At 44.8% G+C, this 144,179-nt stretch overlaps 2 protein-coding genes across 4 annotated transcripts in view; both read right to left on the reverse strand.

The window, feature by feature from the left end:
* Nucleotides 1–10,906: 10,906 nt before the first annotated feature.
* Nucleotides 10,907–103,744, reverse strand: TC2N (tandem C2 domains, nuclear). 3 transcript variants are annotated; one of them, XM_040333332.1, is made up of 13 exons: nt 103,638–103,744; nt 92,837–92,884; nt 61,926–62,044; nt 54,615–54,845; nt 51,469–51,639; nt 42,890–42,969; nt 41,207–41,282; nt 38,457–38,557; nt 33,459–33,575; nt 28,191–28,382; nt 23,274–23,388; nt 20,969–21,168; nt 10,907–11,286 (listed from the first exon to the last, which is right to left on the reverse strand). In XM_040333332.1, exons 3-13 carry the CDS (start codon nt 61,984–61,986, stop codon nt 11,173–11,175), a joined length of 1,458 nt encoding a protein of 485 aa, XP_040189266.1. In that variant the 5' UTR covers nt 61,987–62,044; nt 92,837–92,884; nt 103,638–103,744; the 3' UTR covers nt 10,907–11,172. The 3 variants fall into 3 exon arrangements, with proteins under 3 accessions (XP_040189266.1, XP_040189267.1, XP_040189265.1); XM_040333333.1 differs by lacking the exon at nt 92,837–92,884 and having other exon boundaries at nt 103,638–103,733; XM_040333331.1 differs by lacking the exon at nt 103,638–103,744 and having other exon boundaries at nt 92,837–92,998.
* A 24,977-nt stretch (nt 103,745–128,721) lies between these two features.
* Nucleotides 128,722–144,179, reverse strand: part of FBLN5 (fibulin 5) — a 69,134-nt gene continuing 53,676 nt past the window's right edge. The window contains exons 7-12 of the mRNA XM_040333818.1: nt 141,021–141,137; nt 139,679–139,798; nt 138,663–138,785; nt 136,847–136,973; nt 133,846–134,041; nt 128,722–128,958 (exon numbers count right to left, since the gene is read on the reverse strand). Of these exons, the coding sequence (XP_040189752.1) occupies nt 128,797–128,958; nt 133,846–134,041; nt 136,847–136,973; nt 138,663–138,785; nt 139,679–139,798; nt 141,021–141,137 (845 nt within the window). The 3' untranslated portion in view covers nt 128,722–128,796. The remainder of the gene's footprint in view (nt 128,959–133,845; nt 134,042–136,846; nt 136,974–138,662; nt 138,786–139,678; nt 139,799–141,020; nt 141,138–144,179) is intronic.

The raw sequence follows: 144,179 nt of genomic DNA on the forward strand, positions 1-144,179 counted from the left end.
ATATACTTTAACCTCCGCAAGGAAGGTGTGCTTGAGTACGTGATCACTGTGAATGGCTGTCACAGTGGTCACATGATTAGAAGCTGTCTATAAAAGTGCGGTCCCTGTGCTGGGAGCACTCGGTGACCAGGACCGAAACCTTTGCGGTCCACGGGCCAATATTTGCAGTGTGCTTTTTTAACACTTGCCGACCTGCCACCTTCATTATACTGCAGCAGGTCGGCCACGATCCCGCAAGCCGTCATAGCGGTACGTCGGCTCCTTTTAAGTGGGATAGCAGGCACGCGTGCACGCCGGCTGCACTGCGGGGGTGCCGATGCTCGTATCCGGTGGTCGTGATGATTATTTTTTGGATAGAGATTGCTTTTCGGGTAGAAAAAAAAAAACTGCTACCAAAATGGTGTCCTGCCATGGGGCTTCTGCTGGACAGAGGTTGGCATCGACACACTGCACACTAGACATGTTCCTGCAGGCTCATTCTTTTATGATCGGTCCCCTTTAACAGCTGAGTAAATCTCTCACACGTGTACCAGGAAGCAGTCGGCATTTAATACAGGATATTATATCATCATCAGTGTTATTCCAGTCAGTCCAGGACAGTCCTGACTCCTGCCAACACAAACATAAGCAGTAAGAATGCAAGTGAAAGCTCAAATTATAAAGGGTGTCAGCCACCATGTTGCTGCATGTCACCTGCAGTTCTGTATTTTTGTAATCTGTTCCTGTTTGTCTCTTTTACCCATACTGCCTTCACGTGGCTGTACAGTTGTTCCTAAAATGTAAGGGTATCTATACTCGTTCGGATGTACACTATATTGCCAAAAGTATTGGGACTTTAATGACATCCCAGCAGTGGCGGCTGGTGCTCAAAATTTGGGGGGGCGCAAACGTAAAAAAAAGAAAAAAATTGCAGCCTCACTGTGCCCATCAAATGCAGCCACTGTGCCATCAATTCGCACCACTGTGCCATGCCATCAAATGCAGTCACTGTGCATTGGCAGCACCACAAGGCCCAGAACATAGATGTCCACAGAGCTACAAGTCCCAGCAGAGCCAGAGCATGGATGTCCACAGCACTACAAGTCCCAGCAGAGCCAGAGCATAGATGTCCACAGCACTACAAGTCCCAGCAGAGTCAGAGCATGGATGTCCACAGCACTACAAGTCCCAGCAGAGCCAGAGGCAGAGCATAGATGTCCACAGCACTACAAGTCCCAGCAGAGCCAGAACATAGATGACCACAGCACTACAAGTCCCAGCAGAGCCAGAGCATAGATGACCACAGCACTACAAGTCCCAGCAGAGCCAGAGCATAGATGTCCACAGCACTACAAGTCCCAGCAGAGCCAGAGCATAGATGTCCACAGCACTACAAGTCCCAGCAGAACTAGAAAATAGATGTCCACAGCACTACAAGTCCCAGCAGAGCTAGAGAATAGATGTCCACAGCACTACAAGTCCCAGCAGAGCCAGAGCATAGATGACCACAGCACTACAAGTCCCAGCAGAGCCGCCACTGCATCCCAGCCTTAGTCCGGTAGGGTTCAATATTGAGTTGGGCCCACTTTTTGCAGCTATAACACCTTCAACTCTTCTGGGAAGGCCGTCCACAAGGTTTAGGAGGGTGTCTATGGGAATGTTTGACCATTCTTCCAGAAGCGCATTTGTGAGGTCAGGTTTTTCTATATCGGGTTGAGGTCAGGATTCTGTGCAGGCCAGTCAAGTTTCTCCACCCCAAATGCCCTCATCCATGTCTTTGTGGACCTTGCTTTGTGCACTGGTGCGCAGTCATGTTGGAATAGGAAGAGGCTACCCCCAAACTGTTCCCACAAAGTTGGGAGCATGAATGTGTTGGTATGCTGACACCTTAAGAGGTTCCCTTCACTGGACCTAAGGGGCCAAACCCAACCCCTCAAATACAACCCCACACCATAATCCCCCCTGCACCAAATGATTTGGACCAGTACACAAAGAAGGTCCATAAAGACATGGACAAGCGAGTTTGGGGTGCAGGAACTTGCCTGGCCTGCACAGAGCCCTGACCTCAACCCAATAGAACACCTTTGGGATGAATTGGAGCGGAGGTCTTCTCGTCCAACATCAGTGCCTGACCTCACAAATGCGCTTCTGGAAGAATGGTCTAACATTCTCATAGACACGCTCTTATACCTTGCGGACGGCCTTCCCAGAAGAGTGGAAGCTGTTATAGCTGGAAAGGGTGGGGCCAACTCAATATTGAACCCTACAGACTAAGAAACGTGTGTGTGTGTGTGTCTTTTTATTTATTTGCAACATTTTTTTCCCACAAAAGTGGAGTTACCCTTTAATCTCCATGAATTCCAATGCAAAGTCCTTACTTCGTGATTTCCTTTTTAAAGTAGGAACTTGAAAATCCCTATTATAAAAAACGTCACACAAGTTCAGTCTGCACAAAGGATAACTCAGGTTACATTTTTATTGAAATGCTTTGTATTGACATTGTTAAAAAATAGGTAAATACAGATGCTATATCCTTTTACCTTATTTCTGGAGGGAATAAATCCTTAAATAAATTTCTCCTACATTGTAGAAGATACAGTGCCTTGAAAAAGTATTCACACCCCTTGAAATTTTCCACATTTTGTCATGTTGCAACCAAAAACTTAAATGGATTGTATGTGATGGACCAACAAAAAGTTGCACATAATTGCTTGCCCCCCCGGCGCAAAAGGCGCGTCGCCAGTTTCCGAAAAAAGCCGAACGCCGGTGCGCAGGCGCCGTATATCGCCGACTCGCAGTTCGGCTTCTTTCGGAAACTGGTGACGCGCATTATGCGCCGGTGGGCAATCTTTTGTCATACCTCAATCACTTATGCCCCGTACACACCATCACTTTATGTGATGAAAAAAAACAAAGTTTTTAAAAACGTCACTTTAATTGACCGTGTGTGGGGGAAAACGTCGTTTTATGTCTTGTAAAAAACGACCAAAAAAAATTGAAGCATGCTTCAATTTGATGTGTCGTTTTTCAAAACGTAGTTTTCTACTTCACAGAAATTGACCGTGTGTAGAAAAAAACGTTGTTTAAAAAGACGTTTTTACACCCGCGCATGCCCAGAAGCTAGTTATGAAGCGAGCTTCAATGGAAAAAGTGGTGAGAACGTAACCTCGCTTTGCTAGAACATTGTGAGAAAAACGATGGTGTGTAGGCAACTTCGTCTTTGAAAATTTTAGTTTCAAAAACGTCATTTTTTACTTCACAGAAAATGTCGTTTTTTTCATCACATAAAGTGATGGTGTGTACGGGGCATTATTCTCGAATAGGAACGCCCAGTCCCGTGGGATTCACTACCCGGAAGCCGGGGGAAGAAATACCTATACTACGGTATGTAAACCTGAAAAAAAAAAACGCATACTGTACATGTCGGCAGTATGCTGGATTTAATGGTATATACTTGTTTTTAGGGTGAACCTCCACTTTAAGTTCTCCTGCAAAATGTCTTGATAAACTTGGGGAATACATTTTTCCTTCGATGATGGCAATCCGTCCAGGCCCTGATGCAGCAAAGCAGCCCCAAACCATGATGCCCCCACCACCATACTTCACAGTTGGGATGAGGTTTTGCTGTTAGTGTGTTGTGCCTCTTTTTCTCCACACATAGTGTTGTGTGTTTCCACCAAACAACTCAACTTTGGTTTCATCTGTCCACAGAATAATTTGCCAGCACTGCTGTGGAACATCCAGGTGCTCTTGTGCAAACTGTAAACGTGCAGCAATGTTTTTTTTGGACAGCAGTGGCTTCCTCTGTGGTATCCTCCCATGAAATCCATTCTTGTTTAGCGAATCTACGATACGTAAAACACTAACAGGGATGTTGGCATATGCCAGAGACTTTTGTAAGTCTTTAGCTGACGCTCCTAGGATTCTTCCTCACCTCATTGAGCAGTCTGCGCTGTGCTCTTGCAGTCACCTTTACAGGACGGCCACTCCTAGGAAGAGTAGCCGCAGTGCTGAACTTTCTCCATTTATTGACAATATGTCTTACCGTGGACTGATGAACAGCAAGGCTTTTGGAGATACTTTTATAACCCTTTCCAGCATTATGCAAGTCGGCAATTCTTAATCGTAGGTCTTCTGAGAGCTCTTTTGTGCACGGCATCATTCACATCAGGGATGTTAGCATATGCCAGAGACTTTTGTAAGTCTTTAGCTGACACTCTAGGATTCTTCTTCACCTCATTGAGCAGCCTGCGCTGCGCTCTTGCAGTCATCTTTACAGGACGGCCACTCCTAGGGAGAGGAGCAGCAGTGCTGAACTTTCTCCATTCATAGACAATTTGTCTTACCGTGGACTGATGAACAGCAAGGCTTTTGGAGATGCTTTCATAACCCGTTCCAGCTTTATGCAAGTCAACAATTCTTAATCGTAGGTCTTCTGAGAGCTCTTTTGTGCGAGGCATCATTCACATCAGGCAATGCTTCTTGTGAAAAGCAAACCCAGAACTGGTGTGTGTTTTATAGGGCAGGATAGCTGTAAGCAACACCTCCCATCTCATCTCATCGATTGGACTCCAGTTGGCTGACACCTCACTCCAATTAGCTCTTGGAGATGTCATTAGTCTAGGGCAGTGATGGCGAACCTTGGCACCCCAGATGTTTTGGAACTACATTTCCCATGATGCTCAACTACACTGCAGAGTGCATGAGCATCATGGGAAATGTAGTTCCAAAACATCTGGGGTGCCGAGGTTCTCCATCACTGGTCTAGGGGTTCACATACTTTTTCCACCTGCACTGTGAATGTTTACATGGTGTGTTCAATAAAAACATGGTAACATTTAATTCTTTGTGTCTTATTCGTTTAAGCCGACTGCGATTGTCTATTGTTGTGACTTAGATGAAGATCAGATCACATTTTATGACCAATTTGTGCAGAAATCCATATCATTCCAAAAGGGTTCACATACGTTTTTTTGGAACTGTATATATTTTTTTTTATTTTTTCTAAAACTTATGTAGCAGAATACATATTAACGAAGGAAAATGATTCTTTTAAAAAAAAAATGTATTGGATATGTTTTATAGCAGAAAGTAAAACCTTGTTTTTTTTTTTTTTTTTCCTTTCAACATTGTCGGCCTTTTTTTGATTATAGCACAACATTTTTTTTTTAAATACAGTGGTGACTAGATACCACCAAAATAAAGCTCTATTTGTGGGGTGGGGGAGAACAATATTGGTACAATGTCGCACACCCACGCAATTGTAAGTTAAAATACCATAGTGTCGTGTCGCCAAAAATAGCCTGGTCATGAAGGGAGGTAAATCTTCCAACGGTGAAGTGGTAAATTATACAGCCAGGTATTGTAATGATAGGCAGCGTATCAGAGATACGCTACGCCGCCGTATCATACCTGGCGAAATTTCGAATCCAGGAAGATTTCGCGCCGTAAGTTACGGCGGCGTAGTGTATTTCTCGGCGCGTATTTCAAATTGGGCGGGTAGGGGGCTTGATTCATTTAAATGAAGCGCAATCCCGCGCCGATTGAAATGCGCATGCTCCATTTCGAAATTTCCCGCCGTGCTTTGCGCAAAATGACGTCGCACCGACGTCATTTTTTGAAAGTAGTGGTGAGTTAAAAAAAAAAAATTCAAAATTCGACGCGGGAACGACGGCCATACTTTAACATGGCAAGTCTATCTATACGCCACAAAATAGCAGCTTTAACTATACGCCGGAAAAAGCCGACGACGTAAGAGAATGCGACGGCCGTGCGTACCTTCGTGGATCGACGGAAAAAGCTAATTAGCATACCCGACGTGGAAAACGACGCAAAATCCACCCAGCGGGCGCCAAAGTATTGCACCTACGATCCGAAGGCGTACGAAGCCATACGCCTGTCGGATCGAAGCCAGAAGCCGTCGTATCTTGGTTTGAGGATTCAAACTAAAGATACGACGTGGCAAATTTGAAAGTACGCCGGTGTATCAGTAGATACGCCGGCGTACTCTCACTGTGAATCTGGCCCACAGAACGTGGGAAAGGGTGTTGTGCATTTACCACAACTGGGACCAATCGGCGTTAGAATCGCATGCAATGGCTAAAGACGACCAGGTGGATTTCACAAATAACTAAAAATAATTTGCAGGTTAAATTAGTTGGACTTAAAGCTGTATTACAACTAAAACCACAAATGTAATATATTGCAGCTTACCAATTATTTAGATGTGGCTGCTTTTAGGTTTCTTTTTATTTTTTTGGCTTTTCCTCCCTCTGTTTTCACCTACTGACCAGTAAAACACCTCCTGAATTACAGAACTCCCCACTCTGGATGAAGGAGCACAGGAGGCATCCTTGGACAGCACCATTGTCAGTCTGTGAGGAGGGGAGTGTTGGTTGCACTAGCAGATTTGAATACACTAACAAATGAAGGCAAAACTACAGCTAAAACTTAAAGTGGAGGTTCACCCTATAAAACATTTCTAACACTACATCCAGCACCGTGCTGCATATAACATGTCACTGACCTTATTTTTTTTCCCCCGTAGATATCGTTTACCCGTGGAATTCACTGCGGCTTTCCGGTAGGGAATCCCGCTCCTATTGACATGCCAATCAATTGGCATGCTAAATGACGGCGCACACAGCGCGTCACGACTTCCCGAAATAGAGCCGAGCCGACCCGAGCTTCCTTCGGGAAGTCGTGACGCGCTGTGTGCACCGTCGTTTAGCATACCAATTGATTGGCATGTCAATAGGAACGCCCACTCCCGCGGGATTCCCTACCCGGAAATCTACGGGGGGAAAAAAATAAAGGTCAGTGACATTTTATATGCAGCACGGTGCTGGATGTAGTGTTAGAAATTTTTTATAGGGTGAACCTCCACTTTAAAGCAAAACGGTAACAACTTTTTTTTTTTTTTACTTTTTGAATAAAGGTTTTACATAAATATGATCACTGTAAACACCCCGTCAGTGGTAAATGGTTTGCCCCATTCCTGTATCCGATCTGCAGGAGACCCTTAAAAACAGGCTGGCTGGATCACCAGGCTAGAAGTAGGACCGATGTCGCAGGGCAAAGTAGGATGACAGTCGTGTCATACTAGTGTGAACCCGGCCTCAGGGGCCCTGCAGCCTCATAGTCAACTCAGAGGTGAATAAAAATTCCTCCTACAAGCTTTAAGCAGACACTGATAGAAGTAGCAAGACTGCTATATACTGCTGATGAGAAATGCTATTTAGCAGTTTATATTTACTAAAATAAATGCATTTCCATGTTCTGTGTACTGTGAGAGACCAGATTTAGTAAATGCAGGCTCCTGGGGAGAGCAGATATAGTGAATGCAGGCTGCTGGGGAGACCAGATATAGTGAATGCAGGCTCCTGGGGAGAGCAGATATATGGAATGCAGGCTCCTGGGGAGACCAGATATAGTGAATGCAGGCTCATGGGGAGAGCAGATATAGTGAATGCAGGCTCCTGGGGAGAGCAGATATAGTGAATGCAGGCTCCTGGGGAGAGCAGATATAGTGAATGCAGAGTCCTGGGGAGAGCAGATATAGTGAATGCAGGCTCCTGGGGAGAGCAGATATATGGAATGCAGGCTCCTGGGGAGACCAGATATAGTGAATGCAGGCTCATGGGGAGAGCAGATATAGTGAATGCAGGCTCCTGGGGAGAGCAGATATAGTGAATGCAGGCTCCTGGGGAGACCAGATATAGTGAATGCAGGCTCCTGGGGAGAGCAGATATAGTGAATGCAGGCTCCTGGGGAGAGCAGATATATGGAATGCAGGCTCCTGGGGAGACCAGATATAGTGAATGCAGGCTCATGGGGAGAGCAGATATAGTGAATGCAGGCTCCTGGGGAGAGCAGATATAGTGAATGCAGGCTCCTGGGGAGAGCAGATATAGTGATGGCTTCTGGGGAGAGCAGATATAGTGAATGCAGGCTCCTAGGGGAGCAGATATATGTAATGCAGGCTCCTGGGGAGAGCAGATATAGTGAATGCAGGCTCCTGGGGAGAGCAGATATAGTGAATGCAGGCTCCTGGGGAGAGCAGATATAGTGAATGCAGAGTCCTGGGGAGAGCAGATATATGTAATGCAGGCTCCTGGGGAGAGCAGATATAGTGAATGCAGGCTCCTGGGGAGAGCAGATATAGTGAATGCAGGCTCCTGGGGAGAGCAGATATAGTGACTGCAGGCTCCTGGGTTTAGTAACACTTTTTTAAGGCTCCTTTCACACATGCTTTCCGATCAGGTCCGCCTGTCATTTTTTCAGGCATACCTGATCGAACACTCCATTCACTATGGAGCGGAGGATGTCAGCGGTGGAATGTCCGCTGACATCCGCCGCTATCCGATCCTGTACGTGAAATCCAGTTTGATGGTGATCCTATTTTTCATCCGTCTGGAGGATCGGATCATGATGAGAGCGGAGAGGCGGTCCGTTTTCATTCGTTCTCCCCATAGAGAACAACAGGGCTCCGATAGGTCTGTCTCTGCACAGTGAGCGGAGATGGACCTGTCATCCGCCTGCTCAGCGGAGATCATCAGAGCGATCCTCCACTGAGCAATGCGGAGTCCGCCGGGCAGGTCGCCCATGTGAAAGGACCCTTAAGTTGGGTTCTCGTCATATACTTTATATAAAAGACACAAATTATTGCAACGCTCTATTCCTTAAATTATCATGACATTTTTTTTTTTTTTTTTTTTTTATGCAATGTAACTGAATTTGTTATGTACAGCTTAACTCAGACTAGGAAAGGAAGAATAAGCAAATCGGTTATACTGCAGTGCAAGCAGGACCATTTTAATGCAAGGGCACTCCTGGGCACTGCCCAGGGGCCCCAGGTAAATGGGGGCCCCACAATAATCTTACATTACATCATACTTGCCAACTGTCCTGGATTTGCTGGGACAGTCATGCTTTTTACTAAACTGTCCTGATATGGTTGTGTCCCGGGAAGCGTCCCAGAGCCTATACCGTGCCCTCCTGATCCCAGTGTTGTGCCCTCCTGATCCCCCTGTACTGTTTTCCCTGTCTGCACCCCCCCCTGTACTGTGCCCTTTGTGTTGACTAGTCTTTGATCTATGGAATGCTTTCCTTTTGTAAAATCGATTTTTTTTTTTAATTGAAAGTACTTATGAATATATGTTTAATTCTATCAACTATTTTATACTTTATTTCTTGAAAGTAGGTGTGTAGATTGGGGGGAAGCTGGTGGGTCCCCAGTGCATTACTTTGCCCAAGGGCCCATGATGCTATTAAGACGGCCCTGAGAGCAAGTTACCGTATTTATCGGCGTATAACGCGCACTTTTTTGCCCTGAAAAACAGGGCAAAATCGTGGGTGCACGATAAACGCCGATACCTGCTTCCCGCGCTTTGTTCGAACCACTGCGCCGACATATACCGAGCGCAGTACACTCGGGTATAGTCGGGCAGGCTCAGCTCCTCTCGCGGTCACGTCGTGTGCGTCCTGTACGTCGTTTACGCGAGAGGAGCCGAGCCCGCCCGACTATACACGAGTGTACTCCGCTCAGTATATGTCGGCGCAGTGGTTCGAACAAAGCGGGGATCAAGCGGGGATGGCCGCAGAAGGACGCCGGACCGGACGAGGCCGCCGATGGACGCGCTGGACGACGGGCAGGACGCGATGGACGACGGGCAAGACACCGACGAGGGGCATCCAAACTGTAAGTATTTTTTTTTTTGCAGGAATCTTCCTTCAAATTCGGGGGTGTGCGCTATACCCCTGGGGCGCGTTATAGCCCGATAAATACGGTACATGCTGATAGACGTAGCTCCTGCATAAATAATACTTGTAACCCCAATTGAAAGATCCAGTAGGGGGGACGTTCCTCTGACCACCACCCCCTCTGCTGTCAGAATTGGGTGTTGCCTCTACTGCTTTTAGCAGGGAATCACCCCAACACCCAGCCAGGCAGGAGCAGTGTGTGCCAGCAGAGGTTGAGGGAGGCGGTGGCTGGAGGAGCCCAAATTGCTGGAGGTTTTTATGAGCGCTGTAAGGCTTTGTTTACACTACCTGTAGACGCATTTAATCAGACCAGGCTTTTGCGCCCCAAGTAACCGAGATGGTCACACGCAAATCTGTTGCGATTCAGCAGCTACAGGCAGGGCCGTCTTCATAACATCATGGGCCCCTGGGCAAAGTAATGCTCTGGGGCCCCCTACAATGGAGACCGTGCAGGTAAACATAAATCAGGTAGGTAGGGGACATCTAGGGTGTAGAGGGGTCAGAGTGCTGGGGGAAGCCCGGGCTCAAGGATCAGCTGCTTTGGGGAAAGGGCAGGGGCCCCCCATGCAGCTGGGGCCCCTGGGCAGTGCCCTCTCATTAAGACAGCCCTGGCTACAGGCAGCTGTCTGGGAGAAGGTTAGGCATCACTTGGGGGGGCAGGGTGACGATGTCAGCAAAATCAATTTCGCCACGACCATATTTTGCTGCGGCACGCTATGTGCACTGCATTACTACTCTCATTGGGGCACCCAAAGTGTTTGAGTTTGCCTCCTCACCACTTACCCCTAAATGCCAGACTACTACTCTGCAACATGGCGCATTGCGGCAGTGCAGCCCCATTCACTTGAATGCGTCGCCTTTTGGTGAGCAGTAGCAATTCACTGAACCCGACTGGGATTATAATTTCTGCCATAAAAGCACTGCGGCCACGGCATGTGTACACTCCAGGCCGCTGTTTTTCCAGCTAAAGGGGAGCAGTTAAGGGGCAGCAAAAAAAAACGCTCGGCCACATGTTTTTACCACCCCCTCAACTGCTAATGTGAATGAACCTTAAAGGTATTTTTGATTTTCTTGCCTGTCTTTGCTCGCTCCTAACCAATGTATGTCAATGAACTGAACCAACAAAAAAAAAAGGTGAAATCAAGAATTGACACTAAATTGGCCATTTACAAAACATCTTGTTGTATATTGAGGTAATCCACAACCTTGACTTGCCGCTGTCTTGACATAAATCCATAGAAACAGGCGCTTTGAATGTGTCCTAGACCGAGGTGATTATTCCCTCCTGAAAAAAAACTTCTTCTGGCACAACGGGGTCCACCCTGGAGCTCCTATATCCAGTTCTGACACCCGGCCCGGGATAGGGCCTTATTTGTAGTCCCCTGGAGGGGCAGGCGGGTCCATTACAAAAGTCATGACTTGTCCCATTCCCTAAGTGGAGAGGTTGAGTTTATGCCATACAGTGACCACCTTCTCTGGGTGGCTGATTGTGTCCGTCCATTGATTTGCCGCTTCACTGCTGTTACTGTCACTGCTGATCCACACCTGAGGAGAAGAAGAATGGGTTATACCAACTCTCCAGTATAGGCCACTGATGTCATCAGTAAATCACTTTGAATGCTGCATACATATCAATATTCTTTAGAGATTCAATCGTAAAGTAATGATTACACAACGCAACCATGATGTACAGCAGGGGTCTCCAAACTGCGGCCCGAGGGCCAGATGTGGCCCTTTGCTAGCCTTTATCCGGCCCTAGGGCACTATCCCTCTCACTGATATGAGGTACTATTCCTTCCACTGACACCAACAAGGAGAGACTATTTCTTCCACTGATACCAATGATGGGTACTATTCCTCCTACTAATAGGGGCACTACTCATCCTCCAATTGACCACCAACCCTGATGCCATATTTATTCTCACTGATGCCAAGCCCAGGACATTTTCTGCCCCCGCTGGCCACAGTCTGGCCCTTCTAAAGACAATAAACTGGCCCTTCATTTGAAAAGTTTGCAGACCCCTGATGTACAGGATTACCAAATCCATGATCATTTGTGAAAAGATCTTGTTAAAGAGGAGTTCCACCCAAAAATTGGAACTTCTGCTTTAATACGGGTATTTGCTCCTGCTTCCGGGCATAGATGGCCGAGCCACCCACGGCTATCTACACCACTTCCAGCGCCTCCTTCATCCCCCCGCTGTCTTCTGGGAGACACATAGGTCCCAGAAGACAACAGGGACCAGTGGGATTGTGCAGCATGAGTCGCGCATGCGCAGTAGGCTTCACTTCCTGATTCCCTTACCGAAGATGGCGGCGCCTCCACCCGAGAGCCGAGGGACAGTTCGGGTGCTGACATCACAGGCGCCCTGGACAGGTAAGTGTCCTTCTTTTAATTGTAGCTGCTGACTTAAAAAAATAATAATTTGGCAGAACTCCACTTTAAGTAAACCGCCGGCTTATTCAACAAGAATACAAGTTTTTATACACTTTAGAAGGAAGTCAAGGACAAGGAGGACAAGGCAGCAGCAGCACATGGAGCACGGGGGAGGGGGGGAGAAGACGGCATGGAGGGGGCAGCACCCGGAGCACGGGGGGAGAAGAAGAAGGCAGCACACGGAGCACGGGGGGGGGGGGGGGGGAGACGGCACGGAGAAGACTTGCAACTCCCCTGCCGCACCGATCACCCTGACTGCCCAGGTATCGGGTGAGGCATCGGAGCATTTCCCCCGAGTACAAGTACTCGGGGAAATGTTTGGTATATATATATATATTAATTAGGGCTGTTACTGATTACAATTTTTTAGGGCTGTGAAAATTAACTTTTAATTAATCGATTAATCATTAATTTTTTTGATCGATCAAAATCTTTTTGATTGGTACTCACCTCTCCGCCGGCTTCTGGGTCTTCAGGGAGTTCCGTCGGAGATCCAATAACGTCACGGACACCGGCGGGGCTTGCCGTGTCCATCTGAAGGGCTCCTTTGCTGTGCCTTCATATCTGCATGCCGGCGGGACCTTACTATCTGCCACACGCAAGGGCTGTTGCACTTCCCTCTATCACTTCCCTCTATCACTTCCCTCTATCAACCTGGGATTCTACAACCATCCACTGGGAGTTGTGATAGTTCCCTTCATGGGACATCTACATGCCGACGGACTGATGTTAACCTCTCCTCATCTGGATTCAGCAGTGGTATCATTGTACACATTTTTATACCAGTATCATACTTGGCTACATGTTTTTATGACTGCTTTTGGTACCATTTGGTATTACTCCGGACGCCAATTTTGTTTGGTAAACACGTCGCACGACCGGGCAATTTCAGTTAAAGCGACGCAGTGCCGAATCGCAAAAAGTGCTCTGGTCTTTGACCAGCAATATGGTCCGGAGGTTAAGTGGTTAAAGAGAACATAACCTAACCAGCGGGAACATATTTCTACCATCCAGGACCTTTCTCCTGCACTGCACTCCTGCCTGAACAACATTTAGAGTCTAATGTGCAGGCTGCAGTGGAGCTGATCTGAATGTCAGTGTCACCTTTGCGCTATTTAGTATGGTTGGGGGGGAGTATAAATTGACGAGCGTTAAAAAAAATCTGTTCATGCAACAGTCTCCATATCTATTCCAACAAGTTTGCTGTTTTTGGCTGTAAGTTTGGCTTAACTTTTGCTTGGAGATTTTTTTTTTTTTTTGCTTCCCAAGATGAGTTCACATGTACTATTCTCTACAAGTTCTAGTATATCATTAATACACAGCAGGATGTAGGTGTAATTCCTGAATGATGGGCTCATATAGGAGTTCTCCGCAGATGTTTCCACCACAGGCGCACCTGCATGTCTCCCTCCATCCCGTGTCGTTGAACTTTACCCGAATTCTGCAGAGAATCTGGCTGCCTCTCAAGACGAGGGGAGAGAACGCGAGCGCACCAGCCTTGTCTGCCGTATTGAATTCGTTACACAGAGGACCCAGTGTTCGGGACGCTGAAAAGCGGCTCTGTTACTAAGCCCAGAGTACAAAACACAAGATTACCCCTCTCATATTGTCTTCTCCTCGTCTCTGTATTCCAAATTACAAACTGTCCTTCACTGGATCCAGTCCCAGAGACTCCAATTACGCCAATATGTGAATTCCCAGGAGCAGACGTATATCAGAAATCTGCCTTGAGTGAGCCCATCTAGAGAGGATTTTCTGTGGAGGCTAAAAGCTGGTACAAGGTTTGGACCAACCCAAAACAAAGAGCTTTGCACATCAAGGTGTTTTTGCAGTAGGGCAGATCTACTAAATTGATAGCCTATCTTCCTGCAAATTTTGAAGTACGCCCCTGAAAAATGTTGGCTTGTTATCTTCTATAAAGAAAAAATATATATTCAGGCTGCAGAACCATTGGTGTGGTTAGGGTTGCCACCTGTCCCGGATTCACCTGGACAGTTTGGGTTTTAAATCATGTGTCCAGGTTTGACCATCTGAAACCCGGACACAATGTTCAGAATGGACTGTGGCTCCCCAAGTAATCAAGTATACCACAAATTCCAAGTGTACAGGTCCCCTCCCCCATACACAGGCAGGAGAGAGGTCTTGATCTGCAAGTGCTATAAAAGGTAGTAAAGGTGTATATCACACAGCATTATTACTGATGCAGGTTGAGGGGGCTCAAGGATGTCTATACGGGGTGAAGAAAAATTGCTTTTTTTTTTCTCCAAGATTGGAAACTTCTCAATTAGGTTTCGGGAGTGTGGAGTCTTTGAAGAGTTTTGGGAGGGATGAAGCCTCTAACCCTGCGTCCACATCACACATCTATCAATAAATAAATGTTTTCAGACTTCAAAACCATCGGTGTGGATGCTCTCTTTAGCTATCCATTCAAGACTTGATTTTCTCTTGTCCAGCCCACAAGTGAAATGAGAGGATATCAATCAATTCATCCACAGTGTGACAGGGCTGCCTTGTCACAATATATATCGCACAGGGTTATCACTGATGCAGGGTAAGGGGCTTTAGGATGTCTATTCAGAGTGCAGAAAACTGATTTTGCACTGCAGTTTAATCCAGGATTGGTCATTTCTGGATTGGGTTTCTAGAGTCCGGAGTCTTTAAAGAGTTTTGGGAGGCATGAAGCTTCTAACTCTGCATCCACATCACACATCTATCAAGAAATAAATGTTTTCAGACTTTAAAACCATCGGTGTGGTGCTCTGTTTACCTATCCATTCAGGCCTCAACTTTCCCTTGTCCAGCCCACAAATGAGAAAATATTAATTACTTTCCCCCATCCACAGCGTGACAGAGCCGTGCCTTGTCATGGTGTCAGTAAAGGTATATATCACACAGGGTTATCACTGATGCAGGTTGAGGGGCTCTAGATTGTCTATTCAGAGTGATGAAAACTGATTTTGCAGTTTAACCCAGGACTGGTCATTTCTGGATTGGGTTTCTAGAGTCCGGGGGCTTTGAAGAGTGTCCACATCTTACTGGAGACCAGTGGCCTGATGGTGCGGGTGTGTACTGTCAAGGCATGGTGGTTCAGGGCTCCTTGCTCTGGAGACAAACTGCTGCTAGAGCCTCCTGTGCACGTTGCACCCTTACATTAAGGGTGCACGGGCGCCCCCTCTATCCTCGCCACCCCCCTATATGGTTAATGAATAGATTTATGTGGCTGAAAATGTATGTTCTGTTGTGGTGATGCTGAAAACCGCCCACTCGTCCTCTTTGCAGCCACCCATTCAGTTCACAACATGGGGGGGGGGGGGGGGGGGGGGGGCAGAGACTTTAGGTCAGCAGACTGGTGAGAAATGTGAAGTGGGAGACATAGTGAGCAACACTACCTGTGATGATAGTTCCCATTAAAAGTCCCCACTACAGTTCTCAGATCAGCAAATGACCTTGATCAAGAGCACCTATGTTGGCTGATCAGAACTCTCCCACCAGCACTGCCACTCATCCCAACTCTCCCACCCGAACTGCCACTCATCCTAACTCTCCCACCCGAACTGCCACTCATCCCAACTCTCCCACCCGCAGCACTGCCACTCATCCCAACTCTCCCACCAGCACTGCCACTCATCCCAACTCTCCCACCAGCACTGCCACTCATCCCAACTCTCCCACCCGCACTGCCACTCATCCCAACTCTCCCACCCCCAAGGAGTAAGGGAAGGAATAAAAATAGAGAATACGTGGGGGAACAACAAATAAAAAGGGAGAGAAAGATTGAGAGAGAGCAAGAAAGATGGCTAGCTTGAGGGATGGGGGAAATAAAGAAGACATTTAGGATAGAGAGATAAAAGGGAAAGAATGGAGAACAAATGGTGGTACATACTAAAATGTACCATAAGGGGTTTTAATACTTCACAAATGTAAGGGGCGCAAATTATTTGTCTTGCCTTGGGTGTTGACAACCCATGCTACGAAAATTTTTACTGTTAGTAGGTCCCCACAACTTGGGAAATTTTATCAAGGGGTCACGGCACTATAAAGGTTGAGAACCACTGGTGTAGAGAGAATCTATTTTGCCATGAAAGGGCAAATTGAAAGATGACTTTTTCAAATTTTATTGGTGCCACGTTTTGATATTCCTCTCAATAAGGTCCATTATAAAAGATCAGAGAAAAAAACATAGGAAGGGAAATGAAGAAAAGAAAGTGTGAGAGAAATAATCCAGACCAGCAGAAGCCAGTTTGGTGAATGTTTTCAAATCTGCCATCAATTGGGTTTTCAATTTTGAATTGTTCAGACTTTCTGGACTCCTGAACCCAAATGTCTGCAGATTTGAAAACCAGTTGCCACATAATCTCTGTATAGGTTGTTGCTCACACACGAAGTCACTTATATTCAGTATCCTTCACATCCCTTACAACGGCTCAGTTTCCCCCATGTGGTATCTTGTTTCATGTTATTGTCACCAGTGTAAACTAATCCTGACTGTTACACCGACTATTTAACCTTAAGGTGTATTTAAGTAGCACAATGGATGAATGGGTTACATTTAAGAGAGTGAAATCTGCATCTGCCCCTCCTGTAATTTATACAAGTGACATTTCCTTCTCCTGGAATTTTTTTTTTTCTTTTTAAGGAGCAATGTAAAACAATCGCCCTGGTTCGATAGCTGAGCGCTTTGTGCATACCCCATGAAAGAAAGTTTTGTTGCTGGAGAGAGGAAATCTGTGCCTTTTTTTTTTTTTTTTTCTTTTTCTACTAAACGCAAAGTAAATAACCTCTCTGCCAGATTTTATGACGCACATGGGTTATTTTTTGCTAGTAGTCTTACTTGACTAAAATCAATGGCCATTGCCTTAAATACTGCCATTTAACTTTTATATGCAGAGTGCATCATGCGAAATGGCAGGATCGACTTATCACTAGCCAGAATCAAAGTGGTTGTAAAGGCAGAATTTTTTTTTTATCTTAAACGAGAAGTGTGTTTTTTTGCCCATTCATACTTGCCTAGGTGGATGCAGCATCGGTCCCCCGGTGCCTCTGCACTGAGAACCGAGCGATCGAACATAGCCGATGGCTTGGTTCTCACAGCTCCCAGAGCGGAGAGCTGCTGACTAGATTCCTCTTTTAGGCTCCTCCACACTCACTGGAGTGCTGAGCTGTGGAGGAGCAGGGAGTGGCCATCTCAGGCTCTCAGTGGCTCGCTGAGATGGGTGTCAGTCCAGGCACCCGGCGGATCCAGACTTTGTCGTGATGACACGGGCATGGGCGTCCGCTCCATAGGGCAAGGGGGGTCGTTTGCCCCCCCTGGAATCGCCAGGGAGAGCCAGGAGCAGGGCCGAACTGGCCCTGGGTCCGATTTAAGCGGTGACTGCAGCACTTCCCTCCCCTCTAGTTGTCCCTTATTTAGAGTGCCTGTCCCTCTTCTGGAATCAAATCCATTTGTCCCTCATTCCAAAAGATTCCTCTTTTAGACTTGAAACAAATATACTGTCGATATAGTGTAGTGTTTCAGTCAAGGGAAAGGGGTGCTGTGTAATGTAAAGGGGTCCAGTGATGCAGGGTGCTGTGTAATGTAAAGGGGTCCAGTGATGCAGGGTGCTGTGTAATGTAAAGGGGGCCAGTGATGCAGGGTGCTGTGTAATGTAAAGGGGTCCAGTAATGCAGGGTGCTGTGTAATTTAAAGGGGGCCAGTGATGCAGGGTGCTGTGTAATGTAAAGGGGTCCAGAGCTGTAAGGTGCTGTGTAATGTAAAGGGGTCCAGAGGTGCAGTTGTGGAGAGGGGGTACACAGTAGTGACAAAGAGATATTGAAAGATGCAGGGGGCACAGTGGGGTGTTTTTCCATATTAACGTGGGGGGGGGGCGCTTTTAACCCCTGCTAGCGGTCGAAGAAAGGGTAAAATGCAACTGTGTATCGCCGCTGCCAAAGTGCCCCCCTCTGAAAAAATTTCAGCGGACGCCCATGGACACGGGGCCTGGACTGATTCCTGTGACGTCAGCAGAGAGCGGACTTCAGCACGCTCTCTGCTGAAAACAGGTCACAGGAGTGCAAAACTAACAGCACACCTGTGACCCATAGGAGAAGCCCAGCCAAACGAACTCAGGCTGAACTTCTTTTAATGCATTCTATGCCTTCTGTGTGCAGCAGCCCCCCTAACAATTACCCAAGGTCCCTCTCTGTCCAGCGATGTCTACGAGTGTCTCCGTCGTCCATAATTCTCCTTCCTGATTGGCTGAGACACAGCAGCGGCCCCATTGCCTCCTGCTGCTGTCAAATTCAGCTAGCCAATCAGGGGAGAGGGCGGTCAGGGCTCTGTGTCTGAATGGAGCTGTGACTCAGGTCAGGTGCCCCCATAGCAAGCTGCTTGCTGTAGGGGTGCTAAACAGGAGGGAGGGGCCAGGATCACAGAAAAGGGACCCGAGAAGAGGAGGATCCAGGCTGCTCTGTGCAAATCCACTGCAACAGAGCAGGTAAGTATAACAAGTTTATTTTCATAGAAGAAAAAAAACAAGACTTTACAATCACTTTTAAGATCGCCAGGAGAAATAACCTGAGATATGCAGACGATACCACACTAATGGTAGAAAGTGAAGAAGAACTAAAGAGTCTCTTAATCAGGGTGAAAGAGAGCGCAAAAGCTGGCCTGAAATTGAATATTAAGAAAACTAAGATCATGACAACCAGTCCCATCACTCCTTGGCAAATAGGAGAAGAAATGGAAACAGTGACAGATTTTATCTCCCTAGGATCCAAGATCACGACAGACGGTGACCATAGCCATGAAATTAAGAGACTCTTGCTTCTGGGGAGGAAAGCAATGCCAAACCTAGACAACATAAAAATCAGAGACATCACCCTACCGACAGTGTTGTATAGCCAAAGCTATGTTATTCACAGTAGTAACCTATGGCTGTGACAGTTGGACCATAAGGAAAGCTGAACGCCAAAGACTTGATGCTTTTTAACTATGGTGTTGGAGAAGGCTCTTGAAAGTCCCTTGGATGGCAAGAAGCTCAAACCAGTTAATCTTGAAGAAAATAAACCCTGAATATTCACTGCAAGGACAGATCCTGAAGCTGAAATTCAAATACTTTGGCCACCTAATGCAAAGAGAGGACTCATTGGAAAAGACCCTGATGCTGGGAAACCTGGAAGGAAAAAGGAGAAGAGGACGACCGAAAACAAGATGGCTAGATAGCATCATCGAAACAATGAACATGAAGTTAAGCAAGCAGAAAAGCCTGGTGCGCAATGGTCCACGAGTTCACAAAGAGTCGGACGCGACTGAACAACAACAAATCCCTGACAATCAAAACTCATGCAGTTTCTTTGTGGTATCAAATGATTGCACAAACAATTTGGAGCATTGTGCTACTATTGGTAATTAAACAGTTCGTTTGCACACCCCCAATGGAGCAGAACATTTTAAAAATTTCTGCCGCTATTACTTAAAGCAGGGGTCTCCAAACTTTCTAAGCAAAGGGCCAGTTTACTGTCCTTCAGGTTTTAGGAGGGCCAGACTAGGGTTGGTGGGAGTAGAAAATGTCTTGGTGTCCAGTGGGAGTAAACCATGCCCTGGAGGAATGGAGTAAACCATGCCCTGGAGGAATGGGAATAGTGAATAGAATAGTGCCCCATTGTTGGTGTTAATGGAAAGAATACTGCCCCATCGTTGCTGTCAGTGGGAGAAATAGTGGTCCATTGTTGCTGTCAGTGGGAGAAATAGTGGCCCATTGTTGCTGTCAGTGGGAGAAATGGTGGCTTATTGTTGCTGTCAGTGGGAGAAATGGTGGCCCATTGTTGGTTTCAGTGGGAGAAATAGTGGCCCATCATTGGTGTCAGTGGGAGAAATAGTGGCCCATTGTTGCTGTCAGTGGGAGAAATCGTGGCCCATCGTTGGTGTCAGTGGGAGAAATAGTGGCCCATCGTTGGTGTCAGTGGGAGGAATAGTGGCCCATCGTTGGTGTCAGTGGGAGAAAAAGTAGACCATTGTTGGTATCAACTGAAGGTATTGTGTCCTTTTTGATAGTGCTCCATATGCCCCATTGTTGGTGTCAGTGGATGGAATGGTTCCCCAAGGGCCAGATAAAGGCAAACAAAGGGCCGCAGTTTGGAGACCTCTGACTTAAAGCTATAATCTAGGTTCACCCTAACCAGTCTTTAAATGTCCCACCCTCAACACCTATGCTGTCCAACCTGTGTAATTTTTTTTTTTTTAATTATGTACACTTTCCTATTTTAAGTCTGCTCTGGTCCAGTTCTAACCCCCCCCCCCCCCCCCCCCAGGCAGCTGCAGGGGAGGAGAGAAGACGATCAACAACGGCTGGGAATACCTGCTTAGGGTGATGTCACCTATAGGCTCCCGTGCCCCAGACATTTTTGGTGCTCGCTTCTCTGGCTGACACAGGGGAGCCAGATCACATAACCGGACCTCTGGACATTCTGTTAATTGCGGTTACCATGCTGGAGTTCTAGCATATAATCGCAGGCTGGATGCAATCCCAAGTTTTAATGTACCCTTAGCGATTTCTCTGGTCAGCCGATGAAGAACTATCCTCTAGCGCAGTGATGGCAAACCTTGGCACCCCAGATGTTTTGGAACTACATTTCCCATGATGTTCAATTACATTGCAGAGTCCATGAGCATCATGGGAAATGTAGTTCCAAAACATCTGGGGTGCCAAGGTTCGCCATCACTGCTCTAGCGGCTCCCTCCAGCTTTATCTACAAGACAGATAATCATTCCAATTTTGCTCTGAAATGCAATGGTGATAAATTGCCCATTACCTGACCAATGAAATGTTTCCTTCTGACGGAACTCCGGCTATACAGTTTGATAAGAAAGTTAATTCCTTCTTCTTTCTGTGTCAATGGGAACAGCATGTTCTCCCCCCAGTTCACCTGTCCATTCGACTGCTTTAACGATCGTGTTTTCTTCTTGTACAGGAGCCCCTCTATACTGAACATTTCGGCCTTGACGTAGAAACCTGAAGGAACAGCGGGCAAAGCAGTGGAGGTTACCATTGTGTGTGCGGGAGGGCTCCTCTTTCTGCTAAAACTTTTATCCTGAGCTCAAATTCCCTGAAACCTACTTTTTGGGTTAAAGCGGGGGTTCACCCAAATTTTTTTTTTAATTTTACACACATTAGATCCAGCATAGTTAGGGCATTTCAATTCTGCGTTTTTTATTCCCTCTGTACATACCTTTTATATTCTGTTTTTCTCCAGGGCATCCGGGTTCCGATGACTGCAGGGCTGGGCGTTCCTATGCTTCCGTTGGATGATTGACGGCTTGTGAAACAGGTGACCTGCCGCACAACGCGCGTCACCAGATGTCGGAAAATACCCGAGCTGCAAGTCGGCACTATACGGCGCCTGCGCAGTGAGCTCTACACGGCGGGCGCAGGCGCCGTATAGTGCCGACTCGCAGCTCGGCTATTTCCGGAAATCTGGTGACGCACGTTGTGCGACAGGTCACCTGTTTCACAAGCCGTCAATCATCCAACGGAAGGATAGGAACGCCCAGTCCCGAAGTCATCGGAACCCTGAAGCTGGGATAGGAACGCCCAGTCCCGGAGACATCAGAACGCGGAAGCCCTGGACAAAATCAGGATATAAAGCAGGGATATGCAATTAGCGGACCTCCAGCTGTTGCAAAACTACAAGTCCCATCATACCTCTGCCTCTGGGTGTCATGCTTGTGGCTGTCAGAGTCTTGCTATGCCTCATGGGACTTGTAGTTCTGCAACAGCTGGAGGTCCGCTAATTGCATATCTCTGATATAAAGGTAAGTGCAAAGAAAAAAAAAAAATGCCAAAATGAAATTACCTTACTATGCTGGCTCTAATGTAAAAAAAATACGTTTTTTTCGGGTGAACCTCCACTTTAAGATGACTGAAGATCTAAATCTAAGGAAAATAAATTCTAGTTTCCCCCTAACAGGAACCTGTAGTCAGGCAATGTAGAATCAATTATTTACATATTCTTAACAAGCGGTAAGGCTAAGTTCACACTTGTTCTTTGAAAAGTGGATAACAGCCACGTGTGTTGACGAGCATATTTCACCGGACTTATGCAGCATGGCATCTTTGACTTAAAGTGGAGTTCCGGCCACAATTTCACTTTTTAAATATAAATACCCCTGTAATACACAAGCTTAATGTATTCTTGTAAAGTTAGTCTGTAAACTAAGGTTCGTTTTGTTAGGTTGTTGCAGCATTTAGACACTTTATAAAATAGAAATTGACTGGGGCCATCTTAAGTGTGGGCATCATGAAGCCAGACTGTATGACTTCCTGGATTTCAGCCTCGCACATGCTCAGTGCTGCACAAGCAGTGTCAGATCAGGTTTCAGCACCTGTGCTGTCCAAGTCACATGATTCTTTGAGACTGGGGAGTGCACAGACTCCTGGAAAGTTACACCCACTACATTCCCAGGAGTCTGTGCGGTGTAGGTTAGGAAGCTTAAGCACCTAGGTGCAGGAAGTGGGAAGATTAACTATTCTGCCTAGCAACAACACTTTGAAGGCATCCAAAAAACAAAAAAAAAATTTGTAAAGGACTAATGACATTTTTTTTAAAACTACTGATGTAATGTTATATTTATGGGTGGAACTCAACTTTAAATGGACAAGTTTGACAGGCAGTGCTGCCTGTCAACTCTGAACTGACCCTACAATTAAGCCCCCCGTGGGCAGGGCGTAATGTGTCGGGAGAGGCGTGGCCTTCTGGCAGACACATGCAGGCTGAAGCTGATCTTGATTCTCATGGTATGGTGGCTTGTTGGAAGAGCGGCATCTTCTTCATTTGATGTATGTATTGCTCTGGATTGGCATTTTGCTAGCCTGCACCCCTCATTTGTTTACATAGGCAGACCACTGTTCTGCCTTTCCTCCAAACGATCGGCGGGGTGTCGGCGGCCATTGCGGCAGCCGGATTCGCTAATGGCTCCCGCTGTGATTGGAGGTGCGCCCCAGATCGCATGCACAAAATCACATATGGTCTGGAGATGGTTAAAGCTATTTGGGGGGGGGGGGGGAGGGCGCAAAGGATAGAGTTTGGAGAAGACAGAGGATGTGTAAGACATACGTACTTATAGACAGCGGCGTTAGTGAGCTGGGTAGGTGCTGAGCTTTGAGAATTTGGAGCTGGATGCGATTGTTTATAGCCTGGAAGCATGTCCCAACCTGGAGCTCCGCTTGGCAAGACTGTGGAGAGAAGAAGTCAAGCAGGCAATCAGATAATGACAATTCTTCACTGCAATAAAAGTGCAAATAATATTCAAACTATGAGCTTTCTGTCACCTGTCTACCTTTTTAAAGAGTCTACACCCAACCCCCAAATACATTGTATTGTCTGAGAGCACCAGGGGTCAAGTCCTGGGGAAAAAAGTGTAGGAACTCCCACCCAAAAAATGATACGCTCATATGCATAATTACTAAACCGCATGTTTTTTTTTTTCGATCCACTGTACCTTGGTAATCTTTTATGTTACTGGCCGCTTATTGTATATGGATTCATGGGGTAAAGTGCGGGTATTCCGTCACTTCCTCGATGCCGCAATGTCTCCTGGGAGCTTTTGTCATTGTTCCCAGGAGACATTGAGGAGGTCTGCCGCGAGTTATCGCGGGATTTAGAAAGAAGTGACTCGAGCTGGGCATCGCCGCTTCGTGAAGGATTGGCTCGGGCGGCTCGGCTTCAAAGGGAACTGCGTTCCTGCTGTGAAAAAAGTGCAGGGACGCCGTTCCCACGCGTTCCTGCAGGACTTGAGCCCTAGAGAGCACCATTTAACACCGCAAGGAAAGGTTACATTGCATTTATGAAGAAAAAGGTTGGCGAGAGCACACCACTCCATCATTAGGTACCTCCCAGTCACACCTGCCCTTTATCCATCAGCATACATGTGCTTCCACTGAGGAGACTTTACATTTTAGAGTTAGGACTGCAGTACACAGAGACCCTTGACGGGGCCTGCAGCTTACACATGCATTTGCAAATGCGTGCAGCTAAACCTCTGTTTTTAACGCATACTGTTAGACAGGTGAATTTGGTTGGTTGCCGATTGGTCGGTAAGTTTGAGCTTGGATAGTCTATGTTGTTTTTGTATGTATACGCACCCATTCTTAAAGTTGCAGCGACTTTGAAAAGTTGCCTGAACTACTATGATGCGGCTTTGGTCCATGTGAATGTAAAGCCGGATCAAAATCGCACCAAAAGTCATGCTTCAAAGTCGCACTTTAAGTTGTGTGATTTTTGGAGACACACTAATGTGAATAGAGCTTAAAGCGGAGGTTCACCCTAATTATCAAGTTTGTCTCAATCATAGCAGTACCCATTGTCCAAGCAGAATCTGTTGTTTTTTTTTTTTTTTTTCAATGTGATTGCTTACCTTGCTAAGCCAGCATCTAGTGTTACTTCCGGGATCCTTTCCCTGCGGGAGTGGGCGTGTATTTCGTTTTCCCCGACCGTGCGCTATGTGTCCTGGGAGTGATGTATCGAGCCTCCCAGTAGACGCTCTGTACTGAAATCCCGCGCTATCTCGCGGGTCACGTGACGGCAACTGTGTAGTGTTGACGGCGCCGCTCGCCGTCAACACTGCACATTCACCGTATCCCGGAAGCATTTGCTTTGTGGGCTTCAGACTGCCCACAAGCAAGATGGAAACGTCCATCACAAATTTTTATTAACTATCGTTTCCTGCTGAATGACTTTTTCGGACGGCTAAAGTATTAGGACACGCGAGTGCAGGATTAAACAAGGTAACACCGGCACAATCGTTTAAAAAAAATACCCGCGGAACCCCCGCTTCGGGAGTTCAACGAAAAAATTATTTTTAACATTAGATTGATGCTCATTTTGTCAAGGGGAATCTGGTAGTTTTTTTAAAATCAAAGCCATACTTACTGTTTTAGAGAGCGATCTTCTCCGCCTCTTCGGGGTATGGTCTTCGGGACTGGGCGTTCCTATTTGATTGACAGGCTTCCGACAGTCGCTACTTTCGGAAAATCGTGACGCGATGTATGCGAACGTCGGAAGCCTGTCAATCAAATAGGAACGCCCAGTCCCGCAGCCCATACCCGAAAGCGGCGGAGAAGATCGCTCTCTAAAACGGTAAGTACGGCTTCGATTTTAAAAAAAATACCCGATTCCCCTTGACAAAATGAGCCTCAATCTAAGGTTAAAAATTAACTTTTCGGGTGAACCTCCACTTTAAGTATGAAAATGTATTGTAATATGTTTAGATTATACAATAGGGGCAGTAATACTGTATGTGGGCAATGATCAAATATTTTCATACAGGGAAATGTTACAAAATGTTTCCAATGTGTCTTCATCGAATCTTAGCCCTGGGATTGGCTCCGCAGCTGCTTTGTTTACATTTACTAAGTGCAGGAGATAAGGCGAGTGTCTGTGAAAGGTCACAGAGAACAATAAAAAAGAGCAAATAATTATATATCCATTAGCTCAGAGATATGTTATTGTAAATTTCCTCCATTGAACTGCGTGTTCCGTGAAGTGTCATAAAACACCTGCCACGTCTGGAACTTCACATCGATCCTGAGAATAAAACTGTGTACACACAGCCCCGAAACTTCAAAGATTCCTTCTTTTGAAAGATAAAATGTCTTGTACTGACGTCACACCAGAGAGGCAGAGAGTAGTAATATGTTCCAGGTATACCACACCTGAGAGGATAAATACGGATCCTTCTCAGATGTGTATAGAAGGGCATATGTTTCAGGAATGCATCAGCTAGACCAGTGTTTCTCAACTCCCGTCCTCAAGGCGCCCCAACAGGTCATGTTTTCAGGCTTTCCATTATTTTGCACAGGTGATTTGATCAGTTTCACTGCCTTAGTGATTACCACAGCCATTTCATCTGAGGGAAATCCTAAAAACATGACCTGTTGGGGCGCCTTGAGGACTGGAGTTGAGAAACACTGGGCTAGACTTTCAGGAAAATGCTGAGACGTATTCTAGTCGTCCTGTCCTTACCGTAAACTAAACTAGCAATAATGGGCAACTGTTTTTAAATCTGACTTTCAGCCTTGCCTTCAATCCTACACAGTTATATGCAAAAGATAGTGCAGCGCTAGTAAAAAAGTCCATCAAATAGTCATCCCAGTGATTTTCAGAAAGTGACTTGATGCAAACACATGCAGGTGATGAACGTGGAATAATGGAACACCTCCACCAATATCAGAAATGGCCGCTCACCTCCCAAGGTGGACCCTCTGTTAGATAGGGTCAAATGCGCATTCCCATAGGGATACAATACAGGCTAAACTGCAACAGCGATCAATCCAAGAACCAGCGCAGATATATGCCAATGGAATGTGGGTCCATTCATAAAAAAAAGATGACATACCATAGTGCTCTCCTCTGCTGCATCTTCCAGCAACGTCTCCTATCTACTTCCTCCCGACTCACCTGCACAGTTGTACCGGCTCCTCTCCTGGGCTGAAATGGCTTAGGCCCCTTTCACACTTGTGCGACTTGGGACTGCAAAGTTTCATGACAAGTCGTTCCCCATCATTTCCAATGAGTACCATTCATATCTGTGCGACTTCAAGTCGTGCCGACTTCTTCAAAGTAGTCCCTGTACTACTTTGGTTCGACTTTCATGCGAGTTGAGGTCAATAGACCTCAAGTTTACACAGGCATTTCCTGAAATCGCGTCAAAATCAAAAGCCTCAAAAATTGCGCGACTTAAGTCACAGCATTGCGAAAGGGGCCTTACTCTGATTTCACTGCACACTGTGGGCTTCTCACTATGTGCATTGCAAGCTGCTGCAAGTCTCGCCTCATTTGCTGCCAGGAGGACCCACAGCATCATCTAGGGCTCAAAATTCCAAGTCCTGAGCTACTAGCCAGGCCTTAAGAGTTACCCGCCACCAGTTGCCCCGCCCCTAAACACACCTTGTAAATTATCTAATGAAATGACACTGTTAAATGTTTTATGCAGAATTATTTTACAAAAATAAATATTAGCAACTACTTTTAACAGTATTAACATAAAGCATATCAGTACTGCCTTATCAGTGTCCATTAGTGCAGCATATCAGTGCCCATCATTGCCGCCTCATCGGTGCAGCTGATCAGTGCCCAGCAGTGCATCATTAGTGCAGCACCATCAGTGCAGCCTCATCAGTGCCCAGTGTCCGGAATCTCCTTCCTCATTGGTTGAAACAGCAGTGGGAAGCCATTGGCTCCCGCTGCTGTCAATCAAAGTCAGTGATCCAGTGAGGACAGAGGGGGCGGGCTGAGCCACAGCTCCATGTCTGAATGGACACACAGAGCAGCAGCTCAGCTTGGGTGCCCCCTTAGTAAGCTGCTTGCTGTGGGGGGCAACTCGGCTGGTGAAATGGACCCAAGAAGAATCTCCTTCCTCAATGGTTGAAACAGCAGTGGGAAGCCATTGGCTCCCGCTGCTGTCAATCAAAGTCAGTGATCCAGTGAGGACAGAGGGGGCGGGCCGAGCCACAGCTCCACGTCTGAATGGACACACAGAGCAGCAGCTCAGCTTGGGTGCCCCCTTAGTAAGCTGCTTGCTGTGGGGGGCAACTCGGATGGTGGAATGGACTCAAGAAGAGAGGATATGGGCTGCTCTGTGCAAAACCGCTACAAAGAGGAGGCAAGTATAATTGTTATTTTTAAACGGGAAAAAAAAGAGAGACTTTAGTATCACTTTAAGCTGCCAGGAGAAAAGGTGTTCAGAGAAGTCGGGCAAACGTCCAATGTTCATGAGGCCCAAAGCAGATCTCAATCCTTGTAATAACCATCGTCGCGTGTTCGGTTCATTGAACAGGCCGGTTGGTGAGGATCAATTTATATGCCTCCGTCGGTCACGGTGGAAATATTACATAGAAAGTTTGCTAAATAAAACGTTTCTGATTTGACGCTATCTTCCCCCAGACTTTTATAAAACCTTCAAACTATGTTTCGTAAAGTCATTGGAGATGACCGTATCGTGACCAGCCTAGACTGGCGATGTCTACGTTTTGCTCACCGACATTTTGGAAGAAGGGACAACATCCAGCCAGTGGTCGGTCTCTCTCTCACTGAGGTCCCGCAGCGATATCGAACACTTGCTGATCGTTCTCTTTCGTGGCGTCAGGCTGAGGACCTTGAAGACCAGCCTCACTTTCTGTAGGGTTTGTAACTTAATGGCGAACACAAATGTCTCCATGAACTCCATGTCCTGCAAAGAAAGATGGTAAATTCATGCAAAGAAAAAAATTAATTTAATGGATAAATCAGTTTGCCAGTTTCTGGCAGTTATGACATTTGCTATACAAGTAAAACCTTGGTTTGAGAGTAACTTGGTTTGAGAGCGTTTTGCAAGACAAGCAAAATGTTTTAATAAATTTTGCCTTGATATACAAGCGATGTCTTGATATAAGAGTAGCGTCACGTCACAACTGAGTATAAAAAAAAAGACAGGAGCCTCTAAGGCCGCGTACACACAGTCGTTTTTTGTGATGGAAAAAAAACATTTTTAAAAACTTCATTTAAAATGACTGTGTGTGGGGAAAACGTTGTTTTACGTCTTCTGAAATACGAAAAAAAAAATTCGAGCATGTTTAAATTTTTTATGTAGTTTTAAAGTGACGTTTTTAAACCCGCGCATGCTCAGAAGCAAGTTATGACGCAAGCTTGAATGGAACAGAGTGCCGCCGTACGTGCTGAACGTAACCGCGCTTTGCTAGAGCATTTTGAATAAATGACGGTGTGTAGGCAACGTCGTTTTTTAAAATGAAGTTTGAAAAACTTAGTTTTTTTTCATGCTAAAAAATTACGTTTTTTTTCATCACAAAAAAACGACCATGTGTACATGGCATCAGTGTAGCAATATGGTTACATTTAATGAAGGTACAACATTTAGCAACTTATTGCTACACTTAGAGGTGCCTCTCTTCTCTTTTATACCCTGTAAAAAAATGCTTTGATATACAAGTGCTTTGGACTACAAGCACGTTTCTGGAACCAATTATGCTCGCAAGCCAAGGTTTTACTGTATATAGTCGGCTAGTGTGGACTCTATACATCTCTGCAATACGTGCACATCTTCTCATGTTGTATCCCTAGGGTTGCAAGTACAAAAGAATACCAGTTGATTAGTAAGAAATACAGGGCCAGATCCACGTAGACCGGGCGCAACTTAACTTTCCCGATTTAAGTTACACCGCCGCAATTTTTCCAAGTTAGTGCCCGATCCACAAAGCACTTACCTGGAAATTTGCAGCGGTGTAACTTAAATCTGTCCGGCGCAAGGCGGGCCCAATCGAATGGGGCGAGTCCCATTTAAATTGGGCGCGCTCCCGCGCCAGACGTACTGCGCATGCTCCGTCGGGTAAATTACCCGATGTGCATTGCGCTAACTGACGTCGCACCGACGTCATTTGCTTAGACGTTAACGTAAATGGCGTCCAGCGCCATTCACGGACGTCTTACGCAAACGACGTTGAGGTTTAAATTTCGACGCGGGAACGATGGCCATACTTATCATGGCTTAAGAGAACTAGGGCTCAGCCCTAGTTTTACGCGGCGTAACCCGACGGAAACTACGTAGATTTAGATCGACGGGCCGTTCGGGGATCGCCGTAAGTCTTCATTTGCATATTCTACGCCGGCCACCTAGCAGCCGGCCTAGAATTGCATCCTTAAGATCCGACAGTGTAATTCAATTACACCTGTCGGATCTTAGGGCTAGCTATGCGTAACTGATTCTATGAATCAGTCGCATAGTTAGAAACAGAGATACGACGGCGTATCAGTAGATACGCCATCGTATCTCGTTTGTGGATCTGGCCCACAATTCCTTTCTGGCCCTGTCTATTAAATTACATAACTCGTCTATTTTTTTGCACAGTGCCACCCTTCGCTGGCTGCCATACATCAGAGGGTAATTTTGGCTCCTCCCGCTACTCTCCTTAGATCGGGGAAGGAGAGCAGTGGGAAGTCACATGAACACGCTGTGAGGCTGTGGAAGAATTTTTTTATGATTCTAATTTGAATAAAAACTGACATACTGTATTTTATATATTCCTAAAACAGAGGGGGTGCATTTTATATATGTGACCTTGCAAACACTTTTAAGTTAAAGGGGTTGTAAAGGTACAATTTTTTTTTCCTTAAATATCTTCCTTTTCCTTAGTGCAGTCCTCCTTCACTTACCTCATCCTTCCATTTTGCTTTTAAATGTCCTTATTTCTTCTGAGAAATCCTCACTTCCTGTTCTTCTGTCTGTAACTCCACACAGTAATGCGAGGCTTTCTCTCTGGTGTGGAGTGTCGTGCTCGCCCCCTCCCTTGGACTACAGGAGAGTCAGGACTCTCTCTAGGTTGCAGATAGAGAAAGGAGCTGTGTGTTAGTGGGCGTCCTGACTCTCCTGTAGTCCAAGGGAGGGGGCGAGCATGACACTCCACACCAGGGAGAAAGCCTCGCATTACTGTGTGGAGTTACAGACAGAAGAACAGGAAGTGAGGATTTCTCTGAAGAAATAAGGACATTTAAAAAGCAAAATGGAAGGATGAGGTAAGTGAAGGAGGACTGCACTAAGGTAAAGGAAGCTATTTAGGAAAACAAAAAATTCCTTTACAACCCCTTTAATTATCTTGTTCCATCGTATTTGTCAAATGTTTGGCAAATTGGTTTTCAGAATTTGTTTCGTATTTTTGGATTAATTTCTAAGAGTCGGTTCAGCCGCCTGACGGGTCGCTTCCCATGTAATGCAATGGGAGCGTCCTAATCGGAGCCACGCAAGTCGCTCCGACTTAGAAATGTACTCCCTGTACGACTTCGGGGGCGACTTGCATTGACTTCTATACAGAAGTCGTCTTGCAAATCGCCTCTGAAGGCGTCCTCAGGACGACTTGCAGAGCCGCCCCCGGAGTCGTGCCGCATATGTGTGAACCGACCCTTTTAGTCTTCCAAATTGATTTTGTATTTCGCACGTCATTTTGGAAGATTGACTTTATTCGTTTTAACACGTTTAATTCGTTATTTCGGGAGATTACTTTTGCACCCTTTTTGGGTTGAATGGAGGTGGATCTATCAGAATCATAGCATAACAAATGGAATGAAATTATTCTTGGATTCATGCGTTATGTTATGATTTGGAGATTGAGATCGGATCCACCTCCATCCAACCCAAACATATAAGTAGGAATCCTCTTATTTCACTTGTACCTTCCTGTATTGTAATATGTTTCCATTTCATATATAGTGCATTTTTTATAATGAAAAATGGTAATGCAACATAAAAACAAAATGGATCCGAATTAATTTGGATTATTCGTTATGTCATTACGTTATTTTGGATGCTTCAAACATTAACCGCTTGCCGACCAGCCGCCGTCATTATACTGTGGCAGGTTAGCTCTCCTGGGCGAATCGCCGTAGGTGTACATCAGCCGCTTTAAGAGCGATAGGGGGCGCATGCCGTGACGCTGTAGCTGATGCGCATGGCTCCACAGAGAGCCAGAATGGGGATCTGTGTATGTAAAACAGATCGCCGTTCTGACAAGGGAGTAGAGAGAGAACTCCCTAGGGAACACTTAACCCCTTGATCGCCCCCTAGTGTTAACCCCTTCCCTGTCAGTGACGTATCTCAAAAAATGGCACGGTCATTAAAGCAAATCCTTCCGGTTAACAAAAGACCCAAACTATTGCATCAAGTCATCCAAATTATTAGAATAAATATGATGATCGATGTTTTGTTATAATTTTTTCGGATTCGTTGAAATTCGTTACAGTTGTGATTTTAAGATTCGGATACATCTGACTTTCCAAATAATGAAGATTTTTGTCTGCATTTTAGATTCGTGATGAAACGAACCGCACATGTCTACTGACCACCATGGCTAATGCCGCGTACACACGATCGGTCAAACCGATGAGAACGGTCTGATGGACCGTTTTCATCAGACCAAACCGATCGTGTGTGGGCCCCATCGGTTATTTATCCATCGGTTAAAAAAATTCAATCTTGTTTTAAATGTAACCGATGGATACCTAACCGATAGAAATAAAAACGATCATTAGTAGGCACGTCCATCAGTTAAAAATCCACGCATGCCCAGAATCAAGTCGACGCATGCTTGGAAGCATTGAACTTTGTTTTTTTTCAGCACGTTGTTGTGTTTTACGTCACCGCGTTCTGACACAATCGTTTTTTTAGCTGATGGTGTGTAGGCACGACGGACCATCAGTCAGCTTCATCGGTTGACCGATGGAAAAATCCATCAGACCGTTTTCATCGGATGGACCGATCGTGTGTACGCGGCATAATACTTTTGCAATTATATTCCATAGACCACCACAGATGGGAACATGGGGCCAGATTCACAGCTGAGATACGACGGAGTATCTCAGATACTCCGTCGTATCTCTCAGAGTATCTATGCGACTGATTCATAGAATCAGTTACGCATAGATATCCCTAAGATCCGACAGGTGTAATTGTTTTACACTGTCGGATCTTAGGATGCAGTACCGCGGCCGCCGCTGGGGGGAGTTCGCTTCGTAAACCAGCGTCGGGTATGCAAATTAGGAGTTACGGCGATTCACGACGGATTTTCGCGTTCGCTACGTCGCCGATAGTCTAGTTTCCCGTCGCAAAGTTAGTCGTCGTTTTTGGTGCCTTAACTTTACACAGCAAACGTATGTGCTGTATAAAGTATGGCCGTTATTCCCGCGTCGAAATGTAAAAAATAACGTCGTTTGCGTAAGCCGTCCGGGAATACGGAATTACGCTACGCGCGTCGCCGTTCGAAAAAAATGACGTCACGGCACACAAAGCACGGCGGGAATTTTGAAACGGAGCATGCCAGTAGGTTCCGGCGCGGGAGCGCGCCTAATTTAAATGGCACACGCCCATTTAAATTACGCAGGCTTACGCTGGAGGCTGCCAGCGTAGGTTTTCATTGCAAGTGCTCTGTGAATCGGGCACTTGCGATGGAAACTTGCGGCGGTGTAACGTATCTACGATACGTTACGCCGCCGCACTTCTACGTGAATCTGGCCCTTGGAGCTCATTACAGCTCCTACAGGTAGATAAAGCTGCTGAAATATTGCAGCTTCTCCTTCTGCGTTCCTTCCTTATTATCTCGTGTTGTAATAATAGTGCTGCTCGGGTTCCTAGAACAAGCCATGGTAAATTGACCTCATCACAGATAAATAGACTTAATTGCACAAGCACGTATCCTGCATGTCGGCAGTAAGGAAATCCTTAAACGTGGCCAGTTCCTAATGACACCCTTGACTGTATACTCACCAGAGCGGCTTCCTTCGCAGAGGATTTGAAGTGGACGGCTTTAGGGAGGGTAATGGTGCCTTTAATGAAGATATTGGGAGAATCCCCGCAGCTTGACGGCCAATACAGGTCTTTCAGCTAAAAAAAAAGAACAGAAAAAGATTTGGGTTCAATCTCCCAACATGTAAACTGACCAGATTTTGCATCTCAAAGTAATTAGATATTTGATAATAAGGTCCCCCAAGAGAGAGAAATAAAGCGGTAATAAACTGCATGTAATATATTGCAGCTTACCAATCATTAGATGTGGCTGCAGTATTTTTATTTTTTTAGGCCCCCCCTCTGTTTTCACCAGGTAATCTGGCCAGTAACGCATCTCTTATATTGGAGTGCCCCCACTCTGGATGAAGGAGCACAGTGGAACGCCATTCGACAGCAGCTTTGTCAGACTGACGAAGGGGAATGTTAGATGTACTAGCAGAGTCTTACAAAGTGTAGTTAAACTTCAGCTCGCACTTTTTATAAGCAATTACAGCAGTTTTGTTCATGTTGGGATAAAGGTTCTATATCAGGGGTCTCAAATTAGTGGCCCTCCAGCTGTTGCGAAAACTACAAGTTCCATGACGCATTGCAAGGATGCCTGTAGGAACCATGCTTGTAACTGTCATAGGCATTATGGCACTTGTAGTTTCGCAACAGCTGGAGGGCCGCCAGTTTGAGACTGCTGTTCTATATAAAAGCTGATAACTGTAAGCAACTCTGTCAGTGGTAAATGATTTCTCATCCATAGGTGTGCTCAACAGGGTCTGCAACCTAATCACCCCATGTGCATTAGCATATCCCAGGGGCGGCACTAGGTGGGTGGTTGAGGGTGCCAGTGTAAATGCCCCCAATATATAAAATATATTAAACCAATCAATATACACTTATTGCAACTTCTTTTTTTTTTACCAATAATATGTAGGAGAATATATATTGGCATTAACTGATGAAGACATTTTTTTTATTGTTGTTTAATATTTTGGGGATATTTATTATAGCAAAAAGTAAAAAATATTTTTTTTTTTCAAAAAGTGTTGCTCTTTTTTTTGTAAGCAAACCCTGTCAGTGGTAAATGGTTTGTCTCATCCATAGGCATGCGCACAGGGTCTGCTGGGTGTGCCTGGGCACACCCTAATCAACGCATTTGTGCATTAGCATTATCTAGGAGCGGCACCAGGTGGGTGGTTGGGGGTGCCAGTATAAATGCCCCCAATATATTAAAGTCTAGGTTCAACTTTAGGAATACGTTGCACTCCTATTTAGGGTGTACCGTAATATGCTCCCAATCAACTGTCTCCCACCGCCAGAGCCCCCGTCATAGCAAGCTGCTTTCTGAGGGGCCAGGAGCACCGGAGAGGGACTTGAGATGATTAGGATCTGGGCTGCTCTGTGCAAAACCATTAATTGGAGGAGGTAAATATAAAATGTTTAAAAAAAAAAAAAAAAAAAAAAGACTTTAGTATCACTTTTAAGCTTTGCCAAAAAACAAACAAAAAGACAAATCACGGCAAAATTCGCAGGACGCCTGCCGCCTAAAAAGTTCCAGAACTTCTTTTGGGCAATAGGCGTCCCTCGATTTTATTTGCACAATTTTGATGAGATTTATCGGGTGACAATCGCACCAAAATCGAGCATCCAGTGGTTTGCGGTTATTCGAGAATCGCAGTCACAATTCACGCCGATTCCGTCTACGGTCCAGGAATGCCTAGGTGTGCAAGGAGCCTAAGCCCTATCTCGATCCAGCGTTGTGCATGAGAGCAGTGGCTCTCCCAGGTCTCTCCTCATTGGCTCACACAATCACACCCACTAAGACAATAAGGAGAGAGCGAGGGGGGGGCGGAGCCACGCTCTGTGTGTGAATGCAAAAAATTTCACCAGCACACCAAGGATCTCTAGAGTGGGTCCAAAGCTTTAATTAACAATATAGTTACAGTAGATAGCAAAGTATTGGGGCCACGCAGGACCCCTTCATCAGGCATGTGACGAATGGAGCGAAGCACAGCAGCGCAGCTTGGGAGTGAGCTTGCTTAAATGCGCCCACTCGGCAAAAGGCAGGAGACAAGAACGCCGGCGGGGGACCCAAAAAAAAAGAGGATTGGGGTTGCTCTGTGCAAAACCATTAATTACACAGAGCAGATAAGTCTAACCTGTTTGTTTTTGTAACTCTTAATTTTAGTGTCTGTAAGCGTAGCAGTGTACAAGGCCCTGAAAAAGTATTCACTGAATTTTTCCACATTTTGTTACAACCAAAAATGTAAAAGTATTTTTTTATAACCTAACCCTGCTTTAAACTTCTCCACAACTTTATCCCTGACCTGTCTGGTGTGTTCCTTGGCCTTCATGATGCCGTTTCTCCGCCAAGGTTCTCTAACAAACCTCTGAGGGCTTCACAGAACAGCTGTATTTATACTGAGATTAAATTACACACAGGTGGACTCTATTTACTAATTAGGTGACTTATGGAGGCAATTGGTTCCACTAGATTTTAGTGAGGGGTATCAAAGTAAAGGGGGCTGAATACAAATGCCCTCCACACTTTTCACATATTTATTTGTACAAAATGTTGAAAACTATTTATTATTTTCCTTCCACTTCACAATTATGTGCCACTTTGTGTTGGTCCATCACATAAAATCCCAATAAAATACTTTTTCAACGCTCTGTATATCTGTAGTGTATGAAAAGAAGACTGGGGACAAGCCAATGGCTTCTTGTTCTTAGGGGACCAAACAAACATCCAGATCAGTCATATGATTCCAGGTAGTATGAGGTTGTTCGCTGATGGATGCTGCGTCATTCGGTGTATTCGGTGACACTGTCATTTCTTCCTCTGTGCCAAAAAAGCTTTCAAAAATCTCAAACCTATCCAAGAAGTTTAGGTAAATTGACGCTAGTATGCTGGGGATTTTTCGGTCTGTTGCACAATGAAGGTAAACCAGACCCGTCTCATCAATTCTAATTATCAACCACGTTAATGCAAGTTTATGATGTTGTAGAGTAAATTTAGCATTTTCTAATGTCGCATACACACTACCGTTTTTAAAAGCGGAGGTTCACCCTAAAAAACGACTTTCTACCATGCCATGCAGCATACTTGCGTCAGCATGCCTTTATTTTATTTTTTTGCGCTGTACTCACAGTGTAATCCAATAGTTTTGTTTTAGACACCCGCGGGGAATAGGCGTTCCTATCAAGAGGGGAACATGATTGACGGCCGGCTATGGCGCGTCACGCTTCCCGAAAATAGCCGGAGTAGGTCTCGGCTCTTCACGACGCTATACGGCGCCTGCGCACAGACTAGGAGCTGACTGCGCAGGCGCCGTGAAGAGCCGAGTCCTATTTCGGCTATTTTCGGGAAGCGTGACGCGCAATAGCCGGCCGTCAATCATGTTCCCCTCTTGATAGGAATGCCTACTCCCCGAGGGAGTCTGAAACGGATTAAACTGTGAGTACAGCGGAAAAAAATAAAATAAATGCATACTGTAGCTGACGCTAGTATGCTGCATGACATAGTAGACAAAAAAAAGTTTATTTTAGGGTGAACCCCCGCTTTAATGTCATGGAAAAAATACTTGTCAAGCCTGCCTTGCATACACACAATCGTGAAAAAAAATTGCTCGAGCAAAGCGCGGTGACGTACAACGGCACTATAAAGGGGAAGTTCCATTCGGATGGCGCCACCCTTTGGGCTGCTTTTGCGGATTTCGTGTTAGTAAAAGTTTGGGGAGAGACGATTCGCGCTTTTCAGTCTGTGACGAAAGTGCAATCTCCATTACAAACGCTAGTTATACCAGAACGAGTGCTCCCGTCTCATAACTTGCTTCTGAGCATGCGCGTTTTTTTCCCGTTATTAAAGCCTACACACGGCCGCTTTTCACGACGAGAAAAAAAAAAAGCATGTTCTAAATTTATAATGCCCATTTTTCACGTGGAGCCCACACACAATCGTTTTTAATGACAGCTGTTAATGTTTGGAAACTTTTGACGGCTCCGTGGTGCTCCGTACTGCGCAAGCGCTGCGCCTGAGCAGTACAGGTGGGGGTATTGTTCGACGGGGGGGGGGGGGTCATTTCTCGTCAGAACACAGGCTTCTGTCCCAGGCGGAATGATACCAAGTGCACTCTTTGCCTGGGACCTTTCTAGCTGGAGAGGGATGCCAGCAGAAGCTGATCAAGGAAAAGGCCAGTGTATTAAACATCACACACACTGCGCTTTTGCAATGGACTTTCAGAAATTGCACCCACAAGATATAATGGTAGTCTAGGGCAAAGCGCAGCTAATCCGCCGCGCCTCATTGTGAAAGTAGTCTTCTAGGGGGCTCAGAATAGTAGGAGCTCATTTTACATTTTTGGTTTTGGGGGCAGTGAAACTCCATAGTTTACTGTGGCCCGTGACCAGGTACCAAATCACTTGAAGGAGTTGTAAAGGTACAATTATTTTTTCCTAAATAGCTTCCTTTACCTTAGTGCAGTCCTCCTTCACTTACCTCATCCTTCCATTTTGCTTTTAAATGTCCTTATTTCTTCTGAGAAATCCTTACTTCCTGTTCTTCTGTCTGTAACTCCACACAGTAATGTATGGCTTTCTCCCTGGTGTGGAGTGTCGTGCTCGCCCCCTCCCTTGGACTACAGGAGAGTCAGGACGCTCTCTATGTTGCAGATAGAGAAAGGAGCTGTGTGTTAGTGGGCATCCTGACTCTCCCGTAGTACAAGGGAGGGGGTCGATCTCGAAACTCCACACCAGGGAGAAAGCCTTGCATTACTGTGTGGAGTTACAGACAGAAGAACAGGAAGTGAGGATTTCTCAGAAGAAATAAGGACATTTTAAAAGCAAAATGGAAGGATGAGGTAAGTGAAGGAGGACTGCACTAAGGTAAAGGAAGCTATTTAGGAAAAAAATAATTGTACCTTTACAACCCCTTTAAGTTGCCCTCATTCTTCCTTTTTTCCCCACAAACCTTTAAAGCAAAATTCTTACTTGTAACACCGTGATCCAGATTTGTTCCACTTCAGTGACATAGCGCAGTCTGAAATTCAGTCGTCCAAATTCCCGCTCGTCTCCAGACAGTGTTATTGTATCTGCAGCAAAAAAAAAAAAAGTATGTTTATATAGATTGTTACAAACAAATAATTATCCTGGTAAATATTAAAGCTGACATTCAAGTAGATTTTAGAATACACAAATCAATGCAGATCTTTATATATATATATATATATATATATATATATATATATATATATATATATAATAGTACATCATTAAAGATTCATTTTCTTTTAATGCAAACAGTGTAATTGATCTGGTATCAACTTCTCACAGTCCACTGTACAGCAGAGCTCAGGGAGGGGAAGGGAGACTCCGCACAATCTGTCCATGTGCTGACAAAAGAGCATTCTGATAGGAGGAGGAAGCATAGTGAGATGAGCTTATAGGGGGGGGGGGTCCATAAAAGCCTGGGGTGAGGAGTAGTATGGGTTTGTTTTTTATATCATACTTTCCTAGGTGGATGCAGCATCATTCGGATGTTGCATCTGTCCCCCGCTGTCTCTGAGGGTGAGAACTGAGTGATCAAACACCGCTGATCATTCAGTTCTCCCCGCCACTCTGAGCAGAGAGCTGGTGGTGTCAGTCACCACTTCCTTCTCTGACTTCCCCCCTCCGTAGTGCTGGGCTGTGGAGGGGGTGGGAGCGGCTTCGGTTCCGGTCCAGGTGCCTGGGTTGATCCTTATATGATTGCGACCCAGCTCTTTATCGTCGGCTGACAGAGGGCTTCGGCTGTCTGCTGAAACCAGGTCATAGGAGTGAAGAACCAACTGCAATCCACAGGAATAGTACAGCCAAACGAGCTTTGGCGGTACTTCTCCCTTTAAAGGAAGCGAGTTAAAGAAAATGTAAAGGTTTGTTTTAAAAACAAAAAAACAAACATGTCGTACTTACCTCCTGTGCAGTTGGTTTTGCACAGAGTAACCCCAATCCTCCTCTTCTGGGGTCCCTCAGCGGCGCTCCTGGATCCTTCTCTTCTTAAGTGCCCCATCGGAGAGCCGCTCTTCTTCAGGGCACTCGTGCGGACGCGCTCCTGTGTCCTGTTGCAGCGTCTATTGGCACAGACAGCAGGACTTGGCACGTCCCCTGGGTCCCAGGTCATTGGATTTGATTAACAGCCGCGGGAGCCAATGGCTGCACTGCTATCAATTTATCCAATCAGTACCCGAGACACCAGCTGGAGCTGGTGTGCTGGTCCCCGTCGCTGGAAAGACCGGGTTCAGGCAAGTAAAAAGCGTGGAGGGGGGGGGCAAGGTTCAGAAGGTTTTTCAACCTTTAAAGGGGTTGTAAAGGTACATGTTTTTTCACCTTAATGCATCCTATGCATTAAGGTGAAAAAACATCCGACTGCACCGCCCCCCCCCCCCCCCGAACCCCCGTTTTACTTACCTCACCCCTCGAAAGTCTCGTGCGCGTCCTTCTGATCTTCTTCGGTTCCCAGCCTGGCCGTTGATTGGCTAGGCTGGACGGATTGATAGCAGCGCAGCCATTGGCTGGCACTGCTGTCAATCACAGCGGATGACGCGGCGCGCCGGGGGGCAGGGCCGAGTGATACAGTCGGCGGCTATGCCCGCCGCTGTATCATGGGAGCGCGCTTGCAAAAGCTTTCCACCATGCTCGCTCGCTCGCATGAAGGTAGAAAGCTTTTGCGAGGAGGAGCCAAGACAACCGCCGAGGGACCCCAGAAGACAGGGTTAGGGGCCACTCTGTGCAAAACGAGCTGCACAGTGGAGGTAAGTATAACATGTTTGTTATTATTTTTTTTTAAACTGCCTTTAGTGTTCCTTTAAGTTTAAGGTGAGACACCTTGAGGGTTTACAACCCCTTTTTAAAGCGGAGGTTCACCCTAAAACAATTATATACCATTACATCCAACATACTTCCGCCATCTACAGTATGCTGTTTTTTTTTTTTTTCTTGCCGTACATACCGTTTTATCGTTAATTTCCCCCCCTGGCTTCCGGGTTCTGGCTCCAGCGGGAGTGGGCGTTCCTATTGAGAGGTTAGATGATTGACATCTGGTGAAAAACTTCCCTTGGCGCATAAGGCGCGTCACCAGTTTTCCGTAAATAGCCGACCGTGTAGAGCTGACTGCGCAGGCGCCATATAGAGCCGACTCGCAGGTCGGCTATTTACGGAAAACTGGTGACGCGCCTTATGCGCCAAGGGAAGTTTTTCACCAGACGTCAATCATCTAACCTCTCAATAGGAACGCCCACTCCCGCTGGAGCCAGAACCCGGAAGCCGGGGGGAAAATGACGATAAAACGGTATGCACGGCAAATAAAAAAAAAAGCATACTGTAGATGGCAGAAGTATGCTGGATGTAATGGTATATAGATGTTTTTTAGGGTGAACCTCCGCTTTAAATTCTGTTGGTCATTATCCAACTCGAAAGGCGATGACCTCTAGTGGTGGATAAAAATACTGCAATGGACCCCTCAGGGTTGAAGGTGAATATTGCAACAAAACCTGCCTTTTTTATTTTAATGGGACCCATCATTTAACTGGGGTTTTAAAGTTTATACAATAACTAGAATTGTGTAGAGCAGATATTATTTTGTCTGGATCTCCAATGGGATGAGTAACTTTGTAGGTGGTGAGATCCCTGTGAAGTGTGTCCAGTCTGTATGTCAATTCTCAGCGAGGCCAAATTGTGGAAATCTGCAGATTTTCTGGTCTTACCGAGACTGCGGTTACTGCCTTGTGAATCTTTCCTGGAGGAATTGCTGCTGCGGATGCTGGAGACAGAATCGTATCTCTGGAAAAATAAGATAACCTCTATTAATGGGTGTCAATGGCAACAGAAACACAGCGACTATTTCAACTGCCAGATTATATAATATAAATATATATATATATATATATATACTGTTTGTAGATGTAATGTGTTTTCCCCTAACCCTGCTGTGCTATATGATAATAGACTATCAAGGGTGGCATCACTTTTCACAGCCTGCAGTTCTGCAAGCTGTGTGTGACAGTCCCACCTACTGCGTATCCGGTGGACTGTACCTCCACACTGGTGACACCCACTCTGATCTCCTCCCAGAAGACCACCTAAAGTACACGCGCGACTCCCGTGCGCGATCGCCGCCGGGCACACGCGATCGCTCGTTACAGAGCAGGGACCGGGAGCTGTGGGTGTAAACACACAGCTCCCGGTCCTGTCAGGGGGAGAAATGCTGATCTTCTTCTGTTCATACAATGTATGAACAGCGATCAGTCATTTCCCCTAGTGAGTCCCACCCCCCCTACAGTTAGAACACACCCAGGGAACATACTTAACCCCTTCCCCGCCCCCGCGTGTTAATCCCTTCACTGCTAGTGGCATTTTTATAGTAATCCAATGCATTTTTATAGCACTGATCGCTATAAAAATGACAATGGTCCCAAAAATGTGTCCGATGTGTCCGCCATAATGTTGCAGTACCGGAAAAAAACGCTGATTGCTGCCATTACTAATAAAAAAAAAAAATATTAATAAAAATGCCATAAAAATACCCCCTATTTTGTAAACGCTATAACTTTTGCGCAAACCAATCAAACGCTTATTGCGATTTTTTTTTTTTACGAAAAATATGTAGAAGAATACGTATCGGCCTAAACTGAGGAAAACATTTTTTTTTATATATTTTTGGGGGATATTTATTATAGCAAAAAGTAAAAAATATTATTTTTTTTCAAAATTGACGCTCTATTTTTGTTTATAGCGCAAAAACTAAAAACCGCAGAGGTGATCAAATACCTCCAAAAGAAAGCTCCATTTGTGGGGGGGAAAGGACGCCAATTTTGTTTGGGAGCCACGTCGCACGACTGCGCAATTGTCAGTTAAAGCGACGCAGTGCCTAATCGCAAAAAGTGCCCTGGTCTTTGGGCAGCAATATGGTCCGGGGGTTAAGTGGTTAATAAAAAACCTTTATCCCAAAAGGAAAATAGCTGCTTTCTGTAACTGTACTGTTGTTCAGCTTCAATTTGTTAAATGAAATAGCAGATTTAGATACGCTAACACTTCCCTCCCCCCAGGCTGACAAGGCTGCTGTGTCTCCGGTGCTTCTTCATCCAGAGCGGGGGGGCACTCTAATACAGGAGGTGTGTTACTGGCCAGATCACCAAGTGCAAACATAGGGGGGGGGGAGCCATAAAAAAAGAAAACGAATGCAGCCACCACATCTAATGATTGGTAAGCTGCAATATATTACATTTTTGGTTTTGGGTTTAATACCGCTTTAACCTTTTACCCCCTCCATACAAAACCTGTGTTGGCAAGCCTACTCTGCACATCTTTCAATCCAGTATTGTATTCCATAGAAGCCTCTAGTTATTACATTTCCAGTTATTAGTCTATAATTGGTGTATTTCCAGTACCTGAATAAGGCCGCTCAGATCATACAGGGAGGTGCTGAGACCCGAAGGATCCGACGTTTTGATGTTCCTCAAGTCACAGACTGAAACAGACCCAAAGATTAAAGGATTTAGTTACAACATCGAGTTCTTCCAAGCAGATATAGAGAAGACTTTGAGACGGGAGCCTGGCAATCAGTGAGTGGACAATAATGCTGTATTGTTTTATAGCTTCTCAAATCGTAAAAACGAACAGAAAAGTAACCCGTATGTCTGCGCCAATAGTTTTTCATTAAAATTTACAAAGAATTTACATAGAAAAGTCTTTCTTTCTTGAAAGACTATTTCTTTTCTAAGTTACTCCATAATTCTAACTACCAGTAGTGTTGCTCACGAATATTCGTATTGCGAATATTCGGCTTGAATATGGCATATTCGAGTATTCGCGAATATATCGAATTTTGCGGCCAATATTCGCTATTCCGAATATTCACATTTTTTCTATTTTATTTTTAAAACAGATCACATCCTAGTGATCTCCATCGACGTCTAAAAGCATTGCTGGTATGATTAGAGACCCTGGGCCGAGTAGCTGAAGCGATCATTTTTATATTGCCGAATATTCGCAATGCGAATATTCGGCAATAGGAATATTGCGCGATTATTTTCTCCGCCCTTCTTTTGCATCAGAGTTCTCCTACCACAGTTGTTAAAATTTCGCTATCATTTTCGCATCCGCATTAGCGCAATTTCGCAATATTGTTATTTGGATAAAATGTCACGAATATTCGATTTCAGAATATTAGCGAATACTTTCTCCGCCCTTCTTTTGCATCGGAGCCAATCGGAGTTCTCCTACCACAGTTGTCGAAATTCCGCAATCAATTTCGCATTCGCATTTGCGAAATTTCGATAATATATCACAAATATTCGATTTCAGCATGAGCCAATCAGAGTTCTCCTACCGCACTTGTCGAAATTTCGCAATTATTTTCGCATTCGCAATAGCGAAATTTCGCAAAAATGTCATTTGGATAAAATATCACGAATATTCGATTTTAGCGAATATTTATCGAATATTCGGCTATATATTTGTGATATATCGCGAAATAGAATATGGCGTATTCCGCTCAACACCTAACTACCAGGCATAAAAGTTAAAAGTCGTCAGTTACTAGTTTTGTACAAAACAAGGGGAAGGGAGTGAGGAGGAAGGGGAAAACACATAACTGGGGTGAAAAAGGAGAAAGAGCGGAGAGGGGAGGGGAGAGGGAGGGAGGGAAAGAAAGAGAGAAAAGGGGCGGGAGAAAGAGGGAAGGGAAGGAGAGGAGAAAAGGATAAGAGAAAAGGAAAAGGGAGGGTAGAGAGAACAAGATGCACAAGGAAAGCACTCACATTTGCCACATCCGTAATGGTAAGAATATAGAAAAAACACCCAATCCAAAGAGTGGGCAAAGTCGGACTTTGAGGCACGTTGAAGTATAAAAATATATTATTACAAATATGAAAAAAAAATATATATATAATGTACAATAACAGTGGTATACTGGAATGTGAATAAATACAGTCACGATAAAAACCATCTGGATCAGAAATATATGGATAGTGAATAAATCCTATTGAAGTCGCCTACGCGTTTTACCGTGGGGGCTTCTTCAGGACGAGACAAACATGATTTTTGCTAATATGCAGATATTGTTTCACAATCTGATGCACTACGTTGGGTACAACCATCCAGGAAAACTCCGAACATACACGGAGTATCTACCGATAATGTGAGATAGTTTACAAATCACTTTTAATGATATCGGAAATGGTCATCAATAGTCCAGGCCAAGTGTGTCTATGATGACAATTTCATGACGTCAACGATTGAATCCATATATATAAAGAGGCAGGCATGGGAGGGGTATAAGTCAGGATAACAAAGAACCCCCTGGAAAGTCCACCGGGGGACTTGAAACTGGGGCAGAAAGAGGCTCTTAAATGATAGGATATCCAAAATCGAATGGATGACATGTCCTGCTTAACAGGGATCGTCTACTAAACACTTTATGGAAGCGCAGCGTCCCTGTGTGCCCCAGGGTCACAGCCTGTGCACCACATCTTCAGGCCCTGCCAGCCCTCCTGGCTGCAGCTGACTCTCTCCACTGCCCGTGCCACCACAGTCCACGCCACTGGATTTGCACCTTCCCCAGACTGCACTTTCCCAGTCCTCTCAGGCGTGCCTCCCAGTCCTCCTGACTGTGTGAACACTCACCAGCCCTCCTGGCTGCCACTGTGGAACTCCTGGAGACTTGCCCGGCAGTGTTCTCCTGCTGTCCTCTTGCTCCTCCTGGTCAGGAAACCTTTGTGGGTTGTAAGGGGATCCCGTCCACACCCGAGCCCAGGCCCAAGGTCACCCCCCTCCAGACTGGGGAGCTCCCTCAAAGGCCCCAACAGCCTAACACTCCATCTCCCACCCAATCACCAACTCCTCCCCAGCTGGGCTGGCCCTGAGTGATTGAGGGGGCTTGCCCCCTGCCAATCCTTGTTGGGGGATTAGACAGGGCCCTAAGAATACTCCAGACAGCTCCACCTCTCCTTCCTTTCCAGAAGCTTCTAGCATGTTCTGAAAGGAGAGGAGAGGTCTGGGTGATGCTGCTTTTGAGTCACTCAGCTCTTCCTGGCTTCCTGCCAACCCAGAATCAAACACACGGTCTTGGCTGCCTGCCAAGCTTGTCTACGTTATCCTGCACAAAAAAAAAAAAAAAACTAACTGTACAGGCTTACACCACTTTATGTACCCTCATTTTACGTACACTTGCGAGTTCGGACATACCCGCGAGTGTATGTAAAGTCCCTCCCAAGTACGGACACATTGGCGTCTGTGGAAAATCTTGGTCAGCTTGACATGGCACTGCTCCTGAACTATAAATCACAGGGACACCAAACTTGGGGAGCACCAATAGAGGACCCAGAACTACAATATATACCATTGGTTTCATATACCATTGAAAAATATGTAGAAGAATACGTATCGGCCTAAACTGAGGGAAAAAAAAACGTTTTTTTATATATTTTTGGGGGATATTTATTATAGCAAAAAGTAAAATATTAATTTTTTTCAAAATTGTCGCTCTATTTTTGTTTTTAGCGCAAAAAATAAAAACTGCAGGGGTGATCAAATACCACCAAAAGAAAGCTCTATTTGTGGGGAAAATAGGACGCCAATTTTGTTTGGGAGCCACGTCGCACGACCGCGCAATTGTCAGTTAAAGCGACACAGTGCCGAATCGCAAAAAGTGCTCTGGTCTTTGACCAGCAATATGGTCTGGGTCTGAAGTGGTTAAAAGGTGGGGTATGCCTGTACACATCCTAGTACCCCTAGAGGGTGCTACACCTGTTAACTCTTAAAAGAAGTTAAATTATTGCAGATGCTAATGTGTTGTTGTCATTTCTCAAGTCTATCACCACAGTCTGAATATGCAGCAGCATTCATATTTCCCTGTAAGTTGTTCAAACAGTATCATGATTAATGTCCTAATCATCAGAGGAAAGTCTTAAGTCATTATTTGCTGTAGATTGCCATGTAGACAACGTATCGGAGAAACAGGAAGAAGACGTCATAATATAGCTATAAAGTGAGATTTTTGTTGTCAATAAAGTGACCATGTCAAGCAAGCATGTCGCTGTAAAGTGGAAGCAGAATACTTATCTTTCCTGCGTTCCCCAATAAATGTCACTCTGTTGGTGAGAAATGGTCTCCCAAAGCAGTGGCAGGTGGTGATTACATTTTTTTTGGGGGGGGGGGCACAAACAAACTGAAAAATACTGAAAAAAAAACATTCAAATGCAGCCTCACTGTGCCATCAAATGCAGCCTCACTGTGCCATCAAATGCAGCCTCACTGTGCCATCAAATGCACCCTCACTGTGCCCATCGAAAGCTGCCACTGTGCCCCATCATACGCGGCCACTGTTCCCCATCATACGCAGTCACTTGTGCCCCATCATACTCAGTCACTTGTGCCCCATCAAATGCAGCCACTGTGACCCCCGCTCACCCAATGTCTGCCCGGCGCTTTCCCCATCTTGGTGACGGGTCAGGCAGTGGGTGACGGCAGCAAACTGTGTGGGACGAGCAGCGGGTCCTCCATGCTGTCCTACATGCCTCCCTTCCTCTGTTTCACTAGGCGTCCAATAGGATCACCTCTGCCTTCAGCCAATATTAATTTGCTTTTCTAACGCACCTGGGTGGGCTCCGAGTGCAATGCTTTTTTTCTTTTTTAAGCCTTTGGTTGAACTGGATGGACTTGTCTTTTTTTAACCTGACTAACTATGTATTATAGTGATTCATTTTTGTTTAACTGCTTGCCGACCAGCCGCCGTCATTCTACGGCGGCAGGTCGGCTCTCCTGGGCGAGAGCCCGTACAATGACATCGGCTCGTTTTGCGGCCACTAGGAGCGCGTGCGCGCCGCTGGAGGAGCGTGCGCGCCCCCTGCTTGTCCGTGAACCCCGCGCGGGTGCCCGGCGGGCGCGATCGCCGCCGGGCACCCGCGATTGCTCGTTACAGAGCGGGGACCGGGAGCTGTGTGTGTAAACACACAGCTCTCGGTCCTGTCAGCGGGGGAAATGCTGATCTTCTGTTCATACAATGTATGAACAGAGGGAGGCCACCCCCCCCCCCCCCACAGTAAGAACACACCCAGGGACATACTTAACTTCTTCCCCGCCCCCTAGTGTTAACCCCTTCACTGCCAGTGGCATTTTTATAGTAATCCAATGCATTTTTATAGCACCGATCGCTATAAAAATGCCAATGGTCCCAAAAATGTGTCAAAAGTGTCCGAAGTGTACGCCATAATGTCGCAGTACCGAAAAAAAATCGCTGATCGCCGCCATTACTAGTAAAAAAAAATATTAATAAAAATGCCATAAAAATCCCCCCTATTTTGTAAATGCTATAACTTTTGCGCAAACCAATCAATTAACGCTTATTGCGATTTTTTTTTTTACGAAAAATATATAGAAAAATACGTATCGTCCTAAACTGAGGAAAACAAATGTTTTTTTATATATTTTTGGGGGATATTTATTATAGCAAAAAGTAAAAAATATTCATTTTTTTCAAAATTGTCGCTATATTTTTGTTTATAGCGCAAAAAATAAAAACCGCAGAGGTGATCAAATACCACCAAAAGAAAGCTCTATTTGTGGGAAAAAAAGGACGCCAATTTTGTTTGGGAGCCACGTCGCACGACCGCGCAATTGTCTGTTAAAGCAACGCAGTCCCGAATCGCAAAAAGTGCTCTGGTCTTTGGGCAGCAATATGGTCCGGGGGTTAAGTGGTTAAGCTTTTTACATTGGTATGTAAAAGATCACCACCATCCACTGGTAAAAGTGGAGCTTGAAACAATCCACTGTTTTTTTGTTTTGTTTTTTAATTACATTGGATGTAAACCCAATTAATGAAATTTGAGCTGGGCACACATATCTGCAGTATTTTGTCATCTCTCTTCAAAGAGCTAAGACCTGTAGCTCTCTCCTGGCCCGTTCATCTGTTATCAGCCTGATAACTCCTGACAATTTCTCAGACACATCGGATAAAAGCAGCCTGACATTTCTGTCAGGGGAGGTTGCTATAAATTGGCAGGGAGCTGGCCCTGTTACAAAACGCCTCTGAGAGTCTCTGCCTATGATGAGAGGGGGCACTCGCAAATGGTGCGAGTGCCCTGGTGCCTCCTGGCATATGTGAGGTGCAAATCCTGGGAGGCAACAGGAGCCCATTCACTAACAGAGGAGGGAGGCGGGCCTAGGAGCACGTCAACGGTAAGCTGTGCCAAAACCTCAAAGAGCCGGGCGCAGCTTCCCTGATGACGTCACAGATGTACACGACCTGGCGGCGACTGCAGAAAATTTGATCTGAGCAGGACAACGCTGGATCCTCTGTGTGGTTGAATATCTGAAGTGTGGCCAGCTCAGCATCGGGTAAGAGGGGGGAGCAAAATAAATAAAATGGGGGGGTGTATAGCTCTGAAATACTCAAAGCTCATGTTTTCTGCTGATTGGAGAGCTTTAGTTCTAACTCAGCAGGAGGGAAGGTGTTCGTATTTCTGCAGAGAGGCCACTGCTTGCATACAGAGGGCAAGGGTCCTTCCTTGCAACAGGCTTTTCTACTCAGGCTGTGGCTGCTTTCTAAAAAGAAAATCTGTAAGATGCACTTGAAATTTATTAAGCTTAACTACTTGCCGACCAGCCGCCCTCGTTATATGGTCCAAGGGTTGCTCTCCTGCGCAAATTGCCTTAGCAGTATGGCGCCTCGTGCAGGCGCAATCGCTGCGGGAGTGTGCGCGCAGGACGAGTGGACTCGATGTCTGCTGGTGACCCGTGATCGCCTAATACAGAGGCAAAACGGGGATCTGCCTTTTGTAAACAAGGTTATTCCCCGTTCTGCCAGATGACATGTCAGAGAGCTTCTGTTCCCAGTGATCTCTGTCATGTCCCTGGCAGCCCCCCCCTCTACAGTTAGAACACACCTAGGGAACACATTTAACCCCTTGATCACCCCCTTGTATTAACCCCTTCCCTGCCAGTGTAATTTTTACATTGATCAGTGCATTTTTATAGCATGTGACTGGTCCCCAAAAAGTGTCATTTGGGGTCAGATTTGTCCGCCACAATGTCGCAGTACCCGCTACAAATTGCAGATCGCCGCCATTACTAGTAAAAATAATAAAGGAATAAAAGTCCCTAAATTTATCCCATAGTTTGAAGACGTGATGACTTTTGCGAAAACCAATCAATATACGACTATTGGGATTTTTTTTTACCAAAAATATTTAGAAGAATATATATCGACCTAAACGGATGAATACATTTTTGTTTTTTTTATATATATATTTTTGGGGGGATATGTAATTTAGCAAAAAGCACTACAAACAAAGGTGATCAAATACCACCAAAAGAAAGCTCTATTTGTGGGGAAAAAAATATTTACATTTTGTTTGCTTACAATGCTGTGGGACTGCGCAATTGTCAGTTAATGCGGCAAAGTGCCGTATCGCAAAAAATGGCCCGGTCATTAAGGGGCAAATCTTTCCGGGGGGTTAAGTGGTTAAACATTGGAGTCTTAGGGCCAGATTCTCAAAAGAGATACGACGGCGTACCTCCAGATATGCCGTCGTATCTCTTGAGTCGCGCCGTCGTATCTATGCGCCTGATTCTTAGAATCAGTTACGCATAGATTTCCCTTAGATCTGACAGGCGTAAGTCTCTTACGACGTCGGATCGTAACTGCATTTTTACGCTGACCGCTAGGGGCGTGTACGCTGATTTACGCGTCGACATATGTAAATCAGCAAGATACGCAAATTCACGAACGTACGCCCGGCCGACGCAGTACATTTACGCCGTTTACGTTGCCGTTTACGTTGCAATATGGTGGTGTAAGTGCGGCGTACCAATGTTAAGTATTTAAAAATTTTTGCGTAACTCGTCCGTGAATGGGGCTGGACGTAATTTACATCCACGTCAAAACCAATGCGGCGTATTGGGAGCAATGCACACTGGGAGATTTCTACGGACGTCGCATGCGCCGTTCGTGAAAAACGTCAATCACGTCGGGTCACATAAAATTAACATAAAACACGCCCCCCCTGTCCCACATTTGAATTAGGTGGCTGATTTACGCTACGCCGCCGCAACTTACGGAGCAAGTGCTTTGAGAATACTGCACTTGCCCGTCTAAGTTGCGGAGGCGTAACGTAAATCAGATACGTTACGCGCGGCTACGAGAATCTGGCCCTTACACTATACAATGGGGCAGATTCTCGTAGAACTGCGGCGTAACGTATCACCTTTACGTTACACCGCCGCAAGTTTTACGGGCAAGTGCTTGATTCACAAAGCACTTGCCTGTAAAGTTGCGGCGGCGTAGCGTAAAGTCCACCAGCGCAAGCCCGCCTAATTCAAATGATCCAGGTAGGGGGCATGGATCATTTAAATTGGGCGCGTTCCCGCGCCGATCGTAATGCGCATGCTCCGTTGCGAAATTTCCCGCCGTGCATTGCGCGAAATTACGTCGCAAGTACGTCATTGGTTTCGACGTTAACGTAAATGGCATCCAGCGCCATTCACGGACGACTTACGCAAACGACGTAAAATTTTGAAATTTCAACGCGGGAACGACGGCCATACTTAACATTGGCTACGTCACCTAGGGTGCATGTTTATCTTTACGCTGCGTATCTCTTAGGGAAACTACGTAAATTCACTACGACGGGCACGCGTACGTTCGTGAATCGGCGTAACTAGTCATTTGCATATTCTACGCCGACCGCAATGGAAGCGCCACCTAGCGGTCAGCGTAGATATTGCACCCTAAGATACAACGGCGCTGGCCGTCGTATCTTAGGCATGTTTAAGTGTATCTCAGTTTGAGAATACGAGCATACGACGGGCTTAGATTCTGAGTTACGTTGGAGTATCTGCTGATACGCCGGCGTAATTCTATGTGAATCTGCCCCAATATTTTTAGGTACACAGATGTTGGGGGGGGGGGGGGGGGTTATATCAATGAACAGGTCTTTTTTCTTTAAATAGGTAACCCCCAGGTTTTTACCTGAGCCATACATTCTAGCTGCGTCTGGGCTCGTCGTTCCACGCCTGCTCAGATCGGGGGAGATGTGCTTCTGGACGAACCCCGCATTGTAGACGATGTCATAGTTCGCTCCATACTGATAAGATGCAGACAGCTCTGTCTTCCTGTCTGTGAATGTGGCCCTTGCAGATCCTGAGTGACAGAAAGTTAAGGGCAATCAGATATGTGAGTCACAAGATGAGGAATTGCCGCTGACATTCGAGGATCAGCATGAGATAAAAGCCGTCACTTACCAAACTCTTTCACGTAAAAGCGCGTCAGACCTATTGTCCTGTCCATCTTATATTGTTGTTATAGGGAATATCCTCCCTTTCACTATATAATGACTCAGGTGTTGATTTGATGATGTAAAAAGGGCTGAAATTTAAGAGCCTAAGATGCTAAGATGTCCAGATACAACTTTATTCCAATTAAAGGTCAGGGGTACATTTGAAGAAATATCAAACGTGTTTCAGGGGTCTAAGGCTCGATTCACACCTATGCATGTTGCTTTTGAGCGTTTTTGCACTGCTTTTTACCGTGATTTGCGTTTTTGAGGTTTTGACTATGGCTTCCCAGCAGGGTTGCTGGCTGCAGTTCTCTAAGCTGAGAGTGTCTGTTGCTCTTTCACAGTGCCTAGAGCCAACATTAACACCCCCCCCAAACACAGGAGAGAAAAGAGGGCTCAATCTGCACCTCTTCCCCCCACCCCTTCTCTCTCCTGCCTCTGAGTAAGTACAATAAGGCACATCAGGGTTCTCAGAGCACCCCTTACATCAGAGTTCCCCTTTACTCTGCGGATCCAGATGTTAAAGGGGGGAACTCTGCAGATCCAGATGTTAATGGGGGGGAAACTCCGAGGACCCAGATGTAAAGGGGGGAACTCTGTGGACCCAGATGTAAAGCGGGGAACTCTGCGGACCCAGATGTAAAGGGAGGAACTCTGTGGACCCAGATGTAAAGGGGGGAACTCTGTGGACCCAGATGTAAAGGGGGGAACTCTGTGGACCCAGATGTAAAGGGGGGAACTCTGTGGACCCAGATGTAAAGGGGGGAACTCTGCGGACCCAGATGTAAAGGGGGGGAACTCTGCGGACCCAGATGTAAAGGGGGGTACTCTGTGGACCCAGATGTAAAGGGGGGAACTCTGTGGACCCAGATGTAAAGGGGGGAACTCTGCGGACCCAGATGTAAAGGGGGGGAAACTCTGCGGACCCAGATGTAAAGGGGGAACTCTTGTTATTAACTTCATATAATTAGAAATGTTGTTTAATATCAAAATATATGTATAGTTTATACTATAAAAAAAATTGCTGTGCGCTGCTAAAGCGTTCGGGTTTGACCTGAAGAAAAGGTGGCAACCCTAAATGCGGGTCCATTGAATTCTATTACATGCAAAACGCTGCTTTTTGCGGGGAAAAAAAAGTCCAGGACCCTTTCCAAAAACGCAGAGGCACAAAAAAGCTTTGATGTGACAATGTACCATAGCAAACCATGTTAAAAAATGTCCCTGCATTTCTGCAAAATTCATCAAAAAACGCATTAGTGCGAATGGAGCCTTAGTACCCCCTTCATCAGGACTAGAAAGGACATAAGATTAGTAGGTCAATCTGACTGTACAATCACATTGTATAATGTATAGTTCGATTTATACACGTACAGTTTTGAGGTTTTTGTTTATGAGTTTAAAGTAGAACTATGGGCAAAAGATTTTTTTTTTTTTCATTTTGAATAGAGCAAGGGAGGGTTATAACCCCTGTCAATTTTTTTTCCCCGCCATCTATGTCCCATTGGGGAGATTTCCCATCACTTCCTGTCCCATAGTCAAACAGGAAGTGAGAGGAAATACCTGAAAATTAATGGAATCCTTTGGGGATCCCCAGGTTACCAAAACTAGTGTCTTCATTGGAAGATTTTTTTATTGTATTTTTTTTCCTTTTTTGGATAGAGTAAGACCCCTTTCTCACTGGGGCGTTTTTCTGGCGCTTCTGGGCTAAAAATAGGCCCTGAAAAACACCTCCCCTGCAGCCCCAGTGTGAGAGCCGAGGGCTTTCACACTGGGGCGGTGCGCTTGCAGGACATTAGAAAAAGTGCCGCAAACACCGTCTTTGGGGTGGTGGAGGAGCGGTGTATACACCGCTCCTTCACCGCCCCTGCCCATTGAAATGAATAGGCGATGCTGCCAAAGTACCTGCAAAGCGCTTGAGCAGCAGTGCATTTTGGGCGCTATCAACCCTTTCTTCGGCCACTAGTTGGGGTTAAAAGCTAATTGGGGAGATATACCTTCACTTCCTGTCCCATAGCCAAAACAGGAAGTGAGATAAAATATCTGCAAGAGAAGGGAATTCCCCCCCCCCCCCCCAGCTCACCAGAACTAGTGTCCTTATTAGAAGATTTCCCCTCTATTACTTTTCTGGAGACAACCCAAAATTTGGTGTTTTCTTTTACTTTCACCATCTCTATTTGTCCTGTTTACCATTGTCATTGAAAGGGTACGTCTGTACTTTTAAGGGCAATAGCAGGCAAGCGCTCGCCACTGGGAACCCAAAGCGCATGGCCATTGGCAGGGATCGCCGCCGGCCACGTGTGATCACGTACACGAGAGCAGGAACAAGTAAAAACACACAAATCCCTGTTCTGTCAGGAGAGAAGAGACATATCGTTTGTTCCTACTAAGTAGGAACAACGATGTGTCTCGTCTTAGTCAGTCCTATCCCCTCACAGTTAGAACACACCTAGTGAACACGCATTTAACCCCTTGATTGCCCTCTAGTGTTAACCCCTTCCCTGCCAGTGACATTTACACAGTAATCGGTGCATTTCTATAGCACTGATCGCTGTATAAATGTCAATGGTCCCAAAAATGTGTCAAAGGTGTTCGATCTGTCCGACGCAATGTTACAGTACCGCTAAACTAGTCATTACTAGTAAAAAAAAAAAATGATAAGGTGGCACTGATAGGCTTCACTGGTGGGCACTGATAGGCTTCACTGGTGGGCACTGATAGGCTTCACTGGTGGGCACTGATAGGCTTCACTGGTGGGCACTGATGAGGTGACACCTTTACTGGAAGTAACAGAGATGTTTGGAGAACCATTAGTCCCTTAAATTGCACAGAACACACTTGCCTTTCAGTCCTTCCATGTGGGTGGGGCTGGTCAGGTTTCTCGGCTGAACATACGTCGGTGCGAATGTTGGAACAACAAATGGAATGGCTCTTCCGTCTGTGGGCAGCTTGGAAAGCAGATAATCCTCTGTGCAGCCCACTTGCTGTTTCATTGATATAGCTGACATTGGAGGGTGATCCACAATGTGCGATCCTTTCCTGGGGGCCTCTACACATCCTGAGTCTGGGAAGGCTGAAAAGAGAAGAAAATATATATTATAAAAAGGATCTGTACATCTAACGTTACTGTTGGGGTTTATAAAAAAAACAAAAAAAAAACCATAAATTTTATTTGAATATATTTTTCAATTCCCACTAAAGTTTAATACACTTTGGGCCAGATTCTCGTAGACTGGCGTATCTTAGCGGCGGCGTAACGTATCTGATTTACGTTACACCGCCGCAACTTACACGGGCAAGTGCTGTATTCTCAAAGCACTTGCTCCGTAAGTTGCGGCGGCGTAGCGTAAATCGGCCGGCGTAAGCCCGCCTAATTCAAATGTGGAAGGGGGGGGGGGCGTGTTTTATGTTAATCTACTGTGACCCGACGTGATTGGCGTTTTTCACGTCCGTGGAAATCTCCCAGTGTACATTGCTCCTAATACGCCGCAAGGACGTATTGGTTTTGACGTGGACGTCCAGCCCCATTCACGGACGAGTTACGCAAACGACGTAACTTTTTCAAATTTCGACGCGGGAACGACGGCCATACGTAACATTGGCTGCGCCTCATATAGCAGGGGCAGCCGAACGTAAACGTCGTAGCTATTTAGGGGGAAAAAAATTGTACCTTTACAACCCCTTTAATTTGTCTGAAACCACAGCAGGGAAGATTACTTCCCCCCCCCCTTCAAAAAATGAATAAATAGTCTCCTCTCCATTCCCATCTTTTATCTAATTGCTGGAAGCCATGGCCCATGAGATTACTGTGCATGCACCCAAAGATATTTAAAAAAAGCCTCCTCTCTGCCCCTAAACCCCCTACTAAACTCACGGGACCCCAGATCTGTATAGGAAGGCCTGCTCCATCCACCTATCGGTGGCCCTGCTTGTATTGCAGCTCTTGATCCCGAGTAGTAATTTTTTTATGGTAGTTTTCTTGCATACAGGTGAGTGGTGACCATGAAGAAGGGTTACATTTTAGCATACAGGTGACCATGAAGGGTTACATTTTAGCATACAGGTGACCATAAAGGGTTACATTTTAGCATACAGGTGACCATGAAGGGTTACATTTTAGCATACAGGTGACCATGAAGGGTTACATTTTTAGCAGGAAGACTGATGACAGCAGCAGATCATAGCGGAGGACGGACGGATGAGACACGGCTAGGCGGTGCAGCGAGGTGATAATATGTGTGTACTCTATGTACTCCTTTAGTAAATAGCTGTGCAAACCTGGACTCTCCCAGTAAGCCACATTTGTACAGTGAGAGACAACGTCACCAGTGTTGCTGGTACAATATCACTAATGACATTTCAGTAAATCCTCAGCTGGCAGAGAGACAAGGCTGGGTTTCCTGCAGAGAATTGCGTACCAGAGATGTTGATTAACCAATAGGACACCAGAGGATCCTCCCCAAATTTCTAAGATATAAAAAGGGATGTTTATTTGGAGCCAAATTCCTTTTTTTTTCCTTTTTTTGACAAGACATGTGCTGACCAGGCCTGTCGGAACAGGACAGGCAAAGCAAGCAACTGCTTGGGGCCCCGAGCTGGCCAGGGGCCCCAGCAGGACGAGCCCTTGCCGCGCTGCTAAGCAGCCGCTTCCTATAAGTGCTGCAGCCTGCTGTAGCGTGGCCGAGCTCCTCCTGCAGTCCGGCCGGGTACCGTAACCGTGCGGTACACAGGAGATTCAGTGTCCTGTTTCCGGCTGGACTGACAGGAAGTGCACACACTCAGTGCTCACTTCCTTTTAGTCCGGCCGGGAACAACAAACTGAATCTCCTGGCGTGCAGTATGCGGTAGGGGGGGGGGGGTAAAAAGAAGATGGGGGAGGGATGCTTATCAGAAGTAGTACTACCCGACATTCGGGGGCAGCAGCACCCCCCCCCCCCTTATCAGAAGAAGTACTACCCGGTTTATATACACTTCTCAAATTGATAAAAAAAATGCTTGAACAGCGCCCCTAGGCCCCCCCGCTTATCAACTTCCTTGCAAGCAATGACAGAAGTACATCTCGGTGTTCGGCGGCAGCTGTCCCCCCCCCTCTACTTAAAACTCAGCAACACCCCGTCCCCTGCTTCTTGCTTGGGGCCCCCAAATTCCTTCAAACGGCCCTGGTGCTGACCTCACATGGTGTTCTACTTCCCTCAGTTCAGAGAGTACAGACGGACCAGAAATAGTTTTACAAAAGACACGTTTCCATATATGCAATCTCTTTTACTTGCCAAAATATTTAAGTATGAGCCAAATTGCAGCCAAAACTGTAATTGTATCTTTATAGCTGGGAGAGTTTCATCAGAAGATATGCAGAGGTTGCAGACAATACGTTTTCTTATATAGGAATGGGCAGGGAAGCCAATACATAAGGTGGGCTGTTATGTCTCTTGACTGAGGAAGTCAAAGCAAACGAGGAATGAGATCATGGTTGAGGACTGGGATGGCTTTAACGTGTCCGGCACTGTAACTTGTAGCCTGGCGGTCTTCAGGAAGCTTTACTGATATTATTATGGAGGGGGAGGGATAGATAGAAAATGAGTCGGGAAAGAAAGTGAGGAGAAAAGGGAAAAAAAAGGGGGGGGATAAGGGGGACGTGTAGGCAGGGCTGCATCTTGGTGTGGTAGGAGGGGCTGGATGTTGGCGCCAACAGCACAAGTGTCTGCCACGCTCCTCCCCTTGCTAGAACAGTGACCCTCCTGATCAGGCTGTACCCTCTGCCATATTGTTCCCCACTCCACACTAGAGTCCTTCGCACCATATACCTGGCTGTTGACCTTTATATCTCCCAAGAAAAGGCATGTCCACGCATAAAGTTTCTGCACTTTACTGGTGGCATTTGGGAAATGGCACAACAGTAACATCACATTAAAGGGTCACTAAAGGAAAACATTTGTTTTGCTGAAATGACTGTTTACAGGGTATAGAGACATAAAAGTTAACTGATTCCTTTTAAAAATGATTAAAAATAGATTAAATTCAATCATATATTGTGCCTCTAGTTTCACTTTAGTTTTTAAACTGGTTTCATGTTTCTGTGAAGTAAAGAGACCCACAGAACAAAAACAAACAAATCCAGGGCAGTGTTTTGTTTTTAAAATGAATCTGATTGGTTCTGAGGAGTTTTGGACCACAGTGAAAGCTGCCATGAGATTTTTCATAAGGAGCCAGACAAGCAGGAAGTGTGGAGATCACAGCAGAATTACAGCTACTTCAAAGCAAAAACGAACAATGAGGACATAAAACCAGGACTGCAGTAAGGTAAAGGAAGCTATTTAGCTAAAAAAAAAAAATTCCTTTAGTGATCCTTTAACTTTTTGTAGCGGTGCCCCCGTAGAAGCCTCTGAGTGTTGTGGTCCACCTGTCACTCTACCCAGCCCGGCATTCAATTCTCGGTCACTCTAAGACAATGAACAGTCCATGTGCTTGTTGTTTTTGTTTTATTGAGAGAATTTAACTTGGATGGGGGAAAGGGAAATATGGGATACCAGGTGAATTGTATATCAATCAATTGGGACGAACTATGTACACTCCCCTGTACACATGAATACTTCATTCTCCTCCATCACTTTCCTTGCTTGCAGACTATTCCTCTACCTTTCTCCCGCACAACTCTTAATCCTCAGGACCAGCTAGCACATGTAAGGTTAGGCCTGACACTGGCGGGTGTCAGGCCTAACTGCGGGTCCCTATAGTGTAGCAAGAAATAGAAAGTCTATAGTGCTAGCTGGCCTACAGGTGGACTACTTCTCTGTTGGCCCTCTTCAGGCCCTGCCAGCCCTCCTGGCTGCAGCTGCCCGACATCACAGTCCTCTGCAGTGACTCTGCACCCATCCCAGACTACATGCTTCCAGTCCTCCTGCCTGTGCATGTCAGTCACCAGCCCTCCTGGCTGCAACCGGTGGTTCCCTCCTGAAGACCTGCCGGCAGTACTAGCTCCTGTGCCTCCTGTCCAGAACCTTCACGTTTTCTTGAAAGGCTCCGTCATGCACCCAATCCCAGGCCCAAGGTAACCCCCCCCCCCCCCCAGACTGGGGAGCTCCCTCCAGGGCCCGACAGCCTAGTGCTCCATCTCCCGTTCTTCCACCCTGACAAATCCTCCCCAGCCGGGCTGACCCTGGGTATTTAAGGAGGCCTGCCCCCTGCCAATCCAGGTTGGGGATTGGTCAGGGCTCCTTAAAAAAAACCCAGGCAGCTCTACCTCTCCTCTTCTTCTCGGATCCTCTAGCAGAAAAATGGAGGTCTCGGTGACGCTGCCTGTGAGTCACCAGCTGCTAGCCTGAGCCACTCCCAACCCACATAAACAAAAACAAACATGCCTGGCTGCCAGCCAGGCCTGTCTAAATTTACTTACTCTCCAAAACAAAAATCCTATATTAGCACCTACCTAAGTAGAGGGTGCTACACTATATTCAGGGTTGCTTGACCGTATATAGTCAATTACATTTAGTGCACGGTTTGCAGTAGTCGCATGTGAAAGTATCGTGCAGTACTTTAAAGCAGCCATCTCCCTCTAACAGTCTCTCTCTCCACCTTGGGGTTATTCGTGCTCACTGGAATTGGAATCGGACTCTGTGGTTATCTCCTCCCATGAGTACACCTCTCCTGGGATTCTCCAATGCGATAGCCTTACTCAGGGAACTCTTGGCCAGGCCTATAAGGCCTTTCTCAACCTGCCCTCGCCTCCACGTGCATAAGGGTCAGAGAGTCCACAGCCGTCTCTTTTGGGTGCAGGTCTACTTTTACGCAGCCTCCTGCCCTGTCCAGGGCCTCCATTAGCTGGCTACATCCACACAGGTGTGGGGTGTATGGCTCCCAAGCCCCAACTGCACTAGAGCTCCTCCCACCATGGCTTATATCTGGACCTTGAGGCCCTCGATCAGTCCAAACTGATGAAAACGGACTGAAGTTCAGTTTCATCGGTTCACCGATGAAGCAGTCTGATGTGCCTACACACCATCAGTTCAAAAACCGATCGAGTACAACGCGGTGACGTAAAACACAACGACGTGCTGAAAAAAATGAAGTTCAATGCTTCCAAGCATGCGTCGACTTGATTCTGAGCATGCCCGAGTTTGGAACCAATACTTTTGCGTACTAACCATCGGTTTTGACCTATCGGTCAGGCGTCCATCAGTCCGATTTTAAAGAAAGTTCTGTGTTTCTGGACTGAAGGACTACAAACCGATGGGGCGTACACACGGTCGGTTTGGACCGATGAAACTGAACTTCAGTCCGTTTTCATCGGTTTGGACTGATCGTGTGTACGAGGCCTGACCCGGCGTCAGGAGGGGGGGCTGTAACCACAATTTTGCATTCCTGTTAAAATCACTGATGGCTCGCCATTACTAATAAAAACAATAAAAAAATAAAAAAAGTCCACAAATCTATCCCATAGTTTGTAGACACTGGGGGGCAGATCCACGTAGCGCGGCGCATTCCTCCGTCGGGCGTAGCGTATCTCTGATACACTACGCCGCCGTAACTTAGAGCTTTTTTTTGTATCCTCAAAGAATTTGCACCGTAAGTTACGTCGGCGTAGTGTAACTTTGGCGGCGTAAGGGCGCGCAATTCAAATAGATGTGATGGGGGCGTATTTTATGTAAATACGTCTTGACCCGACGTAAATGCCGTTTTTTTTCAACTGCGCATGCGCCATCAGTGGGGGTATCCCAGTGCGCATGCTCGAAATTAAACCGGAACAAGCCAATGCTTACGACGGTAACGTCATTCTACGCAAAGCCCTATTCGCGAACGACTTGCGCAAACGACGTAACATTTTCAAAATTCGACGTGGGAACGACGGCCATACTTAACATAGGATACGCCTCATATAGCAGGGGTAACTATACGCCGAAAAAAACCTTACGGAAACTACGTAAAAAAATGCGCCGGCCGGACGTACGTTCGTGGATCGCCGTATCTAGCTAATTTGCCTAGCGGCCAGCGTAAATATGCACCTACGATTCGACGGCGTACTAAGACGTACGCCTGTCGGATCGAGCCCAGATGTGGATACAAAACACAGATACGACGGGGCATTTTAAAAATTACGTGGCGTATCCATAGATATGCCGGCGTAATTCGTTTGTGGATCTGGCCCTATAACTTTTGCGCAAACCAATCAATATACACTTATTGGGATTTTTTTTTTTTTACCAAAAACACGTAGCAGAATACATATTGACCTAAATTGATGAAGAAATTTGATTTTATTTTATTTTTTATTATTATTATTATTATTATTGGTAGTGTTTTATAGCAGAAAGGTAAAAAATATATAATTTTTTTTCAAAATTGTCGCTCTTTTTTTGTTTATAGCGCAAAAAATAAAAACCGCAGAGGAGATCAAATATCACCAATAGAAAGGGAAGAGCCAGGGAGGAGACTCACTTTCACACTGATCTCCGGGCTCGGCTGTGTGGTAAGCGATGTGTCCGGCAGCATGCGAGACTCTCACGGTAGGGCCGACCCTGGACACCTTAACGACGCCTCTGAGCAACGCAGTGCTGTATCGCAAAAAATGGCCTGGTCATTAAGGGGGGTAAAACCTTTCGGGGGTGAAGTGGTTAAACATTACAAGAAATTTAAAGAAAGATTGCGGCCAGCGTAAAAACTGGTTCACAAAAGGGCGACTTGGGATCCGACTTTAAGTTGCTCCAATAACATTAGAAATTCAATGTAAGTGAATGGGAGCCGTCTTAGTGCACACTACTGAACTCGTTTCCACTTCAGAAAAGGTTCCTGTACTACTTCAATCCGACTTCTAGGCGACTTGTATCCATTGATTTTAATGGAAGTCGCCTCCAAAGTCGCATCACTGTCTTGACTGAAGCGACTTTCCAGGAAGTGAAAATAGTTTTTAAGGGCAAACCCCTCCCTCCCACAGAGCTGATTATTATTTGATTGGCCACTGGTTTTGTCGCCTGTCCTGGAGGCGACTTGAGTCGCGTTGTAAGTCGCGCTGCTGTTCGCGCTCAAGTGGTCTCCAAGTTGCCTGTGAAAGTCGCGCTGGAAGTCGTGTTGCCCCGGTGTGAACCGGCTCTTACTTAGCAGACATGAGACATTAATAATGGTCCCATAGTGATACTTTGTAATTATCTGTCACACTCACCTTTCTTCTGTTCGCTTTGAAAACACCCTTTGCAGCAACTTTTTATAAATTCCGCCGCCATCCTAGGCGTATCTGAATGTCATTCGCAGATCAGAGGCCGGATGCCCTGTAAATCAGTCCTAATAAACAGAGGGAGACAGTTTTATAACAGTAAGCAGTTTAGACAACAGCAAAAAATAAAATAAAAATCTTCTACAAAAATCTAGCATTTTAATAAAGACCGATACAAAGTACCGAGGAGGAGCTATGCAAATGAGCCTCAGGATTGTATCACATTTGGCTCAGTGTTATAGGCGATAAGGAAACAAAAAATATGGATAGAAGAATGAAGCTATGAATCACGAGATAATACAAATACTTGTCTTATCGGAGAGGGATTGCAACAGACTGGAAGATTTAGATATTGCCACATAGGACTGGAATCACATCTAGAGAAACGAAAGGACATGAAATGAGCTTCCCCTAGGATATATGGGATATATTTCCCCAGTAATAAAAACGTGACCGGGTTTAATTCCTTTCCTAATTCCAATCAAAACTAACAAAAAAAAGATACTTTATAGTGACACAATAAGGCTAAATTCACAGCTGCGTGTTTTTTGGGAACACACACACAAATGTGCAGATTAATTGTTGATACCCCCAATGCAGCAAGCAAAAAAAAAAAAAATACAAACCGGCACACTGCAAAAAGATCTGCAAGCTGCTTTCCCGTGTTTGTTGATGTCAGTGGGCTTTCCTAGGCGTGTTGCACGAAAATTGCACAAAGAAAAAAAATGTGCAAAGAATCGGTTGCTTTAAAAAAGCTAGGTGTGAACAGGTCCTGAACAATATCCTTATTCTCCAGAGTTCATACATACACATCTACTACTTAAAGCGGAGGTCCGCCTAAAAAAAATATATACAGTACAGACCAAAAGTTTGGACACACCTTCTCATTCAAAGAGTTTTCTTTATTTTCATGACTATGAAAATTGTAGATTCACACTGAAGGCATGAAAACTATGAAGTAACACATGTGGAATTCTACATAACAAAAAAGTGTGAAACAACTGAAAATATATTTCATATTCTAGGTTCTTCCACCTTTTGTAGCAGACACATCTCTAGAACTGGTAAGAGGACACTGTGTGAATCAGGCCTTCATGGTAGAATATCTGCTAGGAAACCACTGCTAAAGAAAGGCAACAAGCAGAAGAGACTTGTTTGGGGTAAAGAACACAAGGGATGGACATTAGACCAGTGGAAATCTGTGCTTTGGTCTGATGAGTCCAAACTTGAGATCTTTGGTTCCAACCCCCGTGTCTTTGTGCGACGCAGAAAAGGTGAACGGATGGACTCTACATGCCTGGTTCCCACTGTGAAGCATGGAGGAGGAGGTGTGATGGTGTGGGGGTGCTTTGCTGGTGACACTGTTGGGGATTTAATCAAAATTGAAGGCATACTGAACCAGCATGGCTACCACATCATCTTGCAGCGGCATGCTATTCCATCCGGTTTGCGTTTAGTTGGACCATCATTTATTTTTCAACAGGACAATGACCCCAAACACACCTCCAGGCTGTGTAAGGGCTATTTGACCAAGAAGGAGAGTGATGGGGTGCTGCGCCAGGTGACTACCTCTTGAAGCTCATCAAGAGAATGCCAAGAGTGTGCCAAGCAGTAATCAAAGCAAAAGGTGGCTACTTTGAAGAACCTAGAATATGAAATATATTTTCAGTTGTTTCACACTTTTTTGTTATGTATAATTCCACATGTGTTACTTCATAGTTCTGATGCCTTCAGTATGAATCTACAATTTTCATAGTCATGAAAATAAAGAAAACTCTTTGAGAAGGTGTGTCCAAACTTTTGGTCTGTACTGTATATCAAAAGCCAGCAGCTACCAATACTGCAGCTGCTGACTTTTAATAAATGGACACTTACCTGTCCAGGGTGCCCGCAATGTCGGCAGCCGAAGCCGATCAGTCACTCGGCTCTCGGCAGCCCCACCGCCATCCTCGGTGAGGCAATCACAAAGTGAAGCGTTGCGGCTTCACTTCCCGGTTCCCTACTGCGCATTCGCGAGTCGCGCTGCGCGTCCTCACTGGTCCCTACTGTTTTCTGGGACCTGTGTGTTTCCCAGAAGACAGCGGTGGAGGACAGTGTAGGCGCCAGACATGACGTAGGTCACCGCGGTGAGCTATGCCAGGAAGTGGGAGCAAATACCTGTATTACACAGGTATCTGCTTCCCCCTCCCCCTGAAAGGTGCCAAATGTGACACCGGAGGGGGGGGGGGGGGGGGAGTCCAAAAAGTGGAAGTTCCATTTTTGGGTAGAACTTCACTTTAACCACTTGACCTCCGGAAGAATTACCCCCCCCCCCCCCTTTGAGATACAGCACTGCGTTACTTTACTGACAATTGAGCGGTCGTGTCACGCTGAACCCAAGTAAAATTTGTAAAAAAAAATAAAAAATTCACACAAATGGAGATTTCTTTTGGTGTTATTTGATCACCACTGTGTTTTTTTTATATTTTGCACTATAAACAAAAAAATAGACTGACAATTAAAAAAAATTATAAATAATAATTTATTTATTTTTTCACAAGAAAAATAATAATTTTTACTTTCTGCTATATATCATATATCCAAAAAAAAATAAAACATCTTCATAAATTTTAAGCCAATATGTATTCTGCTACATATGTGATTAAGATTTCTTCACATGCGCTGCTTTGTTCACTCATATTGACATACTACACATTCAGGTGTCATTATAGGTATCATTTGTCACAATATGTATTCTGCTACATATTTTTGGTAAAAAAATCCAATGATTGGTTTGTGCAAAAGTTATAGCGTCTACAAACTCTGGAATATATATACTGGAATTTTTATTTAATTTTATTACTAGTATAGCGGGACAAATGAGGAACGGGGGGACATTGTTGGGAGCTATGAGAGAGCAATACAGGGGACGTTTCCGAGTTAAGATGTGAGTTGTGGCTGCACCAATCTGTGTGACTGAGACCCAACTAGACATGTGCACAGCAAAAATTTTCGTTTATTTATGTTTTGTTTCTGTTCATTTATCGTGATTCGTAACGAGTCGTAATTTCGTAAGACGTTAGTTATCGTATTCGTACTCTTTAGTATTTTCGTAACACTTTTTTTTCCGTTTCCGTTTTTTTTCTGTTAGTTTATTTTTCGTTGAATCGAGATTAGTATTTTCTTTTTATTTTGTATTCTGCCGCGTTCGTATTTTTAAAATGATTTTATTCGTTTCTTTCGTTTTTACGTTGGTTTAATTTTCGTTGTTTTGCTATTCGTATTTACATTATATTTTCCATCATGCCGCGTTTGTATTTTCGTAAGAAATATATCTTTGTTGCTTTATGATCATTGGTATTTTCGTGTCTAATTTCCTTTGATTGTAAAAACGTACTTTTGTAGATTTTATTGCATTCGTAATTCTGTTAGAATACATTTTACGTTTATTCGACACACTACTCGTCGTAATTTTGTAATTCGTACTTTACTGCGATTGACTTGACTGTCTTAGTTGGCACACACACCCTGTCTAGAATGAAGTCTGACGTAGAAGAAAACTAATATATGTCAGATATTACAAATACAAATCTAGAAATGAGATGCACTGCAGTCTAACACAGAAAAAGACACAAGGAGCCAGGAGGTAATGAGAAAGAAGCTCATTGGGGGAAGGAACAAACCTCTTCAGAGGAAAGGGACAGCGCTCAGTGGCTATTGGTCAATGTCCAGAAATATTTCAGTACTAACGAAAGCTAATTTACATTATTTCGTATTTTCGTTGTTTTCATTTCCGTTTTCCTGAAGATTCGTAATTTATTTTTCGTTAGTTTTGATTTTCGTTTTTTATTCTTTGTTCGGCATTTCGGTTGTTTTCTTTTCGGTCTTCGAATATTAGTAAGTTTGCATTTTCGTTCATTTTGTTTTTCTTAATTTTTTTTTTTTTTTTTTTGGTTCGGTATTTTCGTTGTTTCTATGTTTTCGTTTCTTTCTTCTTTCGTATCTTTGTTGTTTTCCATATTCGTTATTTTGAAAATATCGTTATTAATTGCGCTAAACCGTTCATTCATTCGCATGTTAACGAATCAACTAAAATTGACGGAAAACGTATTCGTAACTAAAAAAATTGCACATGTCTAGACCCAACTCTGGGGGGGAAGCACATTAATACACTTTAATGAAAAGCATCTAAATGGGCCCTCGGGATGGAAAACTGACAAGCTTACTGTTCATTGACTACATACAAGAAGGGAAAAGTCTAATCTCTGCCTGCACACTGACTGAGGATGATACAGTTAAGTAAACTTTCAAACCACCAGCTCACATGGCAAACGACCAAACCTCAGAGAGGAAGTTCTTCTCCAGATTTCTGTCCATCAGTATGATGGGAGGGTTCATAAAGCCACACAAGTGTCAACACACACAAATCCATTCCTTTAATACTAAATACGGCCAATTCTGATATCATAGACTAGGACAGCTATGATCCGGTTTACTGTACTTATTGCTACAATGCACTACCATTGTGCCAATTGTATACAAGATTTTAGCCCTGTTTCAAATGTTGCTTTATGCATTGACATACCACCAAAGACTCAGTCTGTCTGTACAAATGTGGTCACCTGCTGAGTTTGCACCATCTATGGCCAGGTTAACTCTTAAAAAAATACTCAAATTGAATCCAATGCTATAAAGAAAATTGATCCAATTTTACTTGAAACTGTATTTGCACGTCTGTGATATGGAAACAAACTACAATGATTAAAAATCTCCATAGGTAACACTTTAAAAACCTTTACAAGTTACTGGTTTGGAGTTACCATGGGTCTCAAACTGGTGGCCCTCCTATGAGGCACTGCAAAGCTGACAGTTACAGGCAGAGGCATGATGAGACTTGTAGTTTTGCAACAGCTGAAGGACCGCCAGTTTGAGCCCTCAAACGGCGGCCCTTCAGCTGTATTTTTTTTAAGAGTTAACCTGGCCATAGATGGTGCAAACTCAGCAGGTGACCAAAATTGTACAGACATTATTGCTCTCGCTCTGACATTTGTGGAGATACCTCACATGTGTGGTGTGATCACTGTGTACATGCGCATTTGTGCGTGACCACAGGGGGATGGAGGCGGTTTATTTATTTTTTATTATTTCATTATTTTCCTTTTAATTATTATTATTTTTTTTTACATTTTCTTTCAACTTTATTGCTATCACAAGGGATGAACTGCTGGTGCAGTGACAGGTCCTATGCATGGAGAAATCAGGGGTGTATTAGAACCCTGATCCATCCTCAGACCTACAAGGCAGCAGGTCAAACACAGATTGGTTGGATTGGCTACCTCCCTAGCCAGTACCGGCCAGGTAAACATGGAACCAAAACCAGAAGTAACAACATCCTTGTTGCTTCTGGCTTTATACGCCACAGAGGAGGGGGAGGAGTGGATATTTCTCCTTCTCCTTCTCTCTGTCCAGCCAACCTGACCTCTTTCAGTGGTGCCAGGCTCCCTAATGAGATGAAGGTAGCTCACAGATTATCTCTGCAGCCACCTCTTAATAGGATGACCACATTTCCAAACTGCCATTCAGGGACACCCTGAGAATTTTTTTTTATTTTTTTTTAATTGGGCTATTTATTATAGCGACAAGTAAAAATATTATTTTTTTTTTCAAAATTGTCGCTCTATTTTTGTTTATAGCGCAAAAAATAAAAACCGCAGAGGTGATCACATACCACCAAAGGAAAGCTCTATTTGTGGGAAAAATAGGACGTAAATTTTGTTTGGGAGCCACGTCGCATGACCGCGCAATCGTCAGTTAAAGCGACGCAGTGCCGAATCGCAAAAAGTCCTCTGGTCAGGAAGGGGGTATATGTGCCCAGTAAGCAAGTGGTTAAGGTAGGGGCCTGGAGCTGCATCTCCAATAGCCCATATGTTAATACGACCCTGCACCCCTTACCTGCAAAGGCAGTTTTTTTGTTAAAGGTCAACCATGCCTTTGTTCCCTAAACCTCAACCCAACCTGTATCTGTCACCTCACACCATATTTCTAATCCTTTTCCTTGCCAAAAAAATAAATAAAACACAATGTCATTGTATATCCGTTGCTGAGACGTGTTGTCATCAAGACAATGTTAGAACACCTCTGCCAAAATATCTGCACAGAACACGGCTAAGCCGTCAGTCATGGCAACTGAGAACATCACAGATGTAACAATGTTGCTGTTTTCACATATTTGTTTTCTTTTTTCTTTCCACGTTTCCTTTTTGTCTCATCTTTTCCTGTTTTGTCTCTTGCGTGCAAATTAACAGGAAAACCTGGAATTTTTCCATGTGCTATAGGAAAAAGGTGTCACTAGCGGTCACAGCTGCTGTGGGGAACAACGGGATCCTCAGCATGCAGGAAAGCGGACCTGTCCTTGAAGTTTCAGCCGACTGGCCAAACCATTGTTTTTCCTGACATCAGTGGTGAGGGAATAAGGACAAAGTGGGAGCTAAGCTCTCTCTTTCAGCTGTGTAATCATTCACTGAGCCTGTAATAACATGTGGGACACAAAAGGAATTAAACCCACATGCATGTTGTCAAAGCCGAACTCTCGCTGAATAACAAAGTGGCCAAAATAAAAACTTAAAATGTATCAAAACCCTAAAAATAACAAAATATTTAAAGTGATTGTAAAGTCTCATGTTTTTTCTCTGCAAAAATAACAAACATGTTACCTGTCTGTGGCAGTGGATTTGCACAGAGCAGCCTGTATCCTCCTCCTCTTCTTGGGGCCCCTCTTTGGTGCTCCTGGCCCCTCCCTCCTGTCCAGTGCCCCCACAGCATGCAGCTTGCTATAGGGGCACGTGAGTCGAGGTCACAGCTCCCTGTGTCCATTCAGACACTGGGCTGTGGCCCGGCCCTCACCCCTCTCTCTTCTTTTTTTTTTTTTTTTAACTATACATTTTTTATTATATCAATAAAATAGTACATACATACAGCAAAAGCATAAATGACAGAGTTGCAGTACAAACAAAACAGCAGAGATATAATCAGATCTGTAAAGGCTGTGCTTGTAAACATGGTACGGGCCTTGATGACCTAGACCAGTCTACCCCAACTGGGTTCTAACTGTAGGACTGGAAGGACATCACGATAAGTAATGGTACAGCCTGTACTATAGAAAGAGTAAAAATAAATAAATAAAGATAAAAATAAAAGTAAAATAAATACAAACAAAATATCCACTATAAACTAATAAAATATTCATTGCTCTACACCTGCATACTGCTTAATACTAAGCATAAATGTTTTCAAAAACTCAAGTAGAAATTAAATATTGCAATCTTTTAAATAGGCGGAGGCTCTATGATGTGTTAGCCATGTTTTCCATTTTTTCCTAAAAGAGGGGATTGTGTGGTTTTTATAAGCTAGCATCAGCTCGAATTGAGCTTGGGTATTCACTCTATTTATAACCGTGGAAATATTAGGTGCTTCTGTGGATTTCCATAGTTTAGTAACAGTTAGGCCCCGTACTCACGACCAAACATGTCTGCTGAAACTGGTCCGCAGACCAGTTTCAGCAGACATGTTTGGCCGTGTGTTGGCCCGAGCGGACCATTTTGGGACGGATCGGACAGGTTTCCAGCGGACAACTGTTTCCCGGACTTGTTTTAAAACAGTCCGCTGGAAACCTGTCCGCCCGGACATGTACGGTCGTCTGTACAGACCTACCGTACATGTCCTGCCGCCCGCATCCCTCGCATGCGTCGAATGACTTCGACGCATGCGTGGAAGCATATTTAAGGCGGCCCGCCCACGTCGCCGCGTCATTGTCGCGGCGACACCGCGTCATCGACGCGGCGACACCGCGGACACGCCCCGCGTAATGTTTACGCGCGGGCTTCTGTTCGATGGTGTGTATAGCCATCGAACAGAAGTCCCCGGGCAGTCCCCGGCCAGACATGTCCGATGGAAACGGTCTGCAGACCGTTTTCATCGGACATGTCCTGCCGTGAGTACAAGGCCTCAGTCTCGAGGCTATCAAGATATGGGTCACGACAGTTCTATAAATGGTAGGGTATATCTCCAGGTCAATGCCCAGTAAAGCTGAGGCAGGTGTAAGCGTAAGCAGGTTGCCTGTGAAATCTGCTATGAAGGATGATATTGAGTTCCAAAAGCTTCTCAGTGATTTGCAACTCCAAAGAGTGTGTAGGAGGTTTCCAGTTTGTTCTTTGCACCTCCAACAAATGTCGGACATTGTAGGGTAGATTTTAGATAGCCTGTAGGGAGTTAGATACCATCTATTGGTAATTTTTTGGGCGTTATCCCAATGTTCGATGCATGAAGATGCATTTTTAATTGTCTGGAATGATTTTTTCCATTGATCCCAGGAAAAGGATACGTCTAAGTTTTTTTCCCATTTTATCATATGAGTGTTTTTTTCAACTGGCTGGGATGAAAGTATGTTATAGAAGTATGAAATACCTTTTTTAACGTAATCCCTTTGTTGGGATAAATAATCCCAGATTAACGATGGTATCTCTATCGTATTTTCCGGGTTAAAATCCCTCAGACGCTTACACCTTCCCAGCTTGCACAAAGTGACATTTTTATAATTCAGGGGGAGGTTAACGTAAATATAATATCCCTGTTTGATCCAATCGTCTACTGACATACGGATTTTGCAGTAGTTAATAATTTCTGTAGGGAGGTATAATTTAGATTTATTTCCTAAATGTCTAGATTTAGAAAGTATGTGTTTCCATGCAAATAGTGTGGCCTTTATACTTAATAGATTGGGATTGACTACTTTTGGGAGTACAATATTGGCTAATGCTAGGGTGTATAAATCGGAGGCCTTGGTAGAATCTTGTTCTATGTTCAACCATAGTTTATCTTTCTGGGGGGAGAACCAATATTTCATTTGATCTAGTATTGCTGCATAATAGTAATTCCTGATGTCAGGTAAGTTCATACCACCATGAGCCGTAATGGAGGTAAGAATGGAAAAGGCTACCCTTGTTTTTTTTTTATTCCAAATAAACTGTCTCAGTTTAATGTTTAGTTGCTTGAAGAATTTAGCCGGAATTGGGATAGGAAGGCATCTAAAGTAATATATGATCTTTGGTAATGTTTGCATTTTGAATGCAGCTATTTTCCCGACCCATGATAATTGAATTTTCTGCATTTTCGATAGGTCGCCACTAATTTGTTCTATGAGGGGGGGGAAGTTAACATCATAAATTTTGGCTGGCAGTGGTGCAAGTCGAATTCCTAAGTACTCTACCGAGTTGTTATTCCATATGAATCCAAACTTTGATTTAAGGCTGACTGTTAATGGAGTAGGGATATTTATGGGTAATATGTAACATTTATTTATGTTGATTTTGTAGTATGAGACTTCCTTAAATTTTTCTAGTGCATTAATTACTGAAGGTAAGGATAATTCAGGATCGGCCAGAGTCAGTATAATGTCATCAGCGAAAAGGCCCAACTTGTGTTCATCCTGACCAATCGCAATGCCTTTGATATCTGGGGAAGAGCGAATATATTCCGCTAGGGGTTCTATTGCAAGGGAAAAAATCAGTGGGGATAAAGGGCACCCTTGTCTGGTCCCGTTGGTTAGTGTGAAAGTTCTAGAAAGCATACCTGAGGAAAAAACTTTAGCAGTGGGATGAGTATATAATGCCATAATAGCAGAGTGTATAAATCCTTCAAGGCCAAATTTAGATAAAGTGTGTGAAATATATCCCCAGTGCATTCTGTCGAATGCTTTTTCTGCATCAAGTGTTAAAAGTAGGGCGGGCATTCGATCATTATGTATTCTGTTAATAATATTCAGCATTCTTCTAGTGCTATCGGGAGCTTGTCTACCTTTAACGAATCCTACTTGATCGGGTCTAATTAATGAGGGGGTGATGTCAACTAATCTATTTGCTAGGACTTTCGCATAAATTTTAAGATCGGAATTTAGTAAAGATATGGGTCTATAATTCAAGGGAGAGTCAGGATCTTTGTCAGGTTTTGGAAGTGTTATTATTACAGCTTCTAGAAGTTCATTTGGGAAAGTTTTTGAATTTGCTGCTTGATTGAAAAGTCTGGATAAATATGGGGCTAAAATATCCTTAAAAACCAAGTAATATTCACCTGACAGTCCATCAGCACCTGGAGCTTTATTTTTGGGAAGATCATTTATGACTTTCAAAATTTCTTCATTGGAGATTGGTTTATTGTGATTTTCTAAGGATATTGGGTCGATGGAGGGTAAATTAACAGTATCCAAAAAAGTTTCTATTTTATTAGTATTAGGTTGGGGGGTATTAATATCTTCTTTAAGATTGTATAATTCTTCATAGTACTGTGAAAATGCATCTACAATTTCTTGGGGATTGAACATTACTTTTCCTGATTTGTGGTGGGCTAATTTAATAATTTTATTTTTTTGTCTACGCTGGCGTAATTGGGAAGCTAATAGTTTACCCGCTCTGTTACCTTCTGAATAATATTTTAAATTAAGTTTCTTAAAGTACTTCTCGTGGTCAGTTATCAGGATAGATTTGAGTTCCATTCTTAGAGTGGAAAGATGACGTTCCAAATTAATATCTAGAGGATTTTTTTTATGTAACTCTTCTTGACTTGCAATCTCTTTTAGTAGTGAGTTTATTTTGATATTTCTATTTTTTTTCTCCCTGGCAGTTAATTGTATCAGGAGGCCCCTAACGTAGGCCTTGTGGGAACACCATAAAGTAGCATCATTAACACTACTATTGTCATTCATAACAAAAAATTCTTCAATAGATTCCTTCATCACAGACTGATGTTTCCCCTGTGCAAGAATAAATGTATTATTCCTCCATAAGTAGTTGTTGGGGCAGATTTGATTAGAATCAATTTCTATCGTAATAGGAGCGTGGTCTGACCACGTTAGATTATGAATTTTTGCGTCCACTATTTTCGGTAGGAGATTTTTGTCTGTGATGAAGTAATCCAATCTAGAGTATGACTTGTGAACATTAGAAAAAAATGTAAAATCTTTCTCTGTAGTGTGTAAGCATCTCCATGGATCATACAAATCTTCTTTCAAGAAAATATCAGCTAAACCTTTCCTAGGAGTCTTTCTTTTTCTTGAAGTGTCCATATCCGGGTCTAGGGGTGCATTAAAGTCTCCACAAATAATAAGACAACCCTTCTGAATCTTCCTTGCCATCTTGATCACTTTCTGGATAAACTGGTGGGGATTCTTATTTGGAGCATAAATGTTGACAAAAGTATACGTTGAGTTATCTATAGAGGCTACTAAAATAATATATCTTCCATGGGCATCCGTCTTAAGGTCTAATTGCTGAAAGGAAACCGTATCCTTTACAGCCGTAATCACCCCTCTTTTCTTTTTCTTGTGGTTGGAAACAAAAATATGTGGAAATTTGTGATGTTGAAATTCAGGAGACTTATCCTTGGCGAAATGAGATTCTTGGATACAGAGGATGTCGCTGCCAAATTTGGTGGCGTCGGCCCATAGAGCTCTCCTCTTGTATGGGCTATTGAGGCCCTTCACATTCATTGACAAGAGTTTAAGGGTCATTGCTGATAAGAGGATAATTGCTGATATGCAAGATCATTTTTGTAGACAAGTTGCATGTTAAAATGTGGAAAAAGCAGAGTGCAGATGCAGTAATACTTTATTTCCAGTAGGTGGAGGTGTTGTATCAGGTAAAGCAGCATGGTGCAGATACTATAGTGGAAGGCAAACAACAAAAACAAAACAAAAATCAGAAAAAATAGGAGGAGTTGTGGAACAACTCCTGTGTACAATAACATGTACTTTTAAGTAGGAGGTTATAGGGAATAACTCAAACAAGTTCCCTTAAACGTCCTCCCCTGAGCCATCAGGTAATTCCCGAATGAAATATTGAAGGCAAACGTTAGAAAACCGGTAGAACCAAATTAATGGTGGACTAAGTTCTCTTTTTTCTTCCAGTCTTGTGGTATTGGTCCAGGAGCGCTGACATCCATTTTATCAGTCTCTTGATTGGGGATCAAACCCCAGGAGCGAAGAAGTTTTAGACCCTGATCCAAACTTTTAATTGCGTAGGAGGATCCTTTGTAATCTATAAGCAATTTTGTGGGGAACCCCCATTTATAGATCATTCCATGGTTGCGGAATATTTTTGTGATTGAATTCATGTTCTTGCGAGCTAGAATTGTCGCTTGGGAGAGGTCTGAGAAAAGGATTATCCCTGCGTAAGGGTCAGGTAGTGGTGAATGGCGTCTAGCGTATTGCATGAGCTGATCCTTTACCTCAAAAAAATGAATTCTAGCAATGACGTCTCGCGGTAACTTTTCAGCTATATGCTGTGGTTTAGGGAGCCTGTGAGCTCTATCAATCTCTAATTCTTGTTTTGAGACTGAAGGAATTAGGTCTGAAATCATGCTTTTAATAAAGCCTTTCAGCTCTGATGGTTTCACTGTTTCTGGTATTCCTCTGAATTTTATATTATTTCTTCTGCTCTGGTCCTCGATATTTCCGACCTTAATTCTAAGCTGTCTGACTTCTTCCTCCAGGTCAAAGTGAGAATCTATTAACTCGTTGTGCGCTGAGGTAAAATCGCACATCTTATTCTCAACATAGTCCACTCTGTCCCCCAGCGTGTCAATTTCTAGTTTGGACTTGTGCATATAGTTCAGCATGTCATGCTGTAAGGCACCCCTGAGGGACATAATCATTTCTTTTATAGTCGTGTCCAGTATGGGTTGACCTGCTGTCTGTATAGCATTAAGTTTGTCATCATAAGGATTACATTCTGGAATATAGGCAGTGTCAGGGTTAATGATGGAAAAGCTACCTTCTTTATCAGAAATCCTTCTCCTCTGCCTCACAGGGCTCAGAATGTCCTCCTGGTGCTCTGTGCTGCATTCAGCCTGTGAAGCACTATGTTTCTCCACAGCTATGTCAGAGCTGGCAGTATTGCTTTCATGAGGAGAGGGGCCGGCGCCATCTTGGATTCTCTGAGGTGAAGCAGGGCTACAGAACTCACTCAGCTTACGTAGCCCCTCTCTCGTTTTTCTTTTGGCCGCCATCCCTCTTTTGTTCCCGCTGTCCTCTGGAACAAAACGGTGTCACTCGGGGCTTAAAAGTCGCTATATAAGTAGCTCAGGGAAGTCTGTTATAGCAGAGCTCCCTCACACCACGTCCATACACTCCTGTGGCTGGACACGCCCCCCCCACCCCTCTCTCTTCTGATTGGCTAGCTGACTTTGACTGCAGCGGGAGTCAATTGCGCCGCTGCTGTGTCTCAGCCAATCAGGAGGGAGAGTCTCGGATGGCCGAAACACTTGTGGACATGACTGGACAGAGATGAGGCTCAGGTAAGTATTATGGGGTGGGGGGGGGGGCTGATGCACACAGAAGGCTTTTTATCTTAATGCATAGAATGCATTAACCACTAGAGTACCGGGCCATCGTCAAATGACGGCTCCACGGTTACTCTGAAAATTCAACAGGACGTCATTTGGCGTCCTGTATTCTTGCGGCCACTGGGGGGCGCGCGAGCGCGCCGGCGGCCGCGCGCGCGCGCCCGGCGCGTCCCCGAGATGCCGATGCGCGTGCCTGGCGGTCGCGATGTCCGCCAGGGACTCGCGATCGGCGGCTACAGGGACAAGACGTGGAGCTCTGTGTGTAAACACAGAGCTCCACGTCCTGTCAGGGGAGAGAGGAGACCGATCTGTGTCCCTTGTACATAGGGACACAGCATCGGTCACCTCCCCCAGTCACCCCCCTTTCCCCACAGTTAGAACACAATTTAGGGATACATATTAACCCCTCCCTCACCCCCTAGTGTTAACCCCTTGAATGCCAGTCACATTTATACAGTAATTAGTGCATATTTATCGCATTAATCGCTGTATAAATGTGAATGGCGCCAAAAACGTGTCAAAAGTGTCCGATGTGTTCGCCGCAATGACACGGTGACAGTAAAAAAATCGCAAATCGCCACCAATACTAGTAAAAAAATTAATAAAATAAAAATGCCATAAATCTATCAGCTATTTTGTAAACGCTATAACTTTTGCGCAAACCAATCAATATATGATCATTGCGATTTTTTTTTACCAAAAATATGTAGAAGAATACATATCGGCCTAAACTGAGGAAAAAAAACGTTTTTTTTTTTTTTAAATTGTGATATTTATTAAATAAAAAAGTAAAAAATAGTGTTTTTTTTTTAAATTGTCACTCTTCTTTTGTTTATAGCGCAAAAAATAAAAACCGCAGAGGTGATCAAATACCACCAAAAGAAAGCTCTATTTGTGGGAACAAAATGATAAAAAAATTGTTTGGGTACAGTGTAGCACGACCGCGCAATTGTCATTCAAAGTGCGACAGTGCTGAAAGCTGAAAATTGGCTTGGGCAGGAAGGGGCGTAAGTGCCCAGTATGGAAGTGGTTAAAGGAGAAGCACAGCCAAAGCTTGTTTATCTGTACTTCTCCTATGGATCACAGGAGTGTTTGTTTGGCACTCTTGTGACCTATTTTCAGCAGAGAGCAGGCTGAAGTCTGCTCTTTGCTGACGTCACAGCAGTCGGTCCAGGCTCTGCATCATCATGACAATAGAAGTTGGGATCCGGCATGTCCCTGGACCGACACCCAGCACAGGCTCTCAACGAGGCGCTGAGAGCCAGAGCCGGCCACTCCCTCCACAGCCCAGCACTCCAGTGAGCGAGGAGAGGGCAGAGCAGAGAGCTGTGACTGACAGTCACCGGCTCTCTGCTTGGGGAGCTGTGAGAACCAAGCAATTGACGGTGTTCTAACGCTTGGTTCTCAGTGTTAGAGGTGCCGGGGGACTGATGCTGCATCCACGTAGGGAAGTATAAATCTTAAAAAAAAAAAAAAAAAAAAAAAAAAACGTACTTCTCTTTTAAGATAAAAAAATCTTCTGACTTTACAACCCCTTTAAAGCTGAACTCCTGTACTGAAATGGTTTACTCTGATTTCACTGCACACTGTGAGCGTCTCACATTGTGCATCAGATGCTGCATCAAGTCAGACAGAGCCTGCCTCATTTGCTAGCTCAAGCACACCCAGTATCAACTGACAGTCCTTAACCAGCCACTTTAATTGGATTTCAGTTCTTTCAGTCAGATGTGGGTGTTACCTAAGGTGGCGAGCAAGCAAATGTAGCCTGCTTACAACTCGCCATTCCAGACTGACATCCACCCATCAAGGTATTTTGATATTTGCATAACTTCTCCCAAGGACCAGCTCGCTGCTTGCGTCAGGACCGAGGGCTCTTGAAAGGAGCACTGATGTGATCTGCATACCACCCTGCTGGTCCCTCACACCAGCTATGATCTGCCTGCATTGCATATGTATCGCTACCCCCTCAGGAGCCGCTGGTTGTTTTGGGATCAGCGTATTAAGTTACCTTTAATCGTTGTCTAGGGTGCTTGTAGTGAGTAGAGCAGTAAACGAATGTCCAATCAGCACGTAAGATTTTCTGAATGCTTTATTTCTCGGCCCAACACGACCAACTTCAACATGAGGTAGACAGAAAAGGTTGATGAAGTAAGAGAACTTTGCGGTATCAGGCTTGGATAAGAGGAAAGCAATCCTGCTCTCAGTAGTAGTGGATACAGTTTGTCGCCACTCTAGCCAGAGTGGGTAGCCGAAGTGTCACTTTAAAGTTGCTGGGAAGAACAAGTCACTGCACTGACTTGGCTCTGATTTTAAATAAGATGCCAGATGAGGCCTCTGCCACAGGCTCAATGCTGACAATGGTGAACAGCAGAGCAATTCCTCCCCAGTCTTTCTCCTTGGGGTCACCGACTGACAGTACTGAGGTTATCTGTCAGTGTTCGGTCACCCAGATCCCCGATGGTTCGTTTAAGCTAATCAGACAACCTGCCTCCGGTTCTCCTTGAGCCGATCACCCACCGCCCAGCACATAGCTTAGGATCTCTTCAGTAGAGTTGGGGGCCCAGTAAGTCACTGGAGCCCCTGATAGCATCAGTCGCTCCAGGCCATGAGGGCCCAGAGTCAGGAACTCCGCGTTGCGCGCGACCCCAGGCCAGTAAGCCATAGTGGTGGGGCCCGCGATGTGCGCACACCCTAAAGGTGGGTGCCGCACCAGGAACCCGCGAAGAACCAAGAACAACGGCTCCTGCCACAGAAATACTCCTCCCCAGCATGCCCCGCAAGGGAAAACTCCTCTATCTGGCTGCTAGGAAGAAGCGGCTCCGCCTGGACCTCTCTGATGCCACCTGCCGCCCAGGGATGGTACCTCATCCCTAGAACGCAGTCTAGCACACAGAACAATCCAGATTTGGCGACAGCCAAATTTGACGTAATTTGGAATGAGAGCAAATGATCTCTCTCATTCCCCCGCTAACTTTAGAGTAAGGGGGCGCTACACACAGAAAGCACAAAGATGCAGTGATGGCATTACTGCATCTAAAAAAAAAAAAGGTGTGTAATGAAAACAGGTTTAATAAAAAAATGTAACTTGCATGTTGATGGGAGGAAGACAGAAAAAGTAGGAACGGGAGTGAGGTTTGGTTATATCACTACTTTGCTGCATACAGTTCCCCTTGCTGAAGGTTTTGGCATGAGGAAGCAAAGCCCTGACTCTACCAAGATGGCTGCCTGCCAGTGGCGGCTGGTGCTCCAGCCCCGCTCGCAAGCCAGTTTGCCAGCCCAGCCCAGCTCGATCACCAGCCCCACACTTTCCCCATCCAGGTCTCAGGCGGCTTCCTCGACTTTTTCTCCTGGCCAATCCGGTCGCTTCTCCTCCTGGCCAATCAGGACAGGAATCAGGTCCTGAAACCGGATTGGCTGGGAGGAAAAGACAAAAGCGAATGTGGATTCGCTATTGTCACAAGTATGTGGGCTCCAGATCATGTGCTTCACAAAAAATAAAAAAAAACATAGAGCTCTATGCGTCTGGTGCCCTGAATTGAGATTAGGGGGGCGAGCTGCTGCCTCCATGCATTGCAGAACAAGGCATGTCCCTTTTTGGGACAGTTTCTGTGTTTTTTGTTTTTTAAAACTTTTTTTCTTTTCCCGGATAGAATGTGGCAATATGCACCAAGGGACGACAGCTTGGAGCTCGGCGCGTATTTATGCTTATTTGTGCGTTTGCATACAGCGTTGTCCAACGTTTTTGTACTTTTTATTTTAGCCAATAGGAAAAATTATCATCTTTTCATCACTTGTTGATATGTTGGTAGATTTTTTTAATCTTCTGCCTGGGTGACAAGTTCTATTGATTAAAGCGACAAAACGCCTGTAGCAAACGCTCGTTGTCGCGCTAGTCGCTTGAATCGAGCGTTTCCATTACTTTCTATGGGAAATGGAAACGCCCAAACCGCCCGATACGCGCGTCCGGAACTTGTTTGAGCTTCAGTCGTTCGGCGTCAGGCATATCGGCGTGCAGATGTGAACCATCTCCATAGGGTATAATGTATTTTTTCCCCTCTAGCGTATTTGAGCGTCGCGCTTCAGGCGACAAAACGCTCAGGTGTGAATGCAGCCTAAACGTTAGTAAAATTTGGTGCATCGCCCAACCGCAGCAGCAGCTGTCAGCTTCTCGTAGTGTTTTACAGGCTGCCGGCACCTTGTGCCTTCCACTGACACCTAAACACCTGAGTTTTATGCAACAAATTAAATGCCCAGTGTGTGTATGGGGCCTTACAAAGTAATGAAGCAAGGGTAAAAATAACCGTGCTGGAGCATACTTCTTCAAAACAAAATTCAGCTCCCATATCTCAGTTCCGATTGGTCCCCTTCAAGGGTACAGAGTTTTTCTGATGCAATATGGAACATATCAGTGAGGGAAAATTCGACAGCGTTCACACATGGCTCCTTAATATCAAATATAATCCCTGCCAAGTTATACAGCCTTATCTCCAGCAAACCTAAACCCCTCATGGAAAAACTCACTTAAATCAGCAAAAATTCCAAAATAAAACTCGGAGATAAGAGGCTGAGATAACCTGTTCTTAGAAACGGATCTGATTATATAACGGAGAACCTGCATGACCGCTCTGCAGAAACACAAACATTCAGTGAGGTGACAACCAGCCAAATATCTAGAAAATATGACTGATTCTTTCTATATTTGTGTATTTTATTTTAGGGCTTATGCACACGGGCAGTAACCACTGAAATGCACACAGGATGGACCATAGTGCAAACATAAGCTAATGTGTCCAATATAGGGTTGGGATGCGATGCATTCTGAACGATTGAAGGACCAGGTCAGTCTATGTTGCTGGTGCTCACTCAGGGCTTTGGGGGGGGGGGGGGGGAGATGTAATGTAAATATGCTAAGCGACACTAGTGTTGCACATGGTCACAGTGGTGGACTCCTGATTTCCTCTTATTATACATTTACATTGTACACATTTAAATGTTTGCAAGAACGTTTAATATGTTCAACATCAGACCACATACACACAATTTTCAATTTTTTTATGCATAGCTACAGGGGAAGACTGACCATCACAGCCATGTGCATGGGTCCTTTACCCCAGCGTTTCTCAACCCTTTTAGTTACAGCATCCGAGCAATCGCTAGTCTCTCGGCTGGCCTCGCCGCCATCCTCAGTGAGGGAATCAGGCAGTGAAGCGTTGCGGCTTCACTGCCCTGTTCCCTACTGCACATGCGCGAGCTGCGTGGCGCGCCCTCACTGGTCCCCGCCCTCTTCTCTTTGTAACCGGAACATATGCTTTGTACAGTTGAAAAACAATATATATTTTTCTTTCTAATCAGGTTTTTATTGCTTTTCAACAAAGATAAAAATTAAACAGTACAAATGTTTATGTAAGATAACTTAACCTGTAGAAACAGCCTTTACATATTCATAAACATATAACAATAACCCGGGAGTCTCCGCAGCTGCTGTCTCTTCTGCAGTATGCAAAGACCCATGTGGAACCGACATAATACGGCACATATAAACATCCAGGGGTAGATTTACGTAGAATGGCGTATGTTTGTGCGGGTGTAACGTATCCTATTTACGTTACGCCTCCGCAACTTTTACAGGCAAGTGCCGTATTCTCAAAAAAAAGTTGCGGCGGCGTAGCGTAAATAGGCCGGCGTAAGCCTGCCTAATTCAAATTGTGAAGAGGTGGGCATGTGTTATGTAAATTAACCCTGACCTGACGTGATTGACATTTTTCACGAACGGCGCATGCACCGTCCGTGGAATTTCCCAGTGTGCATTGCTCCAAAGTACGCCGCAAGGACGTCATTGGTTTCGACGTGAACGTAAATGACGTCCAGCCCCATTCACGGACGACTTACGCAAAACGACGGCCATACTTAACATTGGTGCGCCGCATATACGCCTCATATAGCAGGGGTAACTTTACGCCGGGAAAAGCCTAACGTGAACGGCATAACTGTACTGCGTCGGGCAGGCGTACGTTCGTGAATTCGCGTATCTAGCTGATTTACATATTCTAGGTGTAAATCAGCGTACACGCCCCTAGCGGCCAGCGTAAATATGCAGTTAAGATCCGACGGCGTAAGAGACTTACGCCGGTCGGATCTAACAGAAATCTATGCGTAACTGATTCTATGAATCAGGCGCATAGATACAAGCGGCCAGACTCAGAGATACGACGGCGTATCTGGGGATACGCCGACGTATCTCTTTTGAGAATCTGGCCCCCCAGTGTGTAATATCATCAGGCAACTTACAAGGCAACTTCAAGTCGCCTCCAGGACAGGAGGCTTTCCAGTGGCCAATCAAACAACGATCAACTCTGTGGGAGGGAGGGGTTTGCCTGAGAAATGTATGTTATCTTCCTGTATTGTTGCTTCAGTTAAGACAGGGGATCCGACTTCTGAGGCGACTTCCATTGAAATCAATGGGTACAAGTCGCCTAGAAGTTGTCGGATTGAAGTAGTACAGGAACCTTTTCTGAAGTTGGAGCGACTTCAGTAGTGTACATTAAGACGGCTCCCATTCACTTCCATTCATTTTTTCGACTTGGGGGCAACTTGGGGCGATTTGAAGTCGGATCCCAGGTCGCCTCAGTGTGAACCGGCTCTAAGAGGGATACTTGAAAAACGTTATTAAACAGATTGTAATATAAAAATAAACAGTAATGAAAGTGTTACTAAACTAAGGACTCTGCAGTCACTATATCTGGTCTCCCACAGTACACAGAACATGGAGATACAATTATTTTAGTAAATATAAACTGCTAAATTCCTTTTCTCATCAGCAGCATATAGCAGTCTTGTGACTTCTATCAGTGTTTGGCAAAGCACTGGTTAAAGTTTGTAGGAGGAGTTTTCATTCTCCTCTGACTGTCCTATGAGGCTTCATGACCCCTGACTTTCTGCCTGGACAGTGCTGATTGGCTCTGTGTTGTTCACATGCACCAAAAAAAATCTCAAACACCAAACAGAACATGTGCAAAGTGACTCCTTAGGAATCTGTTCTATCAGCAGGATTGGGGACAGTAAAAGAAGGGGATGATTAGAGAAGATAGGATCAAACAGCCCTTTTACACAATGTGAGTATAACAAGCATGTTTTACTGTATATACAGACTGATCTCACTGTTGTGGGTTTAGTAACACTTTGAGTATCTTGTCATCCCAATAATACCTCCACAGCAGCACGGAGCCATCCCATGTGTTTCATAGACTCCAGAGCAGCGGTTCTCAACTACTATCCTCAGGACCCACTAACACACCAGGGGGCAGATCCACGTAGATTGGCGCTTCTCTCCGCCGGGCGTAGCGTATCTAAGATACACTACGCCGCCGTAACTTTTTTTTCGAATCCTCAAAGAATTTGCGCCATAAGTTACGGCGGCGTAGTGTATCTTTGGTGGCGTAAGGGCGCGGAATTCAAATGGCTGTGATGGGGGCGTGTCTTATGTAAATACGTCGTGACCCGACTTAAACAACGTTTTTTTTTTTAACTGCGCATGCGCCGTCCGTGGGGGTATCCCAGTGCGCATGCTCGAAATTAAACCGGAACAAGCCAATGCTTACGACGGTGACGTCATTTTACACAAATCCCTATTCGCGAACGACTTACGCAAACAACGTAAAAAATGCAAAATTCGATGCGGGAACGACGGCCATACTTAACATTGAGTACGCCTCATAATAGGAGCTTTAACTATACGCCGGAAAAAGCCGAACGCAAACGACGTAAAAAAATGCGCCGGCCGGGCGTACATTCGTGGATCGCCGTAACTAGCTAATTTGCATACTCGACGCGGAATTCGACGGAAACGCCACCTAGCGGCCGGCGGAAAAAATGCACCTAAGATCCGACAGCGTACTAAGACGTACGCCTGTCGGATCGATCCCAGATGCCGTCGTATCTTGTTTTGTAGATACAAAACAAAGATACGACGCTGGAACTTTTGTAATTCTTTTGTGGATCTGCCCCAAGGTTTGCAAGATAACTGAAATACATCACAGGTGATATCATTTGCTGCTCAGTGATTGCAGTATTTTTTGTCTGCATCTCCACAAGGTAATACTTCAAGTGTAACTCCACTTTTTTGTGGGGGGAAAAAATAGCAAATAAAGAAAAAATAATATAGCGCATATAATCCATTTTTTAATTGAATGTTATTAAAAATTACCTTTCCTTTTCCATCTACAGCTGCTGTAATTTTCTGAGAATACTGTACATTGCAATATGGCTACCTGAAGTTTTCTGTACACTGTGTACTGGCCACTCCCCAGAAACATCATTTCCTGCCTGTGTGATTGGCTCACCAATTTACCCAGAAGTCTGCCTAAGATACCAGTCAGATTTCAGGCATCCCTTTTTGAGAGATACTTTCAATAGGAACACATCTAAAGGGATGCGTGCCCAGCAGATTTCCTCATTAGTGCCCTGTAGCTGCACACCTGACAGTTAATTATGAAACCACTCCCATTAGACACACTCAGAGGCACAGACACAGGGGTAGATTCAGGTAGCAATTGCGTCTGCGTAACCATAGTTACGCAGCGCAATTGCTTAGTTGCGCCGGCGTATCGAGTGCTCCTGATTCAGAGGGCTCGATACGCCGACTGCAGCCTAAGATATGACTGGCATAAGGCTCTTATGCCATCGTATCATAGGCTGCATTCTTACGATGGCCGCTAGGGGGCGTTCCCGTAGTGGTCAGCGTATAGTATGCAAATTGCATACTAACGCCGATTCACAACCCTACGCGAGCCCTGCATACGCAGTTTACGTTGTTTACGTTCGTCGGGTTCCGCGTAAGGCTGCTCCTGCTATTAGCAGGGGCAGCCAATGCTACGTATACCCGTCGTTCTCGCGTCGCGAATTTTAAATTTTACGTTGTTTGCGTAAGTAAAACCATGAATGGCGCTGGACGCCATTTACGTTCACTTTGAAGCAAATGACGTCCTTGCGACGTCATTTGCCGCAATGCACGTCGGGAAAGTTTCCCGACGGAGCATGCGCACTACGTTCGGCGCGGGAACGCGCCTAATTTAAATGATCCACGCCCCCTACGGGATCATTTAAATTACGCGCCCTTACGCCGGGCATTTTTAGGGAGCGCCCGCGCAAATTACGTGGCTACTGCTTCATGAATGAAGCGTAGCGCAGATAATTTGCGTAGGCGCAGGGTTAAAACGGGACTCTGCGCCTTCGTAAGAAGTGCGCAGCGGTACCTGAATCTACCCCACAGTTTTTATTTTTCTCAACAAAAGTGGAGTTGCTCTTTAAAATTTGGCCTGTTAGTGGGTCCTGAGGACAGGAGTTGAGAACCACTGCTCCAGAGCCATAAATCCTATAACAAGTACCAGGCAACATCTGTAAACTTGAGACCAGATAGGCAACTGGTATTACTTGAGTCAGCCTGTCACAGACCCCGCCCACAAAGAAAAGAGTTCTTGGACATGCAGCCATTTTGAACATTTATGTCTGGGTATCCTATGTCCAGCTACCTAAACAAAACCAAAAACGAATTTACTAAAAAAACGAATTTCTGCTATAGAATGCTCAGCTAATATAACTACAAGAATGACAGAAAAATTCTGGGGCGTTTTTCAGGCGCTTTAGCGTTAAAAAAGCACCTGTAAAGCACCTGAAAGAAGCTGCATCTCCAATCCCAATGTGAAAGCCTGAGTGCTTTCACACTAAAGCGCCTGAAAAACGCCCCAGGTTATCGGTATAGAGCTACACTGGGGGTCTGGCACTAAAATGATTGCTCACGCTCTGATGTTCACAGCGATACCTCACTTGTGGTCTAATTTCCATTTACATATGCGTGCGTGCATGTTCACATTTGCGTGGGCGAAAGGGGGCACTTTAATTTTGTATTGTGAATTATAATCACTTTTTTTTTTTTTTTAACATCCCCTGAGGAAGCCCTGAGCGGCAAAACATGTCGGGACTATCACTCCAATGTTATTGTTGAGTGACTAATTTCCATCTGTTTTTGAAGTCAAGATGTTCTTCCGTATGTGGGCACATAACGCATAGCCAACCTTTTAACTATGTCTGGTATGTAGTAATGAAATCTTTGTTATTTTATACAATTGTAGTATCCAAATTACCGTACTTCTTTTGCTGGCACCTATAAAAAAACTTCCCTTGTTCATTTCCATTTTCAGGGATGTTGGTGCAATTTTTGACATTATCACCTCTCCATATCACCACTTTCTACTTTTTTTTTTTTTTAACACTGTACCTTTTAATTTATTTTAGATTAACTGTATTGCTATTACAAGGGATGAACAACCTCCTCCCAGAGCACACTGAGCTATGGACGGTCATCTGTCACGTAGATCTAAACCCTAAGGCTACAGTGACGCCGGCCTCCCTCATTTAGGAACACTGTCTGGAAAGTATAGACAAATTTTAATTGTTCTCAATTTAAGGCAACTGGAAAACTGCCCACTTATCAGGTTAAGTTCTCCTGCATTTAATGTACTTGCCTTTACACTCAATTTTTCATGCATTTACAGTGCCTTGGAAAAGTATTTATACTCCTTTGGAATTTTCCACATCTTGTCATGTTACAACTAAAAACGTAAATGTATTTTATTGGGATTTTATGTGAAAGACCAACACAAAGTGGCACATAATTGTGAAGTGGAAGGAAAATGATAAATGGTTTTCAATTTTATTTTTTTTACAAATAAATATCTGATAAGTATGGCGTGCATTTGTATTCAGCCCCCTTTACTCTGATACCCCTAACTAATATCTAGTGGAACCAATTGCCTTCAGAAGTTACCTAGTTAGTAAATAGAGTCCACCTGTGTGTAATTTAATCTCAGTATAAATACAGCTGTTCTGTGGAGCCCTCAGAGGTTTGTTAGAGAAACATAGTGAACAAACAGCATCGTGAAGGCCAAGGAACACACCAGACAGGTCAGGGATAAAGTTGTGGAGAAGTATAAAGCAGGGTTGGGTTATAAAAAAAAAAATATCCCAAGCTTTGAACTTCTCAAGGAGCTTCTGTTCAATCCATAATCCGAAAATGCAAAGAGTATGGCACAACTGCAAACCTACCAAGACATGGCCGTCCACCTAAACTGACCGGGCCGGGCAAGGAGAGCGTTCATCAGAGAAGCAGCCAAGAGGCCCATGGTAACTCTGGAGGAGCTGCAGAGATCCACAGCTCAGGGGGGGGGGAGAATCTGTCCACAGTACAACTATTAGTGGTGCTCTCCACAAATCTGCCCTTTATAGAAGAGTGACAAGAAGAAAGACATTGGTGAAAGAAAGACATAAGAAGTCCTGTTTGCAGTTTGTGAGAAGCCATGTGGGGGAGGGGACACATCAAACATGTGGAAGAAGGTGCTCTGGTCAGATGAGAACAAAATGTTACTTTTTGGCCTAAAAGCAAAACGCTATGTGTGGCGGAAAACTAACACTGCACATCATCCTGAACACACCATCCCCACCGTGAAACATGGTGGTGGGAGCATCATATTGTGGGGATGCTTTTCTTCAGCAGGGACAGGGAAGCTGGTCAGAGTTGATGGGAAGATGGATGGAGCCAAATAAAGGACAATCTTCAAAGAAAACCTGTTAGTCTGTAAAAGAATTGGGGCGGAGGTTCACCTTGCAGCAGGACAACAACCCTAAACATACAGCCAGAGTTACAATGGAATGGTTTAGATCAAAGCATATTCATGTGTTAAAATGGCCCAGTCACAGTCCAGACCGAAATCACATTGAGAATCTGTGACAAGACTTGAAAATTGCTGATCACAGACGCTCTCCATCCAATCTGACAGAACTTGAGATATTTTACAAAGAAGAATGGGAGAAAATGTCCCTCTCTAGATGTGCAAAGCTGGTAGAGACATCCCCAAAAAGAATTGCAGCTGTACTTTTTGATGTAGCACTCACCCCCGAAGGAGCCGCTGGTTGATTTTGGGATTGGCCTACTAAGTTACCCTGGCGGTGTCTAGGGGTGTAGTTGTGAGAACAGCGGTAGTGAGCGAAGGGTCCAGACAGCCAATAAAAGGTTTTCAATGCTTTATTGTCCAGGCCAAACATGGCCAACATCAACATGAATTGGGAAGGTCTAGGTTGATGATGGAAAGAGAAGAGAACATTGTGGTATCAGGCCTGGATATTAAATCGAGCCGTCAATACTGCTCTGTATAGTACCAATTTTGTAACTTGTCGCCACTCTGCTCGGAGTGGGTAAAGTGCCTCCGGACAGACCCCTTTAACAGGCCTGGCAGCCGAAGCGTCACTCTAAACTGGCTGGGAGGAACGAGTCTCTCTCACAGACCCGGCTCTAGGGCCTCTTCCACAGGCCAATTTCAATAAAGGACTTAGGTGAATAAAGAGAGCGATCCTCCCAGTAGACTTTTCCTATACAGGCCCCCGGAGGACAGCAAGCATACCTGTCAGTGGTCCGGACACCCGATCCCAGACTGGGATTTTCTCAACAGGTCATGGAACCCAGCCAAACACTGGGGTCCCTTTTCTCCTCAGGATGAGGTTCGATGCAGTTTTCAGCTTTGGCCAGGTGGGCCGCGCTGGAGGGGTGCATGGATGCGCGTACCCTGAAGGTGGATACCGCACCTGGAACGGGGACCCCGCAAAGGCTTTTCAACACATGACCCCTCTCACAGATATACTCTCCCCCAGCATGCCCTGCGAGGGAAAACTCCTCTAATTGGCTGCTGGGGAAAACTTGCTCTGCCAGAAGCCCTCTGGCGCCAACTGCCGGCAAGGGGTGGTATTGCACCCCCTGACCACAGACTGACCCAGTGGACACTTCTGGAAATGACAGAAGTCACAAATTTAGACAAACCACGAATGGGAGCAAAGTAACTCTCCCATTCCCACTAACTTTAGCGTAGTGCCCATGCTGAAAGCAAGGGGGCGCTACATAGAGGAAGGCGGTTCTACAAAGTGTTGACTCCGGGGGGCGCCATACAAATACCCCCCACACATTCCAGATATTTATTTGTAAAAAAAAATTGAAAACCATTTATCATTTTCCTTCCACTTCACAATTATGTGCCACTTTGTGTTGGTCTATCACATAAAATCCCAATAAAATACATTTACTTTTTTGTTTGTACCATGAAAAAATGTCAAGGGGTATGAATACTTTTTCAGAGAATCCAATCTTCCCCTGGACACACAATTCTATTTTCTCTATAGACAGGCAAACTGAATGCACCCAAATGCAGGTAACTGCCCAATGTGAATAAGGCTAGGTTCAAATACGTGTAATTAGATAATAAACACATTCCTGCAGCACACAACAAAAAGATGGATTCCTTTCGCAGGTGAGCAGCAGCGCCAATAAATGGTATTGTACCCTAACATAGCTTGCTGAAGTGTATAGGAAATTGTGCAAAAAAAACACATGGTAACAAATAATAATGCGATTTTGTGCCGGTTCACACAGGGGCAGCGCGACTTTGCAAGGCGACTTCAGAGCGACTTCAGCGTGACTTTGAGCAACTTACAACGCGACTAAAGTTGCCTCCAGGACAGACGACTTTGGCTGTGGCCATTCACATAATAATCAGCTCTGTGGGAGGGAGGGGTTTGCCTGGGTAAACTATTTTTTTTTTTTCCTGGAAAGTTGCTTCAGTTAAGATAGAGATCCGAGGAGGCGACTTCCATTGAAATCTATGGGTACAAGTCGCCTAGAAGTCGCCTTCAGTAGTGTACATTAAGACGGCTCTCATTCACTTCAATGGAATTTCTTATGCAATTCTTAGCAAAAAGTAAAAAAATATAATTTTTTTTTCAAAATTGTCGCATTTTTTTGTTTATAGCGCAAAAACTAAAAACCGCAGAGGTGATCAAATACCACCAAAAGAAAGCTCTATTTGTGGGAAAAAAAGGACGCCAATTTTGTTTGGGAGCCACGTTGTACGACCGCGCAATTGTCAGTTAAAGCGACGCAGTGCGGAATCGCAAAAAGTGCTCTGGTCTTTGACCAGCAATATGGTCCGGGGGTTAAGTGGTTAAAGCGGCACATATTACATTGTTAGGTACACAGTTAATCCTTTGATTCCCACTTGATGTTAACCCTGAAGTGTCAGTTAGCCCTCATTCACATTGGAGGTCAAATCGCATGGCAAGTCGCACCCTATTGCCGTCAATCGCACTGTTCAAATCGGCGCGTTGATTGGAAAAAGTAGTTCCTGCACTACTTTTGCCGATTTCGGGGGGTGACTCTGGTGCATTGAGCCACACAGATCTCTTCCAAGTAGCACTGACAAGCGGCTTTGATATTGTGCGATTTTTAGATGAAGCCGCACGATTTCGAAGCTGCAGTCAATGTGACCGTGGGGCTAGTGAACCTCCTATCCAGCATCAGCTAGCACCAGATTGTCCGCCACACTATCACAGTCCCATTACCAATATAGGGCCAGATCCACATGCTCTGGCGCATCTTTCTGTATCCTGAAAGAATTTGCGCTGTAAGTTACTGCGGCGTAGTGTAACTTTGGCGGCGTAAGTGCGCGCAATTCAAATGGATGTGATGGGGGCGTGTTTTATGTAAATATGTCTTGACCCGACGTAAATGACGTTTTTTTTTAACGGCGCATGCGCTGTCCGTGGGGGTATCCCAGTGCGAATGTTTGAAATTAACCCGCAACAAGCCAATGCTTACGACGTGAACGTCATTCTACGCAAAGCCCTATTCGCGAACGACTTACGCAAACGACATAAAAAATTCAAAATTCGACGCGGGAACGACGTCCATACTTAACATTGAGTACGCCTCATATAGCAGGGGTAACTATACGCCGAAAAAAGCCTTACGGAAACGACGTAAAAAAAAACGTCGGCCGGACGTACGTTTGTGGATTCGCGTATCTAGCTAATTTGCATACTCGACGCGGAATTCGACGGAAGCGGCCAGCATAAATATGCAACTTAGATCCGACGGCGTACTAAGACGTATGTCAGTCGGATCTAGCACAGCTTCAGGCGTATCTTGTTTTGTGGATACAAAACAAAGATACGCCGGAGCAAACTAGAAGTTACACGGCGTATCAATAGATACGCCGGCGTAACTTCTTTGAGGATCTGGCCCATAGTGTCTATAGCTGCATAAATACCAGTATGTATCCCATAGTTTGTAGATGCTATAACTTTCACACAAACCAATTAATATACATTTATTTGGATTATTCTTTGTCGTTTAGCAGAAAACATTTTGACCTAAATGTATGAAGAAATTTTGTATTTTTTATTTGATATGTTTTGTAACAAATTAGTAAATATCGTTAAAAAAAAATTTTTTTTCTTAAAGATTTTGGTAATTTTTTCGTTTATGTAAAAAAAAAAAAAACTTGGAGGTGATCAAATACCACCAAAAGAAAACTCTGTTTCTGTAAAAAAAAATGGAATCATTTTTTTTTTTTTTGGGTGCAGCCTTATCTGACCGGAGCAATTGCCAGTTAAAGTAGCGGCGTACTGACTAACAAACAATGCCCTGGTCATGAAGGGGGGTAAAACCTTTCCGGATCTCAAGTGGTCCAAGTGACACTAAAACAATATTCTTTATTTTCTCCAAAAATAATCCGTACACATCCACTACTCAATAGCCCTGTATTGTGTTTTTCATTAACCGCTTCTGGATCGCCCTATAGCAGTTTTACTGCTACAGGGCATCATCATCTGTGCTCTGAATCACGTAGAGATACACTTCCTTTTAGGGGGAGTGCAAGCGTGCCGCCGGTGGCTCGCTTTCACTGTCATTATACACAGCAGAAGCCGATCGTTGATGGTTCCTTGGTATCCGCCGTCACCTGCCGACCGTCGGGGAGAGAGACAGGACTGTATGTAAACCAGGCAGATTGCTGTTCTGACGGTGGGAGGGAAGGGATGGAATTTGTGTCCATGCAAAGCAGGGAAAAAAATCCATCTCTTTCCCTGCACCTCACACAGTACACATAAACACTGGCTAGGCACACAGCCAGTGCCATAAGTACAGTGACAGTGCATATTTTTTAGCACTGATAATTGTATTGGTGTCACTGGTTCCCGCAAAGTGTCAGAATGTCTGCCGCAATATCAAAGTCCCGCTATAAGTCGCTGTTCGCCGCCATTGCTAGTAACATAAATAAATAAATAAAATATCCCATAGTTTGTGGATGCAATAACTTTTGTGCAAACCAATCAATATACACATATTGGGATTTATTTTCTACCAAAAAATGTAGCAGAATACATATTGGCCTAAATTTTATGAACAAATACGATTTTTTTTTATTTTTCCATTGGATATGTTTTATAGCAGAAAGTAAAAAAAAAATATATGTGTATATGTATGTGTGTGTGTGTATGTGTGTATATATATATATATATATATATATATTTTTTTTTTTTTTTTTTTTTTTTTTTTTTTTTAATTGTCTGTCTTTTTTTTTGTTTATAGTACAAAAAAAAAAAAAAAAACGGAGAGGTGATCGAATACCACCAAAACAAAGCTCTATTTGTGGGAAAAAAAGGACATACACTTTATTTGGGTACAGCGTCGCACGACCGCGCAATTTTCAGTTAAAATAGCGCTGTGTCATTTCGCAAAAAATGGCCAGGTCAGGAAAAGGGGGTGGGGGGCATCTTCCAGAGGTCAAATGGTTAAAGTAGCGTGGCGCTGAATAGAAAAAAAAATGTCCTGGTCATGAAGTGGGATACACTCTTCTGGATCCCAAGTAATTAAAGTGAAACTAAGTCCCCTTTCACACTTGTGCGAATTGTCCTGCGACTTGGGACTACAAAGTCGCATTAAAAGTCATTCCCCTGATGTTGTAAAGCGCTGTGTAAACTGTTATTTATATAAATCCTGTATAATAATAATAATAATTCCCCATGATTTCCGATGATAAACATTCATATATGTGCCACTTCAAGTTGTGCCGACTTCAAAGTAGTCCTTTGGTCTGACTTTCATGCGAGTTGAGGTCCATAGACTTCAAGTTTACACAGGCATTTCCTGAATTCGTGTAAAAATCGCATCTGCGAAATCGCGGTAAAAATCACGTGACTTTTAAAGGGGTGTGAAAGTGTTTTTCAGTAAATTGTTCCTTACTGTGGCTTGCTGTGTTTTTCTGCCTCCTTTTAACATTCTCAGTGAGCTCCCGATTCTCTCCTTTTTGTCCCATAGTCCATCTCGGGAGCGTGCACGAGAAGGTGGCTACATTCCTACAGACAGTGGGACGATGGAGAACGAACGTAGCCACCCTCTAACAGGAAGTCAGATCACAGCAGCCACACAAAAAAAAAAAGGAATTTGGATTTTTTGAGGAAAGTGACAATGATAGAAATGACTTTTTTTTAGTTAATACATAGTATCATTTTTTTTTTCTTTTTAAACCAGCGTTTAGTGTCACTTTTACGTTCATCAGTGGCACATGCAGTACAGTATTGGCAGATATCACAAGTGAGAATTAGAAAATTACCTGGGTGACAGGTTCACTTGTCCCGACGTCGTAAATAGGAGTCCATCTCTGAAATAAATGTGAGGTCGGGGGTTAGACGGACTCTGAAAGGACAGTTCCTCTAATGCTGGAGACTTTTCTGCATCTGACGTGACGACTCTGTGCAGCCAGGTGACTGGAGCTCACTGCCCTCCTCCTCCCACTGACACTCTATTCCACCCTAATCTCAGGGCAGACTGCTCATTGGTCAACAAGGCTGACAATGAGGACAGGCTTCCATGTATCCTCTGCTACGGTCCCTAGATCGTGGACTGCTGGAGCTAGTCCAGCCTAGGGACTGCTAGACGGAAAGAAGACGCATTTGGGCTTGGTTTACTAAAGGCAAATAGACTGTGCGCTTTGGAAGTGCAGTTGCTCCAGAGATTAGCAAATGAGGTAAAGCTTCATTTTGCAAAGAATACCCAATCACATGCAAGGAAAAAAAATAAAAACAGAATTTTTGCTCGCACGATTGGATAATGGCAGTCAGTAGGTCGCCCCCTCGTTTTTACTCTGTAACAAATGCTCATGCAAAGTGCACCATCTATTTGCCTTATGCTGCGTACACACGGTCGTTTTTTGTCTTGTAAAAAAACGTCGTTTTTTCTCATGAAAAAAAACAACGTTTTTCAAACTTCATTTGAAAAAAACGACGTTGCCTACACACCATCGTTTTTTCAAAATGCTCTAGCAAAGCGCGGTTACGTTCAGCACGTACGACGGCACTCTGTTCCATTCAAGCTCGCGTCATAACTTGCTTCTGAGCATGCGCGGGTTTAAAAACGTCGTTTTACCCACACACTATCATTTTTAAATGACACAAAAAACGACATTTTGAAAAACGACATAAAAAATGTAAGCATGTTCGAATTTTTTTTTTTTGTCGGTTTTTCAGAAGACAAAAACGTTTTGCCCACACACGGTCATTTTAAATGACGTTTTTTAAAACGTTGTTTTATTTCATCACAAAAAATGACCGTGTGTACGCGGCATTAGACTAGATTCAGATTAGTGGGATTTCAGACATCGCATGTGATTCGCACGCGCGCCACAGGTGCCGATCAAATGCGATGTCTGAGCAATGCGAGTTCAGCCATACAGTTGTACCTATAGTCACCTATAGGTTCCGATTCCTGTAAGACTCCACAGTTCGCACTGCGATCTATGAACCGTTCTGGGGGTGTCATTAAAGTGGTGTTCAACCCCCCCCCCCAAAAAAAACGTATCTGTCCTGGTGTCCAGCGATGTCAGCACCCGCAGCTGATGTTTCCATCAGCTGTCGGGTGCTGATGCTGCCATTGCGGGTAAGTGAACCCGGCAGTGTAGTCTTTCGGCTTCACGCCGGGAACCCTACTGCGCATGTGCGAGGCCTGCTCCTATCTCGTGCTGACCCGGCGGCCGGGGGAGGAGGATGGAGCCCCACGGTGACGTCACGGCCCGCGGCCCGGACTCCTGGAGGTGGGAAAGGATACCTGTTAAAGACAGGTATCCTGTTCCCCCTTACCCCCCTGAAAGGTGCCAACTGTGGTACGGAAGTGGGGGAGGAATCAGATGAGTGGAAGTTCCACATTTGGGTGGAACTCCGCTTTAACAATGTATTGACACCCTCAGCGGTTCGCAGCGGGCAGTGTCAACTCCCTGCGGGAGAGAAGCGATGCGGGAACTGGCGCTGGCTCCCGCATCGCACTAGTCTGAACCCTTGGCTTAAAAACCACCCCAATCACAAACGTTGATCACTTTAGATGCATTTTGCATTGATTTAATTCTACTGTTATCTATGACCCAGGGTTCGCACTGATGCGGTGCGGGACACCGCATGTACTTCTTCTATGCAGCACGTTCAGGTGCAAATTACATGCAGTGGGCCAGATTCAGATAGATCAGCGGATCTTTAGATCCGCGTAATCTATCTGATTTAAGATCCGCCGCCGCAAGTTTTAGAGGCAAGTGGGTAATTCACAAAACACTTACCTCCGGCGGAATTCAAATTCCACGGCTAGGGGGAGTGTACTATTCAAACCAGGCGTGTCCCCGCGCCGATCGAATAGCGCATGCGCCGTCCGGAAATTTTCCCAGCGTGCATTGCTCCAAATGACGTCGCAACGAAGTCATTGGTTTCGACGCTTACGTAAATGACGTCCATCCGTATTCGCGAACGACTTACGCAAACGACATAAAAAATTCAAATTTTGTCGCGGGAACGACGGCCATACTTAACATTGGCTGCGCCTCATAGAAGCAGGGGTAACTATGCGCCGGGAAAACCCTTACGTAAACGTTGTAAAAACACTGCGTCGGGCCCGCGTACGTTCGTGAATTGGTGTATCTCGCTGATTTACATATTCTCGGCGTAAATCAGCGAGAACGCCCCCAGCAGCCATTTTTAAATTGCAGTTAAGATCCGACGGTGTAACACAGTTACACCTGTCGGATCTTAGGCATATCTATGCGTAACTGATTCTATGAATCAGTCGCATAGATACGACCGGCCTAACTCGACGGTGTATCTTTGAGAATCTGGCCCAGTGTCTCTGGGGTGCAATTTGAGCCATGAATTTGTATGGCTCAAATCGCACCAAACTCGCGCAGGGCCCTTTTTTTTTTTGTTGCCCGCACCAGAATCGGATCACATGGGTGTACACAGCCATGCGATCCGATTTTGCAAATCACACTGCATCTTGCAAACTGATTTCGGGGTGTCGTTAACTTAACATACACTCCGCAATCGGTTTGCGTGAACTGATTGCGATTTCAATGCGGTGCAGGATCTGCAGCGAATTTTCACTACATCTAGTGTGAACCCGGGCTGAAGAGGGATCTCTGGTGTAATTCAATGAGTACTCAAGTTATTATAAAATACAAATGTACATAGTTACAAAGTTCTGTAAATACAAACAAAGCCTTCAACCCCTTAATGGCCCTTTAACCCCTTACTAACGAGGGGCCAAACAAATCCAAACGCCTGAAACCAGTTTTGCAACTTTGACATGTCTTGGTAAAACTGCACATATCATCAGGGGGGTACAGGCATTACACCTGTAAGGGGCCCGATGGTCCCCAGGGGCCCGGCTGGCCCCCCTCCCGTTTTTTAATTATTAATTATTTTTTGCATTACACCTGTAAGGGGTCCGATGATCCCCAGGGCCTCTTACAGGCCTGGCTGGCTTCCCTCCCATTTTTTTTCTTTATTTTTTGCATTATACCCGTATACCACTTATTATCTCGGGTCAGGAGAGGAGAGATTACACTTTTCGTCAGCACCCCCCCCCCCCCTCCTAGTTCTCTGCTCCAGGGGGGCCCTGCCTAAAGCTGTTTAAGGGGCCCCAAAATTTGTGATGGCTGCATATTATCACCATTATTTAGTTTATCCAGGTGAATTATTATAATTTGAGTTTTTTTAGGACAAATTTTGCTATCTGGTGGTAAAGTAAAAAATAAATAAATCAGAGGGTGGGTAAAAGGGGGGTGGTTGATGTGAAGGGGGCAGAGGACACTGCGTGGGGGGGGGGGGGGGCAGAGGGAAATTGAGTGGAGGGCGGGTGATGTAAAGGGGGGCAGAGAACACCACACTGGAGGGGATGATGTGAAGGGGGCAGAGGGGAAGTACAGAACAATATTATGGAGGGGAGGGGGGGGCAAAGGATACTACAGTTGGGGGGGGGGTGGTTTGAAGGGGGCAGAGGACACAGCATTGGGGAATACAAAACACTGCTGTGAAGGGGGCAAAGGACACTACAGTGGGGGGGGGGGGGTGATTTGAAGGGGGCAGGGGACACTGCATTGGAGAGGGGGTACAAAACACTACTGTGGGCGGAGGTGCGCAGAGGACACCAAGGCGGGGGGCAGAGGACACAGCATTGGGGGGTACAGAACACTACTATGGGGGAGGGGACAAAGGACACTACAGTGGGGGGGGGTGATTTAAAGGGGGCAGGGGACACTGCATTGGGGGGTACAGAACACTACTGTAGGCAGAGGGGGGTGCAGGTGATGTGAAGGGGACAGAGGACACTGCGTTGGGGAGTGGGGTACAGAACACTACTGTGGGCGGAGGGGGGCAGAGGACACTACAGTGGGGGGCGGGTGATGTGAAGGGGGCAGAGGACACTGTGTTTGGGGGGGTTCAGAGCACTACTGTGGGAAGAGAGGGCACTACAGTAGATCGCAACCTCCTGAAATGTTGCCTTCACCTGGTCTATGCTGTGTAAAATCTAGTAATAATTGTAGGTATAAAAGTGGGTATATGGGATTATATGATATTATTATTGTTATTATTTTATTTTGTTTTATGGTTGAACTGGATGGACTTTTTTCAACCTGACTAACTATGTAATACACTGTTTCACCCTGCTCTGCACATGCTCATTTGCTCTCCATTTTTAGGCACTGTTGAGTTTGTAGAGGCCGATCTGCTTACAGCGTTAAAGTTAAATTAAAGCTTCCTATCCTTTACAGCCAAGGAAGCCGTGGAACGTGATCACTTATAAAAAAGGGAAAAAGGGTATTTATAATGTTTGTTGTTTTTTTGTTTTTTTTAATATATATCTATACATAAATGTTTTGCTTTTCATTTCTATTTTAAATTAGGTTGTTTTACAAGGTGATTTTTTTTTAAATCACTTTAACCCTTTCAACGCCAGGTCTATACGTCGTACAGACCTAAAGGCGGGGGGGGGGGGGGTTATCACACACTGCAGTGTGGTGGCTGCAGCCTGTGAAACTGACAGACTCCTGCCTGTCAGGCAGGTGCGATAGCTCCCAACACCCCCCGACGTGGCGGCCATCGGCGGGGCCCGGGATCTCCATGGCGGGTGCCGGTGGGTAGAAGCTCACAGCGTGCAGTGAAATCAGAGGAAGCCATTTCAGTCCAGGAGAGGAGCCGGTACAACTGTGCAAGACTGAAGGGAGGGTTGAAGGTCAGCTTCAAGGGACATACACAAAGCAAAGAGAAAGCGGAGTACGCATGTTCTGTCTTGGGACTCATTAATGCTTAAAATCGAACTCCAGCCAAGCAGCTAAATACACAGTTGAATTGTGTACATGTGAAAAGTTTTACCTGCCAAATAACTTATTATTCTGTTTTGACACTTTTGTGTCTGACACACCCCATCCAAACATTACATTACATATTTTGAACATCATGTGCAGACCTTTGGTGATGTCAGGGGTCGCGTTTGAGGCCCCCTTAGCTCATAAGTTGACCACTGCCCTGGGCTCATGTTGCAATTCTCTGGATGATGTATGCGTTGCAGAGAATGAGGGGAAATTGCAAGCTCGGCTTGTAGGCAGTACCTACAGTATTGTCCATATCTCTGGTGCCCAGCCTGTGGCCCAAGGGCCGCACATCGTAGCCAGACAGCATCCAGAGAATTGTAGCATGAGCCTAAGGGCCTACAGTATTGTCTAAGTCTCTGGTGCACAACATTTGGCCCAAGGGCCTCGCATCATATACTAAAGGGCCACTGGTTGGGCACCAGATATCATCCAGGGACTTTTACCATGAGCCTAAGGGCCTACTGTATTGCCTAAGTCACAGGTGTTAAACACAAGGGCCTTGAGGCGATTCAGTTAGCATTTGTATCGCTATATAAGTTATTCACTCACTCACTAGGCCCGCTGGCCGAATCCGGCCCTCCAGGCCATTCCATGTGGCCCTCGCACCTCTCCTGCAGCTCCAGCCCTCCTCTGGTCCTACTCCAGACCCCTGTGTTCTGCTTTCAAACAATGCATCCAGCTTCTTCCCAGCAGCAGCATAAGGAAAGGGGGGTGCACTGTGATGTAAGAGAGAGTGGGAGACTCAACTTCTGATGGTGGGGGGGCTCTTGACATCTAATATAAAGGGAAGGGGATGCGCTGGACATCTAATCTTACAGATACAACCGGCGCTTTTTAGGGCAATCATAATTCTGATGCGACCCACGATGAAATTGAGTTTGACACCCCTGGCCTAAGTCTTTGGTGCCCAACTTGTGGCTCAAGGGCCACACATCATATACTAAGCACAGTTAACAGAGTACGTTAAAGGGACACTAAGGCCCCGTTCACACCTAGGCATATAAACGCCTGTAGTGTGAACGCCGCTGCCGCCCCGACACGCCAGAGGGATGCTTTAGCATTGCCCTCTATGGAGATGGTTCACATCTCCACGCCTGACGCCTGAAAACAAGTCCCGGACCTTTTTTTCAGGCGTCTTTCGGCGTTCGGCTAGGATATGTGAACCATCTCCATAGAGGGGGTCACAGGCTGCATTCACAATCGCGGCGTTTTGTCGCTGCGAATCGCGGTACAAAGCCCCGCTATTTGCCGCCGCAATTCGCAGGACAAAACGCCGCGATTCAGTACGCTATAGTGTGAATGCAGCCTAAAGGTTCCCGTTTAACTTTTTTTTAATAACAAACATGTTATACTTACCTCCACTGTGCAGCTCGTTTTGCACGCAGTGGTCCTGATCCTGGTCTTCTGGGGTACCTTGGCGGCTGTCTCCAGGGGAGGGATTGGCAGAGAGTAGTGGCGGACACTGAACGGTTGGTAAGGTGGATGAGTTTGGCAGCGGCATACATGATAGACTGAAGAGGGGATAGCTTGTGGAGAGGTAGGCCAGTGAAGAGGGAGTTACAATAGTCAAGGCAAGAGGTAACAAGGGAGTGAAAAAGTTGCTTGGTGGTTTCGACAGTTAGAAAGGGGCGTATGTTGGAGATGTTTTGGAGGTGAAGTCTGGACGATTTGGACAGTGATTGGATTTGGGGCTGAAAGGACAGGTCAGAGTCTAGGATTACACCTAGTACCTTGGCATGAGGTGAGGGACTGATGGTTGTATTATTGATCTTGATGGAGAAGTCAAGGCGAGGGGCACGGGCTGGAGGAAAAATTATGAGCTCAGTTTTAGAAAGATTGAGTTTGAGCAAGTGGTGTGACCTCCCTCAATGATCTGTAGTTCCCCAGTGCCGGAAGCACTCATGCAGCCCCAGACCGTGACACTCCCACCAGCATGCTTGACTGTAGGCAAGAAACACTTGTCTTTGTACTCCTCACCTGGTTGCCGCCACACACGCTTGTCACCATCTGAACCAAATAACTTTAGATTGGTCTCATCAGACCACAGGACACGGTTCCAGTAATCCATGTCCTTAGTCTGCTTGTCTTCAGCAAACTGCAGACTTTCTTGTACATGATTTTTAGAAGAGGCTTCCTTCTGGGATGACAACCATGCAGACCAATTTTATGCAGTGTGCGGCGTATGGTCTATGCACTGACAAGCTGACCCCCCACCCCTTCAACCTCTGCAGCAATGCTGGCAGCACTCATACGTCTATTTCTCAAAGACAACCTCTGGATTTGACGCTGAGCATGTGCATTCAACCTCTTTGGTGGACCATGGCGAGGACTGTTCTGAGTGGAACCCGTCCTGTTAAACCGCTGTATGGTCTTGGCCACCGTGCTTCAGCTCAGTTTCAGGGTCTTGGCAATCTTCTTATAGCCTAGGCCATCTTTATGTAGAGCAACAGTTCTTTTTTTCAGGTCCTCAGAGAGTTCTTTGCCATGAGGTGCCATGTTGAACTTCCAGTGACCAGTATGAGAGAGTGAGAGCGATAACACCAAATTTACCACACCTGCTCCCCATTCACACCTGAGACCTTTTAACACTAACCAGTCACATGACACCGGGGAGGGAAAATGGCTAATTGGGTCCCAATTTGGACATTTTCACTTAGGGGTGTACTCACTTTTGTTGCCAGCTGTTTAGACATTAATGACTGCGTGTTGAGTTATTTTGAGGGGACAGAAAATGTACACAGTTATACAAGCTGTACACTCACTACTTTACATTGTAGATACAAAGTGTCATTTCTTTACCACAGAGACTCTTTACCACGTGATCAGCCATGTCCAATCACGATGTAAACAGGAAAAGCCGGTAACCGCTTTTCCTCACTCACTGTCAGACGCGAGTAGAGGAGAGCCGATCGGCTGCTCCTCTGACAGGGGGGGGGTTTGTGCTGATCGATCATCAGCACAGCCCCCCCCCCCCCCCGAGGATGCCCACACTGGACCACCAGGGATGCCACTAGACCACCAGGGATGCAAAACACAGGTATGCCACCCTAGACCACCAGGGATGACAATGACAGAAATAATGAATGCCAATCAGTGCCCGCAATGGATGCCAATCAGTGCCCACAATGGGCATCACTGATTGGCAGGCATTGTTTGGCACGGATTGGCATCCATTAGTACAACACATACGTTAGTGCCACCTATCAGTGCCCATCTATGCCCATCCATGCCGCCTATCAGTGCCCATCCATGCCGCCTATCAGTGCCCATCCATGCCACTTATCCGCGCCGCCTATCTGTGCCCATCCACGCCGCCTATCTGTGCCCATCCACGCCGCCTATCTGTGCCCATCCGCGCCGCCTATCTGTGCCCATCCGCGCCGCCTATCTGTGCCCATCCGCGCCGCCTATCTGTGCCCATCCGCGCCGCCTATCTGTGCCCATCTGCGCCGCCTATCCGTGCCCATCCATGCCGCCTATCAGTGCCCATCCGTGCCGCCTATCAGTGCCGCATATTAGTGCACATCAATGCCACCACATCAGTGCCGCCTTATCAGTGCCCGTCAGTGCAGTACCATCAGTGAAGGAGAAAACGTACTTATTTACAATGTTTTATAACAGAAACAAAAAAAAAACGTTTTTTTTTTTTTTTAAATTTTCGGTCATTTTTTTATTTTTTTGCAGAAAATAAAAATCCCAGAGGTGATCAAATACCACCGAAAGAAAGCTCTATTTGTGGGTACAAAATGATAAAAATTTAGTTTGGGTACAGTGTAGCATGACCGCGCAATTGTCATTCAAAGTGCAACAGCGCTGAAAGCTAAAAATTGGTCTGGGCAGGAAGGTGTATAAGTGCCCGGTATGGAAGGGGTTAAACAGAACTGGAAGCCAGTGAGCTGACTGGGCATTTATGCCAAAACTTTATGTAAATAAATCACGCTGGCAAATGTCACATACTGTTTCCCTTAACGGAAACCTGTCCTGAAGCTGCTGTTACCGCCTTCCTATAATAGTCATTTCCTTGGCTGACCCCATCACTGGTTGTGAGCATGTGGTCAGGATTTTCCTTCCACTATCTACAAATAAAATTATTGCATTTTATTTTAATTTTTTTAAAGGCATGCAGGGGATGTCCTCATAACACATTTAATGTGTACTTGCCATCTGTCATGGGTTTTTAGTTTGTGTAGATTTGCATTCAGGAAAAATTATATTGTACCACATTGCTATCTCCAAGGATGCATTCTTCCCACTGATTACATATGTAATGTCGTCATCCTCCTCCTACTGACCACCAACGTAATGAGTCTGCAGTCTCTGACCATCCAGTATTATGTTTGCAGTCTCTGACCATCTCCTGTAGTGTGTCTGCAGTCTCTGACCATCTCCTGTAGTGTGTCCGCAGTCTCTGATCATCTCCTGTAGTGTGTCTGCAGTCTCTGACCATCTCCTGTAGTATGTCTGCAGTCTCTGACCATCTCCTGTAGTATGTCTGCAGTCTCTGACCATCTCCTGTAGTATGTCTGCAGTCTTTGATCTTCCAGTATTATGTTTGCAGTCTCTGACCTTCTCCTGTAGTGTGTCTGCAGTCTCTGACCATCTCCTGTAGTGTGTCTGCAGTCTCTGACCATCTCCTGTAGTGTGTCTGCAGTCTCTGACCATCTCCTGTAGTGTGTCTGCAGTCTCTGACCATCTCCTGTAGTGTCTGCAGTCTCTGACCATCTCCTGTAGTGTGTCTGCAGTCTCTGACCATCTCCTGTAGTATGTCTGCAGTCTTTGATCTTCCAGTATTATGTTTGCAGTCTCTGACCATCTCCTGTAGTGTGTCTGCAGTCTCTGACCATCTCCTGTAGTGTGTCTGCAGTCTCTGACCATCTCCTGTAGTGTGTCTGCAGTCTCTGATCATCTCCTGTAGTATGTCTGCAGTCTCTGACCATCTCCTGTAGTATGTCTGCAGTCTTTGATCTTCCAGTAAAATGTTTTTAGTCTCTGACCATCTCCTGTAGTGTGTCTGCAGTCTTTGATCTTCCAGTAAAATGTTTTCAGTCTCTGACCATCTCCTGTAGTGTGTCTGCAGTCTCTGACCATCTCCTGTAGTGTGTCTGCAGTCTCTGATCATCTCCTGTAGTGTGTCTGCAGTCTCTGACCATCTCCTGTAGTATGTCTGCAGTCTCTGACCATCTCCTGTAGTCTCTCACTATCTCTGACCATCTCCTGTAGTATGTCTGCAGTCTCTGACCATCTCCTGTAGTGTGTCTGCAGTCTCTGACCATCTCCTGTAGTGTGTCTGCAGTCTCTGACCATCTCCTGTAGTATGTGTGCAGTCTCTGACCATCTCCTGTAGTCTCTCACCATCTCTTATGGTATGTCTCTGAGCTTTTTTTCAATTTGCTGACAAGTGCCAAACACAGTGTGAGGTTTATCGGTCAGGATTTTTTTTTATAAATGGCTGAAAATGACTCTGCAGGTCACGTGGGATGATAGAAAAGCAAAGTACCGAGCTGCAGTCCTTCTATAAGGGTTGTGTTGGATCCCAGTTGTCAGTCTCAGACATATATCCTTTTCGGGAGAAGATCTCTAATTGGCTATGGCCTGCCTACCTGCACAAGTACCACTGCTCGACTTCTACATTGAATACACCTAGTACAGTATAAATTGGGTAAATCTAATACATTCTGCTGCTAATATAGAACATAACACTGCAATCTGCAGCACAGAGGGCACCTACCTGCCATAGCAAGCACCAGGGAATCCCAGAACCTCACCACTTGGACCCAGCTGTGACGGCAGCCAGTGCAGGGTGTGGGATACCTGGAGGCATAGCTGGGTGTCACCTCTGCACACTCCCCAGCACACCAAGGGCTGTACAACAGCAGGAGGAGGAGGAGGAGGAAGGGGTGGCACTGCCAGGCTCAGCTACCTGTGTCAGCCTAGATTAGAGGTATGGTGCCAGCTGAGCGATACAAGGGCTCTGTGTGAGGATCTGATGTGGCTGTATTATCAGAACGTCTGGACTGTTGCATTTGATATCCTAATGCCCAACCTGCAAACTGGGGGGCCTCTGCAGACAGTAGTCTGTGTTTTCCTTTACCCACTGAAGAAGAAAGAAATATATTAATATATATATATAAATATATATATATATATATATATATATATATATATATATATATATATATATATATATATATGTGTGTGTTCTTGGCATCTCCTGTAGTGTGTCTGTAATCTCTGATCATCTCCTGTAGTGTGTCTGCAGTCTCTGACCATCTGCTGTAGTGTGTCTGCAGTCTCTGACCATCTCCTGTAGTGTGTCTGCAGTCTCTGATCATCTCCTGTAGTGTGTCTGCAGTCTCTGACCATCTCCTGTAGTGTGTCTGCAGTCTCTGACCATCTCCTGTAGTGTGTCTGCAGTCTCTGACCATCTCCTGTAGTGTGTCTGCAGTCTCTGACCATCTCCTGTAGTGTGTCTGCAGTTCTCTGATCATCTCCTGTAGTGTGTCTGCAGTCTCTGACCATCTCCTGTAGTATATCTGCAGTCTGACCATCTCCTGTAGTGTGTCTGCAGTCTCTGATCATCTCCTGTAGTACAGTTGTGCTCATAAGTTTACATACCCTGGCAGAATTTATGATTTCTTGGCCATGTGTCAGAGAATATGAATGATGACACACAAAACATTCTTTCACTCATGGTTAGTGTTTGGCTGAAGCCATTTATTATCAATCAACTGTGTTTCCCATTTTTAAATCATAATGGCAACAGAAACTACCTAAATGACCCTGATCAAAAGTTTACATACCCCAGTTCTTAATACCGTGTATTGCCCCCTTTAACATCAATGACAGCTTGAAGTGTTTTGTGGTATTTGTGGATGAGGCTCTTTATCTTCTCAGATGGTAAAGCTCCCCATTCCTCTTGGTAAGAAGCCTCCAGTTCCTGTAAATTCTTGGGCACGTTTTGAGATCTCCCCAGAGGGGCTCAATGATATTGAGGTCAGGAGACTGAGATGGCCACTCCAGAACCTTCACTTTATTCTGCTGTAGCCAATGACAGGTGGACTTGGCCTTGTGTTTTGGATCATTGACATGTTGGAATGTCCAAGTCCTTCCCATGCGCAGCTTCCTGGCTGTTGAATGCAAATGTTTCTCCAGTATTTTTGATAACATTCTGCATTCATCTTGCCATCAATTTTGACCAAATTTCCTGTGTCTTTGTAGCTCACACATCCCCAAAATATCAGCGATCCACCTCCGTGTTTGACAGTAGGGATGGTGAACCTTTCATCATAGGCCTTGTTGTCTCCTGTCCAAATGTAGTGTTTATGGTTGTGGCCAAAAAGCTCAATTTTGGTCTCATTCTGCACAGACCCTCCATTCAGCACATATGGACCCCCCCTTCAGCACAGCCCCCCCCCATTCCGCACAGACCCCTACATTCAGCACAAACCCCCACTTCAGCACAGATAGACCCCCATTCAGCACAACCCTCCCCCCTTCAGCACAGACAGACCTCCCCTCCCCCATCCCATTCAGTACCTCAGATCAACCATTAGCATGGCCGGGTCACAGCAGGTTCCCTCCCCTTGTGTACACATAAACACTGGAGGGGGAGGCGGCTTAACTCTGCTCGCTGTGTTTGTGTGACATCCGGCCCGGGACCGCTCAGACAGCCCGTGGCCACGAGACTCTTCAACACCTTCTCGATTTTCCAGGGGGGTCAATTGCCCCCCCTTGCCCTATGGAGCGGACGCCCATGCATGCAGCCCATCTTTCTTCAAGTGCCTCCTTATTGTGCATCTTGAAACAGCCACAGCACATGTTTTCAGAGAGTCCTGTTTTCCCCTGAAGTTATTTGTGTGTTTTTCTTTGCATCCCATCATTTTTTTTGGCAGTTGTGGCTGAAATTTTAGTTGGTCTACCTGACCGTGGTTTGGTTTCATCAGAAACCGTAATTTTCAACTTCTTGATTAGAGTTTGAACACTGCTGATTGGCATTCTCAATTCCTTGGATATCTTTTTATATCCCTTTTCCTGTTTTATACAGTCCAACTACCTTTTCCCACAGATCCTATGATAATCCTTTTGCTTTCCCAATGACTCAGAATCCAGAAACGTCAGTGCAGCACTGGATGAAAGATGCAAGGGTCTGTCAGGAGTCCAGAAACTCATTGACCTTTTATACACACACACCAATTACAAGAAAACAGATCACAGGTGAGGATGGTTACCTTTAATAGCCATTCAAACCCCTTTGTGTCAACTTGTGTGCATGTTACCAGGCCAAAATCACCAAGGTATGTAAACTTTTGATCAGGGTCATTTGGGTAGTTTCTGTTGCCATTATGATATAAAAAGGGTAAACACATTTGATTGATAATAAATGGCTTCAGTCAAACACTAACCATAAGTGATAGAAATGTTTTTGTGTTATCATTCATATTCTCTGAAAAATGGCCAAGAAATCATAAATGCTGCCAGGGTATGTAAACTTATGAGCACAACTGTATGTCTGCAGTCACTGACCATCTCCTGTAGTGTGTCTGCAGTCACTGACCATCTCCTGTAGTATGTCTGCAGTCACTGACCATCTCCTGTAGTATGTCTGCAGTCACTGACCATCTCCTGTAGTGTGTCTGCAGTCTCTGATCATCTCCTGTAGTGTGTCTGCAGTCACTGACCATCTCCTGTAGTATGTCTGCAGTCACTGACCATCTCCTGTAGTGTGTCTGCAGTCTCTGACCAACTCCTGTAGTGTGTCTGCAGTCTCTGACCATCTCCTGTAGTGTGTCTGCAGTCTCTGACCATCTCCTGTAGTGTGTCTGCAGTCTCTGACCATCTCCTGTAGTATGTCTGCAGTCACTGACCATCTCCTGTAGTATGTCTGCAGTCACTGACCATCTCCTGTAGTATGTCTGCAGTCACTGACCATCTCCTGTAGCATGTCTGCAGTCTCTGACAGATTTCTGTAGCATTACATAGACTAAATATTATGGGCTAGATTTAGAAAGAATTTACGTCGGCGTATCTATTGATACGCCGCGTAAATTCAAAGCTGCGCCGGCGTATCTTCTTTCTGTATTCAGAAAGCAAGATACGCCGAAATTAGGCTAAGATCCGACTGATGTAAGTCTCTTACGCCGTCGTATCTTAGTTGCATATTTACGCTGGCCGCTAGGTGGCGCTTCCGTTGATTTACGCAAGGAATATGCTAATTAGGTAGATACGCCGATTCAGAAACAAATTTTCGCCCGGCGCATTTTTGTATTCCAATATTTTTATTGAATTTCAAAATAAAAGATACAATAGAAAGACAGGTATGATCTGTCCATGCAATAAAATTCAAGTTACAGGTGCAAGTCAATAAGGACAAAACAACATAACTCTCATATGACATTTTCCCGGATTTATACTTCAAACTGTCAACGGACATATAGAAAAGGGGCTAAATCGGGACCACTACGGGGCCTCTCAACGGAGAGCCCAACCAACCTCAAGGACCCGTCACTCAGCAGAATAATGTATATTAGCAACAAAATAATAATAAGAAATAAGGAAGAACACAAAAGGAGAAAAAGAAAGGGAAAAGACTAGAAGAGAAAAGGAAAGGAAGGAAGGAAGGAAGGAAAGAAGGGGGGAGCACTCCCATCTGAAGGGGCCACCCTCCAATAGCAGTCTACCTCTCACGTAGTAGTGAGATAGTCAATCCAAGGGTCCCAAACACTGTGGAACACAGCAACCCTGTCCGCCAGAATAGCAGATAGTCTCTCATTCACCATTATCCAAGACAATTTAGCTTTCAGCAAATAAAAAGGAACAGTAGGGGACCTCCAGGACTTTGCTATAGAAATCCTGGCTGCTGTAAATATGTAGGCGATCAGCTTTTTCGTGCATTTCGGTGCTCCATCGACCGGGCGTCCCAGCAGTGCACTCAGAGGCGACTTACGGAGATTGACATGGGTTAGTGAGTATATAAAGTTGTACGTACGAATCCAAAACCGTCTCACCTTCGGACACTGCCACCAAACGTGGTACATAGTACCATCCGCAGTACAACCTCTGAAGCACCGCGGGGACGCCCCAGGGACAAAGGTTGCCACTCGCACAGGGACCATGTACCACCTCAGTAGTACTTTATAGTTTGCCTCTATCAAAGAGGTATTAATATAAGTCTTAGAGGCACTTTGTGACAATGCACCCCACTCAGCAAGGTCCAGTGACACACCAGTATCCTGTTCCCATTTCAACATATAATCTAACTTTTGAGAGCTGGAGGATAGGATACCGTAGATCAGGGATATATGGCCTGCATGTTTGTCAAGGGTCGTACAAAGGTGCTCCATAGGGGTACTAGTAGTAATATCAGAAGCGCGACTCAGTGATGCCAATAAATGGGCAATTTGAGTATAGCGGAAAAACTCGGTATTTGGGAGTTTATACTTCTCCTGCAGGACCGATCTTGAGAGAGCTCCTCTATGGTCACAGTAGTCCGCTATCCTTAACAGACCCTTATTGGTCCACCAGGAAAAGTCCTGGGGACGGAGACCCGGGGTAAACAGAGGATTATGAAACAGTGGCGCCAAAGGCGTATGCGGAGACCTAAATTTATGTTTGGCCGCTAGGCGGTCCCACAAGCTGAGAGAGAACGACAGAGACGGACACAGTATGGCCGGTCTATCCTTCCCCCTAAGCCACATTAAGTGGGAGATCTCTCTATCCGGGCATATGGAGGATTCCAATTCCATCCAGAGCGGCTTAGGTCGAGCTGTATGGAAGCGGATCAGATGAGCCAATTGAGCTGCATGATAGTACCGAAGAAGATCAGGCACACCCAAACCCCCTCCCAATTTAGGAGTGTACAATGTCCGTCTGTTCACCCTGGGTCTCCTGTGTTCCCACACAAAATCCAGCAATTTAGCTTGAAATCTTTTTAGATCCGCACCCACTATTGCAATCGGAAGAGTCCTAAATAAATACAACACCTTGGGAAGAATTGTCATTTTAATAGAATACAGCCTACCGAACCACGACGGAGGATTTCTCGACCATCTTTGGAGATCGTCCAATAATTTTCGGAACAGGGGGGGGGTAATTCCTCTTATAAAGCGTGGAGAGGGTCGGAGTCAGGAAGATGCCCAGGTAAGGCAGGGCATCCTCTTGCCAGCTAAAGGAAAATGACTGCTGAAGGGCTCGAACTATGTGAGGTGGTAGGGAAACATTGAGGGCCTGAGATTTAGAATGATTCACAGACAGTCCCGTAAATGCCGCGAATTTTCCTAAGACGCGATTCAAATGAGGCAAGGAGGTAACTGGGGAGGAGAGGAGCAGTAAAATGTCATCCGCAAACATCGCGCATTTATGCTCTCGGCCCCCACAGCTGACCCCCAGGATGTCCGGGTGAGTTCTAATCTTAATAGCAAGAGGTTCTAAGGCCATAATGAATAACAGGGGGGATAGAGGGCAACCCTGCCGGGTACCTCTACCTATGTGTATATCCGGGGATCGGTAGCCCTTAACCGAAAGATTTGCAGTAGGGGCCGTGTAAACCGAGCGAAGCGTCGTCAAAAAATTTGACCCAAACCCATAACGTTCAAGTATGAAAAAAAGGTAGTCCCAAGACAGGGAATCGAAGGCCTTACACAAGTCCAATGACAATAGCAAGGCTCCCCGCTTCCCCCCTCCATCCCAACCAGAGTTTAGGGCCGATATTATATCTATAACGCGTCTGGTCTGATCTGAGGCTTGCCTATTAGGCACCCCGGCGCATTTTTTTACGTCGTTTACGTTAGGCTTTTTCCGGCGTAAAGTTAAGTGCAGGTAAGTGTCTTTTTATTAAAAGCCAGCAGCTACACTTTTTGTAGCTGCTGACTTTTAACCCCCCCCTGGCGGTGTTCCCGAGTCTGACTCGGGGTGAGATTTTTTGGCTACGGTCGGTAACCCCGAGTCAGACTCGGGCTCGCCTCGCTGAATCCACAGGCAGTGTTTACTTACCTTGTCCCTGGATCCAGCAAAGCCACCAAGCTGTGTGAACGAGCGGGACCTCGCTCGATTCACACAGTGTCCTCCTGTGCCGCCGATCTCCGTTCCCTGCGACGTTACGACGCACGGGAGCGGAGAACGGCGCCAAATTAAAAAAGGTAAACAAACACAATACATACAGTATACTGTAATCTTATAGATTACAGTACTGTATGTAAAAAAAATACACACCCCCCTTTGTCCCTAGTGGTCTGCCCAGTGCCCTACATGTACTTTTATATACCGTATTTATCGGGGTATAGCGCGCTCCCGCGTATAGCGCCCACCCCTAAAGTTGCCCGAATTCTTGTGGAAAAAAAGATGTTTTGTACTTGGTTTTGGTGTCTTGCGTGGCGTCCATCGGCGGCCTCGTCGGGTCCGGCGTCCGTCTGCGTCTTCGGGTGTCCTCTTCGTCGGGTCCGGCGTCCTGCGGCGTCCTCCCCTCTCGTTTCCCGCGCCGAGTTTGAATACTGCGCCGACATATACCGAGCGCAGTACACTCGTGTACCGATTATTTTGATTTATGTATTATTCTACATTTTTTTGTTAAAAAAAAAAAAATCGCAATAGGTGTATATTGATTGGTTTGCTCAAAAGTTATCATGTCTACAAACTATGGGATAGATTTAGGGACTTTTTTATTTATTTATTTTTTCATTGTTTTTACTAGTAATGGCGGCAAACTGCGATTTTTAGCGGAGCTGCCACATTGCGGCGGACAAATATGACCCAAAATGACACTTTTTGGGGACCAGTTACATTATTACATTGATCGGTGCTATTAAAAAAAAGCACCGATCAATGTAAAAATGACACTGGCAGGCAAGGGGTTAACACTAGGGGGTGATCAAAAATAAATGTGGTGTGGTGCAGCCACCACATCTAAGGACCAGTAAGTTGCAATATATTACATTTTTATCTTGGGTTTAGATACTTTGTATTGTAAATGATTAGACTTACCCCTCCTAGTCTGTCTCCTTGTCTCACCTTATGTCTTGAGAAGTGTTTATTTATACGGCAAGACGTGTCATGTGACCGCGAGGCAGGACTGCGTTCTTGGACAGATGGAGAGTGAGGCTGGCCATCCAACGTATCGTAACGCGGTGATTCGGCGCTGGTTTATTTATATAGTTTACTCGTAGGGTTTTTCTGTTTTCTAGTTTATTGGTCATAGAACAGGTGCGTGTTACTGTGTCATTGTTGTCAGATATGAAGGAGGAAGTATTTGGCCCATGAGCGTTACAAAGCGGACAAAAGGGGAGCGGGACAATGGACCCCAGGGACGGCCTTTGTCCCCTCCATCATAAATAACCCCTCTCGGGTATCAGGCGGACCTGGGAGCCGGTCTCCCATTACAGAAATATTCCGCAATATCCTCATTTGTTGTCCAGAAATTATAATCGCGTTTAGCAGGAACAAAACCCGACTTATTTATCTCAAAGGTCTCAGGTATACTTTGTCTCTCTTTCTTTTGTCAGCGTTAACATGCGGCACCCTCCCCGGCGCGGTTTTCAATGTCTGTAATAATGTAGACAAATGATAACTGTAATAATGTATTTTTTTTTTTTTTAAAGAAATGTCACATGACCTGCCAAGACCATATTACATTTGGATCTCACACACATGGCTGTTTTTACTACACCCACGGTGCGACGGCTGTGTGCACTTTGTATGGGTAAATGCCAGAAGCATCGGCGATAACGGGAGTGTGGCCACGTATTGCCACCCCTTACACAGCTTCAGGCATGGGCCCCCTGGAGCAGAGAACCGGGGGGAGGGTGCTGCCGCCGCAAATTGAGAAGCGGGGGGGGGTGTCGCAAGTTGATGAGAAGCGGGGGGGGGGGGCACAAATTGGGCCGGGAGGGGCTTTGGGTGCTGACGAAACAAAAGGGGGATGCGATCTGGGGAGCACCAGGCCCCTTACAGGTGTACTGCCTGTACCCCCTTGATGGTGGCCCTGATTGCCATTCTGCAAATGGCACCTGTGGCTCCAAAGACATTAAATATGAACAAAGCATATCCCTTTATAGTGTGTACTTGTCTCAGTTCAGAGCATTAAAGCGGAATTCCACCCAAATGTGGAACTTGCTCTCAATTGTCCCCCCCCCCCCCGGTGCCACATTTGGCACCTTTTAGGGGGGGGGAGATACTAGGGTTGCCACCTTTTCTTCAAGCCAAACCCGAACACTTCAGCGTCGCACAGCAATTTTCTTTTGCTAGTATAAATAAACTATGCATAGATGTTGCTATTAAATAACATTTCTAATCATATGAAGTTAATCTCAAGAGATACCCCTTTGCATCAGAGTCCACAGAGTTACCCCTTTGCATCAGAGTCCCCAGAGTTACCCTTTTACTGTAAGGGGGGACTCTGATGTAAGGGCAAACTCTGGGGACTCTAACATAAGGGAAGCTCTGGTGTAAGGCAAGGACTCTGATGTAAGGGGGAGCACTGTGGCCTCTGGTGCAAATGGGGAGCTCTGATGTATCGAGTGCTCAAAGAACCCTGATTTACCTTGGCCTACTTACTTAGAGGCAGGAGAGAGAAGGGGGGAGGGGGAGACTTAGTCCAGTCTCAATAATGTGTCCAGGTCTCAGACAGTGTGAAACCCGGACGCATGATTCCAAACCCGAACTGTCCGGGTGAATCCTGAACAGGTGGCAACCCTAGCGGATACCTGCCTTTGACAGGTATCCTGTCCCCACTTCCGGGAGTCGTGCCGTTGACATCACCGCTCAGCACCCTCCTGCTTCCCTCATCGTCGAGCCAGTAGGCGAGCGCAGCGGGTGCCTCGTGCATGTGCAGCAGGGACGCGGCGTGAAGCAGTAATGCTGCACTACCGGGTTCCCTTACTGACTATGGCGGCTGCAGCAACCGGCATCGCTGGACTCCAGGACAGGTAAGTGTGCTATTATTAAAAGCCAGCAGCTGCAGTATTTGTAGCTGCTGGCTTTTAATTTTTGCAGCGGTGGACGGACCTCCGCTTTTAAATGTAATTTCTGCCTGCTGCCTCCTTCCTCTGCTATCATCATGAATCACTTCTGACAACATTTCCTGACACCAAGAGAAAAAGGGTGACTGAGGAAGGATCTCCAACACACAGCCTGTTATTGACAGCCTCAGTTCTGTTATCTGTTGTTCCCTCAAATAGAGCTTTCTTTTGGTGGTATTTGATTACCTCTGCGTTGTTTTTTTTTCGTGCTATAAACAAAATAAGACCAACAATTTTGAAGACATTTTTTTTTTTTGCTATATAATACATATCCCAAAAAAATATACTGTATATATAAAAAAATGAATTTATTCATCAGTTTAGACCGATAGATTTTCTTCTACAGTGCCTTGCAAAAGTATTAATCCCCCACCCCCATCTGCATTTTTTCGTGTTTTGTTGCCTCACAACCTGGAACTAACCTGGATTGTTTGAGGATTTGCATCATTTAATTTACAGAGCACGCCCACAACTTTGAAGATTTTTTTTATTGTGAAGCAAACAACAAATAGGACAAAATAACAGAAAAAGTCAATGTGCATAACTATTCACCCCCCTAAAGTCAATACTTTGTTTTCTTGTGAAAAAAAAAAGTCAATACTTTGTAGAACCCCCTTCAAGTCTCTTTGGATAAGTCTCTATGATCTTGCCACATCTTACCACTGGGATTTTTGCCCATTCCGCCTCGCAAAACTGCTCCAGCTCCTTCAAGTTGGATGGTTTGCACTTGCGAACAGCAATCTTTAAGTCTGACCACAGATTTTCTATTAAATTGGGGTCTGAGCTTTGACTAGGCCATTCCAACACATTTACATGTTTCCCCTTAAACCACTCAAGTGTTGCTTTAGCAGTGTGTTTGGGGTCATTGTCCTGCTGGAAGGTGAAGCCCCGTCCTCGCCTCAAATCACACACAGAGTGGTACAGGTTTTGCTCAAGAATATCTCTGTATTTATCACCATCCATCTTTCCCTCAACTCTGACCAGTTTCCCAGTCCCGACTACTGAAAAACATCCCCACAGCATAATGCTGACACCACCATGTTTCACGGTGGGGATGGTATTCTTTGATTGATGTGTTGGGTTTGCACCAGATTTAGCGTTTTCTTTGATGGCCAAAAAGTTAAATTTCAGTCTCATCAGACCAGAGCACCTTCCTCCATACATTTTGGGAGTCTCCCACATCCCTTTTCGCAAACTCAAAACGTGCCCCTTTTTTTTTTTTGCTGAAAGTAATGGCTTTCTTCTGGCCACTAAAACCCAACTCTACCCTACTCTGGAGCGCACAGCTTATTGTCGCCCTATGTACAGATGATTTTCGTTCTTTTCAAAATATTGTTTTTGGGAAAATTTGTTAAACAGTTTTACGTTAATTCAGATTTTTCCAAAATAACGAATATGCGTAAAAGTCACAAAAAACAAATTCGTAACAAAATGAATTGCACATGTCTATTCGGCACCCCTCTGTCTCATCCTCAGTGGGGCCAGGGCGGGAGATATAAGAGGCCGACTTTGTCAATTCAATCTCCTATCAGGTACAAAACCATGTCATACACCATTTATTGATAGATTTTTATGATGTGAGTTTAGTGACACTTTAATAAACATGTAAAACCAGAGAGCATACAAGGGTGATTGCAGAAACTGAAAGTGTAAAGTCATATGAGGATTTCTCTTCGACTGAGCCAGCCACTGGGGTACTGAGTGGGGTATAGATGGGAGCTGGCAGGCTGGTGTAGTGCTGAGATGGAGAAGACAAGATGGGGGGGGGGGGGAACAGATGCAAACTGTACCTCCCAATGTTCTGAGATCTTCTGAAAAGTATGTAGGCGAAGGACACACACCCCTGTCACGCCCCTTTTAAAGGGGAATTCTGAAAAAAAAATTAAACTAACAAGTGCTGCTTCTTTTTTTTTTTTTTTTTGCACTACTATTCCTTTTATATCGTTTTTTGGAATTTACAAATGCAGCAATTAAAAAATTGAATGAAAAGTTTTGCACTGGGAAACACTTTTTTTAACCACTTCAGTACCAGGCACTTGCACCCCCTTCCTGCCCAAGCCAATTTTCTGCTTTCAACACTGTCGTTGTTTAAATGACAATTGCGCAGTCATGCTACACTGTATCCAAACAGAATTATTTTTGTTTTTTTCCCACAAATAGAGCTTTCTTTTGATGGTATTTTTTATTTATTTTTTGCTAAACAAATAAAAGAAGACAGATTTTTTTTTTAAAAAAAAACGTTTTTATTCCGTTTCTGTTTATAAAATTTGGTAACTAAAGTATGTGTTCTCCTTCACTGATGGGCAGTGATAGGCAGCACTGATGGATGGCACTGATGGGTAACACTGGCAGGCATTGGGGATGGGCACTGATTGGCAGCTGCCTGGTGGTCTAGGGTGGCATACCTGGTGGTCAAGTGTGGTGGCCATCCCTAGTGGTCCTGGGCGGGGGGGGGGCTGTGCTGATAAATCTTCAGCACAGACCCCCCCCCCGTCAGGAGAGCAGCCGATCGGTTCTCCTCTATTTGTGTCTGTTAGACGTGAGTGAGGAAAAGCCGATCAACGGCTCTTCCTGTTTACATCGTGAACAGCCGTGATTGGACACAGCTGATCATGTGGTAAAGAGCTGTCGGAGGCTAATTAAATCAGACTGACACACCGCACCATGGGCGCGTGGCGGCTGTTATCCTGCTGCACGACATATGATGTCCAGTCAGGATAACTGAACCACCGCCCGGCCGTCATTCTGCTATAGGCCGGGTGGGAAGTGGTTAAAGATAAACTGTGCATTTTATATACAACTATATAGATCAGACCAAAATGAGGGACAAATGAGGAGGAAAGAGGGACATTGCTCCAAATCAGGGACAGTTGGGAGCTGTGCAGATAGGGGGGGCTGGGAGAGGGTTGAGAGGAGGGGGATACAGGGGTGTGAGGGAAAAGACATACAAGAAATAACCATGAGAAGGGGAGGGAGGGGTACAAAAGATCCCATAAGGCCTGACCGACAGCTTTGTCGGGATGGCACTGCATAGTCAGTTACAGCGAGAGAGGGGATGACTTCAGGCTTTGGCAGCAACCTAGGCACTCGTGTAACTTCTCCTTGCAGCCAACCTCATGATATTCTGCCCACATTCACCTCCTTCGTGTTGCTCTCTGGGTGTCTTCACTTTCAAGGCCAGCCACAACATCTCCCCAAAGCTGCCGTATGCTGCTGGCGCCGGCCCTAGGCAAAAAAAAAAAAAATACACCTATATAGAGGTGCAGGGTGCCCCTCTAGGAAGGGTTCCTGTAGGCGCATGCTTACAGTGCCTATTGGGAAATCTGGCCCTGGGGAGTTACTCCAATAGGATGGGGGGCTTTCATGCATGGGGGGGCTCTGATGTGACCTCTTATGTGAAGGGGACTTCTAATATATACAGTAAAACCTTGGTTTGAGAGTAACTTGGTTTGAGAGCGTTTTGCAAGACAAGCAAAATGTTTTAAGAAATTTTGCCTTGATATACAAGCGATGTCTTGATATAAGTGTAGCGTCATGTCACAACTGAGTATAAAAAAGAAGAGAGGAGCCTCTAAGTGTAGCAATATGGTTACATTTAATGAAGGGACAACATTTAGCAACTTATTGCTACACTTAGAGGCGCCTCTCTTCTCTTTTATACCCTGTAAAAAAAAATGCTTTGATATACAAGTGCTTTGGATTACAAGCATGTTTCTGGAACGAATTATGCGCGCAAACCAAAGTTTTACTGTAGTTAATTTCATCAAGGTGGTTGTGTGCATCATCCCAGGTTTCAGGTCTCCCAAAGATAAGTAACATTTTATGTTTTCTGGGGTGCCTTGAGATTTTGCATACTTTTAACCACTTCAGCCCCGGAAGGTTTTAACCCCACCCCCCCCCCTCAATGACCAGGCCATTTTTTGTGATACGGCCAACTTTAACTGACAATTGCGTGGACGTGCAACGCTGTAACCAAATAAAATTTCCATCCTTTTTCCCCACAAATAGAGCTTTCTTTTGGTGGCATTTGATTACCCAGCCTTAGTCATTAGCAGGGGTTTAATGAGACCTGGAAAGTTATTTTAAGGCTTCCTCTATGTTGAAGAAGTCGAGAGTTTTCTGTAGACTAAAGTTTCAGTTTGTGAGGCCAATACTGGTGAGTAGACGCCTTGAAGCCTTGAAGCTATATGGAGGCTGTAACTGTATGAAGGCAGAGCGAAGACTCTCCCAGGTCAGCGGTGACATGGCTCCACCCAGACAAGGATTAGAGAGATGACTGCAGAAGAATTATTGGATTTGGAATACAATTATCAGATAGATCATTTGGGAATAGAGAATAGCACAGGCTGCACTTCATAGATTGCTCTGTGATTGTAGCACTGTGTATAGAAGAGAGAACTCCCTGCCGTTCATGCATCCTGGCATGCCAACTGTTTATGATTTACGGTGTCACCCACTTAGGGTGTCCATCTACTTTAAATTGCGTCTAGAGATGAGCAGAGTAAAGCAGGAACTCTCAATTTCACTCACTAAGCCACTCGGTCAAAATTAGCGTGAAATAAAATGTACTTTTTTTTATGCCTATAGAGACTTTATAAACCACCTTAAAGTACAGTAATACCTTGGATTAAGAGCATAATTCGTACTAGAAGAATGCTTGAAATCCAAAGTGCTTGTATATCAAAGCAAGTTTCTCCATAGGAGTCAATGGAAACAAAGATAATTAGTTTTACAGTGACTATTGTATGCCGTACCACATGTGGCCAGAGGTGGGGGGGAGGGGTTTATTAAGGCAGCACATGGCCCTGGTTCTCGGCTACATAAGAGGCTCAGAGAGGTGGGGGAATAGAAACAGCAGTACACTGATCTTCCAAGTGAATGGCTGTGCAGTAGCACACGTCTTGGCCATTGGTGGACAGGTAGGCTTGTTCACTCAGCACAGCCAGAAAACTAACCACACTTGGATAGATGTTCTTCTATAGCTAGCGTTTGAAATAGGAAAGCAGGCGGACAGGAACAGCAGGTATTTCATACAAAGGAAGCAATTCATAAAGAACAGGATACTTTTTAATAGACATGTGCACAGCAAAAATTTTCGTTTATTTCTGTTTCGTTTCTGTTCGTTTATCGTGATTCGTAACGAGTCGTAATTTCGTAAGACGTTATTTATCGTATTCGTACTCTTTAGTATTTTCGTAAAACTCTTTTTTCCGTTTCCGTTTTTTTTCTGTTAGTTTATTTTTCGTTGAATCGAGATTCGTATTTTCGTTATATTTTGTATTCTGCCGCGTTCGTATTTTTAAAATGATTTTTTCGTTCCTTCGTTTTTACGTTAGTTTAATTTTCGTTGTTTTGTTATTCGTATTTACATTATATTTTCCATCATGCCGCATTCGTATTTTCGTAAGAAATATATTTTCGTTGCTTTATGATCATTCGTATTTTCATGTCTAATTTCCTTTGATTGTAAAAACGTACTTTTGTAGATTTTATTGCATTCGTAATTCTGTTAGAATACATTTTACGTTTATTCGACACACTACTCGTCGTAATTTTGTAATTCGGATTTTACTGTGATTGACTTGACTGTCTTAGTTAGCACACACACCCTGTCTAGAATGAAGTCTGACGTAGAAGAAAACTAAAATATGTCAGATATTACAAATACAAATCTAGAAATTAGATGCACTGCAGTCTAACACAGAAAAAGACACAAGGTAATGAGAAAGAAGCTCATTGGGGGAAGGAACAAACCTCTTCAGAGGAAAGGGACAGAGCTCAGTGGCTATTGGTCAATGTCCAGAAATATTTCAGTACTAACGAAAGCTAATTTACATTATTTTGTATTTTCGTTGTTTTCATTTCAGTTTTCCGAAGATCCGTAATTTATTTTTCGTTAGTTTTGATTTTCGTTTTTTAGTCTTTGTTCGGCATTTCGTTTTCTTTTCGGTCTTCGAATATTAGTAAGTTTGCATTTTCGTTCATTTTGTTTTTCGTAATTATTTATTTTTTTTGGGTTCGGTATTTTCGTTGTTTCTATGTTTTCGTTTCTTTCTTCTTTCGTATCTTCGTTGTTTTTCATATTCGTTTTTTTGAAAATATCGTAATTCGTTATTAATTGCTCTAAACCATTCGTTCATTCGTATGTTAACGAATCAACTAAAATAACGAAAAATGACGGAAAACGTATTCGTAACTTAAAAAATTGCACATGCCTACTTTTTAACACACATACATGGTACAGCATACACATATCAGGAATATGAAATGTTGGGGTAGACATACTGTTTAATTTCATCTTACCCATTCCTTCCAAAATTTAGGCAAATGGAGACTGTAAACCATGGGTCTTCAAACTACGGCCCTCCAGTTGTTCAGGAACTACAATTCCCATCATGCCTAGTCATGTCTGTGAATGTCAGAGTTTTGCAATGCCTCATGGGATGTGTAGTTCCGCAACAGCTGGAGGGCCGTAGTTTGAGGATCCCTGCTGTAAACGAAGGAACTCCCTTCTACTACAATGAAAAAGGTGTGAAGGAAGTGAGGGCGGCCCAGATAAAGTGTAAAGCCTCATACACGCTACTAGTTGGGTTGAGCGAAAACAAAACCGCTCAGGTCAGAGCCGCTGTACTAACAGTCAGATGCGAGTCGGTGATCTCCCCTGCTGTTCTACAGTAATACCGTGGATTACGAGCATAATCCATTCCAGAAGAATGCTTGTAATTCAAAGCGAGTTTCCCCATAGGAATCAATGGAAACTCAGATAATTTGTTCCACAGCCACTGCTTGTCTATGCAGTACCGCATGTGGCCAGGGGTGGGGGGGGGGGCACCGGAGATGCTTAGAAACACTCAGGGAGTGTCTCCGAGCTTCACTGATGCCCCCGCACCTCTGGCCAAATGCGGTACTGCATACCCCAGACGTTTGAATCCTGCTCGTCTTGCGACACGCTCACAAACCAAGTCAGGATTAAAAAAAAAACAGCTGGTATTGCGTAAAGCTCGGGAAACCACGTTACTCGCAATCTGAGGTTTTACTGTATTGTGTTCTGAAAGTGGGACGGCCATTTGCCAAGCATGCTGATGAGGAGGCGGTCGGCAGACATTTTTCGGTCATGAGCCTTCAACCGAAGTCAGTTTCTGAACACATGGGCCTAATTCAATAGAAATCGGCCGATGCTGCCCAACATTCGGCCTGTGTGTACTTGGCTTTAGTCTAGTAATACATGGTTTTTTCTTCATCCAGTGGGTGAATGAGATTTCTCCATCAACCCGCTGGGATATTCTGACGGCAACACCAACCTCTGTCAGAAAAAACTGATCAGTGGCTGCAGCTGCTGATTGTCGGAAAATTTTCCGTCATGTCCCTTCGACAGAAGTCCATTAAATAATCAACTTTTTGGATCAGGGGAGGCCACACACTGATCGAAATTCGGCTGGTCCTTGATGGATTGGCCAAATGTTTATTGGTATATGGCCAGCTTAAGCCCAGTAAATCTCCCCCCCTTCCTTATGGCTGGGAAACCTCAACACCTAAAAAAAAAAAAAAAATGTTTGTTATCTTGTTTCCCAGGCTTGATGAAGGCAGAGTATTGACTCCCCCAAAACGTGTTTGCTTTTCTTGTGATCTGGGGCGGCCCATCGATTAAAGGCGCATAGGCGCCGCCACCTCTGTCACGCCACCCCCCTCTATGTAGAATGGATAGATTCATGCATAGCATGAAAAACGTTGCCTGGTCTGATGAGTCTGGATTTTAGCGGCGACATTCAGATGGTGGGATCAGAATTTGGTGTAAACATTAAAGCATGGTGGTGGCGTATTGGTGTGGGTAATATTTTCTTGGCACACGTTGGGGCCAGTGTTGCCAACCTACCAGATTGAAATTTACTGGCACGACACCCGAAATTTACTGGTGCAGCCGCGTTTTTACTGGCATTTCACAAAAGTTATTAAATTACATTTTTAGGTGCAAATTTCAGTATTTAGGCTACAAACAAGTATGCTAAGCAAATAGCAATGTGATTTAGGGTAGATATTAAGGTAAAAAAACATATTTTTGTTATTTTCGATATAAGGGCAAATTATTTAGTCACATCACCCCCTGCCTCCATCCCCCATTGCCACCAACACCCCCTGCCTTCACCCCCCCTCTGCAGTGCCACAATCTCTCCTAGGCCCCCTGCCTCCAATCACCCCCTGCCTCCATTGTCCCATGCCTCCATCCCCCCTCTGCGGTGCCACCAACAACCCCTGTCTCCATCCCCCACCCTCTGCGGTGCCTCCAATCACCACCTGCCTCCATCCCCCTCTGCGGTGCCACTGCATCCACTATCACCCCCTGCCTCCAATCTCCATGCGCATTTCCAAGCCGAAACGATCTCGGCTATTTTTACTGGCACATTCCCGCACTACGGACATTTACGAACGGGGGAAAAAAGTGCCCGTTTTTACGAACTGTTCGTAAAAATATGGACGGTTGGCAACACTGGTTGGGGCCCTTGGTACCAATTGAGGATCGTTTAACCGCCACGGCCTAAATGAGTATTGTTGCTGACCATGTCTATCCCTTTATGACTACAGACTTCCAGCAGGATAATGTCACAAAGATCCAATCATCTCACCACTGGACAATGAGGTCACTGGACTCCAATGGCCTCCACACTCACCACATCTCATCCAATAGAGCACCTTTGGGATGTGTTAGGGAGATTTGCATCATGGATGTGGAGGTGACAAAATTGCAGCAACTGTGTGATGTTATCATGCCATTATGGAACAAAATCTCTGAGGAATGTTTCCAACACCTTGTTGTATCTATGCCACCAAGAATGAAGGCACAAGGGGGTCCAACCCGGGACTAGCAAGGTGTACCGAATAAAGTGTCCGATGAGTGTATGGGGACTGTATGTTCCTAATGGGACTATGTAAAAACTGCCATACCTGAAATTCAGTTTTGTGTTCAGCGCTCTTCCCACACTCCTATTGTCGAACTATTACAAAGACAAAGTCATCTTTCCTTCACCTCGTGTCCCCTGATTTCGTACAGTCATCATCTCCAAGTTGTTTTTCTCTCAAATTAATCAAGACTTTCATTGTAATTAAACCTTTCCTTCTCTTTCTAGTTTAAATCTTATTTTTTCCGAGCGGCAGGGAGCCGGTCCCACGTCTGCTCTGAATACACCCCCCCCCCCCCCATTAGATTATTTGTTCATTTGAGGGTCTTGAAGCTTTTGTCGCATCACCCACTAAATAAAGACACGATGGGCCCGGTAACAGTCTCTTTTAATCTGGTCACATCTTGTCCCATTGTTCCTGTGCCTCCCTCTGTTACTTCCGTCATTCCTGCACTCTGATATATTAGTAACCAGCGGCCGGTCCCAGATACCTCCAGCCAGGAATGTATGGAAGGGGCTGTTGGTGACACTTTTCTCCATGGCTGCTCAGTACACATCCGGCCCATCTCTGGAACCCCCCACAGCCCCAATCCCTTTGCTTTTTTAATTAAAGCTTTGATTATTTGCACAGAAGACAGGCAATCCCTTTTACAATCGCTTTTTTTCTAAAGTAATATTTGTTTCTGTTCTGAAAAGACCTGGATGTAGAACAATATCTAACAAAGCAAGCGCTTCTACTATCTCCACAAAGAGGTGTCACTTCCCATCAATGTCTTATGTAGGGACTCCAGAACATGCTAAAAGGGGGGAAAAGAGAGTAGATTTGAGGACTTTAAATGAGGCATGAATATGTGTATGGAATTAAGTAGGATACCTAAAAATAGGTTAACTGTCACAATCCCCATATGGAGATTATATATATATATATACCCCCAAAAAGAATTGCTCAGGGCCATCATCCTACTCCATACCGCCCAACTTTTTGAGATGGGAATGAGGGACACCTATCAGCAAACGTATGTAGGCATAGGACACACCCCTTGCCACACCCCCTTAAAGGAGAATTGTACAAAAAACAAGATTGGTTAAACCCACAAGTGTTATTTTTACCACTACAATTTCTTTCTATTGGCTTTTGGAATTTACAAATGCAGCAATTTAGAAATCAGATGAAAGTTTTAGTACTGGGAAACACTTATTGATAGATAAAAAGTGCATTTTCTATACAACTATATAGATCAGACCAAAATGAGGGACAAATGAGAAGGAAAGAGGGACAGAGGGACATTGCTCCAAATCAGGGACAGTCCCTCGAAATCAGGGACAGTTGGGAGCTATGCTACTCCATTATGGGGACTACTGGGCTATACACATGGGCTCTGCCATAGGTAATGTATAAATCAATAGTTCCATCTCTCTTTTTGAAAGCATGGCATATCATCAGAGACTCTATTTACAGTGGCGGCCCGTCCATAGGGGGCGCCGTCCCCCTCCTGTAGGCACAAAAAAAATGGCCCATTTAAGGAAAAAAAAATTAAAAATGTCCTTTAACAAAATCAAATTAGGTGCCGGTCACCAGTGCCCTAGGAAGCGCCAAGTCAATGCAATCACAAGATTGCAGACGTGGCGCTTCATTTGCAGGCTTTTATCCCGCCTTGCGGCGCATTGCAAAGCACCGATTTAGCTTCCCGTGCGTCCCTGGATCCACTATGGGCGCCGGGAGCATTGCTATTGCTGTTACTTCCAGGTTTTGTCTTACAGACGAAAACCGGAAGTGACGTCACGCGGCAGCTCTGTTCTTTACACTGCCCGAGCGGAGCTGCCAAGGTAAGCAGAGCTGGCCACCATACCTTGTGTAGTGTACTATGCAGTATCTGGAATTCTGGAGTGTCTGATCGACCCCAAATAACTTGTCAGTCATCAGCAGTGCACTGGAGTTAACCTGATCCCCACCCATCCACCTCGGAGCCGGTTATTGTAGTTACACTGCTAGGACTTGTAGTTCTCCGTCTTCACCTGGGGCTCAGGTGCATGCAATCCACCATCTTTGTCCAGTTTTTCTCTCACTGCTGGGACTTGTAGTTCCATAGATGGTGGATTGCATGCACCTGAGCCCCAGGAGAAGATGGAGAACTCCCAAGTCCCAGCAGGTTATAATATAAGGCTCTGAGGTGGATGGATGTCTGGACACCCATTCACCTCGGAGCCTTATATTATAACCTTCTGGGACTTGGAGTTCTCCATCTTCTCCTGGGGCTCAGGTGCATGCAATTCACACCCATCCACCTAGGAGCCTTATATTATAACCTGCTGGGACTTGTAGCCTGGAGGAGTGTGTCTGTCTGCCCTGCCACCCTGTGTTAGTCTGGGAAGGGGGGGGGGGGTTATTGCTGTGTCCCCCACCACCCTGCCATGTGTATAGTGTAGCACTGTAGCTGACCTGATTCGGGGGGTTGCAGAATGCAGATACGTGCTATTTACAGGTTGCAGAATGCAGATATGTGCTGTTTGCAGAATGCAGATATGTGCGATTTACAGGTTGCAGATATGTGCTATTTACAGGTTGCAGATATGTGCCATTTACAGGGTGCAAAATGCAGATATGTGCCCTTTACAGGTTGCAAAATGCAGATATGTGCTATTTACAGGTTGCAGATATGTGCCATTTACAGGGTGCAGAATGCAGATATGTGCTGTTTGCAGAATGCAGATATGTGCGATTTACAGGTTGCAGATATGTGCTATTTACAGGTTGCAAAATGCAGATATGCGCTGTTTACAGAATGCAGATATGTGCCATTTACAGGGTGCAGAATGCAGATATGTGCTGTTTACAGATTGCAGATATGTGCTATTTACAGGTTGCAAAATGCAAATATGTGCTATTTACAGGTTGCAGATATGTGCTATTTACAGGTTGCAAAATGCAGATATGTGCTATTTACAGGTTGCAAAATGCAGATATGTGCGATTTACAGGGTGCAGAATGCAGATATGTGCTATTTACAGGTTGCAGAATGCAGATATCTGCTATTAACAGGTTGCAGAATTATAGAAGTATAGAGGACCAGAGACAGCCGCCGAGGGACCCCAGAAGACGTGGATCAGGGCCACTCTGTGCAAAACGAGCTGCACAGTGGAGGTAAGTATAACATGTTTGTTATTTAAAAAGAACTAAAAAAAAATCTTTAACAACACAGTAATTTTCTTTCACGTTTTGCTTGTTATTTAAACTTGAAAAATGAACTACTCATTCAGAAGTATTTCCAAAACATTTTATTTTCTGAAATTCTTCACCAACAAAAAAAGCACTCTTTAAATTTAAAATTTTTCAATTTTGAAAGGAAACAAAAAACATTTAAAAAAGTATATTGCTTAAATAAGACCCCTTTCCTGGTGCAAAATAATTCACAGGGACTGGAGAGACAATGATCTATATATAAATTTATCTTGGAATATATTATACAGCTCACAGTATGCATCAGATAAGTTTAGACATTCTGAAATCTTTGGACTGGGAAAATAACTGCACTGATATCGGTCAGTTCTAATAATTATTATTTTTTTTAAATGGTAGAATAATTTCTTTAGTCGGTTAGATGCAGGTTCTAAATTTAACTGGTTATTTGAAGTGATTTTTGAAATAAAATATTTATTTAGGTTTATCTCTCTTTACCACTTGACCTCCGGAAGATTTACACCCCCCCCCCTCTCAACCAGGTCATTTTTTTGCGTAACAAAACTGCGCTACTTTAACTGACAATTGTGCGTTCGTGGAACACTGTAAGCAAATAAAATTGATGTCCTTTTTTCCCCACAAATAGACCTTTCTCTTGGTGGTATTTGATCATCACTGCGTTTTTTTTTTTTTGTACCTTATAAACAAAAAAAAACAAAAAAAAGAGACAGATTTTTGTTTTACTTTCTGCTATAAAATATGCGAAAACAAATTCAAATTGCTGCGTCAATTCAGGCCGAAATGTATTCGGTATTTTTTTGGTACAAAAAAATCCCAATAATATTGATTGGTTTGCGCAAAAGTTATAGCAGCTACAAAATATGGGATAATGTTGTTTCTTTTTTTTATTAGTGACTGCGATATTGCAGCGGACTTTGACACTAACTGACACTTTTTGGTAACCAGTGACGCCAATACAGTGATCAGTGTATGCACTGTCACTTTACTAAGGACACTGGTTGGGAAGGAGTTATCAGGGGCGATAAAAGGGTTAATTAGGTGCCTAGCCAGTGTTTTAGTGTACTGTGGGAGATTTTTTACTAGGGGAAGACATGGATCCTTGTCCCTGCTTTGCAAGAACACAGGATCCATGCCTTCCCCCCCTGCCAGAACAGCGATCTGCCTTGTTTACAGAGGCAGATCGCTGTTCTGTCTCTGGGGCTGATAAGCGTGTGCCAGCCGACAATTAGTATGTAATCACAGCAGGAGCAAGCAGCCCCCCAACCCGGCAGTGCAGGATTATATATATATATATATATATATATATATATTTCTGCGCACAGCAGCCACCCTGTAGTCGCTGACCGCCCAATAGCAGTTTTACAAGTGGTTAATGTCTAGGTAAAAAAAATGCCTGCACAGTTAGTAATTTTTTTTTTTTTAGCACTGCGAAGTCAGGGGAATTCATAAAGCGGGTCTATGATAGTGTCTGTGTCACTCTTTAAAATTCCATCGTCCTTCCACATGACAAACGTCGGTGCGAGCGGCAGATTTGTGTACCCGTTATAAACAGGTACATGAATTTGGGGCAAGCACCATGTGCAGAGCACTACTGGGGGGGACTGATCCATACAGACACTCCAGACCCAGAGCCGGTTCACACCAGAACTTGGCGTGGGAAAATCGTGTTCTGTGCGCATTTCCTGCGCAGCGTTTGAACGCACTGCCCTTGCGATTTGCATTCAGGTGCCAATGTATTGTTTACAGCACCACAAAACAGGCTGCAAATGCAGTGTGCTTGTGGGCACCAAATGCCATGGTACCACAGTACCATGCTTTTATGGTGCAGTGCATTTTTATTTGTGGTCCAATGCATTTTGCAGCTCATTCAAATGAATGGGCTGTCAAAAAAAAAAAAAAAAACGCAAGGAAACCACTCAACAACGTGAACATTCCTGTGCCATCCCTGTGTGAACCAGCACTCAGTGCAGCTGAGGTCCTTCCCACCAGTGCTGCTGTCACAGAGGTTTTGTTGCCGAGTCTGATGGGGATTCAAAGACCCCATTCCTTATCAGGCCTACCTCCCCTCATGTGATTGGCAGTGGGCAGATCCATAGCCAATAGGCAACCTGCTATTGGCTTTAGGTCCTGCCTTCTGTCAATCGCAAGGATCGTGCAGACCTTATGGAAAACTATTGCCTCAGCTTCCTCACAACGTCCTGCCCTCTATCAGTTACTGATGGCTTCACAGTCAACAGGCTTCTAGCAAATAATGCCCATGACAGAGGAGACAGCAGTGGCATGCCGCTCTGCTACACAGCGTAAAAAGAGACCGGCACTCTGGACTGCACTTGTCTCTTTATGTCCATCTAGCGCTGGTCTTAAACATGGTTTTTAGGCTGCATTCACACCTGAGCGTTTTGTCGTCTGAAGCGCGACGCTCAAAAACGCTAGAGGGGAAAAAAATACATTATTCCCTATGGAGATTGTTCACATCTCCACTCCAAAACGCCTGACGCCGAACGCCTGAAGCTCAAACAAGTTCCAGGCGTTCGACGCGCGAATCGGGCCGTTTGGGCGTTTTTGAGCGTTTCTATTTCCCATAGAAAGTAATGGAAACGCTCGATTCAAGCGACTAGTGCGACAACGAGCGTTTGCTACGGGCGTTTTGTCGCTTTAATCAATAGAACATTTCATCCAGGCAGAAGATAAAAAAAAAAATCGACCAACAAGTGATGAAAAGATGATAATTTTTCCTATCGGCTAAAATAAAAAACGTCGAAGTACAAAAACGTCGGACAACGCTGTATGCAAACTACGCATGAATACGCGCAACAAAACGCCGGAAAAAAAGACCGAACGACCTACGCTCAGGTGTGAATGCAGCCTAAAGGCAGAAGGTGCATTCTATGCATTATAATAAAAAAAAACCTGTGTGCAGCAGCCCCCCTAATATTGTCCAAGCCCCATCTCAATCCAGCAATGTTTCACGAGAGAGTCAGTTATCCAGAGCTCTCCCTCCTGATTGGCTGAGACACACAGCACCATTGGCTCCCACTGCTGTCAAAGTCAGTGAGCCAATGAGGAGAGAGGCGGGACGCGGGGCCGAGCCACGGCTCTGTGTCTGAATTGACACACAGAGCAGTGGCTCGGGTGCCCCCATAACAAGCTGCTTGCTGTGGGGGCACTCGGCTGGAGGGAGGGGCCAGGAAAGTCGGTGAGGGACCCGAGAAGAGGATCTGGGATGCTCTGTGTAAAACCACTACAAAGAGCAGGTACGTAGAACAGGCTTGTTATTTAAAAAATAAATAAAATACAAGACTTTAGTATCACTTTCATGTTATCCAGTTTTGTTATCTACGAGCTGGAGGCAATTATTGCCGAAATTAGTGGAGCCATAACCACTTTGAAAAACAGGGCTTTTATGAGAAACTACCTGAATCTGACACGCGTGTTGGTAAAGCCACTTGTAACTGGCGGCAAGGTGTTTTGAATCTGGGGTTTTACCAATAGGAAAGTAGTGAAAGTACTTTATTGAATTCCCCTCTGTATTTTTAGGAGCCTGATTTCTCCTTGCAAGCCTCCCAAACCGGATCTGTCTGATTGAAATCAATAGACCTTTTTACGCCTCTAATGTTGTGAAGCACAGTGCTCATGGTAGACTAAGACCATGTGATTTGGGCTGCCTAGGCTTTAGGTCACATGAGGGTGCTTGGAATTTTTTATATATTTTGTTCCTAGGTGTGTAACGCATCAAGACTGCGCACCAGGAAAGGGGGTGACGTCATCACATTAATAAGACCTGGCTCAGAACGGATGCGGAGACACAAATATTCTCAAGCGGATAATGGAGCTGCCTCGGAAGTTAACCACGGTGTTCACAGAGACCATTTCCAGGTCCAAGTTTACATCACGCGGCCCTTTGATTGGTCGCGTCAACACCAGCGTGGCACTGATGGGGCCCGTTTGCTGTAAGAAAAAAAAAAAAAAAGGTCAGTTTAAAACAAATAAAACACAAAGATTAAAATATAATTTACTTTGCTACTTGGTCAAATTATATGATACCAATCAGGAGAACAGTCCAATATCAGAATCCCCCAGGCAGAGGCAAAATATCTTGAAGAAGGAGAACTCTATTTTTAGCGCCGCTATTCGGCCACTAACCTTCTCGCAGGTTCACACCCGAGACTCCCTGCAAGCCTGTGTTTGGTTGACTCCCGCCTGGAGTGATGGGGGACGTTCATCATGGGGATATTGGGATCCTTTGTCTGCACCACGGCCATCATCTCTGGTTACATGTCACCTTCTATATGCTTCGAGCGGTAAATATATCCTCACTATCTGTACTATGGGTGCCAGCATTTTACTTGAATGTTAGTATCCTAACTTACTTTTTTTTTACATCTTTCCAGAATACAAATCCCCCTGAAGAAGACCAAATTGTGGTCGAAACGCGTCAGGGTATTCTTATGGAAGCTACTTCATCAATGGCACTATATATTATTCCATTGTATCATTTAACATTTAATTGTTGTTGAGATAGGTCTCCAACTGTCTGTAACCTGAATGTATTTTATATTACAACTATCTGCATCTTTATTACTCGTGATACAGAAACTTAGTAAAGAATTTTTTTTTATATATTTCCATGTCTTTGAATTTAATATACCTTACACAATATGTCGCTTAAAAGCCCCCGGGGGGATTTTCTCCATTTTTGTCTCTACAACATTTTGGGGTGTGCGGCCCTTGGACTCTCAATATATGAGTTTTTCCTTGTCTCTTCGGCCACTAGCGGGGCACTTTTAACCCCCGCTAGCGGCTAAATAAAGGGTTAAATGTGTCTGCTGAAGCGCTTTGGCAGCGGTGCCTATTCATGTCAACCGCTTCTTCACCGTCCCCCCAAGAATGCTGATTGCAGGACTTTTTCTAACGTCCTGCCAGCGCATCGCCCCCAGTATTGCAGTATTTGTAGCTGCTGACTTTGAATTATTTTTTTCAGTGGAACTCCGCTTTAACGTCGAGGACAACATGTTCACACTTGCTGCCCAATTTGTCCCACCCACTTTCAGATGCCATTGTAACGAAATAATCAATGTTCTTCACCCAGCCAGTGTCATTAGTACAGTGACAGTGCATATATTTTTTTTTAGCACTGATCAATGTATTAGTGTCACTGGTCCCCAAAAATGTGTCAGTTAGGTGTCCGATTTGTCTGCCGCAATATCGCAGTCCCGTTTTATAAGTCCCCGATTGCTGCCATTACTAGTAAAAATGAAATAAATACCAAAAATATATCCCATAGTTTGCAGACGCTATAATGTGTGCGCAAACTAACTACAACAATGAATATACGCTTGAGATTTTTTACCAAAAATATGTAGCAGAAGACATATTGGCCTAAATTGATGAAGAAATTCAATTTTTTTAACTTTTTTTCAATTTGATATTTTTTATAGCCGAAAGTAAAAAAAAATTATATATATATATATATATATATATATATATATATATATATATATATATATATATATATATATAAAATAATAAATATAAATTATATATATATTTATTTATATAACAATTTTTTTTTTATCACGCAAAAAAAAGCTTCATTTGTGGGGGGGATTGTAATTTTTTTTTTTTGGGTACAGCGTTGCACGACGTGCAATTATCAGTTAAAATAACGCAGTGCCGTATCACAAAAATTGTGTATTCAGGAAGAGGGGTAAATCTTCCGAAGGTCAAGTAGTTAACCAAGAAAGTCAACAAAACGAGATGTTTGCCAAGGTCTCCATTCTCCTGTACACAATTCTATATCTCATACTGTGTATACACAAAAGTCTCTATATAGACACACAGTATAGGATGTCAAGGTGGTTTATCGCACACGCTGCGGCATATCAGGCTGTGAACAGTTGCCGTTCAAACAGCATTTATTTACTGATCTATAAAAATCCGCTTCTCTGCCTGTCACGCACTGTGTGCTCGCACTAATATAGTAAACTCCGAGTGCATGGAAAATCCATTAGTTATATGGACAGCTTAAAAGTTTACAGGAATAAGGGCCGATAATAAGGAGGTCATGGTAGGTGTTATCTTGTTACCAGTTTGGAAAATGTATATTTAGGATGCAACTTGCACCACAACATAGTGATCTGCAGCACACACATTTTCATGCACTGCGGCACACTGCATTAGGCACCCCCCTTCAAAATGAATGACTTGCCCGCTCTGTGTACTGGTTTTGCACAAAGCAGCCGAGACCCTCCTCTTTTCGGGTCCCTTGCCAGAGCTCCTGTTGAGCTTGCTGTGGGGGCACCTGAGCCGCATTCAAACATGGCGCCGCTGTTCGGCTCCGCCCCCTCTCCTCATTGGCTAACAGACTGATGGACAGCAGCAAGAGCCACTGGCGCCACTGCTGTGTCTCAGTCAATCAGGAGGGAGAGTCCCGGTCGGCCAAGGCTCTCGTGCACATTGCTGGATTGAGATGGGCTCAGGTAAGTATTAGGGGGGCTGCTGTACAATGTTGCACGACCGTGCAATTGTCAGTTAAAGCGACGCAGTGCTACATCGCAAAAAATGGCCTGGTCATTAAGGGGGCAAATCCTTCCGGGGCTGAATTGGTTGGGGGGGGGGGGGTGATTCTTTACTATACCCACTGTATTTATTCATAGCACAGCGCAATGCACAAGACACTGGGCTCAATTTACGGAAGGTTATCTACTGCTTTAAGATCAGCTGTTAAATCGCTCTTAGCATTTCCCTAAAACATTTGTTTGTAATTCAATAAAAAAATGCTACTATAATACCACATGCGCTAGTACTGATAAATTGCAGTTGTTAAGGAGCTGCCCCCTCTCCATACTCATTTACATGGGGAGGGGGGTGGGATCTTGGAACCCCCTTATTAAAGGGGGCTTACACATTCCGTTAAATCACCCCGCACCCACCAGGTCAGGGTTGTGGGGAAGAGGCCCTTGTCCTCCATCAACATGGGTGGGACGGGGTAGGCATGCTGCCTGGTGTGATTCGGGGCCTCTTTCCTGACCTACTGGGCTGCATGCTTTAGATAATGGTCTGGTATGAATTTTGGAGGGGTACCAATATTATTTTTTTTGGTGTGGGGTCCCCCTCAAAATTCATACTGCTTGTTTTTTTGTTTTAATATCGGGTCTTCTTTTGTGGAATCCCCACTGACAGCATATGAGTCATGTTTGTTAAGGAAGTGGCAGGTTCCAGTTCCTTAACCATCTATTCACTGGTTGTGGCGGGTGCTGGCAAATACTGCACGCGATAGCTTTTTATGAGTTAAAGGGGTTGTAAACCTTTGCGTTTTTTTCACCTTAATGCATCCTACTTACTTACCTACTTACTTTTACTTACATGAGCCCCGAATGATCGCTCTCTCCATGGGTTCTCAGCTCTTCATTGGATAGATTGATAGCAGGGCAGCCAGTGGCTCCCGCTGCTGTCAAATCCAATGACTCGGGCGCCGGGGAGTGGTACCGAGTCCTGCATTCGGCGGCTACAGCCGCTGAATGCTGGACTCGGGAGCGCGTCCGCAAGGTAACCCCCTTGGGAGAGCGCTTCCCAGAGGGGGTTATCTGATGCGGGGAGGAGCCAAGAGAGCCAGAAGAGGATGTTCAGGGCCACTCTGTGCAAAATGAACTGCACAGTGGCGGTAAGTATGACATGTTTATTATTTTTTTTTATCAAATCTATAGTATCACTTTAGGCCCACTGTGCTGCACTGCATGCTAGTACAATAAATTGCACCTCAGTACAGCAATGCATGTAAAGTGCATTACGACCCATTGCGGTAACATGCATTTTTATTGTGCTTTACCACAATGTAATTGGTGTGAACGGCCCTCAAAGTGAAAGACTTGAAGACTGGAGACTAAAATGGCTTACCTCACTATCCAAAAATGCCAGTTCCCGGGCGCTATAATTCTAAACTCTTGCTTTAATATTTTGAATCACAGACCTAAAACAAGTGTGCAGGATAGTGACTCTGAGCATTAAAGCCAAAGGATGTCAGCATAACAGCCAGACAACCCCCATTTTCTGAAGGGAAACACCAGTGACAGCTCACCCATATCTCTCTCATTAAAGGTTCAATTTGGCACATCCGCTATGTTCTGAACGCAAACACTGCCATCGTCTATGCTAGTTTGTATGGTATTTATGATGCTTCTGTTTGTGAATGTCTCTGTTCATTCATCTTCAGTGCAGCTGAGGCTGCAGAGAAAGGGACTGGAAAATCTGTGTTCTCAGTCCCTTTCCCTGTCTCAAAAGGGAGATCTCAGGGGTCTGATATCTCACCAAACCCCCCAACAGGGCTAATAAAAAAAATAAAAAAAAGAATTGGAATAAATAAATATTTAAACTGTAAAAATAATAAAAAAATTAAATAAAAAACAAACTGACACCGTCCACTCCTCCCCCGCCCGTCCCCAAAAAAAAAAAAAAAAAAAAAAAAAAAGGACCTGTAATCCATATTGGCGCGTACTGGGGGGGGGGGGGGTATTGGTACTTGGTCTTAAAAAAAAATTGTATCGGTGCAACCCTAGAAAGGAGTGTAGTGTTCCATCTATAGAGTGTAATAGAATTGTATTATAATCATGTCCAGTGGGCGGTCATGTATGGAGGTGTAGTGTTCTATGTATAGAGTGTAGGAGAATTGCATTATGATGGTGTCCAGTATTGGGTCATGTTGGGGGTTGTAGTGTTTTATGTATAGAGTTTCATAGAATCGTAATATGACCATGTACAGTGGTCGGTCACGTTGAGGATGTGATCTGTTTGGGGACATTAAGGGTTTTCATGTGTAATCTTCTATTCTTCTCTTACCCTCATGTAGAATTCTCTCCCCTCATTTCCAGATTTGACCTGAAAGATGTAGTAGACCCCAGGGTAGCGGCTGGTGGCTTGCATCTGGAAGATATCTAAAGGAACCCGGCTGTTGGAGAAGATGTCCATGTGTCTGTGGACAATGGTGAATGGCTGGTCCCGGCAGGTAGGGTTCTCCACAGGGCACATACAGCGACTAGGATCAAGAAAGAGAAGTTAAAAGAATGCTGTGATGCTGGTGGCATAGTAATTTAGTTAATATGTGGCCATATAGTACTTGAGCTATTCCAAGCAACAAGTGAAGCCAGTTGATGGGCTACCAGGTCTGAATTCAGACAACCCAATAACCATGGCTGGTTTTGTGCATTCAGTGATGGCTAATTGCCACCCCTGGGGGAAGCAGTGCTCCAAGTGCTATATCCGCCTATAAACTGGCCGATTATCTGCGGCCAATACACTGCAGAAACGCGAGTGTGCGTCCAGGGTCAGTCAGAGGTTACATTTGCATGAGGTTTAGTACATGAGTCAAATATTGCCAATGTACTAAAGTCCCAAAGTCTACTCACTTTAGCTGTAAAAAAATAATTACTGCGCTGTTCCTAAAAGATTCTAATGGATAATACTGCTGCAACTTCATGTAAAACACACACAATCAAATAAGACAAAATATATTCTAAATACAAAATTAAACTTGTTGGAGTTTTAATTTGATGAAATATATAGCATAGACATGTGCAGAACGGAAACATTCGATTCGTTGCGTTAATAATTTAGTTACATTGATTTGTTTCGGAATTCGTCTAGTTTTTGTTAAGTTTCATTTCATTTAGTTTATTAGTTTTCTAACCAATTCCAAATTTTGGGGAATTTGAATTTAGAATGGTTGAAAACTGATCGAACAATTTGAATTCTGTGTGCAGAATAGCTGGTTGTTAAGTGGGCCGGGAATGGGCCGGGAATTCGGACACACTGCATCCTTAACAACCAATTAATCATCAGCCGTCAGTGACTCCCCCACTGACAGCTGAAATGTGCACTAAAGAATAACAATAAAAAGTTATTGAAAAAAAAAAAAAAAAAAAAGGCCTGGTATGGATTTTAAGGAGAACATCGGGACACTGTGCTGTCGAGGGGAGAGGGGTGGTGGTATGTTGAGGGCATGTGACACTCGCTCACCCCCCCCCCCCTTTCCTGGTCTTCTGGGCTGCATGCTCGGATGAGAGTCTGGAATAGATTTTGGGGTGGGGGACCCCATGCTGCTTGTTTTTTTCAGAATTTTTTTATTGCCAGCATTCTTTTCTTTATATTTCAGCTGTCCGTGGGGAAGCCCGCTGACAGCTAGTGAGTCGTCAGTTTGGTAAAGCGGAGTTCCAGACGTTTTTGTGTTTATTAATGATCAGAAGCTACAAAAAGTGTCGCTGCTAACAAAAACACACTCGCCTGTCCCAGGATCGAGCGCTGCAGCTGCCCAAGCCTTCGGTTCTCTTCCTCGCCTCTACCCAGCATCACACGTGTGGGCACCCGGCTGTGACAGCTTGCGGTTTCATAGCTGGGTGCGCACTGTGCATGTCGCGCTGAGCTTCTTCAATGACCGGGTAATTTTCTGGGACCTGTGACGGGAGGAAGAACTTCCACTCGAGTCATTTAGGCGGCCCGAGCAGAAGTGGGAGCTGGGTACCTGTCAAAACTAGGTACCTACCCCCCCCCCCCCCAAAAAAAAGGGTGAGGAGTCCTAAAGGGGAACTTCTACTTTTGGGTGGAACTACGCTTTAAGGGTGGAACTACGGTCTAAGGACGCGGCAGCTGGCTTCCCGGCCTGCTGCTTACCAACCAGCTATTCTTCACACATAATTTGAATCGGTCAATGTTTTTTTGACCAATCTGAATTTAATTAGTTCTGAAAATTTGGAATTTGTTAGAAAATAATTAAACAAAATTAAATTAAACGAAATTCGTTACTATTTCATTCGGAGATTTGGATACATCTGAATCTCCGAATAACCAAAAATGTGTCTGCATTTGTATTGGGACTGAAACGAATTGCACGTCTAATATATCGCACAAGGAGAGAAATCTAAAGCAAATTAACAATATGTAACCCTGCTGGAGTTATTTACATGGGTGCTTTGCTGTGGGCCCCATGCAGGTCTGTGTTTTCACAGCACGGAGATGCACATGTGTTGCTTGTATCCCCCGTGCCGGCATCCCATTAAAGTGGTTGTAAACCCTTACAGACCACTTTAACCTACATGTAAGCCTAGATTAAGGCTTACCTGTAGGTGCAACAAATATCTCCTAAACCTACATGGTTTAGGAGATATTTGCAAAAGAATGACACAGATGTTTTCGGCGCATGCACTGTAGACAATGGCGCGCAGGCGCACTGGCACCGACGGAGGAGGTGACTGAGCACCGTTGCTATGCATACTAGCTCATTATGCCTTTGCCTTGCAGGGTGTTAAAAAAAAAAAACATATGCAGGGCCGTCTTTAACGCAGGGCAAAAGTGGAAAGCTGCCCGGGCCCAGCCAATGCTGTGGGGCCCAAAGCAGCTGCCCCTTGAGTCCGCACTGCCCTTAAATAAGTTGATAAGTGGATCCGGGAGGGCCCAAGAAAATTTTGGCCCAGGGGTCCAATCAATATTAAAGACAGCCCTGGACATACAGGTGCACAGATAAAGCCGCTGTGTCCTCATAGGACATGCAGGTGAGTGCTGGTCCCTAAACCCATACAGGGTGTGTTCAGGGACTCTCATCCACATGTCCTATTAGGACATGGCAGCTGTGTCCATGCAGCCACATGTCCCAATAAAAATGAATGGCACGCTGGCACAATGATACGCGCAACACTTGTGCATCCCTGTGCTGGTAAAACACGGACCTGCACGAGGCTCACAGTACAGCGCCAAGTATCATTGAACCCCTATTTGTTGCCCTGTATTCTTGACTGCACTCTACAGTCATAACTTTTTATAAACATCCTCCATATTCGCCTGTACTCACTTATCATTGATCTGAATGTACGGCTCCTCACATCGCACGGGATCTAAACACTTGTAGGTTCCAGGGATATTGAGGCACGTCTGCTGAGCTGTGCAGGTATTATTCCGTGTGTCACATTCATCGACATCTGGGAAAACCACAATTTACAAATCACATTGCAAGAGTGAATATCTCTTTAACTTAAAGTGGTAATGAACCCAAAAGCAAACATTTATTAAACTGCAGCTTACTAATTCTTAGATGTAATGGCTGGGATGACCATTTACCACTGACAGGGCTGCTTAAAACTTACAATGATCAGCTTTACGTATATTTAATTTTCCTATTGGGATACAAGTTTTACATATTTGCTGTAACTGCTGTATAAAATGTGAGCTGGAGTTTGGCTTCAATTTGTAAGTGTATCTTAATCTGCTAGTACATCTAATCCCCCCCCCCCCCCCCCCAGACTGACAATGCTGCTCTTCAAAGGTGCCACCAGTGCTCCTTTATTCAGAGTGGGGGGGGGGGGCGCTCTAATACAGGAGGCGTCTTACTGGCCAGATCACCAGGTAAAAAAGAAAAAAAGCCTAAAAAAGAAAATGAATGCAGCCACACATCTAATGATTGGTAAGCTGCAATGTATTACATTTTTGTATTTGGGTTTAATACTGCTTTAACACTTTATGGTTTATTGAAATATAATAATATAGTTCAGTAGAGGGAGTCCTGTAGGGGTTAAGTGTGTTCTAAGGGAGTGTTTTTTTTTTATAATCACTTTTTTTCCTTTATTATAACAAATCTCATTTTACAATCAAAAAAAAAAAAAATATATATATATATATATATATATATATATATATATATATATATATATATATATAAAACAATAAACAGAGACAGCCAAATACAATGCTTATAATTTACCCCTATAAATTCCTTTTCAAAAAAAAAAAAAACACCCCCTGGCTTGGCTCTCCTCCCACCCCCCGGGTCATTCCGTCCCTATTTCGAAGGAATACCGTGTTTCCCCGAAAATAAGCCCGGGTCTTATATTAATTATGCCAACAAAAGACACAGTAGGGCTTATTTTCGGGGTAGGTCTTACCATGTAATGTGCTGTCTTCTCTCCCCCTCTCCCTCCCTGCCTGTCAGGAATCCCCAGTGTAAACGGAGTTAAAATGCTTGTACAATCCTATAATCCACTCTATTACAGTAGTATATAATGTACAATGTGTGCGTTTCTGTAATATAATTGTGCCCAATACATTTGTTATAGTGCCGCTCTGCACTTCTGTTAGCCGCCGGAGCTCTCTTCCCCGCAATTATATTACAGAAACACACACATTGTACATTATATACTACTGTAATATAGTAGATTATAGGATTTTACAAGCATTTTAAACTAGGGCTTATTTTCGGGGTAGGGCTTATATTGCAGCCCTCCTGGAAAATAATGCTTGGTTTTATTTTCAGGGTAGGTCTTATTTTTGGGGAAACAGGGTAGTATAACCATCCTGCCTAAGTATCCTTAAATTTGTCCTGTTGATCTCTCACTATATGTACCCATCTCTCCGCTGAGGGACACAGCGGCGCGAGGCACAGCCAATTAGGGCAGCAGCGGTGTTAGTGGTGCCACTACCCACGGGTGTCACCCGGGTGTGGCCTGCACCCCCTGCACCCACCTAGCAACGCCACTGGAACAGAGTCTTGTATCAGTGGAAAAAAATTGCATGGTCATTGGGAGGAACATTGAGGGAGGAACAGGCAAGCAAAGGGCTGCAGTTTGGAGACAACTGACCTATAACATTATATTGCTGTGGCTCCAGTCACTCACCCTGACATGTCCGGCTGTCATCGAGCAGCACATAGCCATTCGGACAGCTGCAGTAGTAGGATCCAGGCTCATTGACACACTGGTCCTGACACAGGAACTCTGAAACGCTGCATTCATCCATATCTGGAATAAAGAGAAGGTATCTCATGCACAATCGCAGCCAATGTTCAGATCTAATAGGCAGAAAGGTCACACTGTGAAAGCACAAAAACCCTTTGCCAGCATTGAAAATAAAAAATCTTTGTGGCCAACATCCACTGCATTACTTAGGAATATTGGGCCAGATTCACGTAGCCCGGGCGCAACTTAACTTTTCCGATTTAAGTTACACCGCCGCAAATTTTCTGCCTAAATGCCCGATCCACAAAGCACTTACCTGGAAATTTGCAGCGGTGTAACTTAAATCCGTCCGGCGCAAGGCGGGCCCAATCGAATGGGGCGAGTCCCATTTAAATTAGGCGCGCTCCCGCGCCGGACGTAATGCGCATGCTCCGTCGGGTAAGTTACCCGACGTGCATTGCGCTAACTGACGTCGCACCAACGTCATTTGCTTAGACGTTAACGTAAATGGCGTCCAGCGCCATTCACGGACGTCTTACGCAAACGACGTTGATGTTTAAATTTCAGCGCGGGAACGACGGCCATACTTACCATGGATTAAGACAACTAGGGCTCAGCCCTAGTTTTACGCGGCGTAATTTGACAGAAACTACGTAGATTTAGATCGACAGGGCGTTCGGGGATCGCCGTAAGTCTTCATTTGCATATTCTACGCCGGCCGCAATGGCCTCGCCACCTAGCGGCCGGCCTAGAATTGCATCCTTAAGATCCGACAGTGTAATTCAATTACACCTGTCGGATCTTAGGGCTAGCTATGCGTAACTGATTCTATGAGTCTATCAGTCGCATAGTTAGAAACAGAGATACGACGGCGTATCTCGTTTGTGAATCTGGCCCATTGTACGGTGTATAGGAGGCAGTACACTCAGGAGTTTGTATTAGTTGAACGGATTTACCAGTGCAGTTGATGCCGTCTTCATCCAGCTCATATCCCGGTTCACATCGACACAAATATGAACCATACGTGTTAACACAGCTTTGGACACATGGATTCTGTGTGGTACATTCATCAACGTCTAGATGAACAAAATAAACAGGAAGGTATCAGTTGTTAAAAAAAAATCATCTGATTAAAAAATATTGTTGGCAGTGGTTACGAGAATGAAACTTATACATTCCTTAAAAATAAATGACAACAATAGTACAACACTGGAGACATCACTGAGAATGCAGCCGATCCATTCACTAGAGAGCGGTGATATCACTGAGAATGCAGCCTATCCATTCACTAGAGAACAATCATATCACTGAGAATGCAGCCTATCCATTCACTAGAGAGCAATCATATCACTGAGAATGCAGCCTATCCATTCACTAGAGAGCAATCATATCACTGAGAATGCAGCCTATCCATTCACTAGAGAGCAATCATATCACTGAGAATGCAGCCTATCCATTCACTAGAGAGCGGTGATATCACTGAGAATGCAGCCTATCCATTCACTAGAGAGCGGTGACATCACTGAGAAAGCAGCCTATCCATTCACTAGAGGTGACATCACTGAGAAAGCAGCCTATCCATTCACTAGAGGTGACATCACTGAGAATGCAGCCTATCCATTCACTAGAGAGCGGTGACATCACTGAGAATGCAGCCTATCCATTCACTAGAGAGCGGTGATATCACTGAGAAAGCAGCCTATCCATTCACTAGAGAGCGGTGATATCACTGAGAATGCAGCCTATCCATTCACTAGAGAGTGGTGACATCTCCAAGAATGCAGCCTATCAATTCACTAGAGAACAATGACATCACTGAGAATGCAGCCTATCCATTCACTAGAGACCGATGACATCACTGAGAATGCAGCCTATCCATTCACTAGAGACCAGCGACATCACTGAGAATGCAGCCTATCCAATCACTAGAGAGAGGTGATATCACTGAGAATGTAGCCTATCCATTCACTAGATAGCGGTGACATCACTGAGAATGCAGCCTATCCATTCACTAGAGACCGGTGACATCATCGACAATGCAGCCTATCCATTCACTAGAGACCAGTGACATCACTGAGAACGCAGCCTATCCATTCACTAGAGACCAGTGACATCACTGAGAATGCAGCCTATCCATTCACTAGAGACCAGTGACATCACTGAGAACGCAGCCTATCCATTCACTAGAGACCAGTGACATCAATGCAGTTTGTCCATTAGGGAACAATAAATATACAGAATTTCTCATGTGTTGCTCATTGTAATCCCCCATCTGGTTTGTATTAATGCTCCACATACCTTGGCAGGATCTTGCATCTGAGTTCAGCAAAAATCCTGGGTTGCACGTGCAGGAGTAAGAACCAGGCACGTTGGCACAGAGCTGCTGGCAATACCCGTAGCGGCATTCATCAATGTCTAAAAATAACAATACATTTCTTTAGAATGTCCCCACAGACACAGACCACAATAAATAAGAACCTGTACTATAAATTCACTATATCACAACAGAAACAAACGTTTGGGCTTTTCATAGATTTGAAGGGTGTCGGCAGCATTTTAGATGATGATTGTTCAAGCTTTTTGGATCATTATGGTTTCATTTGCTGCTTTAAAGCGAGATTCCACCCGCCATTAAAAAAAAAAAAGTCAGCAGCTACTAACACTGTAGCTGCTGACTTTTAATAAGGACACTTACCTGTCCTAGTCGCCCACGATGTCGGCCCCCCCGACGGCGATCGCTCGGTCCTGGCGCCTCCATCCTCACTAAGGGAAACAGGCAGTGAAGCCTTAAGGCTACTGGACATGTGCAACTCGCGCGGCGCTTTGTGAATGGGCGGCTGCCTCCTGGGATACACACAGTTCCCAGAAGGCAGCGTGCCACATTCACCAGAAGACACCGCGACAAAGGACGAGGCAGAAGAGCTAGTTTTGGATAGCAACCGCCTGTTCTGGAAAGTATAAAAAAAATAAAAAAACTTTTTTTTTTTAGATGTTTGGGAAAAAAAAAACAGGGTGGAACTCCACTTTAAAAGTGACTCATGCTGATAGAGGAAGGAAGCAGCAGGCAGAAATTACACTTAGTGCTCTTGATTGAGACAAGTACACACTATATGCTTTGTTCATATTTAATCCACTTTAAATACACAAAAGGCCACTTCTGCCTGGTGTGGTCCCTGAGCTTAGCGTCAACTATGGGACATTATATACAGTATATATTGCAATGAATACATTGATAGAAGGCATCCCTTGGAAGTAGCCTCTTTGTATTTAAAGTTGACACTAAACGATATCCTTTTTCTACACATCTGCTATGTTTTGGCCCTGTAATTATTTTTTTGTTTAATAACTTCTTACTGTGTATTTCTGCCTCCTTGTAAGGTCCTGTGTGAGCTACAGTAAGGGAAAAAAGTATTTGATCCCCTGCTCATTTTGTACACTGACAAAGAAATGATCAGTCTATAATTTTAATGGTCGGTTTATTTTAACAGTGAGAGACAAAATAACAAAATAATCCAGAAAAATGCATTAAAAAAAAAAAAGTTATAAACTGATTTGCATTTTAATGAGTGAAATAAGTATTTGATCCCCTATAACAGTGATGGTGAACCTTGGCACCCCAGATGTTTTGGAACTACATTTCCCATGATGCTCATGCACTCTGCAGTATAGCTGAGCATCATGGGAAATGTAGTTCCAAAACATCTGGGGTGCCAAGGTTCGCCATCACTGCCCTATAAGCAAGATTTCTGTCTCCCTGGTGTCTTCTATATGGGTAACAAGCTGAGATTAGGAGCGCTCTCTTAAAGGGAGTGCTCCTAATCTCAGCTTGTTACCTGTATAAAAGACTCCTGTCCACAGCACCTCTCTTTCAGATGTATCTGAAGCTGCTAGACTTCCAATTTCCGGTCCCAACTTTCCTTTTCCGAGGCACATCGCTGGGAAATTGGAGTGTGGGCAAACAAAGAGGTGTAGGGGCGGGAGGAAGAGGAGCAGATCAAGCCCTCTCTTCTCTCCGTTTTTTTGGGGGGGGAGGGGGGGTTAGTGCTGGCTTTGGGCAGTGTGAAAGAGTGTAACAAACACTCTCAGCTTAGCCAAATGCAGCCAGCAACCCTGTTTGAAGCATGATACATGATTCCAAACCCAAACTGTCCGGGTGAATCCCGGACAGGTGGCAACCCCAACAGATACCTTATGTAGGATATCATTCATTAACTACTTTGGGGATCATCTCAGCTTGTTCAGAAAAAGATACGATGATTGTTAGACAAAAAAAAAAAAGCTTGAGACCGCAAAAAGTGACTGGTTTGGTTGGATGACCACAGCCAACCGGCACATGCATATCGAAATCCCTAACTACCATTCTCTAAAATTCTTGACTTGATTTCCCCTACGGCATGTTTTTGGAAATAATTTTTCAACGTTCGAGAATACGCGATTGATTTATTTATTTTCCTAAGAGTTTTATTTTTACCCAAAGTCATCTGCTGCATGTCAATGATGGATTATACAACCTCTGTATTGGAAAACAAGCATTTCATGTCTGTGCCTAACTGCCAATTTTTTTTTTGTAAAATTATTTTTAATTGAATTTTTCAAGACACATATACAATAACAGGCCACAAACGCGACCAACAGTTACCGGTTAAAACACAGGGACCGGTGCACAAAACAAAACACAACCAAATGAAAAGGGGAAGGAGGGGAAGGGAAGAAGAAGAAAAAGAAAAAAAAGGGGGGGGAAGAGATGAGGGGGGGGGGGGACAAACGCTTGCAGTAGACATAGTCAACATTGGTCAAACGGAATGAGATGGACCGTAATTAAATGAAGTCCAAGCATGACTGATCCCCGTATACAATATAAATAAAACCTTTTTGCCGACTCCCGACCCCAGTGCTGAGCAAAGAGACGGGTGTTCTCACTCCCTCCCAACTAACTGCCAATTTTACAGACGATAGATGCAATCACATTTTATGACTCTATACATTTCATTTCTTGCTGGGAAACTGCAGAAAATTACACAAAACCGAAAAGAGAAGGCACATCACTGAGATGTGTACATTGAGTGATGTCACTCTGCCCACAAAAAAAAGTCCACAAATAATATTTATATAAGACGTTATGACATCTTTTGTCATATTGGCATATTTAATTAGATTTTTTTTCTAGGTAATCTGTACAAACAAGAGGTTATTATACAGATTGGGGGTTATTGCCGTGAGGCAAATCCACTTTGCACTACAAGTGCAAAGTGCACTTGGAAGTGCAGTCGCTGTAAATCTAAGGGGTAGATCTGAAATGAGGGGAAGCTCTGCTGATTTTATCATCCAATCACGTGCAAGCTAAAATGCTGTTTTTTATTTTCCTTGCATGTCCCCCTCGGATCTACAGCGACTGCAATTCCAAGTGCACTTTTAGTGCAATTTTAAGTGCACTTGAATCCACTTTGTGGATTTGTC

This window comes from Rana temporaria, chromosome 13 (genome assembly GCF_905171775.1).
Source record: "Rana temporaria chromosome 13, aRanTem1.1, whole genome shotgun sequence".
Lineage (NCBI taxonomy): Eukaryota > Metazoa > Chordata > Amphibia > Anura > Ranidae > Rana > Rana temporaria.

Coding starts and splice junctions, on each gene's coding strand:
- TC2N (XM_040333332.1), bottom strand. CDS start 61,986: ATGGCGGCGGAATTTATAAAAAGTTGCTGCAAAGGGTGTTTTCAAAGC. Junction 42,970..51,468: donor AGCTAGAATGTATGGCTCAG/GTAAAAACCTGG, acceptor GGTCTGTTTCAG/TCTGTGACTTGAGGAACATC. Junction 11,287..20,968: donor GGAAACATTTCATTGGTCAG/GTAATGGGCAAT, acceptor TCTTCTCCTCAG/GTGTGGATCAGCAGTGACAG.